This window comes from Varanus komodoensis, unplaced genomic scaffold (assembly GCF_004798865.1).
Source record: "Varanus komodoensis strain SLA01 unplaced genomic scaffold, ASM479886v1 scaffold54, whole genome shotgun sequence".
In the NCBI taxonomy this organism is placed as follows: Eukaryota; Metazoa; Chordata; class Lepidosauria; order Squamata; family Varanidae; genus Varanus; species Varanus komodoensis.
Window position 1 is genome coordinate 4,811,176 of NW_025336142.1, and position 123,875 is coordinate 4,935,050.

The 123,875-nt window shown below is 42.8% G+C and overlaps 1 protein-coding gene across 1 annotated transcript; it reads right to left on the reverse strand.

Moving 5' to 3' along the window:
* Positions 1 to 21,442: 21,442 nt before the first annotated feature.
* On the reverse strand, positions 21,443 to 113,298 carry DIAPH3 (diaphanous related formin 3). The gene is made up of 23 exons (XM_044448240.1): positions 113,224 to 113,298; positions 113,049 to 113,118; positions 112,320 to 112,456; positions 111,808 to 111,913; positions 107,263 to 107,373; positions 106,794 to 106,912; positions 105,933 to 106,049; positions 104,742 to 104,860; positions 104,329 to 104,390; positions 101,902 to 101,970; positions 100,189 to 100,527; positions 99,065 to 99,179; positions 97,540 to 97,632; positions 96,296 to 96,390; positions 93,717 to 93,818; positions 92,789 to 93,028; positions 91,606 to 91,735; positions 90,995 to 91,119; positions 87,062 to 87,226; positions 86,014 to 86,149; positions 83,435 to 83,530; positions 81,727 to 81,786; positions 21,443 to 21,827 (listed from the first exon to the last, which is right to left on the reverse strand). Exons 2-23 carry the CDS (start codon positions 113,058 to 113,060, stop codon positions 21,568 to 21,570), a joined length of 2,808 nt encoding a protein of 935 aa, XP_044304175.1. The 5' UTR covers positions 113,061 to 113,118; positions 113,224 to 113,298; the 3' UTR covers positions 21,443 to 21,567.
* Positions 113,299 to 123,875: the final 10,577 nt, after the last annotated feature.

Here is a 123,875-nt window from a genome sequence, read left to right on the forward strand (position 1 = left end):
TGTGAGTTACAGCCAGATTGGAGCACCTCTCCTAACTCTCCAGTCAGTTTCAGCATAATTAGCATTACTGCATTCTTGGACATAGATGGCAGGTTTTTATTAGACAAGCAGGGAGCAATGTGTCTGTTTGCATCATGTCGCATCCCATCCCAGCCTTACGAAAGTTCCTTCTCCATCCAAACTAGAGCTGGACTTAATCTGTAAATAATTCTTCCTAAAATTCTTCACTGCCGATTTGGACACTGGGTGTTCTACCCATGCTCCAAAGGGCTGAGAAATGTTTACGATCTATATTTTATGCATTTTATTAATTTTGGGCAGTGTGTAATAGTTCAGAGTTTAGAAAGAAAGCATGCAAAAGTATTATTTAATAATGCCAGATGGTTATCATGAAATACCTTGGAAATATTCAAACAGTTTGCATTCCCACGCAATAGCAATTTAGATTTTAACAGCACTGAATAGTTGACAACTGAGATAGTGAGAATTTGTAACTCATGCAAACCAAATCAAGTGACATCTACAAGTCCATAGCATTCAACCTCACAGGTAGAATGTTGCTTTCAATCTGTTTCTGGGATGCCACACTGAGAAATGGCATGGCGAGATCCAACGTTTCAGCAAGTTTCAGACCATTTTTCAGCTCTGGCTCCAAGCTATGCTGAGAAGGGTTGAGGGCACGATTCCATGCTTGTTTAGACAGAAAAGTCCTAGATCAGCATGAATCAGGAGTCCTGAGAGCTGCAGCGCTTTTCTCTGCCCAAACATGCATAGGATTGCACCTGATGAACGTTAGACTTCAATGGGCAAGAGGACTCTTCACACCTATAACCTCCCCAGATGAATCTTCTGCACACCAGAGACTTCCACAAGCCTCAGAGTGCACGTGTCTCGCTTTCCCTTCCACACTGTGCTTCCCTCTTTAATTCTCACACCATTTCATGGCACTATTCTTCATCGCAAGATAACTGTCCATTGGACAAAGGATTTGCCATCGAGAGGGCTTCTCTGCAAAGGAATGAGCCGTTCTTTTCTGCCGGTGCTTCCTCCCTTTAATTAAAGCAGAACTCTGGATAATTGTTCTGTAGGTGAGATGTCTCTTCATCGGATGCCAACACCTGGCAGCTCTCTCAGCCATCTCTCTCTCTCTTTTCAAGACTTTTCTCTGTGAGAAAAATGGCTTTGAACGCCTGAAGTCCATGTTCATTATAGCTACGTTTTTAAAAAAGCAAAATTGAAACAGGGAATTCTTTGTCCTGTGCAGCTCAGAAGCTGTGCTAGCTGCTGGCCATTATCAAGGAAATGCACTGAGCAGTAGCAAATATTTTTTATTGAACATACAGGATGAAGCATTGAGCATGAGATAATATAGAAAAGATCTAGAGACACCACACAGACTCCCCATATGTTAGGCCATGTTCATTCAATCACCTCAGGGACAAGTTCCACTGGCTTCAGCAGGACTTGCTATACCTTTGAAACCAGGGTGTCGGTTAGCTGCATCTTGCATGATACGGGGCTACAGGGCAGAAGATCTGGAGATAACTCCAGATAACACAATGACTTGCCAAGCAGCGGCAAAAGAAATAGAGGGGAAGCGTCATCTATAGCAACCCCTCGCGGGCAGAAAATTGCAGAAAGCAGGAGATGGCCTATCAAACTGCAAGCCACTCCCTGGATTAAGCTCTTGTTTGTCCTTATTCGATTTAATACTGGCACCAGACACCAGTTCAAGACTTCTGCCTTTCCAGACACAGGAGATGGAAGTGGGATAAGGGCTGGATGCTACTTCTCTATTGGCACAAATTGTATATCCTGTAAATGCTTCCAAGCACAAACCTGTGGATGCAATTGGCCAACAGTATTGTGACGTTGTTAAACATCAGACAAGGCAAGCCTTGAGGCACCTGGTCTACCTTCTGGAGGTGATGAAGTGCAGCAGAATTCTCTGGACCAAAAAGGCCTGGTGCCACCTTCAAAGGGTGGCTTCCCATCTCCTTCAGGCCTTATGATCTGGAAAGCTATGAGTATTGTGGCTGATTATAGCCAAAGCCACTGAGAGACCTTGAGAATCAGTGGGATCCCCTTCCTTCTCTTCCTTCTCTCAACCTGCTCATCCACTGGGATGATCAAGAGCATTTTGCTTCCCACACTCAGCTGGAAGCAGAGAAGAAAGGATCCAAGTACGAGTTCTTGCCACCTTCCTGATCAAGGGAGGAAGCAGGTGATGCGATTGTGCAGCGAGTCGGTGCAGCGCGGGGCCACAAGGCTGGTGGCCAGTTTGCAGGGGATGCCGTGCAAGGCGAGACTGGGGGAGCTGGGTCTCTGCAGCCTGGAGAGGAGGAGACTCCGAGGGGACCTGTTGGTGACATGCAGGTATGTGAGGGGGTGTCACATGGAGGTGGGCAGAGGCCTGTTCTCCCCTGCAGAGAAGGGCAGAACATGCTCCAACAGAGCCAAGCTCAGGGAGCCAAGGTTCCATTTGGATGCCAGGAAGCACTTCCTGACAGTCAGGACCCCGAGGGTGTGGAATGGGCTTCCACAGGAGGTCGTTGAGGCCCCACCGGTGCGGGTGTTCAAGGACAGGCTGGACATGCACATGGTGGGCATGTCGTGAGAGGAGCTGGGTCAGACTAGAAGGCCCAGGAGTTCCCTTCTGACTCGCTCTGTTTCTAATCTTTCCTTAAGAGCTAACAACCTTATTCTAATACAACTAGGTTAGTCCAGACCAGATGGGTTTGCACAACATGGAAAGTCCTGGAGAAATCTTGCCATTGTGGGTTTGCTGCTTTGTCCAGACAAGTCCTGCAATTCCTGCATGGTGGGATTAGTTTTCTGAGCCCATGGAGAGAGTCCACCACATGCTTGACTGTTTCTAAGCTTCATGGAGGCTTCTCCAGCCATCCAGACCCAGGATGATCATTTTACCTCTGCTGATATGGAAGCATCATCAAGTCCCCTGGCACGATGCTGTTCCTAGACTTTGATCTCCACTGCCTTCGGCTCCCTAGCAACAGAGGCTCCTTGTATCCCATTGCTCATGCAATGCATTCATCTCCCTGTATACTTTTGGAAAATACACAGGGGGAGAAGGGAGAAATCATGGCAAAACTGTTTGTTTTCATTTAACGAAAATATCTGCGGAGGCTGGAGGAGGTGGGAAGTACCACAGGCAGGCAGGTATATGTGGGATGGGGAAGGAGGACCCACCTCAGGACTAGAGAAGGCAATCGGGGGAGCATGTAGGCAAGAATAGGGAAGGGATGGGGATTTGGTTCTTGGAGGCTACTGGGAAGCAAAAAGCAACAGGCTTCTCCCACCTTGGTTGAGATATTCAAAATGGCGGCTGTGGCCACAGTGAGATGCTTCATGGAGAAGTCCACCCACAGTGGCTGCTTCATAGATGTGACCAGGTGCTCATGTAACCTCCATCTGATCGCCAGCGATGAGCAAGTTCAGTGCTGGGAGAAGATCAGTGCCACTCAGTGGATTCCCTTGTTGCTCCTCATGCTTTGGCTGGCAAGTCAAGAGCCACCCAGTCGGAGGCTGAACGCCCCCTCCACCACGCCTCCCAAACAAACATCAGCCAGGCAGTGGTGCCCAGCTGGAGACTGCACAGCTGGGTGAATTCCTCTCTTCCCACCTGCCTCATGCACTGGAGGAAAGCCCCTCTTGCACAAGAGTGGGAGAGATGAGAACCAGCTGGGAAATAACACCTCACTGGGGACTCCACACCTCAGCAGCTTCCCCTTCTCCACTCCCGCCCTTGCTCTTGCCTGCCAGAGAGATTCCCGGAGGAGCAGTGGCTCTTCCAAAGAGTTTCCATGTTTCTTTGACAATCAGTGGCACTTACCCAGACTGGAACACCATCCTTGTGGGATGCACAATGGGAACGAAGGAATCCTCTGTCATCAGCACACTGCAAGACAGGAGAAAAGGAATAACTGGGCACCAGGCAATAAACAGAGAAGCCCTGCAAAGATGGCTTCCAAATGTAGTTAATTAGCATCTATTAGCCTGCAGAGAACTTGCTGGTGTTGCATTGCAGCCTGTTCCAGATGGCATCAGCAGCACCGGCCAACAAAGGCATGAGGCAGAAAGTTTGTGAGGGCATCAGGATAAGATTGCTCATGTCGTTGTAATGTTGGTAGTCATACTCCTGCAACTGGTATTAGCCTGAGGTGAGCAGAAGTTTAGAAGTGGAAGTTTTGCTTTATGCAAAGATGCAGTGATGGTGAACCATAGAAGGGTTTTAGCGGCAGTGACTGTTGCCGGATACACAAGAGCTATGCCATAAAGGAATGTGTGTGTGGTTCCTTACAAGCAAGACCCGCCATGTGCAATTTACTTGCTCCCGAGAGAGGAAACGTTGGGGAACAGCAGTGCCTGCCAGTCTTTGGAACCGCAGAAATAGAAATATGCCTGAGCTGCAGTCTCTCGGGGATCAGCCCGTTTTATTTCAGGGGAAATTAATTCCAAGCTGGCTGGGCTTGCAGACAAACAATCTCACCCTGTGCATCTTCCCTCCACTGCAAGTACCGCAAGCTTGCGTGGGATGGACCCCCCAGTGAGTGTGTTTCGGACTGCAGTCTGACAAATCCTTCCCCGTTTCTTTTTATTATAGCAAATCAGACTTCTGCCCATCCCAGAATGCTGAAAGGGTGGCATCCTCTAAAATCCAGATGCATACCATGGCTGCCTGCCATTTTCCACTGGCCATCTGTCCCTGCTAAGGAAAACCGCCGTCGATGCCCTCGCCGGCATCCATTTGGACCTGGCAATTTGATTTTTAGTGCATGAGCGTACTGCCAAAATTCTACTCCATTAAAATCATTCAAAAAGTGTTGCCAAACTAATCAATCCTCCCTCATAGCCAGTGATCCATCTTTTAATAGTTTGTGGCTCTTACATGGTTTGTTTATTTGCAGCATTTTTATACCACCGATTTAAAAAAGTTCTCTGTGTGGTGTATGCACATGCGCACACACGCACACACAATATATATACATACATACATACATACATACATAAACACAGCACACTTGAGATTAAAAATACATTAGATCAACATCTGTACAGCACCGGAAGCAATAGTGCTTGAGACTGAAAAAAGCACTGTGTCATGTTTTTAAAATTTAAATACATGATGTCCCCCTAGAAGTACCGCAAAGGCTGTCACAAAGAGGAAGGTCAAGAGCTCTTCTTCCAAATGCCAGAGTGTAGGACACAGATAATCAATTCAAGTTGCGACAACCCAGATTCAGGCTGGACATACAACAGTGGGACCAGCTGCCTAGCTTGGTGGTGAGCCCTCCCACAGTGGAGACACTCAAAAAGAAACTGGGCAGCCACCTGAGTGGGATGGGGTCACGTGGTGTCCTGCAACAGCAGGGGCTGGACTCAATGGCTGGACTCAATGGCCCCTTCCAATTCTACTATTCTATGAGTCTATAATTCTAAAGCCCAGGAAAAAAAATTAAACAACAACAATACGATCCATGTACCAGGTGAGAGATGCCGACACGTCTAGGATGTTTGTTAGGAGAGGAAGTGAGGGAATTTACTTCTGAGTAATTGTGTGCTGGTTTCTTAACAAAAAAGCAGAAACCATGGGGAGAGATAACAGGGCATTGCAATAGACTCTATTTAATAGAGAACAGAACTGCCAACTCTTCAGATGGTGGCTTAGTAGGTCCATCTTTAACAGCAGTTTGAAGGTCACATACTGGCAGGTGATGGCATTTAGCTTTGTCCCATGAAATAAATCCACTTGCTGATTTCTGTATATTAAGCTCCCGTTAAAAGCACAAGAACAGGGTCGGTTGGGTTGTTGTTTTCCTCCTTGGCAAGCTTAATAGAGAAGAGACTGTGATGTACCAGAAGATACAGAAGCGGACAAAACCTGTAAAAGGCTTGTTTGTTTTGACCACGTCCCCCCGCAGTGCGCTTGATTCCATTCATATGTAGCAATGGCCTCATGCATTGAGCGGACAAATGTCAATTTCCAAAGCAAAGTTTGTCAGCTAAGCCTGTAATTTCCATTTAGATTTGTTTCATTTTTCGGAGCATGGAAGCTACAGAGCGGAGAATCTCTTGGCTTGGGAGGTCCTTTTCAAATATCCAAAGCAGTATTCCGAGGACTGCTCACACATTACATTTTTCACCACAGCGCAGTAAACAAGTGCAGGGAAACAGATTTCCACCATCATTTGAAATGTGACGTAAAGGTCCACTTTGTCAAAGCCTCAGTCACCGGGTACTGACCTGGACCCATTAACCAACTGCTTGCATGTCACACAATTAATCTTCCACAGCGATTTTGAATCAATTCTTTCTCCACCTCCACATTATTCTTTGCAGCCCTTTGGAGTAAAACCTGTCCACTCATGTCAGCTTTTGGCTAGGCTGCTGCAGAGCTCCGAAATGAAATGCCTGAGAATTAAATTTATGGATCTTTCCGCTGAATGCAGGCCACACAAACGGATTCTAAAAAGCCCAAAGACACACCAGCACGGTGACATGACAAATGGCAGCAAATTTGGAAAATAGCTCCGAGGGACCCAACCTGATGCTGTCCAGATGTGTGGGCTTCGGCCTCCATTGCTGCATTGGACATGCTGGCTGGGGATAATCCAAGCTCCAGTCCAGCACATCTAGAAGGCACCAGACTGAGGAAAGCTGACGTAGGCCAAGGTTTGAGTAAGGCCTGCCAAAGGTTTGTATCCCAGTGACATTCCAGGGATGCATACCCAGCGGTTGGTTTATTTATTCATCATTACATAACATATAAAATATAAAAGTGCAGAAACTTTTGAAGATCCCTTGTCTAATAAGTTGAAAAGTCCCTATTAAACTCTGTCTAACATCCAGCAGGTCCCAGTAATGAATTAAATGTCTTGCAGTGAGGGACAGTCTCTGTCTGGTGCCCAAGAGGTGGTAAGGTTGGTGCCAGGTGGACCTTGGAAAGGAGCTCGTTCCATAAATGGGGGGAATGAGCCACCACTCAAAAGTCTCTTCTCCTCATTGCCAATATCTGGGATTCCCTTGGAGGTGGCAGTCAGAGGAAAGCCACAGAACTTGATTGCATTGTCAGGCTTTGTGGTCACAAGCCGTGTTGGGCTGAATAGGTCAACATCTGCACCTTGAACTGGGCTTCAAAGCAGTGTGAGCGACCCAGAATTGGTCTGAACAGTCTTCAAGGGCAGCAGCATGGTTCCTTCCAAGGTCCCTGCATGTGATAAGGTTTGTATCATGCTGGCTGCATTTTTTTCTTTGCCATCTCTTTGATTTGACTAAATCTTGCCCTTCTTACTTCCACATTATATGTTCAGCGTTGTAATATGTTCTGTTACCCACCAAGGAAGTGTTTGCTCAGGAATACATTGAGTTGCATGTTAACCAAGACTTCCCCATGTGCCCCCTCCCTTAGAAATTCTACTGAAAAGTAAGCGTCCATTTTATCTCTGACTTACACACTTGAAACCATTTATCATTCTGGTTGTTCCATTCAGTGAGGCACTGGAAGCTCAGACCTCCTCACTGATTCTATATGGATTTATTTAGATCAGAATCAGGGATGGAAGGTGGAGTTAGACGATGCTAAACTCTCAGCATCCGTACCCCAAAGAGACCTCCCTGCATACTGCACAAGAAGTCCTCCTGCATCCCCTTCTCTCTCTCCCTTTCACCTCCACCCCACTTCCTGAAGGATTCACTCTCATCTTTCCAAGCCCAGAAACACAAGGAAAGGTTACTCTCCTTTGCTAACCCCACCATCTAGTCAGATAGGCAGCGAGAACTCGGTTCCTCTGCCTTTTCATAAACTTTGTCAAGTGTTTCTTTGTCTCAATGAGTCCTTTTGTGGCTGCAAGGAAATGTGAGCATCCTCGGTTTCTCCTCTTCCTCACCTTGAGTAACGCAAACTTTCTCAGACATCAAGGAAGTGAGGACTTCTGAACGGCCCAAGTTCTGGTTCTTGAGAATATGGCAATTATGGCTGTAATCTGTCTTTGCAGGGCTATTCAAAAATGTAATTATAGTGACAGAGCATCCCTTTCCTCAGTAATCAGGAAGAAGAGCCCTTGCCAAAACCGTAAGCAGTTAAGTGTTTGTTAAATCTGAAAATTCGTCAGGAGCGCCTGCCAGGTCATTTCTGACTTATGTTCCTCTTCCTATTAATACCTCTCCATTTGCCCTCAAAACGCACCACTTTTTTCTTCAGTTTGCCCCCTAAAACTCTGCCTGAACTCCTTTACCTACATTACCTTAAAACTTCAGTCTCATCAAGGTATTCAAAGTGGTAAGAGCAACAATGAGAAGGAAGATTCCAGCCCTGTTTGCATTTGTGACTCTGCAAAAGAGAGCAAAGCTCTGTGTATCTCCACATGGGCCAGAACATAGGTTTTTCAGAGGCCTGCCTACGGATGTACCAGAAATTCATTTCAATTAATTTTTGATCAGGAATGATGTGGTTTGCACCTTTCTGATCAACCACAGGGTTGGACGCAATGTGCAATCAAAGTGTGCGCTTCTGAGCTTGCAACACAATTCCTGGATCCTGAAACGTCGGTTCACCATTGTGCATTAGTGGGTAAAATGTGCATGACAAGGTGTCCACTTTTGACAAATACGCTCAAATGTGTTTCAATGAATTTCTGTGTAAAAGGTGGAGGACATGAAGCTTGGTGGTCTTCAAGCTGGAATATGGAGAACTCCAACACGCTCCAGTTTTGCTGATTCAGACAACCTAGTTGGGGTCCACCCAGAGAGCTTGGATGGGCTCAGTCCCTGAGCATGTGAGAAGTAAGGGCTTTTCACGCGTTGTCGTGAAACCCCCTTTCAGATGTCCAAACAGCTTTCCTCTCAGTCACAGTGCCAAAACCTTGAAATCTCATTGAATCATCCCTCAGTCCATCTTCTGTTCTCCGTCTTTGCCTCATATTCGGATACATGCAGACTCTCATTAAGAAATGATACCACATATACAATACTTCTCTGTCAAACATCATTTCACACTTGACTTCCTGAGATTACTCTATGGCATTTTTGAGCTTTTCTTAAGCCAGCAAATGACAGTTTTTATTTAACATTTATTTAATCACTTTAAAATAAAGAACTTAATTCTTCTGATGTTTTAATTACCAATAAACCATCATTTCAAAATCCGTGTTTCTGACCTTCTAATTCCCCTAATATACTTGTTCCTGTTCTCAGTAGCACACAGTGGTTCAGACTGGAAATATTTCTTGCTTGTGTTCAGGGCAGTATTGAAACAAAGTCCTGTGGAATTCACCCTTTGTCAGTTCACAGATATCCGCAGCCTTCCCTTAGAAAGGGAGCTGTGTCTAGGGGAAGTCCACAAATGCTCAGGGAACTGAGTTCACACACCTGGCAACCTTTTTCCACCACGAGCAAAGTCTGCCCCATGTGAGTGCAGGAGAAGGAAGCTGCTTGTGTAGGTCTCGATTCTTGTTGGATGCTGTACAAAGGTTTTCTGCACACATCAGGAAGTCACAACTGGGGCCGTGAGAAAGCAAGCCAGTGTCTGGAGCCAAGTCCAGGGAACCTGACTGATTTCCCCAACACACCCCCAATTCCTCGTACATCCCCAGTTCAGTGTCCAAGCAGTTACGCGTGTTGGCCAGTTATGTGCTTAATCATGTCTGTCGAGAGAAAAATATTTTGAAAGAAAATGATGAGAGTTTGGGGTGAGAAAACTAATTTCTGTGAAGAGGAAGAGATATCTGTTCCATTATCCAAACTCCCCACTTTTCCTAACTCGCAGGTTTCAGGATGTTCCAGTAATAGCTTCAACTATGCATTCAATAGGCAGAGGGGCAAGAACTTCTGCAGAGTTCTACATTTTCAAGAAAATGTGCTTTGAAGTTTGCATGCCAACTGTGGGAAGTTAAAAGGGGCTTCCTTCAGCCAATAGGATGATGCCAGGCCAACATATTTGCACTGGGCCATTTTCACATTTGAAAAGCATTAAAAATTCCCCCAGAAGATCGGATAACTCTTTGGGGGAGGGTCTTGGCTTTAAAGACAAAAAGGAATGACCAAGGATTCCTTTCTCAGCCACCTGATCATTAAAGACCATTGCTACCAGAAGCTTCCGAGAATTCATCACCGTCCCTGAAATTCAGCAGCAGATTGGCGCTTCTTCCCATTGCCCAGCTCCTTTGCAAGTCCAAATTAGCAACCGTTTGACCTAGCAGGGTCCCACCTGCATCCATTGGGCATCACTGGATACTTCCCAGTTGTTAGAACTTCTGCAGCTCTTGCATGGTGGAAATCAGGTGACCAACGTGGTTCCTCAGTGTCCTGCTTAGCTAGTAATAGTCACTGTGTGACTTCAGTGCCTCCATCTCTCGTCTGGCGGTTATCTTTAAACCAGACTTGGACTGGACAGCCTGGAAGGAGAGAACTGTTCTGATAGGGTAACAGATGGTCCCCAGCTGCATTTGGAAAGGCCTTTCAGTGCTTCAACCTGCCACAGCTTTGCGCTGAGTATCATTCAGTCTCCCTTGCTGTTTGGCCAGGTCCCACAATCCTGCCATTCTGTACGATGGGAACGTTGAAGTTTTAGGTGGGTGAAAATGCAGGGCTCTTTTACTCGCTTGGGGAAGTAATTGCTCCCTTCGTGAGTAATTGTTCACAATGCATGGAAACGGGAAATTGAGGGAGAAAACATCCCTGTAGTGTGGCCAGCGGGAGGGAATTGCTCCATTTCCAGGCAGAACACTCTGCTTATGGAACAGTCTCCCCAAGTAAGTTTTTTTGCTGCTTGCGTTGTTATCTTTTCAGTGTCAGGAAAATAGCTGCCTTTTCATTCTAGTTCCAGATTATTATGTCTGTTTTACTTATTCCTTTGCTGTTTGTTGTTGTATTTGTATTATTTTCCTTTATATATTTGCATTTTATTTTAACAGATTGGATAGTCAATTAACTGTTTTTTAAGTCTAGCTGGGGAACTTTTTTATAAAGTGGATTAAAAACATATTATATTTAAAAGTGCTGCCTTTAGAAGTGTGTCATATGTATGATGCAGAGCAAGTGGATTTCTACACACAAACCAAAGTAAGGTCTCTGATTCCAGTGTAGAGGAAGAATATTCATCTTTTGACAGAAAGGATTATGGAGTTGAATAGCGTATGATATGGAAGTCACTAATGTGGTTTGGTGGGATCCCACATCCATAACTTCTAAAACATGTGACTCCTTGTGTATTTTATTTTGACAATAGCCTAAATGTAATAGGAGGTGACAGCGGGGGGAAATCAGGCTCACGCTTTCTTTGTAGCCAGTAAGTGATGTCTTTAAAAAGTCCTACAGCTGTTCCATATATTACATAACAAAAGACTTGGATTTACCACTCTGTGCACATTAATTGGACACGACCAATTGAGGTTCTCTGAGTGGAGTACCACACAACTTCAAACATCAGCTTGTTTCGTTTGCATTGCTTAAAAAACCTTTAGGAAGACGCTCTGAAGCAACACAGCAATATGACATTTCAGATCCTGCATCAAAAGAAAGTTGTAGTTAAATACCTTAGATTTATAGATGTGAATCTTCCAACATAAGGGGAGCATTAGGCATGTATCTTGTCTCGGTTTTAAAATACACAGAAACATTTCCAGTGGAGCTTTTTAATCCTGGATACATCCTTGCTTATATCCCAGTAGAGGGGAAAAGCATTTCCCCAGCGATATCATCTCTAAGATATACTAGCCGTAAGAGTCTGTGTGCAATATTGTAAACGACACCCACACAATGGTAGATTGTAAACCTCGAAGGTGCACATCAAAGAGTTTCTTTGTCACCAGAATTCTGCCATAAAAGGACCTCCTTACGTATTACATTTCCTCCGATTTTCTTTTGGCGAAAGAGGTCTTGGTTGCTGGTGCAAGAACTCATAAATAGTGTTTATGGGGGACAGAATGGGTCCAAGGGGAACTGAGCCTCTTGAAGAAGCTATTTACAGTAACTACCTTTAGGCCAAAAAGGAGTTGTACCCTCGCCTTAGCATGGGCCAGCTAAAATATTTGCTACTAACTCTCAGAAAGTTCTTTATACTTTCTTGGACCACTTTCAGAGGCTTATTTTTTGGCATTGGTTTAAATCGAGGACCCTCAAATTGTGAACTAGTACTCTTCCGAAAGACATATCGTGGAGCATTCGCATCCTGCCAAAGGTTCAAAGGTGAAGAATCTGGCACAGTGGCTCCATGGCTTTTCCATGGAAAGCCAGTCAGGGCAAGCCGGGGATTTGGTAAGCACGAAGTTTGGTTTGGGCATCAGTTCCCAGAATTCTTCATCAGTGACTAGACTTGCTAGAGCTTCTGGGAACTGAAGTCCAAGACGATTGGAAACTTGCTTTCTCTCCACCCTTGGAGCAGGTAATTATGGGTTAGAAGTAGCCATCTAACCGAGCGTTTTATATATACATAAAATTTCTATACTGTCCAATGTCCAAAGGTCTCTGCACAGTTACAACACATAAAATACAACATACAATACAATCAGCAGTGAAATATCATAAAAAGATGAACATAAAAATTAGAAACCTAATTTAAAACACAAGTTAGAAAGCTACCTATATTGTAAGACCTGCTCAAGCAGCTAACAAACTCTGACACAGTTGAAACTAACTCACTGCCCTGTGGCAGAGAACAGCCTTAATGGGACACTGAAAATATACTGGATCGGCATCAGGCTGGCTTCAGGGAAGAGCTTGTTCTAGAACTGGGGGGGGGGGGGATCACTTAAAAGGACCTTTTAAGGAAGATACTTATGTTGACCCCTTCATGGATCACTTCCTTGCCATGGCGAAAGGGCTTGTGTAGTACAATGAAGTTAAGAGCTATGCTATGTATGGGCAACCAAGACGGACAGGTCATAGCAGGGAACTCTGACAAAAGGTGATCCACTGGAGAAGGAAATGGCAACCCACTCCAGTATCCTTGCTATGAAAACCCCATGGACTGTACCCAAAAGCAAAGACATATGATACCAGAAGATGAGGCCCTCAGGTTGGAAGGTGTCCAATGTGCTACTGGGGAAGGGCGGAGGGCTAGTACTAGTAGCGCCAGAAAGAATGAAGTCACTGGGTCTAAGCCGAAAAGACACTCAGTTGCAGATGTATCTGGTGGTGAAAGGAGAGTCGGATGCTGTAAAGATCTATACTCCATAGGAACCTGGAATGTAAGTTCCATGAATCAAGGTAATTGACTGCAAAAGGAGAAGGGGACGGCAGAGGGTGAGGTGGCTGGAGACACTGGGGCAGTGGGTGTGGGCTTGGGTGGACTCTGAGGGATGGGGGAGGATGGGAGAGCCTGGAGGGGTGTTGTCCATGGGGTCACGATGGGTCAGACACTACTTTGCAACTAAACAACAACATATGTTGAAAGTCAGTGAAGAGATGGTTGGGGATAGCCTGCTCCTTGAACAGTGGCCAGACTAGCTGTAGTGTGGATTACGGGAATGTGGGTAATGTCCACATTGTTAAGAACATAAATGGCACTCACTGGGCGGGGAGATGCCTGTCACTGGAATCACATGCCGGGTGAGGAAAAATTCAACTCGGCCTCCCTACTCTCCATGTTATGATGCTGCTCTGCAATCCAGCATAGCTATTCCTTATTTGATCATTTTATATTTGCATATATTAATGGCACTCATACAAGGGTGGTCACATCTTGCTTGGCTTTTATACTAAGCTAAAGGGCAGGCAGTTAACGAGAAGCGAAAGAACACCGGTCCCAAAATGCAAAGCCAGCAAAGCGTGACTTGGAAGGAGAGATTCTGAATGCCCCTGCATATTATTCAAACGATTTGGAAGCCCAGTCCTAAATGACCCAAGATATTTGGAAGCTGAGCCAACATGCTCAGTCCTTTCCCTGAATGGGCTCTGCAAATTTATTTCTGAAGCTCAGCAGCGTTCAGATCACACTGCTGAAAAGTTCTGTACTTCCAAGCTATTTTTTTTGGAAAAGGCCTTTGACACCACAAACTATCTCATTAGTATTCTGTTGCTCTCTGTCTCCCCATGCGATTTTTCCCCTGTAAAACCCTTTCTGTAAAACTCTCCTGATCTCAACGCGCTGCATCAAGTGGCCGTGGAACCCAGCCTAATATGCATGCACAGATCTTCCGAGGCTCGCATGAAATGTAATCTCAAGTGACGGGAGCTATTGAGATTCTGGTACAGTTTTGCCTGGACCCAAATCTTCGAGCAGAAATCTGTTTTGCAGTGGCTTCGGGCAAAGAGCATTTGGAAATGGATTTCTCCTGAGGAGGGGGATGAAGCAGACCTGATCAGTAGGACCTTTAGCTTTCTTGGGGTCCTAAAGGCAAAAGCTCAGAACATCAGAAAGCGGGGGCAACAGTGTTGCCAGGAACTTACTGTCCCCAGAATGGTTAGTGGTGGGGAAAACAGCATTTAGCCTGCTTTCTGAGTGGCATGAAGAGCTTCTTCGTTCCTTAGGAAATGGCTCTGCTGAAGGCCTCTGATGTTGTCCTTTATGGCTGCGTAGACTCACGTTTAATAGCAATCCTAGATATAGTTCTAAAATACTTATGCAGGCAAAAGCAACAGGTCGGACAGCTGATGTTGCATGTCTGTGACATACTTTATGAAGTGGGAGCATCGAGACAGTCCACCCTATGAGGGGTGCATGAGAGAGAGAGAGAGAGAGAGAGAGAGAGAGAGAGAGAGAGAGAGAGAGAGAGAGAGAGAGAGAGAGAGAGAGAGAGAATTATCAGGAAGTTCGCCATCAAATGCACTGTACTGTTCAGTCTTCCCCAACCTGGCCTTCTCCCAGTGTGATAGACTACAACTCCCAGCATCCGCAACCAGGATAGGAGTTGCCATCCAACACACCTAGCGGGCACTCCCTCAGGGGAGACCAGCTCCTTTCTTCAGGGGCAGAAAGACCCGGGTTGACGCAAAAGCAGCGAGTGAATCGGCGATGCGGCAGTCCACCAGGGGGCGCTTGCTCCCATTGCCCGTTTGCGTATTTAATTCGTTCGAGAAGTTGCTGCTCTTCATTTTAGCAATCTCCATGCGCAGCCTGGCCAAAGCAGCCAAAGTGCTAAATACAGCAGAGGGCTAAGCCTTTAGCAATCGGCTCTGTGTGTTTACTTAACCAAATCTAAGCTCTGATTTCAGACTAGGCTGATGCAAGCTAAATTGGGAATGCCGAAATACTGGTATTTCCTCCTGCCTCGCTGCTTAAGCCAGGCTGAGGCTTATCTGACCAAGATACAGCATTAGATAGCGAGCTAGTGGAAGGGAAGCCAGCTGCACCGTGCTCCCCAATGGGGGTTTAATTTTTGCTCATGTCTGATTTTCAATGCTTTATCCAGGAACTGTTATACCAAATCTGTTTACTATTTTCTGCAGTTTGTCTGTGTCAAAAGATTTACTGCACTGCAGCTCGTCTGGGGGAGGGTGGGAAAGAATAAAATGCTCTGATCTGAGGGAACTCTATAATCATGAAGGGAGAGCCTCCCGCATTTCAAGGCGAAGTTAATGAGAGGTCAATCAAATGCTCTCTGTGCAGTTTTGTAAGGGCCAAAGCAGCTCGGCAATGTTCTCTTTCAGCCGGATGCTGTGGCAGAAGAATTTTGACAACTGGAAACTGAACACTGCAGAAAGATGAATCATCTGATCTCAAATACTTTGGCCACCTAATGAGAAGGAAGGACTCTCTGGAGAAGAGCCTAATGCTGGGAACAATTGAGGGAAAAAGAAGAAGGGAACAGCAGAGGAAGAGGTGGCTAGATGGGGTCACTGGGGCAGTGGGTGTGGGCCTGGGTGGACTCTGGGGGATGGCGGAGGGCAGGAGAGCCTGGAGGAAAGTTGTCCATGGGGTCGTGATGGACACGACTTCACGATTTTGCGACTAATATAACATAACCACAGAATGAGAGACAGACTTGTTACATGACCAAGGGATCCAGGGGTTACTCAGAGGGTAGCCTAGGGAATGGTCTATGGTTGCCACATGGTATGTGAAGTCATCTTCCATGGAACCTTCCCAGTAGACCCACCAAACCACCTCCTGCCCCAGCAGAAGTGCCTTGTTCTCCAGACCATAAGGAACTTGCATCAAGCAGACAGCAGAGACAACATGAGGATACCATCTCACCATCCTCAACAGCCTTAGAGGCTGCCCACAGGTAGACCTGCACACATACACAAGGACACTTTGAAGACCTGCACACCTGGCCTGCACACTTGGAAATCCTATCCTGCCATTGAGCAACAGATGGGCTGAAAGCTACCCCATTCACACATCACAACACTGTTCATCCTTTCTGTTTCAGAGCTGTCACGTTCTTGTCATTTGGAGGTGTAACGTCGCAGAATGGAGGCAAGGAAAGAGGGAGCCGCCATTCAACTTCCAACAGCCTGAATGTTACCAATAGTGAAAGCACCATCACAAAGTAAGGGAAGGGTCCTGTGGTCCCATCTGAGGGGCTGTAGCATAGTTTGGGTTTCCTCTTGAAAAGCATAGAAAGGATATCCCTGAGAGAGCAAGGAGAGGAGACTGAATAGGCTAGATCTAAAACAAGAGAAGCTGAAAGTACATGCACCTAATCTTGTGGATATCTGTATATCTATCCATACATCCAATCAAGACTGAGTGGGAAACTCAACCGCAGGTGAATGCTTGGGAAGGCACGCATCCTGATCCTACCTGCAGCCTAGAAAGTTTTATCATGACTTGTCTAAATAAGGCTTCAGTTACCTACCTGTCTTAGACTTGCATTCATTTCATGGAAATAATAATTTTAATTCTGGGGGGGGGGGTCACATGCCCCTGCACTTCTTAAATGCATTAGAACAAAATTAAAGGTTTGTTTAGATCCCACGGGGTCTTGTCACCTATCCTTTGATTCGTTTCGAAAGCCAGAAAAGAGCACAACAGGATAGATGGTCTAGTATATTCATTCCAATCCACAAGACACCTGTGGCCATACCAAGTTTGTATCACCTGCCATCATTTCCTTCATGACCTTTAAAGATGTCATTTGAACCTATTTTATTTCCAGTTGCTTCATTCTCCACAAGATGCAATTTCGGGTCCCTAAAGAGAAATCAAGTAGCACATTCATCAGCTCTCCTTCCTAGCCTCTGCATTCCTACACACTCAGATCCTTCTCTCTCTGGGACAAAGCACATTAAGACCAGGGAAATACTGGCCTTATGAATACATCTCATCCTTATGCAAATGTAATCAGCATATGCAAGTGAGGCACATTTGGGATCTAAGACCTGGAGCGAACATCTCTCTGTCCAGGAGGTCTTTCGACTTGCTTTCCCTTGAGCAACAGACCTCCAGTGGGCTTTAATAATGCGACAGAGAACAAGACAGAAATGCAACGGAAAACAAAGTGGACGGGGTACATACAAACCCTGTGAGGAGCAAGCAGCTGTTTCGATCCCAATCAAGATTTCGTTCTAATGTGCCTGTGAACGTAATTTTCAAACTCTTCTTCTTGTACAAGTTGGGCACAATTTATTGACTCTTCCTCATTTGGCAGGATCCTATCAAATTCATTTACTTTATTATATGGAGTGTGGATAGCCACAAAATAAACAAGCCTCTTTTATTCCCAAGTTCAGACACAAAAAAATGTTCTTTTGATTCACCTTGATGTGGCATGACCTTGAATATTAGTCCCCGTATTTGTGAGGTGGAAAGAGAAGGGTAGACGGTGAAGGTGCATACTGGGTTCTAGGCGGCATGCCTCCAAGTGCAAGAACTGAACCATCTGGGAAGGCTGAAGCCACCTTGCCGAAGTTAAGCAAGACTGGGTCCGGTCGGTGCTTGGATGGGAGACCACCTGGGAAAGGGCCCCCTTTGATGATGGACAAGGTTCTTAGAGAAGAAATTGTGGCAACGATTTCGGCTAAATGCCAGAGGGAAGTAAGGGCTGCTTGACAGAAGAACATGGGTTCTTCTTGGACATGCACATGGTAGGCATGAGATGATCAGAGCTAGCTGGAGTGGAGGGTCAGACTAGATGACCTGGAAGACCCCTTCTGACTCGCTGTTTCTGTTTCTAAGACTCAGAGGCAGGATGATGCCTGTGTACACCAGTTGTTGGGGAACATGGGCAGCCAGGTGCTATTGCCCTTAGCTTGCAGGCCCGAGGGCAGCTAGTTCTCCACATAATGCTGGACTACAGGGACCTTCACTTTGGGATCCAGCTGGACGCTTCCTACGTTTTTATGCCCAGGCCAAACAGATGCAACTCCCATCTTCTGTTACAAGAAGCAGCCAGAGTTGAGGACGGGCTATGAGAAATTGGGTTCCTAGCACAATTTCTTGGTAGCAAGACAAGACCTTTTCTGTAAAGTGAGAAAAACAGTTCTGCTCAGGGTGCTTTTCACTACTGTCTTCAACCCAATATATGAAGCGATCTGAAGATACAAGCCCAGGATTTTTTTTTAACTTTTCAAATCTTAGTATTCTTTTTTTAATTTTTAAGGAGCAACACAGGTACTCTAATCCTTTGCTTGCCCACAGGCTCATACCCTGAATGCTTTCCGGTGTATAAGGGCATGGTTCGAGACATTTTTGATCAGTTCCAAACCACAGTCCTCAGTTCCAAATTGCAATCTGCATGTTTAACTTCAGATATGAAGGAAGCCCTCTCCTAGAACAACCAGTGTAAGCAAAACTTAACCAAGTAAAATTAAAAACCCTTCCATTCGCTTATGGAAGCATCTTGCGCACAACTGTTTGTGTAAGCAGAATCTCAGGGCTAGCATAGTGCCGAGAATGAGTCTTCCCCAAGGACTAGCTGCTTTGTGCTGATGGAAGGATATCGCTGGATACAATCAGGAAGTGTTCTGCAACTTATTATGAAGTTACTATAATAGTAGCAGTTAATGAAGTTAACTACTACTATTGATGATGAAGTTACTAGGTAATAAAAAGGTAATAAACAGTTATTTTATTTTCCCAATATTTTAATTGTTAACCTGTTTTAACTGGTGGTTTTATCCGATTAACATGGGATGCTGCACAACTGCTACTCGTTTCTATTTTTACTCTATTTTATGAATCTGTTGTATACCATCCCGAGACGGTATGGTCTCTGTGAAGTGATGGTATACAAGAATTTTAAATAAAATATAAAATAAACAGTCATCATTTTGGAAACAATACCTGCAATCTTATGGAAGTTGCATGAAACCTGTGAAAACAAACACCCTTTGGTGCTTTGCTCTTGAGGCCTATATGGGACATGACAAGGTACGTGTGACGGCCACCAACAGCACCAATGACTCCGACTTCATCCTTGCACACGCCTGGTATGCTCAGTGCCCATCACCAAAGGAGAGTCCAGTTACCTGCTGTTTTGCCACCCAGGCTAGAGGGGCCCCATCCTGTTGCTGCTACTATCCAGGACTCGCCCAGCCTCCCTTGGTGGTGCTTCCAATGGCCTCATTCTGCTGCCATTTTTCTACCAGCGTCGGAGGAGAAAGCTCTGACTGTAGGCTGAAAACTCGCATCCTGTTCTCACTGCTCCCCGGGAGTAACAGCTGGCCCACTCTCCTTCAAAGCTCTTCTACTTCCAGACTCACTAGCAAGATCAAGGGACACTTTGCTCTGCTCCTCTCATAATGGAGGTGTCCATTGTTTTGGTATTGCCGCTTCATTATGCGATTGTTCCAAAACTGTTCTGATGTCTTCCTATAAGTAACAACGTTGCTACAATTTCATAACGGACTTTTCACAATGCTTTGCTGTGAACTGTTTTCAGCATGCTGCATGGAAAAATGGTATATAAATAAAGTGACTGGCCGGTTCTCTCACGATGCATATTTTGGTCCTAAATATAATGAAAAGCTAAATGGAAATCCTAAATCTATAATACAGACTAACTAGCTACATCCTCCATATTAAAGGAATTCACACTGTTGGAAAGGCCTGAGGTAATATTTGGGAAGGAACAAGTAAATAAGTACATTGAAAGAATAATTGTAACAAAGTTAATAAATTTAATAAATTTAAAGTTAATAAATTTAATAAATTTAGCACTAAGACATTCTGATAAAAAATCCAAAAAGACAACAACCAAGAAGTTGCATCCTCTGTTATATAAAAAGTTTTAGCTTTCTGTTTTTATGTGTTTAGAAAAAAAGCCTAGTGATACAAGTTTTTAAACAGTGTTTCCACAAAACATTTTGCAGAAAATTTCTGCCAAGTATGTTCACATAACTTGCAAGTATGATGTGAAAGGTATGCTGTAAACAGATAAATGTTCCAACACGATTAAAATGGAAATAACGTATGATTGATTACAAGCGATTAGTCATCTCCACAGAGCTGTGCAACTGAAAAATGAATTAGCAAATATGCCAATAATATTTATCGCAAGCAAGGTCTCTATCAAACCCACAAACACTCCCTGTTACAAAGAGAGTTAGAAAGCCAGTGAAGATGAATCTTTTCCCAGCCTCTTTGGTCTCTTCTCCTCCCACCCACTTTTCCTCTTCTCCGAGTTGATTTTAATGAAAGTTAATTCTGGCTCACTTCCTGGTTAACCAGAAAGCCTGGGTCTCTCTCCATGCTGGTTATGAGTGACCCAGTGCAGATTTCCGGTTCCGCCTCCCGAGGCTGGAGTGCTGAATCCAAACTCCCATTTCCCAATTCATCCTAGGATCCCTGGGACACTCATCTGTGACTCCGTTTCTTTGGTATTTATAGTTTGTGCCATGCATAAATGATGTGAAAATTGTATTTACATTCGGAGTTCAAGCATGTTGGATATACATTTTGTCATATATGCATGGATGTACACTGCCATCTTCAGCGCTTTTCAGCACCCGCCTGGCAAGTGACTCAGTATACCTATTCCATTTGATAAAGTGTAAAATAATGTATTGCACGATTCTCCTATTTAAAATTTCAAACTGCCAATCCGATAATATATATACTATAGTTTGATCTGCATTTTAAAAATTAAATAAGATAGCTTAAAATGTTTTAAAGTGCTCTTCAGTATGTGCTTTACAGCGCATGTTGAAGGAAGCATGTCAGTTCACGAAAAACCCTTTTGATTATCTTTGAATTGTGTTCCCGCTATGCTAAAATATGAAAACCCTATTATAGTAACACAACAAACAATACTATATTCATGCACAAAGCCATTATTAATGGGTACTTTAAAATATAATCATGAATATAAAGTGTGCCCACAAAGAGTGCATGCAAGTGGAGATTCACACTCTATAACAGCCATGGAAGTCTTACTTATGATGCCGATTCACAGATGTGTAAACGGTACCAAACTGGCTCCACTTCAGAGGGCAAGTGGAAATCAGTGTTGGTTTCAAAACTTCCTACATGTGGAAAGGCATCATCTCATGGCTGCTTTTTTTGTGAAAGTTAGGAATGTGCTAATTTGCTATATGCCGGTATTTTTGATGGAGAATAATTTTCTAATAATTCAGAAAATTCTGAAGCTCTGTCTGACAAGATGAACATATTTTTCTTGGGCCTTCTAAATAGACTCTTGATATTCACTCAACTAGTGCAAGAATTCAGAGTGCCCGTAATCTTGCGAGCAGAGCTTCCACTTCAGGGATTGATTCTCCCCTGGAAACAAAGCTAGCAGACTCCGTTTCCTTCCCTCTGCTGCTTCCTCCACTGCTGACATCCTTCTTCCCAACGCTTTTCTTCTTTTCTGCAGACGAATTAACTCCCATATCGTGATTAAGCTCCCTGCTCACTGGATTCTTTGCCGACACAGCATTGATACCGTGGTGCAAATGTAACTTTTCTCTTGGTTCTTTCTGGTTTTCTGTAAGGAAGAAAACAGACAAATCATGGTTACTTTTCACTTTAGCATCCCTCTTGAAAACCAAACACTGTGCAATTCTGCCTGCTGAGGAATCACGATAGTTGCTAGACTGTGTGGTTACGGAGTCTCAGGAATAGCGAAGATTGATGTGTTCTGAGGAAAACGAGCGTGCAAATTAACAGTTTCTTTTAAAACCAAAACATCTACCTGCACGCCAGCGTGCTGTAGGGTTAGGATCAAAAGAACCACACTAGGTGACCCCAGTGCAATTTTTGAAGCCATTCTTTCTTAGGGTTCCCAAGAGATAGAAAGCCTCCTCCATATTGGAGCTAGTTTGCAAGGTGGCTTGAGGAGTGACGAAGAAATTGGTTGTATGGTCCTTTTGATCCCATGATGCCTTTCCTAAACCAAAGCAAGTGTGTTTGCCAATCACTGGACACACATCACCCACAGTGAAACCAAGAACATCTAGGAGGAATCTGGCCGGGAGGAGATGGCAGAATGTTGAGCACCTGTTTTAATGTAACAGTGTAAACCACCAGCATATACTTGAGCCTAAAATCAAAACATAGGAGCGTTTTTGCATTTCTTAATGCATGAAAATGAGACAAGCGGCTTTCCAAGAGGCAATATGCTTTTCTTTCTGACTTGACAGATGTATAAACTAGCTCTAATGCTGGGTGGTGGATGCAGGCAGTTGTAGTCCAGCACATCTAGAGGGTACCAGATGGAAGGCTGAACTACACTAAAGCTACTGGGCACAGTGCGTCGCTTAGTCAAAATCAGTCAGCAAGTTCTCCAGCTATGTAAGAATTTAAACTGGGATTGCCATGTTGACGCCACAGAATTATGCTGAGGATAAGGTGGGGAAAACATGTGGTGACCCTCAATTTTTTTTTAAGAAAAGGTAGGCTGAAAGTGGGAAAGACAGCCAGCTTTACGTGGAAAGCATGAACAACACTTACATTGGTATACACAATTAGGACGCTCACCCTAACAGGTAGCTGTCCTCCCAAGATTAATAACTGCCAGGGTGCTGATGTTTTGTTAGTACAGAGCACATCTTATTAAGTGGTGCTGGATACGAACCCCTTTTAAGGATGCCCTTTCAACTTGTGCGGGCAATAACCATCACAGGAAGACAAGTTTTCTCCCATAATGAGCCTGTTGCCACTTCAATGAGCCAATTACTCGGGTTTCCCAAGTCGCCTGCGAAAGAGGCCAGTCCCGAGTTCAAATAGCTTGATCTTGGAATGAGGCTCTGCTCAGGATTCATGTTTCAATTTTAAATTTTTGCTCTTGGAAATAAGTAGCTATTGCTATGTACTCAATGAAAACACTTTCCTTTTTTAAAAAGTCCATTATGGGCACTTACCAGTAAAAAAACCTACTGAGTACACCTTATCTTGCCTATCAAACTATGAACTGCTGTTCTAAATCAGACCAGAGTAGTCACTTGTCCCGCCGAATATCATAATCCAGTCCTTATTCTTTGTCTGCAGAATGTGATAAATTAAGAGGTCGGACAGATTCTGTTTAGAATTGGGCCTTTACACAATGCACGAGGCAGTTTAAAAACCAAGCTAGCCTTCTACCTATCTTTCTCCAAGGGAACCTTCTGAGAGATCTCAAACTTTTTTTTAAAGGCATATTCAATATGCATGTAACCTTGAACAAGGCTTGAAAATGGCTTCAACAAACTTGACATGACATTTAGAGTTTTTTGGTTATTCGCTGAAAGATGTTCCATCATCCCAATAGTAATGACTTTGGAGCACAGGCAGTCACTCATGACAGTGTGTTTTATGTGAGTGCTGAAAATCCCTACCGAAAACAGCTTGTACATTAAAAGGCTGCTGCTGGAGATATTTACTGCACTGTCATTCCCTGACCGGGGGCTCACAATGATGGATGAGTTTTTTACACAGTTTCTTGGGCAATCTCGACGAATTTTAGAAGTATGATCACCTTTTGGCTGTTAGGAGAAAATAAATACCCCCTTCTATCTCTTCCTGAATCAGGGGGACAATTGTTACTTAAAATCTAATAACAGAAGAGCAATTTTCATTTAGCTCAGTTTACTGGATGAGAAAATAACAAAAACGTATAACCAGAATTAGGGATACATGAGGCTGAAAAGAATGGCTCCAGATGAGCAAGGTGTTTGAATATATGTGCATGCCTTTACACACACACACACTTAGACATTCTGAAATCATCATATTAACCTGAAAATGGCTATATTAGGGGCAATTTAAAACTTTGTTAAACTTCATAGTGTAGTTCCTGAACAAAAATCTACAATAAACATTTTGACATAAGTGAATTTAAACAACCTACATACAGGGTTATAAAATATACAAACTTAGTGTGTGCCACTTCATGCATATGTTACTTTCCTGAAATGTGGGAACTAATGGTTCCGTTGCAATGCAGCTCTCTCCCCCCCACTATGTACATGCACAAAAATTGGGTTTATTCCAAACATTCTTTAAGAGCACAGTAACTGCTTTATGTTGGTGTGACTGTAAATACATGGAAGTGTTAGCCATTCAATGTTCATACATCTTAATTTAGCCAAATAACAATAATAAGCACACAAGTAGACATCAAAATCTAACACACCCACAAGATTTGATTGATTTTGCAGTGTTTACAGGTAAGACGCAAGATCACCCACAGTGAGCTTCATGGTTGGGCGAGAACTTGAACCTGGGTCTTTCCCATCCTAGTCCAAGTGATTTCTGTTGGTTTTTAAGACCAAATGCTGGGTATACATTAAAAGCACACATGCCAGTCTCTGTACCGTGCATATATTGTCCACTATTTCTAACATTCCTTCATTAACATAATCTTTATATTAAATTCAAACAAGTGTTCAGTACATGTAATTCTTTCCTGAGGTTATGACCTCATTGAGATCTGTTAAGATAATGCAAACCACACTATTGTGTGCATTTTGCAAGTACTGACACAGGAAAAGCAGATGGATCGAGCGCAATTTGCATCCGGATGGCAGATATACACAAGTGAGCCCCTGGAAAGCACATAGGCATTGCACAATTTGTGCAGTTCTCCGAGGATTACTTTTGGGGGGTGCTAATTTGTATAATCACTATGCATGGGTGTGAAAGCTGGGCACTGGAGGAAGCTGTTGGAAAGAAAATGGATGCATTTGAAATCTTCACGAATAGCCTGTACTGACGGAAAGACAAACAAATGGGTCCGAGACCAAACCACGCCAGAGCAAAAGCGACAAGGCTGAAGCTGCTGTATTTTGGATACATTATGAGAAGACAAAACTCCCTGGAGAAGACAATCTCGTTACGGAAAGTCACAGGCAGAAGAAGAGAAAGACCAAATGTGAGATGGATTGACTCCATAAAGGAAGACACGGCTTGAAATTGACAAGAGATTAACAGGGCTGCCATATTTTGGAGAGCTTTCATTCATGGTATGTGAAGTTATCTCTGACGTATGGTGACCCCATGAATGTCCCGTCCATGAACAGCTCCATTCTGCTCTTCCAAGGTCAGCTGTGGTCCTGCTTCGTGCTTCCTTCCTCCATTTTTATTAGGAGTAATTCATGTCCTTGCTGCTTTCTACCAGTAGTCGTTATTTTATGAGATTTGTTTGAAGGTCTCCTATTAGCATGTGCTCTCTAGTTGTATGATATCTTCTGCATAACTGAAATCCATGATGTTTCTTCTGCCAATTTTCATTCCTCTAATTCTAATCCAGATTTCCTTACAATGTGTTCTGTGTACAGATAGGGAGATAAAATACGTCCTTGCTTGACATCTTAGCCTATGGGAAATAATTCTGTTGTTCTGCCCTAACGGTAGCTTCTTGTCCACAATACGGGTTCTGCGGCAAGACAATCAGGTGGTGAGCCAGACTCATTTTTTCAGGACCATCCATGGCTTTTTCAGGATCCACACAGTCAAAGGCTTTGCCATGATCTAGAAGGCACAGACTGATCTTGTTTGAAAGTCTTTGGAATGCACGAGTAGACAACTTATATTTGCAATGAGCTCCAGAGTTCCTCATGCTTTTTGGACCACAACTTGAATTTCAGGTATTTCTTGCTCCATATACCATAGTATTCTTTGTTGTAACACCTTGAGCATCACTTTGTTTGTATGGAAATTTAATGCAATGGCCCTATATATGCTGCTCGCTCGCTCTCTCGCGCGCGTTCTCTCTCTCTCTCTCTCTCTCTCTCTCTCTCTCTCTCTCTCTCTCTCTCTCTCTGAGATTGGAATGGATATTGAATTATTGAATGTTTCCAGTCTGTTGGCCATTGTTTTGTTTTCCATATTGGGTGGGATATTCCGGTTAGGATTCGGACTGATTCATTTTCTACAGCTTGGAATAGTTCTACTGATATCCCATTTACTCCAGGTGTTTTATTCTTTGAAAGTGCTTTCAGAGTGGCTTTCATTCCCCCTTTAATATTGCAAGCTCTTTTTCATAGGATTTCTCTTTGAAGAAGTCTGTTTTCATTTTATCTCTTCTGTATCGTTCTTCTGCATTGTTCCACCTTCTATTTTCTCCAGCGTGTTCCCTTGTTTTTTAGCGTCCCTAATCCAGGTTTGAATTTCCCCTTGATACCCTTGGATCTTCCAGAAGAGGTTTCTTGTTTTTCCTCCTTTGTTGCTCTCTTAGTTCTTTGCACTGGTCATTTTGTCTCTACATGATTGCCACTGAAAAGTTGCTCCAAGATTGTCACCCTATTTTTCTCACTTTTTGCTTTTTGTGTTTTTGCCTATACTTAGCAACTTTATTCCTTTTGACATGCATCTAAGCCTTTTCCTTCTCTTTGCTACAGCAATTGTCTTGTGGCATTCATTCCTAACAATGTCTCTGGTTTCAGTCCATAGTTCTTATGGTCTATTAAGCTGAGCAATGCAAATCTCTTCTTTTTGTCGGCTTTAAAATTCCCCAGGGATGCTATTTAAGCTGTATTTTGTTAGTGAACTTTCTTACCTGGGCACTGAGTTTTGAAATTAAGAGCAGCTGGTCACTACTGAAATCTGCTCCTGATCTGGGTTTGGTAGCAAGAGCACAGCCTCTCCACCTTTTGCTTCCAGTTACACAATTTCTGTATTGGCCATCTGGTGAAGTCATATATATGATCATCTGAACTGCTTCTTGGCTTCACAAAATTCTCCAAGTCCTTCTTCTGTTTCATCTCTTACTCCTGCGCCAAATTTTCCTACACCATGTTATCTTTCCTTCATAGTGTCGACATAAGTCGGAGATGACTTGATGGCACATAACAACAATTCGTATAAATTGCCTGATTTTCTGCAAATTTCCTTAGTAGTTTTTGCTTTTAAAAGCATGCAAATCACAGCTCTTCTAGAGACAGAATTCTGCAAACTGGCTATACTTTCACTGAAGCAACATGGTATGAATGCAGGGTACTGAACCAAAACCCAGGAGCAGAATTGTGAAAATTCATTAGTTTCTCACTCCCTATAAGATTCTTCACATGTGCTTAGCCAGAGCAACTCACCCTGCTTTGAGCTTTTGGAAAATGTGAGCAACACAAATGAACAAGTGGAACAAATTTTGACATCCACAGTTCAAGCCTAGTATGCTTTTGTTTTTCCTTCCTCCAAACAAATGTAACATGTAGCTTTCCAAGAAGAATGCAGCCTTATGTGTGTTTGGACCACATGACTGGTTTGCAAATTGTAGGACCTGAAGGCCCTTTTTTCTGTTTGAACATTCGCAGAAGTGCATCCTAAGCCTCCCACATTAGAAAACCTTCTGTCAGTTGGTGACAGTCCTTTACACGTTAGCGGTACATGGAATGCTTTTAAAACAAAGCAACACCTACACACAAAGACTCAGTTCTCAGGGGGCTTGGTCCAGGATTGACAGCAGCTCCCTCCCTGTTGGATTTAGCCTCAGCAACGAACCTGGTAGTCCCACAATGCAAACAGCCCTTCAGCAGAATCGCTATAGTAAGATCATAGTACCAAAGCCTGCAGTACACGCCCCCCCCCTTCCCTCAAGCAGAAAAATGCAAATTATTTCCAGTTCTGAAGCTCTGTTTGCATGCACAGGATTTCTCCACTATGCTTTTGAATAGTATCTATTCAGTTTGAGATTCTAATTCTTAATGGTGAATGCTAAGGTCTGACATTTTCCACTTAGTTAAGTTGATAGCAGCATCTCAAAGCAACTCCAGCTCCATGCATTCTGTTCAAAGATCATTCCTTATGTTGTTTCTTTTTTATTTTCCTCCTGCCACTTCCTTTTTGATTGCTGGAAACTGTGTTTGAAAGCCAGGTTCGCTTACATGGCTCAGAGCTGATTCACATTATTTTTCTGACTAGGATATAATTACTCATGTCAAGAAGCGAATGTTCAATGTAATGTGCAAGGAACTGTGAGTGTTTCTCTTTGGGTATCTGCATCAGGAAGCAGATAAAGGTAATAACTTCCCAGCAAGCACACCTGGTGAGAATAGATACTTTTGTGTGATCCATACATTGCCACTCACTTGCTTTTTCCACATGAATATTAATCCGCATGTTGGGAAAAGTGAAGTACCCTTCCAAACCAGCAATACCTGCGTCATTGCGTATAGATTAATGTCTTTGAGATCCACAATCCATTTTCAGGATAAACTGGCCAAATAACTCCCTAATGAGAACTTCTGGAAAGGCATCAAATGTGCAGGATCAAGTCCATGCTCAGCCTTAATGGGTCATGTATTCCCCGTGTTCTGATCTGCAAGATATTTGCAATGGCAGTATAAACTCAACTGGGTACAGCTGTACTTGTTCCTATGCTTACAGTGGCCTTCCGGCAGTAGGGGAAGGGAGAGTGAGACAGTGCATATAGATACGGTGCTATAAATTATTATGAAATTTGATGACTGTACAATGTTTCCAAGCTGGTTTGTATATGACACCCAGGCATAATAAAAGCTTAAATACAAATATGCACAACTCTTATATTTGAAACACTTATTTACAGGTAAACTGATCTGGGCAATGACATGTATAAAAAAAACCCACATTATTTTAAAATCTGCATTGATTAAAAAAAAAAAGTCTTGGAAACATGATGTGAAGCTTCTCTGGAACAATGCTGTAAAATTAAGCGCACAGTAAAATCAGGGCAGTTCTGCAAAATCACATTTATTATGAGCTTAGTTCATTCCCTTCCCATTGCACTTTCTTCCTTTGGCACAAAACGCCACAGATGCTGAAGACAGCTAGGACTCAGCTAGAGCTTGATTATATAGATTGACAAACCTGCCAACTTGCCTTTTATGCAAGAAAATGGAGAGATGCCATCCAAGAATGAAAATCTCATATCCTTTACCACTCCCATTGTATTTAAATGCATAACTGATTATGCATTCAATGACTATTCAGATAATTATAAAATAATTCAGCTGACAGCTCCTCTCCCTCCAAACTGATGCTCAGCTTTTGACACAGAAATTCTGAATGTATTATTTATATGTTCATCCTTTCCAGATTTGTAATCAAATACCCCAATATTTCCATATTTCTGCATTAGTACAGGAACTGGTGATTGCCCGCATCTGCCTTCCAGTGGTGGAAAAAAATGCACCTAGCGTTGGATGTACATCATAGTTTTCTTTGTCTTTTAACACAAAGGCACAGAGAAGGTGGCCGCAGAAAGAGAGGACAAAAGAAAAATGACATTTTGACAGGTGCAGGGTTTTTTTTCATCCTGTAGGTTAAACTGCATCTACTGAAATGCCATCTTTTATGTAACTCTTAAAAGTACTTGAAAACCCTGTCTTCTCTTCCAGAAGGTCTTTCCTGGAGAGAAGCAACAAGGTGGCCCAGTATGGTTAAATAACAACAAACAAGAAGGAAGTCCCAGGGCATAGTTCAGGTTGGGACTGGGATCTAAAAAAGATGACGATTTCCCTGGCACAGAGAACGGGACTGCAACATGCAAGCGGCCGTTGGACAAGCCTGCGCGCCTGCAGCTGTTTGATAGCAGGTCAGCTTGTGCAACCTTGAAATGTTACAGCAGCCCTTCTTCCAACATGCCATGCAGTTACCATTCACCGAAACTACTAAGCAGATCTGACAGAGTAGGGACACACTGCAGGGAGCAGGCATAGTAAGCCGTTGACAGAGGGAAGTCAGGGAGGCTGTGGCGGTGGAGAGGTGAGGCACACGGCACAAGTGAAAAGTGAAACAGAGATGGATTCCAGCACTGGCAGAGCACCTGAGAGCTCCAGAAGACAGGCTAATGAGCAGGTTATTTATGAGAAGCGAAATGACAATGTGCTTTGCCTTCTTGGCTTCCTGGGATAAAATGTGATTAGTTCACAACATACTGGAAGTCACGCTGCATGGCTCACCACTTGCTCCTGGGCCAGGAGGGCACACGTAGAATGCTGTGATTTCAACTCGTACTGATTTGCAGAATCCGGTCTCCCTTTGTTCCAAACGGAGAACCCTTTTACAAATAGCTTGCCCAAAGTGCTTGCTGCCTTCCGTGGTTTTCCCGTGCACAGGGGGGTTTGCGGAAAGGCACACATGATTTAACTCTCCAACGTAAGCCCTAGAACGGGTCAGAAACCAAATTAAAAAGTGCAGGGGTCGTTAAGGGAGAGGAGAAACGTCAGAAAAAGCAGAAGGAAGACCAGGGAAAGAGGAAGCTAGTCCAACTTGACTTTGATGGTAGGATTCTAGGAAGACAGCCGTATCTCCTCCTGCCCAAAACCTGAACTGCTTCTAGCCCTCCATCAGCTACAGTGGCATGCAACTCATCTGCTTCCTGGTCAAAGCATGTGCCAACAATCACTCTTACTGGATTAGTAGGCTGTATTTGTTCTCAAGAGATGTGATGCCTCAAAATTCATAGCACTGAGTGCTGAAATGCATCTCTTGGAATCAGCCTTCCACAACATAAGGACCCCCAGGTGTTCTGGACTCCAACTCCCATTAGCCCCAGCCAGCATGAACGACAGTCAGGAATTCTAGGAGTTACATTTCCAGGCATCTGGAAGGCACCAGGTAGAAGAGGGCTGCTCTAAATTCATACCTCACTCATTCCCGTATCCAACAAATTTATTATAAACCAATGCAACCTAATTTACTATGTTGTGATGGCTTGAAACCCTCCACAAATTAACTCCAGGGTACCTTTTGCTTCACTTGTCATTTCCTGGCTGCATTTCAGGGGCACCCTTGAAGCATCATGATTACCAGCAAGAGCCTCGCTGTGTCACCTTCTCCCGAAGGTGTTCAAGAGAGAAAATCTGATTTGAAATGACAATGAAACCAGTTCTTGGAAAGCATTCAAAGCCTGAATACAGCTGCCAAAACAGAAAGGGGAATCAAATAGTCCAGTGCAGGAAATGCATGGAACGTACTTATTCATTTTTAATAAAGGAGAGTATAAAATTCTAAATAGACAGTGCAGATGCACCTGACAAGAACTTGAAATATTTTTAAGCTTTTGGTTGAAAAATTGACTATCTGTATAGAGCAGGATGGACAACTAGTAGACCTGTAGAGGTTTTGCCTTACAAATCCTATCATCCCCCCCATTAATTAGGGATGACAGGAGTGGTAGGAAAGGTCATCGAGAAGGCCACAAGAGGCTTATTCAATTTGTTTTGCAAGAGAAAGACCAGCATGTCATTCTTCTGTTTGCATGTACCATGTGAATGTAGAATCATAGATAGTAGAGTTGGAAGTGACCATGAAAGTCATCAATTCCAACCCCCTGCTGTTGCAGGACACCAAGTCATACCAACCCACTCATGTGGCTGTCCAGTTTCTTTTTGGATATCTCTAGTGTGGGAGAGCCCACCACCTCTCCAGGCAGCTGCTTCCACTGTTGTAAAGCTCTGACCGTGAGGAAGCTTTTCCTCATATCCAGCCTGAATCTGGGTTGTCGCAACTTGAATTGATTATTCCGTGTCTTACACTCTGGCATCAGGAAGAAGAGCTCTTGACCTTCCTTTTTGTGACAGCCCTTGAGGTACTTATAGGGGGATATCATGTCTCCCCTCAGTCTTCTCTTCTGAAGCCTAAACACACCAGTTCTCTCCATCTCTCCTCATAGGGCAATGTTTCCAAAACCTGGATCATTTTTGTTTTTGCCCTCCTATGGCCCCTAATTCTTCTGCATCTTTCTTAAATCTTGGTGCCCAGAACTGGACACAGTATTCCAGGTGAGGTCTGACTAACGAGGAGTATAGAGGATGTAGGTCGGTATCGTTTCCTTTGACAAAACAGGCCACAGAGCATGGGCATCCGCACATGCCAGTACATTTGGTATAGGGAGTATTGCCTGCATTAACATTGCACGGTCCTGTCCACTAGCAGAGTGGGAGGGCACGGGCTAATGCCACGGACAAAACGAGACCGACCTCTCTGCTTGAACCGTGTCCTTCCTGCCCCTTCGCTCTTCCCCCCTCAGCTGGAAGGCAAAGGGGGCAGGCCTGTTGACTCTTTCCCGTCCATCATGGTTGGGAAAAGATGCGCTTCCCTCTGCTGCTCCTCCAAGCTAGCCAGCTACGAATGACGCAAGACATCCTGCACGAACGTGCCAGCACCTCTCCTCCACGCAGGTCACGTGTGCATCATTCATAAGCACGTAAACTTTCCTAAACGTAGAGAGCCTCCCAGTGTGGATTCTAACAGATCCAGGTGCCAGCCGTGGCAGCAGCAGCCTCTTACTGGAATCTGCGGTCCTCGGCTGAACCTGCATATAGTCAGGTGGACAAGTAGGTTCCCAGCGCAAGGGGCGTAACTGCCGTTAGCTCACATTCTAGGAAAACAGCCGGCTGGGATGCCACGGCAGGTGCCGCACAGTACTTGCTTGTGCGAAAGTGAGATGAGTGAGCTCACCTTGTAGAGTGGAAGGAGGGACACCTGCCCTAGAAGGTCACTGCACACTGGGAGTGGCTTGCTAGACTCATGGGGCTGTGAGGACAGAAGGATGCTTCGAACATCAGCAGTGGAGAAAGGCAGTTTTTAGTCCTTCTAGTGGCATCAACCCAAGCAGCAACTGCCCTTTAGGGGAGGCAATGTGGCGATGGAAGCATCCAGTTCTAGTTTCCTCTTGGCCGTGGAGCTCACTGGGCGACTCTTGGGATTGCTGCGCAGCGAAAAGGGGAACGAGCAAGACCAATCACGTCAGCCCGGGCGGCTTGCAAAATGAAGACGGGCAGGCCACAAATATAGTAACAGAGGCGACCAAAGCATAACTGAAATATGTGGTCTCCATCAGGAGAAAACGCAAATAACTGTTATCCTTACATTGTTCAAAGGAAGAGGCCTACAAACTTCCGAAGAGGTTTTCCCTTCTCGTTCTGCCACTAGGGGAGAGACATTTGATGGGAATGGGACAGGAGGCTTCTTGGAGTTTCTAAAGTATCCTTTTTAATTCAAGCACGCTTGGGTTGCCAAGTGGTCTCGTTTCCTGAACTAGAGTTTAACCAGTGGGTGCTCTTTATTTCTTTTTATCCGATATGTTTTAATTGATGTGGTTATGCTTTAATTATGTTACATTTTATCTACCTTTTATTACCGTTAGCAGCCTTGAGCACTATTTTAAGCGGAAAGGGAAGATATCAATTAAAGACATAACATGAAACATGTGATTTGCTTAAAAATAAGGGACAAAAATTATGAATTGCTGCAATTTATTTTGGGGGAAGTGGTGGCTTAATGTTGCTGGAACTGTCAGCCAGAAATGGTTGGCACTCCAGTGGTTTGAGCCCAGCCTCCGCCAGATGGAGTGAGGCCCCATCATTCGCCCCTAGCTCCTAGCCAACCTAACAGTTCGAAAGCATGTATGAGAGTAGATAAATAGGTACCACGTCAGTGGGAAAGTAACAGCGCTCTGCGGTGTCTTGATGGCCACATGACCACGGGACTGTCATTGGACAGTGCTGGCTCACAGCCTTGGAGATGGAGATGAGTACTAACCCCTATTAGCTGCTGGCTAAGCGGAGTAAAACCCACAGGAACTCCTTTACCTTTACAATTTATTGCAAGAGCACAAGAACAGTAAGGAACAGGAAACAACAATCCTGCATAAATTATCATTTTGAATTCTACATATTAAAAAAAAAAGGAAAAGGCCTGGAGTTTCTCGAGTGGGGGGCATCTGAAGCAGGTGACCGAACTGTCCCAGCACCCGTTGGAAGGTGTTTTCCCTGTTTCTTCTGCTCACTGGTATAATGGCCTATTTTTCTACTGCGCTGTAGAAAAAGGTACAGCTGGAAGTTTGCAATGCTTGACACAAACTTAGTAATGTATCATCATGAAAATATCTCATTAGAGATGATTAAGAGATCAGGAGCAGGTCAGAGCTTCACGTGCTCCTCCTGCAAGGCTGCTGCTTAGCCCAAGAGTGAAGCTACTGAAGAACCCCCCGCCCTGCTCATGCAGTCACCCTCGAGCAATTAGGGCCGCTCGGCCGGCCCGCCCGCCCTCTCTGCGATGATCTTGGTAGAACGCTGCCACCTTTCATGTACCAGGAAGAGGCCTTCTGAAACAGCAAGCCGGCTCTGCTCGTGCAGCGAATCTAGAGCTCTGCGTAACAGGGCCCACACGAAGCGGACCCCCTGCTTCAGAACTTCCCCCGTGAGGCACAGAAACCACGGAGACGAAATAGATGAACTGGCTTGCTCCTTCTCAGACGATTATAATTGCATGAAGGTGAATAGCTGAACATGGCTCCAGCTAAGCGGGAATCCGGATTAGCTCTACTAGTACAGAGGTATCTTTTAACGCTGAACTTCTCTAAGCAGGACGCACTAATACGGAGACAATCCAAATATGGATAGATGCGGATATCCGGCCTTCACTCAGACCAGAAGTACCAAATACAAAACCAAGACAAATATTCTGGATGATGTGGAAAATCCAAAGCCCAAGAGATGCCATCTGTTCGAGCAAAATAACAGTAATTAGCATTATGATCTTACTATTTGTAGCTCACCCTTAAAATCTATATTTCTGCACATGGATGCCCATGAGTATAAGTAGCCAAGTTTCCACTCTAAGGGACGGCTCAAGTTGCTTTCCCAACCTGTTCTGAAGCAAGCAGCACTGCAGAATAGATTCCCATGCTGTGCTTGCTGACTATCACCTGCTTGATCGCCTGTGACTTTTGCAATTGCTGAACAATTCCTTCCAGCAGGTGCTTTTTCATCAGGTTTTTTGGAGTGGAGAAATGGACAAAAGCTCCCTTGGTGGTCCGGGAATCTCAAGCTGGGATCCAGAAGCCCATCCTGTATAAAAGGCTTCATGCAAGGATCTTAAGCTCAGACACTGCAGGAGCTTTGCTCTCCACCTAATATGCATTTGGCAGTCATGTAATGAAGCAAGTCTGCAAATAAGATGAGATCCGTGCATAATGGACGTATAAGTAGTATGGCCCGTGCTCTGCATATGGCAGGCAGGTGTGTGAATTCAGGAAGTTTTTTCCACCCCAGGGAGAAAAGTCTCCAGCCTCCCTTTTTTCTGGCCCTGTCTTGGATTGCCCACCTTGAATCGCGCTTGCTGTTGCCAGGGTTAAGCTGCTTTGATCTGCTTGGCAAAAAAAGGGGTGGGTGGGAACTGCGGCAGTATGTGTTGCAGATGGAATGCGGCCTTAGCCTATTTGCTTTTGCTTTAGAATTTTTATCCTTTTCATTTGGGGACAGAAAGGAATTGATAAATGAGAGGTGTGATGGTCTCACCTACATACTAGGTGTCCTGAGACCTCTGTAAAGGGCGGGGTATAAATGCTTCAAGTAAATAAATATGTAAATATCACACAGCCCAGTGATGCTTTTCAAAATGGCACCTAACAAGCATCCTTCCTCATTTGCCCCATTATATTCAGAAGCATTCGCTGTATTATAATATTGAGCAAGATTGGAATCCGAAGGTTTCCCCATTGCTTCTTCACTGGCAGATCAGAAGATGCAGACTCGGTCACACCACAGAGTATCTGCTCCTGTCATAGTACGGTGAAGGGGAAACCTCCGTCTGAAGTTGGCATTGCCATCGTGTGAATGCCGTGTTGCTGTCTCCCCTGACCCCATTTAACAGCCTAGGTGTTTGGCCACCTTTAGGAATGCTCAGACAACCACCTTATGGTCCCTCGGTGTGCCTCCTGGGCCATCGGGCTGGCTCCAAAAAGCCGTTCTGGGGTCCAAGACAGTTGCTTCAGCCTCAGAAGGAAGAACTGGAAATCTTGCCCTGGCCCCTTCCAGTTGGTGTGGGGAGACGTGTGCCAGATCCTCATCTGAGGTTGGAAATTTGACCTGTGGGCAGGGAGGAAAGGCTGGAGGAGTCAGGATACCCCCTCCCCCCAAGCTTCCTTCTCCCTCCAAAGCACCCTTGCTAGAGGGGATGAAAAGCCCATCTTGCAAAGATAAAGATAGAGAACCTCCATCATTCCCTCTGCCCTGTCAGGGTATAAGAATCTTGGAGGGTCCCAGAGGCACACTCCACTGGACTTTTCCTCCCCAGTGAATTAAATATATGGTGCTAATTCATAATACACAATCCTATTCAGTTCAAGGCTGTGCAATATTAAGCAATGAAAGGAAGTGTTACAATTTCCACACTTTATTTTTGCAGAAAAAGCCAAACATGAATCAGCCTGAACATGAAGCAAAACAAATACACAAGCCCTTTTCTATATGACTAGAGAAGATTCAAATAATCATTTATATTTGGTCTGCTTCTGGCTTTGTTGGTTGTTTTTGGAAGAAGGAAACACTAATAAGCGAAGCGCAATCTGTACAGCATAAGCTTTCCAAAGCTTTCTGCAAACCTCTTGTTCCTGCTGAAATGTGAACTTATTACAGAGATGCGTAATTGTACAAGTATTTAGAATACCTTCCTGTTATTTGCAACAGAGTAAAGTTATTTGGATGTGAGTCTAAGGTTTGACTGAGCCTTTTATTTTCCAGAAACAATGACTAACTCTGCACATTTTAAGTGCAGCTGATCTTTAAATCCTGGAAGTTTATGAACTTGGTAAGACAAACACTCCTTTGTTTTGGAGTGCCACCGGTTAGACCATTCAACAGGCGAAGTCTGATAGTGCGGTCTAAGGGACTCATGCTGAGATCAGCATTACTTATTCTCAAATCAGTTGTTTGCCTGCTGCAGTCTAGGCATGTGCCACAGGTCTGTGTTTCTTTCCTCCCTTTCTGATGATCCACCCACTGAGGAACACTACTGTTGGAACAGATTCCCCTCCCTCCTTTAATTTTTATTTTTTAAATTTTAAATTAAGTAATTTTGGGGTGGCCTTTAAAGCAGATCTAGGGGGCCTATGTAAGGCTACAGTGTATTAGGGCAAGTTTTCTTATTCAAACCCACTCATGCAATACTGCCTGTAGTCTTAGGACTGAAGTAAAAGCAGCTTCACCATCTATAACTTGGAAAAAACCCTGTATATAAAATAAAATGCAGAGACATTGCCCAGATGTTCACAATTAAACAAACAAAAACTAAAGAGAAAAACAACACTCATGAGCACTAAAATGCAAAAGCTGGATAGGTTACAGTATTTTTCTTCTTTGCACTTAGTTTTATGTTAATTTGCCAATATAAGCAAGGTAAATTCTCTGGTTTATGGGCCTTAAGTGACAGCCAAGTTAAAATGGGCTTACTCAAGCTATCAAAAATAACAGAACAGAAAATCCACCCACCAAATATAGTCAAAGAAATTCAGAGTGTTTGGTAATCTTTAAGATTCTAAATAGCAAAAAATAAAAAATAAAATAAAATGTAAAGGAAGGTCAACCAAGCAAACATCTGGAAAATAGTTGTGTCCAACAAGAGACAATGCTATAATCTGAAATTTAAGGGATAGTGATGAGATATCAACTATGTAACCATGTGAATTTCATCTGAAGCCCCCACATTAAGGCAATATCACTTCTGCTACTGCTACTACTATCCCTCCTCTTGGAGGCATACCTAGTATGCTGATGAGATACAGGAGTGCCAGGTTTAAGAGGGAAGAGCAATCAGGAGCCCCGATGCGGCCACTAGGCTGGCTTCCCAGCAGGGTCACCCAAGGAGAAATGGTCCAAGCCGAGAGACAAGACTAAGAGGCATCCCCCTCAGCAGACCAAAATGGATGCTTCCAATAGCGATGGGGGCAGAGAAGCTCCTGAAGGGCATCCCCTGGACAGCAGCAGTAGCTGAAGGCAGCGCTAGTGGTGGATCTTCCAGAGCTACTGCCAGTGACACTCAAGCTACCTCTGGTGAGTGGTGCGAAGAAGGAAAGTGGCAGCGCAAACCACTTCTGAATGTTCTTCCTCTATAAGCCCTATGAGGAAGCAGGGCCAGCAGATGAGACTACCAGGTTGGAAGGCACTCAATGAGCTGCTGGGGAAGAGCAAAGGACAGGTACAAACAGTGCTGCTGCTGATGCAACTGGAAAGCTGGAGGGAAGTCTATTGGCTGACATACAGGGAGGGGAACGTCCAGCGGATCACAACGTATCTGCTTGGGCCATGGAAAGTGAAAAGCAGGAATCAAGGCAAACCAGGAAGTAAAAGCTGGAAATGGAAGGCTTAAACATCCCCATACTTGGTGTGATCACACTAAATAGGACGTTGTCAGCCAGACAAACACGAAGTGTTTTATTCTGGAAATAACAAACCCATAGGAGATAGAGTGGCACTAATACTGAGCCAAACGTAGCACCGACAGTGAAGGGATATAATGCAAAGTTCAAGCAAATAATGTCAGTCAGAATTTGTGGAAAACCTACCAAGAGAACTACCATTCAAGTCTATGCTCCAACAAATGCCTGACAAAGTACCCCTTCCAACTGCAAGATAATCTTACAACACTGAAGTATGCATTCAATTAAGTACAGGGACCACTTTCAGGGAGCAACTGTGTGGTTCTGAGGTGCTGTCTGAGGGCTCACAGGATGCTGTAATTTTCCTCATCCAAGGTCATCATCTTAGATTTCCCCACACAAACTTGCACTCGCTCTTCACAGGTATAGAGGGAAGCTCCATGGATCCCTTCCTTTCACAAGATCAGTTTCCCAACCTGGGCAGTGGAGGATATTGACACTGTGAAGGCAGGGAAGGGGGAGGTCATGGATCGGATGTGTCCAAAAATCTCTCAGCTGTTGTCCTCACCTGCAAGGTAGGTGAGCTAGATGCTGCCCAAGGTCTGTCTAGCCAAAACAGAGGAACAGTAGAGAGACAGATTGGAAAAAACCCTACCAGCAGGATGGACGGATGGAGGGCTTGGAAGTAAAACCCATCCATTTAAAGTGCATCGGACCTTGCTCTTGTGAAGATGAAATATTTTTCATATTCCCTGACCATCACATTTTCTCCTTCTTTAATAAAGGCATGCAAAACTAAGTCAAAACAAGTTTAATTAAGGAAATCTTACAAAACTGAGAAGCACAATCATAGTGGCACTGTTTTGGTTGAAGGAGTAGCCTCGGTGTTTTGGCTCTTGCCCAGGCTGTGCATTGCTTGCAACACCGGCTGGAAGGTAACACATACAAATGGGATAAACGGCAGATAAATGATTTCCCTTAGAAATACAGGGTTAAATACATTGCAGTCATTCCACCTTTTTGACTCTAACAGATCTGATGTGGTAACACAAAAGGAAGGCGGAAGGAATAGTGGGGGAAAATGGGAGGACATGGATTGGAAGTCCAAGTTCCAAGACTGATTGCAACATCCAGAAATACCCTTGATGGATTTAGGAATTGCTTGCCTTGATTCTAGAAAGTACCTCCTTCCCAATCTACTGTTTACTACTTCCTTAGATTTGTGCAGGGAACTAGTTTATATTTGTCCTTATTGACTAGTCCTCAATGCCAATTTAATAGGATCTCATTTTGCTTTTGATGATTTGTTCCAGGGAATCATGAAGGCATCCCCTAGCAATTCGTCCCCAATTCCTGCTCTCGAACAGTAAGCATCGCACACCTTGTTCTGTTGGGTGGCGAACAAGTCCACGTCGGGGAACCCCCAGCGATGAAAGAGATGGTCGCGTGTCTGAGGATCTAGTTCCCATTCGTGAGAGATGAACATGTGCCTGCTGAGGAGATCCGCTTGCACATTGTCCGTACTAGCCAGATGGATTGCCATCAGCGTAATGTCTCTCGGAATGCACCAGTCCCAAATTTTCATTGAAAGCCTGGCCAAAGTCGGGGACTTTGTTCCATCTTGTTTGTTCAGATAGAAGAAGGTGGCTATGTTGTCCAAAGTTATCTGAATGACCCGATGTTGGAGAACATCCTCGACGTAGGGCCTTGAATACTGCCAGCAGCTCCAGGAAGCTGATATGATTCGTGGATTCTCGACGATTCCACGTGCCTTGGGTGTATAGGCTGGAGCATGTTGCTCCCCATCCCAGAAGAGATGCATCAGTACCGAGGGTTATCGAAGGACATCAGGGCCTGAAGGGAACCCCAACAGTCAGATTGACTGGGACCAACCACCAGAGTAGAGAATGGAGCACCGAGGATGGGATTCAAATCAATTTCGACGGTAGGTCTCTCTGTGGGTGGAACATCTTGTTGAAGAGGAGTTGTAACGGATGGAGTCGAAGTCTGGTGTGTGGTACCACAGCAACCGAGGAAGCCATATGTCCCAGGATCCTCTGGATGGACTTTGCTGGGACCGTCCTGTCTCGTCACATTCGATGGATGTGGCGAGCAAGAGTCTGTTGTCTGTCCCGAGGAAGGAAGGCTTTTCCCAACGTCGAATCCAGGCGGGTTCCAATGAAGGTAAGTGTCTGCGCCGGAAGAAGAGAAGATTTCTCATTATTAATGCGTAGGCCCAGATCATCTAACAAGGCACAGGTTGTATGATGGATGTGAGGAGTCCTTTCCTAGGATGGGACACTAGCAGCCAATCATCAAGATACGGGTAAACTTGTATGCCTGGAGGCGTAGGAAAGGGCAGACAGGGGCCATACATTTGGTGAACACTCTTGGAGCAGTGGCCAGTCCAAAAGGTAAAACTGTAAATTCGTAGAAATGGGGTACAACAGCAAAACAAAGGAAACACCTATAACTCGGGTGGATCGAAATGTGGAAATAGGCGTCCTTCAAGTCCAATGAGGTGAACCAATCCTCTTTCCTTAAGCAGCGGCAAAGTATTTTGAAGGGTGGTCATTCGAAACTTTTTTGTTACGATAAATCGATTCAGATTACGTAAGTCCAAAATCGGATGTAGATCACCATCCCGCTTCGGGACCGTAAAATATCTGGAGTAGAATCTGTGGAGACCGTCAGGTGGGGTTACTTGACGAATCGCTCCTTTACGAAGAAGTTGTTGTACTTCATCGAGCAGTACCGGCGAGCATGATGTAAACCGGATCGGACTCGATGGAGGAACGATGTCGAATTCTATCCGATAGCTGTGCTGTATGATGGACAATACCCACCGATCAGATGTGATGGACTCCCAAATGGGGAGTCGGCTTCGCAGTCGGTCCCCAGATGAGAGGGGGGTGGGTATGGAAGGGATCAGAGGAATGGTTTGCCAGTCCCGTCAACACTGTCTCCTATCGTCGAAACGGCGACGGCCCTGCTGATAGCGTTGCTGAGGCTGTGGAAGGCAGCTCTGCTGTTGCTGCTGCCGGTGCTGGGGCTGCTGTCTAGGCTGGTAGGACTGCCTATAAGATGGGCGAGTTCATGACCACTTATGCCTGGTCTGGGTCTATAGCTCCATCCTGCGTGCTGTCATGCGGGATTCATGTAGTTTCTTTAACTTGTGGTTGGTGCGCGAGTGGAAAAGCCCGGACCTGTTGAAGGGCATTTCCTCAATCTGACGTTTAGTCTCCTCCGGGAAGTTACAATTTCTTAGCCAGGTGTGTCTCTGGAGTGAAACGGCACCAACCAAGGCCCTTGAGTCTGTGTCCACATGGTGCCTGGCTGTGAACAACTGCTGGACAGCAACCTGCATCACCTCCTTGATGAGGACCTTGGCCAAGTCACCCTGGTGGTCCGGGAGAGTCGAGGCGACCTTGTGGAGGTGTTGCATTATGAAGTATTGATACCTCGCCAACGTCGCCTCGTAGTTGGAGATACGCAGCCCCAGGCCTGGGGCAGCATAGACTCACCTGGCCAGGGAGTCGATCTTTCGTCCCTCCTTATCCCTTGGCGCAGTGTGACCTCTCGCCTCTCTGCCCTGGGAGGACTCCACCATGACCGAGTTTGGCTTGGGGTGGTGGAGGAGGAAGGGAATGTCCTCCTCCTGAACCCGGTACATGGATTCGTACATCCGAGACGTGGGTTGAGGGTGAGAGGGCAAGTCCCAGGGCTGCGTCATCGCCTGTCGTAAGGTGGTGATCAGCGGCAGGATGATCGATGTGGACTGTTCCCCGCGGACGATGTCATAAAACTTGTCCGTAGTAGCTGGATGGCGTCGATGTCAAGGGACTGGACAAGCCAGGACATGAGCTCCGCGAAGGAGACATGCGATTCATCTGGTGACGCAGGGCCCTGGGAGGTCACAATGATGTCAGGGGAGGTTGAATCGACCTTCGAATCGTCGGAGTCAGCACCATAATATGGGGGAGCCGATGATGAGGACTCTGCTGGAGAGAAGGACCGGCTACTTCCATCCTAAGGAGGTATCGGGGATGCACGCCTTGGGCCCGAGGACTGCGGTCGGTCGCGGGAAGGTGGCGAAGACCGACCCCTAGGAGCAGGATAGTATCCGACGGAGAGCGGATCGCCCCAGGTCTGATAGTATGAGCGATGCCATCCCTCAGAGCACTGCTCCATGGAGCGACTCCTCTGGCTCCTAGGCGGGGACATCTCTACATCCGCCTCTAGAGTGGCTGTGGGCATAGATGTGGGTGACCTAGCCCTAGGGGGGGAATCCTGAACTTCCCCATTGAACCTCATTGTAGAGTTGGAAGCGGCCCAGCAGGAAGGTCAGCCACACGGCGAGGGGACCCTTGAGGGGTAACCCTCAAGGGGTAACCCTCATAGCCGCCTGAAGCACCGGGTCAGGTGGAGTCGGTACAGTAAGTGCCGCCAGTACCGAGGGGGCCGTCGAATCCTTCGATTTTTTTGGAGGTTTAGGAGCCTTCTCCTTCCTGGCCTTCTTACGGCCTGTCGATTTGTCGGGTTCAGCATGCTTGCGCTTCTCGTGCTTTTTCTTGGGAGAAGCAGGTGGAACCACTGTGGCAGACGCGCCTTTGTCCGAAGGACGTGAGGGCGGAGCCACTGAAGCAGAGCCAGACTTTGGAGCAGCAACGAGGGGGTCGGACTGCATGAGTGCCTGGTCCCACAAGAGCCTCAGTAGGAGATTCTCATGGTTTTTCTTGGCCTGCTTAGAGAAGGCCAGGCAGTGAGAGCATTTATCAGTCCTATGCCCCTCCCCCAAGCAGAGGAGGCATAGGTCATGTGGGTCGGTCGGAAACATTTTAGACCTGCACTCCACACATTTGCAGAAAGCTGCTTGCTGCACCATCGCAAGAAAGAGAAAAAAGGAGATAGTACAGAGGGTAAGTATATATTTTTGTTTTTTTGTTTTTTTGATAGAAGATTGAAGAGAAGGTAGAACAATAGAGAACTCGAAGAACTAGAAGAAATACTGGGGCTATAACAACTGGGAGAGAACAATCGAGAAGAAGAACAAGCTAGATGAGCAATGGTCAGAGCAAGAGCGAAAGCGGTACAAGGCATAGCGAACGGCAGTCGCAAAGACTGAACAAAATGGCGGACGCTCCACTCTTTATAGGCTATGGGGGAGGGGGAGCGGAGCTTTCCCGCCAAAAACTGTTAGCTTGCGACCTTCCGGCCAAAGGCACTGCGCAGGCGCAGCACCCATATGTGTGATGCACAGAGGCCACGACGAAGAACCATTAATTCCTTGCCTTCCCGCCGTTTCTCTTCCTTCTGTTGTCTGACTCAGATGATGACATTCTACCATTTCCAGGGGCTCCCAGTTAATAACCCTAACCCTTCCCCCTGTATCAGATGTTACAAATGTGTAAACTGGTGAAAATATTGATGCATTAAGATAGATAGCAATTCAGACCTAAAACTGAAGGCTCCAGGAACACAAAATGTGCTGAGTTGCTCGAACTTTGCTGTGAACACACTGGTCACTTGCATGGGAAGCTGCTGGGAACACCCAGTTAGTGTTTTTGAAACAGATACAAGTATAAGAAGCAAATTAACCAGTACCAAATCCCAAAGCTTTTAATTATAATGCAAGACTTGAAAGTTAATTTTTGTTAGAGTAGGAAATATCATTCCAAATAGGCTATCAAGCTAAGAATGCCAAATACCTGAAGGAGGAAGGGAAAAAACCCACACATCTGTGACTTAATTCATAAGTATTTTTAGCTGTTGGCAGAATTTCATGCAAAATTTATTCAGTTTGAATAATTTACTAAGTGCATTTCCATAAGTATCATAAAAAGCAGTAGCTAATATAAAGATAAATACCTTAATCATCCTCTCATTTTCCAGCAAATGACAGCCATTGCTTTCTAATTATTAACATTATTACTTTCTGGGAACAAAAACCCTGCTCAGTGCGAACCATTAACCACAGCTTCTTTTCAATGTATACAGTATCTTCACTTGGTAAGAAACGAAAGCAGTCTACGAGCCTGGGCTAGCCTCACCTTACTTCCTGTGGCCACTTTCTGCCATGTTGAAAGCCGTCTCTGAAATGTCTCTGCAGCCCCTTGGACTGGCGACCAGCATCTTTAAAACTCTGTGTGGCACCGTCTTTAAGGCTCCTGTTACTATCTAAGGCTTTTAAGAGACATCATAGATAAGACCCAGTGTTGGGTAACAGAGCTTTGAGCTGGGATGAAGGAGATGCTAGTTCTAGTCCCCACTAAGTGACTTTTGGCCATTCAGTGACTACCAACATAATCTACCTTGCTGCATTGTTGTGAGGATAAAATGGTAGGGGGAAGAGGAGGAGAATGAAAAGCACTTTGGTTTCCTTGGAGGAAAAAGGTGGGAATTATAAGAACTACCGTAATACCAGCCATGAGCTGACTTTTTATGAGAGTAGTGGTAAGACAATGGAGCCAACTGGGTGACTTTGGGCCAGTCACAGACTCTCAGCCTGACCTACCTCACAGGGTTGTTGTTGTTGTGAGGATAAGAATGATAGTAGCAGAAGGAGAATGACGTCAACTGCTTTGAGTTCTTAAGAAAAAGGAAAAAGACAGGATATAAATCTAGTAAATAAACAAATTAGAAGGCTACCTCCAATGGACATTTGCCCAGATGCCCAAACTTCTGTAACTGTTTAAAAATTGCTTGGTAATTTTGAACCTAGTTTATCTGTTATGCGGCAAGTACTCTAATATAATCAAGGCAGTAGTTGAGTTTGTCTTGGCAGTTTTAAAGCTGACGTACAAGCTGTTGCAAAGAGATGATGCTCCATGTCATATTTAATGGATGCAGCAACTTGGAACTGCCTGAAGATTTGGAAAATTGTAAAGCTTTCAAGACAAGTTTTGTATTGTTGGCTTACGGTTTATACTTCATATAGCTTTATGAAGCAGCATCTGGCTAATGCAATAAAGCGGATGGAGACCTAAAAAAACAAAACCGAGGAATAATTTAGTCTTCTCTGAGTAACTCTCTCTTGATTCATTTGGGTCAAACTGAAATATAAAACATTCTGGTCTGCCCTAATGAAAAATACCAATCTGTGATTATATGTACTGTAGCAAAAAAGTCTTTCTTTCTTGCACAAAAGGAAATTAGCAGCATACAAATGCCCCTTATCTGAATGAAAATTACTGCCCTAACTTAGGGAAGCAATTAAAAAGATAGGGGCTGGTCCCTTCTTCAGTAATTTGTGCTGTATTTTTAAAAAATTCTCTTTCTAAATTTGCGCACAGAACAACAAGAAAGGGACATTATTTTTATTTTAAAAAGCAAACCTTATTTTAAATTATATAAAGTAACTTGTACATTAAATACAGGTGATTTTCCCATCTGTGATTAAAAGTCAATTCTGTTTTAATTGCCTTTAAGCTAATTGACTTCTTTCTGCCTAGATAAAGTGTGCTTTTTAGTGACTAATTGCTTTTGAAGTAACACCAGGAAATAATGTTGCAAAAATGATGTATCAGAACAATTGTTTATTTAGGAAGAAAGCTCATTTTTTAAAAAAAAACAAAAACCCAGAACAAACCTCTTTGATTACATTTATATAAGTTTTTGGTTGATTGCATACAGAACACCAGACAAGCTAATACTAGAATACTATTAGAATAGAAAATGGAGCGCACTTTAAAAAGCTGTCAGTTGATATAATTACTGTTTCAAAACATAAGGAATTGTTTCTTGGAGACAGTGACATGTTCCCTTATGTCAGAGCTTTGTTTGGATTCTGTTTTAAAACACACACACGGAAGCTGCGATACAGATAGAGGACAAATAACCAGCGTACAACTCTAAATTCCCTTACAGCGAGTTCATTCATATTTATAACACATCTGCACTGTTGATGCAATCACTTCAGACCTTACCGTTATTTCAAACCAATCCATAACTGAGAAAAAGGCAGGCTGTTGACAGGAGTTAATGTGGGTTTTATTTTGCTTACAATTGCTTTCTAATCTACTAAATGGCTGTGAAAATTGATGCACTGTTCGAAGTGCTTTTATACACTGCTCTAGATAAAGGGCTGTTGTGCTGCAGTAATCTCCGTAATGCTAAATTGAATTTGACAAAGTTCTTTGTTTTCTTAGTTTTAATGTAAACAGGTAGCCCTGGTGAATTTATATTAAATTTAACCGAAAATATGCCCCATTAATTGAAATAAAGGCTGGAAATTGCTGACTTGGCATAATTTTAAAGGAAGGAAACTAAGCCTGCAACATTTACAATGTCTATCCAGCCCAGAACTGGGCTGTTACTGAAAGACATACACCCCAAAGATCACCTTACAAAAATGTAGGTACCTGCATGTAGAAAAAGAAAGCAAAAAGTTTAGGTGCCAGGGAGAATTTCCATGGGATCGCTGGGCTAGCAGCCCCAGGATGCTAGGATGGCTTAGAAAAGGCCAGGTGTGGCTCGAGTCAGTTCTAAGGAAGAGGCAGAAATCCAACCGTCTTGCAGCTAGTGTGGAAAGAAGTGCTCTGGCAGCCAAGCCAAGGTTGCAAAATCAACCCAAGAAATGGGGAACGGGGCACTGCAGCAGTGGGAAGCAGAGGCCAGGTTACAGTTTTAGACTGAGTTTCCTCCAGTGTTCTGGGGAGCCAAAGCTCTGCCATTTCTCCAGCAATTCTGGTTTCAGCCTGGCAGGAGTCTTGGAAACTTCCCAGTTCAGGAGCTTCCAGGCAGCTGGGGTACAGTCCATAGGATTATGCTCTAAAGTAGAAATCCAAATGTTGTCTCCTCTTCTGTGGTCGTAATAGTGGTAGTGGTGGTGGTGATAGTAGTTATTGGCATAATATTGGTTTTGTGGCCATTTAATACTCTCCCAAAATCTACCAGCAGAGCTGAACCACCTTAGTCTGCCTGGTTGTAAACTGCACTTAAACTTCTTTGAATTACTGCAATTATAATAAGCTTGAATTAATTGCAGAGGCAGGCCCAGTAAGACATAAAAACTAGGAGAAACATCTGCTTTGGAGTTATGGAGGGAAGATATGCTAGCAACACTCTGTCCCACTAACCGGATGGAAGTGCAATGGTGTGGCTTTTCTTTCTAAAACTAACAGCATCTTGGCAGAGATGAGGTGTTCTGCAAGACGAGGTAGCCAACCGCTAATTTTCTAATATCCAGCTGTGAAGTCCAATCCCAGCATGGTGTTGTAACATTACATGCATTTTCAAAACAGATAAAATTTTCAGCAGACTGAATGAAATTGCGTATTAATAATACAGGCTTTATCTAGGTGAATGAACACATGAAAGGCACTTTGTACTTTTAAGCTGTGATTCCATGCAGGGCTGCTGGCTGCCTCCTCTAATTTTAACAGGTGACCATTCTCTCCCCCTACAAATATATAATCTTCTGCAATAATAAAAAAAGGTGCTTGTCTCTGATTTTTGGCACCACAGAACCAAAACCATGAAACCTAGACATCTGAAACTTGGCATACGGACTAAGAGGCCCCTGCAGGTGTGCAGCTCAGGATTACACAGTATTTAAAACATATCAATTTTAATCTGCCTGCATACTTAAAATCTAAAGTAACTTCTTCAGTCACTAGTGCATTGCTTTGCAGTTGATATACTGATAAGCTGGAAAAAACAGTCTAAGACCTGTCGGCGCAATTTGTTAAACTTTGGTAGCTTGTGTACATTTTGTTAAAACTCAGTGACATCAAACTAAGGGCTAATTCCAACAACTATGAAGGTGAGTTTGACCATTAGTTTTTATTAAAACCAGGCAGAGCAATCATAACTCATTTCTACAACTATCTAAGGATAAGACAGATGGTAGAAAGGTGTCTCTACATCGGTAGAGCATGGGTATAAACTGCTCTTTCAAATTCCTGTGCAGTTTTTTTTTAAAGTATCATTATATTAGAAAGACTGGCAAGTTTTCCAAAGCAAGGGTCATAAAACCATTTTTCCTGCCATGATTCTCATAGACCACACACTACTTCCCATAAGTACTATTCCAAGCTGGATCCCTAAATCCCTGGCACACTGTCTGCAGAAGCTATATTCTGTGCTTTTTTATCCAGGATTCATTAGGAATCCATGTTTCAGGCATATATAATCCTTCCTTTTGGATGTGTTTCAGAACTGCCACCCAAACTGTCATTTTTAAAAACCAATGAAAAAAAATTACATTACTTTAAAAGAAAGGGCAAAAAATCTGATATGTTCCAGTTATTACAGTCTTGGAACGATAGACAATGCCGCTTCCATCTGAAATGTCTCAGTTCAGGAGGGCTCCTTTGCTCTTGCTCATTCATAGTGCCATGGACAACAACTGCGTCCGAGTCTGTACTTGAGGAGCACGGATCCTGCCCAGTCATATACAACATCCGGAAGGACCCAAAAAGGATAAAGGACACCTTTACTCCTTCGGGACTAGCTGACATTTTCCAAGAGCCACCAGCATACTTTATATTCCACTCTATGGAATACAACGCCAACTACTTCTTTCTTATTCTTCCTGTAAATACTGTAGGTTCCAAACTTTCGAAAAGTGGTCCATGAAGCACAAGAGGAGAATTACAAAAACAAGGGCAGCTCAACCATCTCCTCTTGCTTTCTCAATGCCCAACAGCTCTCATCTGGTAAAGGTGCCAATATGGATTTCTGTACCCATTTTAATGAATGGAAATGTCAGATACTTCAGTAAACAATGTATTCATGTGTACAGAAAGTCATTGGTTCTCAGATGAATAAGCAGATAGAACATTTTATAAAACCCTTCATTAATGCAGAAATATGTAACATACCAAAAGGATAAGGGCATTACACGTTCGGTTTAAAAAGTTAACAGAAATTAAAGGTGAACCAAGAAATTATCTGGTTTAGTGGCATGGGCCATATAATACCACTTGAATCTTCCCCTCCTCACCTTGTATAGTTTTCACTGAAAATGGACAAGTAAACCAACTTTCTATGTACTCTTCAATCAGTTCTTACCAGTCTTCCAACTGAAGAGGGTTACGTGAGCATTTGCTATTATTTTTATACTGATTTGCTTTTACAGATAAGCACATTTAACCACCAAACACTGTGGTGGTGTGGGCATCTAAGGCAAAAACCGGCTGGGTGAGAGAGACTCAGTAGTGAATGGAACTGTGGCTGGCTATGAACAAACTTCGTAAGCAAGATCAAAAGTATGAACTGGCAACCTGAAGTGAGAATGTTCTACATTACCAAGAGCCTAACATAGTGCCTTGGTATCAAATGTCAGGTTGAGTCAAGTAGACATGTGTAACAAGGTACCATTTCCCTTTGAGAGTCAAATAAACTTGACCTTCCTTCAAGCTGTCTGGTTAGATAACCAAAACTATCATTCATGTATCCTTGACTATTCATTCAATGGCCAGGAATAAGCAGCAATAATCCCTCATTTCCCTTGGCCTTTAAAAAATGTATTTCATTTCATTTGGTCTGCCAAAACAAGACACTTCACACTTAGATCTTTAAGGCGCTCACCTAAAGTTTTTTACTTGTACAAATGCAACACAGGTGTTAAAAAAAAAAAAAAAAGCACAGGGTTTCAGTTACACCACTTAACATTTGTCACCACTTAACATTTAAACTTCCTTTGTACATCTATTATAACAAACTATATCTTCAAGACAATGCCTTTTAAATTTCGAATATTAACATTAAATGTGAATTATTAATACTCCTTATTAAAATTAATAATTTTAATTTTAAACTGGCAGGAGTTCAAGAAGCACAATATCATTCAGGGATGGTGCCTTTGTCGTTAACTCAGTTCCATCCATCTCGGCAAAAACCTCGGTGGATAGAAAAGAACCGTACACGTTGAAAAGACATCAGCTAATGGACGTTTAAAGTCTTTTACTGAAGCAGGAGGAGTGGGGCACCAAGACCACCTTCCTTCCCTAAGAACCAGCCCAGGTGTTGAGATTCTCAAGGGAGGCCTGAGCTGTGCCATGCCACCATCAGAAGCAGGGCTGGCAGATGCAAAGGGCAGGGCCTGCTCAGTTGTGGCACCCAGTCTCTCACACTCAGTGGCTTTCCTATTATGCATTCGCTGACCCTTTTGCTTCCCAAAATGCAAAGGGGGTCTCTCTTCCTAGTAGGTTACCAACACCCTTATTAGGGGAGGGAGGGCTTTCCTGTTTCCAAGGCCCAGCAGACTAGCTGCTATGCAATGGTTTGGTGGACTGAAGGAGCCAGTGGTAAATGCGGGATGCTTCTCTTCATAGCTTATTTTGCTTGTGGTTGTTATACGCTGTCAAGTCATCTCTGACTTATGGTGACCCCACACATGAAAGCCCTCAGAATGTCCTACCTTTGACAGCCCCGCGCAGCTCCTGCAAATGCAAGGCTCTGGGTTCCTCGATGGGGTCCACCCCTCTCCTATTTGTTTGCATGCCCTCACATCCTTTTTCTGTTTTGGTTTCTTTGAAGTTGCTCTTTGTACAGAAAAGTGCTTCTGTGCTCTTAAAGTATTTTCTGCCAAGTTTTGTAAATGCTAATTTGTCTTCCATATGCTAAGGCACGCCACTATATGAGAGAACAACATCTATTCAGAAACCAGAAAAATAATTTACTTTTGCCTTTCTGTAGATGGAATGTACTTTCATTCAGTGTGGACTATAGTTCCCAATACATCAGAGCAAAGACCACAAATGGTCGATAGATCTAAAGTCTCCTGCACTCCCTTCCTTTAACCTTTACTTCTAATTGTGCACAACCTTTTAAGGCTCCAAAAATCCAGGTCATTCTCATTGTGTGTAAAACCAACAGGATGGTTAATCATTGGAGCTTACAGCTCCTTGTTTTTTGAATATACCGTTGTTTTATTTTAGTAGAACTAATTGTTTTACTGTTTGTTTGTTCAGACTTGTTATGATATTAAGTTACTTTTTTTCCAAAAGTTTGTATTTGCTTAATGGGTTTTTCAAATTCACTCACTTACTATTGTAGGTTATTACCACTTCTTAATAAGGATCCCATACAATATTTGCTTTTTTTCTTTTACAGATTCACTAATTTTTGTTTAAAAAAACTGTATGCCTTCTGATCTTAGTGGTCAAAATAGTCAACTAAGACCAGAGGGACCCAAATTTAAACCTCCACCCTATCATGAAGCTGACAGGGTGACCTTGGAAATTTTCAATTTAATCTCCCTCATGAGGCTGAGTTGTTGAATGGATCAGGAAGTATCCTGAGCAGCTTGGAAGAAGCAAATTATAAAAACATAGTTGCTACAGTACAGATCAATATCTGAATCACTAGAAAAATAGTAGTTTAGATATCTTAAAAATATACATTTGCTTTGAAGAGCAGCTCCCCCAGCCTAGGACATATCATTCTGCACTTATGAGCTCCATCCGAAGAAGGCTTGCAGAATCCAGGGCCCGCCTAGTCCAGTAGTCTCATGCCAACATTCACCAGCCACACATTGGACAAAACTTACCAGCATGCCATGTTCTAAAGACCCAAGCCCTATGTCTCCATCAGCCATCTATCAGAATCACACGGCCTGTAATCATGATGCCTCCACGTGGCTCACAGTAAACTGTATTTATTGATAGACTACCTTCCAGGAATTTGGCTAATCCTTAAAAATTAATACAGGCTAGCGGTGACTGCTGCGTATCTCAAAAATATAATAGCAACATAAAGTTCATAAGTGCTTCCATATGCCATAGAAGTCTGCTGGTTAAAGACTGGTTGTTTTGGATGTTCTTATTAACCAGAAATGATATTTTACATCACTCCTTTCAGCACGAGCATTTATAAGGAGACGCAAAACCTTAAGAAATTTGGTATGTTTTCTATAAAAAATAAAATTATTTTCCTTCATCTAGAAACAGGAGGCTCATAATGATTTTTTTTAAAATCCAAAACAGTATTCCAGAAATGTCTTCATTAAAAAAGACCTCATGCAAATATTCTTGATAGTTTAATAAGGTCACACATACAATAAAACATGGCTGTTAAAATTCAGGATGTGCAACCAACACACCAAGAGCCGATTAATTCCAAAAGCAAATACTTTTAAGTATGTGTGTAATATATTGAACTGAAACCCAACACACAATCCACAATTGAAACGCGCTTTATCAATGTAATATGGCAAGCATCTTTAGCTATCCATAGCAAAGCCAAGAATGGCATATACCCTGTAGATATTTTGCAGAACTTGGCAGGATTAAATGCGCAGCAATGTCTTATCACCACTTACTCTCATAAGGGGAGTTATTTATCATCATTTACAGTAACAAATACGGAATATATTTTGATGTAAAAACGGAAAGGTCCAAACTGGCATGCAGTTGTTGTCTGGCAGCCACATTTTTCCTAATGAATTGCCCCTGTTGCTCTGCATCTCTCTGATTACAGTCAACAGCTTTCATTAGTCATTGCAAATGAGGCTTGGTGCCACCTTATTTACATTCCTATTGCAAATAATTAGAATTTCATGTTATTATCATGCAAGAAGATTCTGAACTTGCAGAAAAGGCCATTTGACTTCATTCAGCAGTTAATTTTGCCCAGAAAAGGCCTGAAACACACAGTTCAGCATTGTTTTTAATGTTGCATCAATAGCATTCAACATTGCCTCAAATTTCTGTGCCCTCCTCCAACCACAGCAACTTCCAAGTAGATGGAACTTATTCCTTCAATAAGAAATTTCTGAAGTAACTTCTTCAGTAATGAATCTGTCACAGAGGGAGCCAGGCAAGAATTTAGAACTTAATTTGTTATTCAAACATTATGGTAACTTTGGCTTCTAGAATTATTCATTGAAAATTAACACTGCATATAAAACAGGTAATAGCATCCAGAGGTGAACCCCCGAAGAGTCTTTTTAGGTCGTAGCAAGAGCTTTTGTTGGTGGGCAGGAATCGGTCCAAATGCATTGAATTTAAGTTAGTGCTTTTGAGTAAGAAACTGGACTTGCCAACTTCTGGCATCCTTTTTTTTAAACTTAGAACTCAGTGGGTGGAAACCAATAGATTATTGTATGGTTACCATTTTCAACTTTATGGCCAGTTGCCCATCACTGGGATTATTAACTTCCAAAGGATGGGAGTCTATCAAGATATCCATTGTGGAGAACAATGGATCCAGATGGACCAACCATTCTGAAGCTTTTTCTTGTTGCCTTGACTAGTTGGCCTGTTAAAACCCCGATCAACCTCCGGAATGGGAAACCTGCCTAAGCAATTGACACAATCCCTTAAATGGTTGGGTAAACGACTAGAAAGATGGGCAGAGGAAAACTTTGGACAAAAACAGGCTAGAGTTCACTGAGGGCCTACTTTGTTAAAGTTCTGCTACGTAAGAGGTCTGTCTTCTCTGCTCCAATTACATTTTTCAGGGGACTTGGCCCTCAGATAGCTGAAGTTTCTCTACCCACTTGACTCTTGTTCTTCGTGGATGATCAAAACAGCCAGAATTGGGCTGACCGGGTGGGTTGCTGAGACTGTGAATGCTTTCTGGAAAGAAGCTATGTTACCAAAAGAGGTTTTCCTGGATAATGCTGATTGTTTTGGCGCCACAGTGATGTAGTGGTTAAGAATGTGGGACTGGGACATAGGAGATCTGGGTTGTAGTCCCTGCTCAGTCATTGGGCCAACTGGGTGAGTTTGGGCCAGTCACATATTCTCAGGTCAACCCCAATCTTATTGTGAGAATGAGACTGAGATTCAAACCAAATTTTGTAATCACAGAAGCATTTTCTGGAATGCAAGGCATTTTTCAAACTCTTATTCATGTCAAGTACAACAGTAGTCTGATGTCAATATGAAAGGCGTTTTGATCAGTATCACCACCACCTTGGGTCGTATTTTGGAGAACGAAACTAGTTTTGTAATATCAGGGAGAGCTGGAAATTAAGGAGTGAAATTACAGGAAATGGATAAAATTGCTAAGTCTCTGATGTTCGTCTCTGCCATGCAGTTTTTCTTCCTCCATGGATGTGCAATGGGTTCACCTGGCCAATATTCTGAACCGGATTGGGCCACTGTGTGAGTCTCACAGGCAAAGGTCTACAAAAACTTAGCCAACATTTGTGCAAGGCATTTTTGGTTGGATTTGTCTGGGAAAGCTGCATGAAGTTCATGTTCAGACAGAGCTTGCTGATTTCAGAGTCCAGCTAATGTTGAATCAGGTCAGAGGAACTACCTGCCTGTACTAGTAACTAGGCAAGTTCACAAATCAGAATAAATTTCTCATTTATTCAAACAGCATGTTTGGTAATGAAGCAAATACAGAAGGTAAGGTTTAATCCAAAGGGGATTTTGTATAACCTATATCATACAACTGATTTTGGGACCTCCCGTTGCCACCGCCAAGAAAGGCTTGGTTGGTGGCAACAAGGGCCTTCTCGGTGGTGTCATCCCACTTGTGGAATGATCTCCTCAGGGCAGCCTGCCTCCTGGCGTCAGCTTAAGACTGCCGTCTACCACAGGACATTTGATTAGTTGCTTGGGGGCTATCTTAGCTGCTTAAATGGGTTGTTTGATCAATTCATATAGGACATGGCAATTTTTAATTGGGCTTTAAATGCTGTATAACCTTTGTATGGTTTTTAATGTTGTTTGCATGTTAATACTGCACATTTATGAGTTGTGACCTGCCTAGTAGGCAGTATGGAAATTAAATAAATAATGGTTATAATAACCTAGTAATAAATATTGTCCTACACTCAGTAAGTGAGATGAGCTAGTGTCTATTAGAGCTGTAGTTCCCAACTTTAGAGTCCCAAGAACACCAGCTATTGGGCAATATAGATGACCCCATCACCATCATCACAACTTCTCATCCCCAGCCAGCAAACTAGGGGTCAGAGACAATAGAAGCTGCAGTTCATCGTCACCTGGGAACCTTAATGTTGGGAACCACCACACTGGGCTATTCTATTGTGAGTTCTGCTTGATGAGAAAGATGGGCATTCAGGTATCTAGTTGCTATGGCTTTTCTTGAGATATCCCCTCTGCTCCACCCCACTGCACCAAACACAGAGACAGATAAGGACTCACAGGGTTTGTCACACATAGCCAATTCTTATAGAAATTACTTTCAGCTGCAACAGGGCAAGAACTTGTCGTGATTTAGAACTGTTAACAGAAGTGTGAACATGAAACACCTGAACTGTCCTAAAATCAGCTAGATAACTTTATTCTTCAAGTCATCCATCCATTAATAAATCTTATATTTAAAAAAGGCTATCACATATCTCAATATGCTTGGCATCTACAAATACAGGAAAAAAATGAGCACAATGCTCACATGGGTGATTATTTTTTTTCCTATTCCCTGTTGCTTGTTGTTCTGCTGTTGCTTATCTTGAACTACACAGGGCAGTTATATATATATACAAAAAAAAAGAGGAAATCTAGGGAAATCAAGCTTATGGCTCAGCAACCCACTGTGCAAGACCAAGCTTTTCCTGGCTGTTGCAAACAACAGAAATAAAATTACATCTAGTTTATCTCAGCTGGCATAAGGGGCTTCAGTCATGAAACCACTCAAGAATATTCTCAAAAAAATTACTGTCAGGTAAGAACATAACCTCTGGAAGAAAGAGCACACCTCTACTTCCCCTGTTCAGAAGCCAGGTGCACTTGCCTCGGTGTAAACCACCCAGAGAGATTGGGCTCTGTGGAAGTACAGAAAGGAAATAAATCAACCTCATCTTCACCGTGCATATCTGTACTCTCCAATCACCACAGCTGCCTGGGAGTCGCGATTCAATAAATCCTGCCTGAGCCTTTTGGAGTTCTGTGCCCCGAAGAGATAAGAACATTTCCTTTCCTTCCTTCCCTCCATCTTTCTCTTTCTCTTGCAGCAGCATTACTCAACTTGTGGGCCTCAGCTGTGTCCACAGCCCGCCCACTAACTCTTGCTCTCCCTGGAACTGCCCCTCCGCAGCTCATCGTCTGGAGAATGATAATGCCAGAAGCTGAATGAGACCTTCTCTTTAAATAGACATAAAGGCTGGTACCAGGGAGTTGCATTTGCATTTCAAGTCTGGGTGCTGGAGCTGAGTTTCTTGCTCAACCGTTCTCCATATCGCAGGACTATCCAGTTTAGAAATGGAGGCACGCTCCCTCTGTGGCACCGGTATCTGTAGTTCAAAGGGAATGGAAAGCCTGGTGTTTTTCTATAAAACTATGCATATTACAATTTGCACTGTTCATGATACTGCCTCTGGATTTTGTAGCACTCTTTGTCCTGAGAATTGTGGGTCTCGGGAATTTTCACCCCTCTCTGGTGGTCAAAAGTTTGAGTCCCCCTGACTTGTGGGGAATATAAATAACAACGAGGAAACAGCAACAATAGTGGTGGCATTGATTCTATTGGCATGAGCCACCTAAATGCTGGGGCAAAATCTAGTCGTACATCATGAACCAAGGGAGTTCTTTAAATGGTTCACTTGTCCTTCAACTATGGAAAACGATGTCAAGTTTACAAAATTAAACAAACAGTTGAAGAGTTCTGTCTGCATGAAGTAAAACTAACACTGAATTCTTCTTTTGGGTAGAGAATTCTGGAAGTTCTATGGAAGATTTAGTGAAGCAATTCTGAACAATTTCAGTATATTTATACTAATATGTTTCTGGCTATAAAGAGAGGAGAAAAGAAAGAGCACACACTTGTTTAAAAAATCTGAACACAATGTTTCAAATGAACATTCTGTAAATATATGTGCTCATATTCTTACTATATAGTTGTTTGTTTTTTTAGAATAATATATTACATGCCTTCCTGGGCAGTTAACAGTTATAAAATAGCAATAAAAATACCATGTCCTGAAAGTGCAAACTCAAGTCATAACAAACTTGCTTTATAAAAACCTCAACAAAAAACTTTAATGTTTTCAAATGTTATTACCATGTAAACGTCTTTTGTTTTTGTATCTCCCTATGGAGAGCTTTCCATCCCATAGAAATATCTATGCAAACTTTGTGTTTAAAATGCATGCATGCCTCTTAATGGTTTTGCTTCTTCTACCTGGGAAAATAAGTTTACAATTCATAGGGAAGCCTTCCTGCCCACAGACAAGCCATGATTTCATTATTGCCATTCATATGTATACTTTCAAGTGACTCTCGTTTAAAAGAAATGAAATGTTCTATATATTAATTGCAACAGTAAGCATAACAATAATCAATTGTTTCTCCAAGAACAAAATTAAGTAATGTGTGCACAGTAATCCCAAACTGCATTCAGTTTCCAGTAAGCAACATAAAGGAGAATTTCCCTGGAAGAATGAGGGCTGTGAAGATGTTTTAGGTGAGAGAGACTTCCTAATGTGAGCAACACTGAATCCATTGAAAGGGCAATGGATATGGACTATGATTTTTGGACAGCAAACTCTCAAGCCATTAAGTTGAAAACTGGCTTGTACCTGCAGGAAAAAGACAGCAGTTTGGGGGTGTTTAGGAGGATATGACAGACTTAAATTCCATAGAGGCTTATAAGGACTACATAAGTAGCAGATTGGCAACATCACCCAAATGGTCCTTGAAAGGCAGTCTGCCCACAACTATTGGTTTCCCGGAAAAATACAGCTGCTACAAGGCATTAGAGAGTTTCTAGGGGATGTATTCTGTTTAAACATAGCCCATCATCCTCTGCAGCACTCTGGAGTTCATCGGTAAGCATGTGGCCACATCAATTTGGAAGTGTTTCCTGAAGACACTGAAACTGAAAACCACTCTTAACTATGTGTAAGCATAATAAGGTTTGGTATCATTCCTGTACTCCATAAAACTTGCTCCCCAGTCGCTTATTATAATCAAGTGAACTCAGCTATTAAGAGTGGTTCTGACAAGCCATGGAAAACAACCAAGTACTCAGGGGCCTTTGGCAGTGCCCCTCAAAGTAGCCGGGAAAAATATGCATATTTGTTTATTTGCTCCAGAGAGCAAATGAACTATTTCTAGACTGTAGCAGTGTTCCTTCAAGAACACTTACACAAATTAAAACTCAGGACTTGGACTTGTCCAAGAAAGACGGCAGAATTGTTAGGAATAGATACGCTATTATCTAGGAAATCCTCAACAGAACGTCAACCTCACTTTTTAAAAGTTTCTAATCAAGGTTAATGCTTTAGACCCAGATAATTATAAATAACTTTAGAATGTGGCATCTAAAGTACGGTATAATGTACAATTATTCCATCTCTGCAGCAAAGTTGCTAGTTTCTATACTGTAACTGTGTCTTAAGAGCCTGGTAGTCACATTTCAGTTTTGTTCCTTGTGATGGTGTTGCTAGATGGTGTGTGTTGGAGGTAAATTTTTGGTAAATTGTGCCTGAAATGAAAGTATTCAGTTTAACATTGTGTGCAATTATTTTTACAGAGGAAGTCAAATTAATATATTTAACTTTTTATGGGGCAATAAGGCTGAACAGCCCCTTTGGTTGCCTATTGTTGTCTTCCTGAGTAAAACAGTCTGTCTGGTTTTAACCAAATGCTTCATATCTATTGTACTTAAAAAAGACCTGGCATATGATCAGAAATTTTAGATTTGCTTACATAGTTTTGTTAGCATACTGTGAACCAATCCCGTGTAAATAGGAGGTACTGGTGTGCAGGAAATGTAGATATGAAAGTGTATGATCTAGAGATTTCGAGCACAACTATGAGATCACTTCCAAATGTATATCATATATCATATATCATATCAGGTGGCTGTAAATATAAAGTGCTGAAGATGCTAAATATTATAATTATTAAATGCAACAGGAATTATCTTGAAGTTGTAGTTTTGTATATCTGGAGAAAAATGCATCTGTGACTTCAGTTCTTATTGGAGCTCAAGAACAGAAAGCTATGCATTAATGTTGGTGAGTTGTTTTCGTTAAAATGGAGGCTCAAATAAAATCAGATGGACTGAATGGAGCTGACAGCACCTTTTGGAGTGACGAAATTGCTATTGATTTATGACAAATACCACTAAAAGTGGTCAGGGGCTGTTTTGCTGCTGTCATTTGAGAACTGAAAATAGGCGGGTTTGTTATCAATCATCTCTTGCCGGTGTAGGACAGCAGCACGCTGTTATAATTGATTTGATGGCTATATCTGAGTCGAGCTCTAGTGGGCACCATGGATTGTCATAAGGCAGTGGTGCAGAGAATTTACATGGAAAGGAAATGGCATGGCTCTTCAAAGGCTGTGTGGTATGATGTGCAGGAAGCGCGGATCGAAACACTCCTTGTGGGAAAAAAGTTCCGCTTGAGATGTAGCTGTGTGTATCCGTAACTCTGCGTTCTGTTTAGGAAATATTAAGTTGTCTGACCATTTACATGAATGACATTAAGGCATAAGTGGAGAAGCACTGCTGACTAGCAGAATCCCAGAGGTTTCAGTGGAAAGTATTATTGTTACATTACTTTTTATAGAGTCTGTAACCAACGTTCTCTGGGTGGTTCACAACATTTAAGTCACCCATCCATATTGCAACCAGGCCTGACCTTAGACAGTGGTACCTTGGCTCATGAACATCTTGGTTCACGACCAAATCAGGTCTCAAACACACATTTCATGAAAATTTTGACGTGGGTCGCAAACTCCACATTGGGTGGCGACCAAAATCGTAGCCATCTCCCCACCCCCCACCCCCTGAGAGGGAAGATGGCCACGATCGCAGTTGTGTCCATGCAGGGAAGATGTGCGTCATCACAGGCGTGTTCCTGCAGGAAAGACAGGCACGTTCCTGCAGGAAAGACAGGCACAATCTTGGCCATCTCCCCTCCCCACAACCAGCATGATTGCAGCCATCTCCCCCACCCCTGAGTGGGGAGATGGCCGCGATTGTGCTGGGGATGGGGAGGAGGGGAGATGGTCGCAATCGCGCCCGTCTCTCTCCCCCCCACCCCGCCCCAGTGTGCCGGGATGACGGGCAACTGCAGGGATGACAGGCGTGATCTCAGTCATGCTGGGGGGGCGGAGAGATGGCCATGCTTGTGCTCAGGATGGGGAGGGGGAGATGGCTGCGATCTTTGTTGTTCTTTGTCACTTTGCTTCATATTTTTCTGATTAAAAAAAAAATGGTTACAGAACGGATAAACCTTATTTACAATGAACCTTATGGGAAAATTTAACTTGGCTCATGACCAATTTGGGTCACGACCAGAGTCCTGGAACGGATTAAGTTCGTGAGCCAAGGTACCACTGTATAGCTTCCAAGATAAGGCAGAATCAGGCATATCAGGCTACATGGAAGCTTCACCTGCACCGAAATCAGCTCTGTGGTGTATGTCATGCTCAGTTCTCCTGGTATTTTACATCAATTTGTAAGAGAAAATTACTTGCTCAGATATTTTTCAGGTTCAGATGAGAGCCCATTTCTAGCATCAAGAGCTATGGTGGCCTGTCAAAACCATTAGTAGGACCTGGGAAAATGGTTGAGAATACTAGGCCTTCGCAAAACAGTATGGCTGTCCTTGATCAGGGCTTATTTAGTATTTTTATCGGCCATACTTCAGATTAAGTTCCTGGGGAGGTACGCATGAAATGAAAACATTCAAATACAATAAAAGATGCTGTTAAGTACTAAGAGGAACATGGAGGAAAAGAAGCATCATCAGCAGAAGCTAGGCAAACTCACAGACAGAAATTAAAAATGTCTACACAAAATACTAGAATGCTTATAAAAGACTTAGTCTGGCCCTAAAAAGACAAATCTGGCATTAGGCAACCTTCTCTGGGAAAAGCATCCAGAGGAGTATTTCAGCACCAGGGCATATACTTTGCCTGCAGAAAGTCACAAGGTTGACTAGGCAAGACTATGCAGATTGGACGGCTGCTTCTGCACTTGCGGTACTTGCAAAAGAATGGGGAAAATCCTTCTAACATTTCTGAACAGATGTGTGAACTTCTGAAGCACCAAAAAGGTGGCAAATAGAAAGGTAGCAGTGATCAGAGCAGGGAGAAGACAAGGGCGAGGAGACAGGATGGGTTCTGCCTGGGGTTTGTACTGGACGTGGCTGAAGGCTGAGAAGGAAGACGCAGCAGCTCAGGCTGCAGCAAACCCAACCTGTTGCACACGCTGCCAGTGCGCCTGGCTTGGCGTGACATAGCAGGCTCCTATTATGTAACACGAATGCCCTGCCGGCCTACAAGTCACACAGGGTCATGTTTAAAGCTTACACACCTGCATTTTGCAGTTTGCTATAAGTAGAAGCAAATGGAGGTAGTGACAATTTTATTTTCTTGGGCTCCATGATCTCCGCAGATGGGGACTGCAGCCAAGAAATTAAAAGACGCTTGCTCCTTGGGAGGAAAGCTATGGCAAATCTAGATAGCATACTAAAAATAAGAGACATCACCCTGCTGACAAAAGTGTGTACAGTCAAGGCTATGGTTTTCCCAGTTGCAATGTATGGCTGTGAAAGTTGGACCATAAGGAAGGCTGAGTGTTGAAGAACTGAGGCCTTTGAATTGTGGTGCTGGAGAAGACTACTGCGAGTCCCTTGGACTGCAAGGCAATCAAATCGGTCAGTCCTAGAGGAGATCAACCCTGAGTGCTCTTGAGAAGGCCAGATCATGAAGATGAAGCTCAAATACTTGGGCCACCTAATGAGAAGGAAGGAGTCCCTGGAGAAGAGCCTAATGCTGGGAACAATTGCCGGCAAAAGGAGAAGGGGACAGCAGATGTTGAGGTGGCTGGATGGGGGCAGTGGGTGTGGACTTGGGTGGACTCCAGGGATGGTGGAGGACAGAAAGGCCTGGAGGAATGTTGTCCATGGGGTCACGATGGGTCGGACGCGACTTCGCTACTAGCAACAAATAAGGAGAAGCAGTGAGATGCTACTGAGGTGTTGGGCAAGGTCTTCATCGTTCTATTAAGACTCACATTTCACTGATACACTCAGCAGCAGTGGCTCATGCCACTGTAAATGGATGGAGCACCTTATCGCCTATTAAAACTAGCCATTTTATTTGAACGTGTAACTTAACTTAGGGGGTCATATCAAACGTGGTCCCAGGGCTAGTGCTAATGATCTTACGTTAGCACAAATGACTCACTAGTGCAATGGGGAAAGTGACAGTTTGCTCCCTGCACAGCCCTATTTGAAGAAAAGTCGCTCTCTTGCCCACTGCGCTGCCAAGTTTCAGCCGCAAATTACTGTTTTCCCATTGCACTGATTTTATTGCACAAGATTTAATTTATGCGAGCAACATTATTAGTTTTGGCCCTGGGGCAATACTGGATACTACTCATTATGTGTTATAAGGAAACATTAATTCCTCACTTTTATCAGATGACTATTTATGACCCAGTGAGAAACAAACTAATTTTGTATCTGGGAGGAGGATTAAAAAAATCGATGCATGATACATTGAGTATCAGTTGGGAACTTAGTTATCCAGCGGTGCGCCTTTCCTCTACCCCATCTCATGATGTTTAACTCCAGTAAAACATTTAGGATTTGTTGGCATTGAGCTAGAGTAAGATTGCTGGCCAATATAGTGATAATTGATACTGATAAGCCACCCCGATGCTTCGGCAAGGGGCGGCATAGAAATGTTATAACAACAACAACAACAACAACTTAATTGAAACAAAGCATACGAGCATCATGGATTTTGATTCCAGCCCTTGTTAAGAAAAAGAGCAAGTACATCTCGGGTATCCAGATTAGTCCAGCACTAATCATGAACTTTCACTTAACTTACCCTAATTATAAAACCCTTGTTTCAAACAGTATCACTTCCATAATCAAAGGTTTGGAATGCTATTATAAGAAGGCACTATGATGGCACAGTGAAAATTCTTCTGAAAATAGAGGTATTAAAGGTTTGTAATACCTCTATTTTAAGAAGAATTTTCACTGTGCAGTTCCTATAAAATATGCCCCATATTTACATACTGGATATAGATTCAGTAGGATGAGGGCATTCTTAAGCCTGCTTCCAAGAAGAGGTTACTTTGTTGAGGTCCCCACCTCATGCACTTGAAAAGCCAAACAATCTGAGCTCTTGTATGAAGTTGGGATGGATCCCCCAATCATTCCAGCCTAGAAGAAACCTATCATCCTCTGACACAGGGCATATGGATATTAAGCTGGAAGCATGGAACCTACTGAATGATTTAAAAAGCAACTTCAGTGGGGTAACTAGCTGCAGTTTATGTTAATAACTCCCTCTTTACAGCCCTGTTTCATAATACACTGCTCACTTTATAGTGCAGTAAGGAATATATATCCTACTTCTAGGGCAGGTATCAAGACAGGGACAGTGCGCATTCAAAAGCAATGCACAACAAATGAACCGAGTCACCTTCAAGGTAAGAACCATCTTGTGCAATAAAGACAAGGAAATTAAAGCTACTATTTAACATAGCAACATGTTACGTTAGGAGATGCACAGGAGTGAGATAGGATCTGGCCCTTTCACAGACATAACATGGGTAGATACAGACTGACTGATGAACAGGGGAAAGGGAGTAGAAGGTGCAGCAGAAGCAGAGAAAGCCAGGATGGAGCAGTTCGGGAAAGGCTTTATGAAAGAAGTGCATCACTGATACGAGCAGGGGAAAATGAGTTTGACTAATGAAGAGCAGGAGACCATTTCAGGTATTGGTTGAGATCCAAAAGGCCATAAATGACTCCTGAGAAGTTCAGTGTAGGCATCAGGTGCTCTGGGGTGTTGGAAGCCTGTTGGAGAAGCATCCAACGCAACAAGCAGGGTTATAGCATCAAGAGGGGAAATCAGCAGGATCTCTGTTCACATGTACGAGCGCTTTAAGTGCATTTACTGAGCTCTTTGGATTCAGAGGGCGCAACTCAACAAACGGAAGGGAAGTGCATTTAGGAGAGGGGAAGAGAGCATCATGAAGATCTCATCAAGACCTCTATTGCTTTCTATAAAAGAAATGTGATTTCGTTTAAAGAGGCTTGGTACTCAGGAAACCCAAAGTATAAAATGATAGAAATGACTCTGTTTTATTTGAAATAAAGTCAACACACGCAAATAGCCTACTAATGTCAGATCACAGTACCATCTAATTTTTATTCAAATTCTGTAATACCTCAGTGCTTTATAGCTATATTGTAAGTTTGGTATATTATCTGCATATTTCATCATTTACAACATAAACATTATGGCGTCACTGAATTTAAGCAGACTTTCCCTTTTCAGTCTCCCTACTTCGCTACCCAATTACTTTAAACTGTGTTGTTGAAACTGCTGGCTTGAAGGTACACACCCTCACGAGCAAAGTTCTTTCTGTGCTATTTGATGAGGGCATGGGAACCTGAGGCAGCGTTATCAGGACTGCAGTGCCCCACAGGGAAAGCGCAGTTTGGGTTCTGGTGTTTTGCCAAGTCAGAACATTGCCTGTGCAAAGCTAGAAAAGCAGGGGGAAAAGTAACAAGCAGGATGCCCGCTCCCTCCCCCCCGCTTATCAGCATGTCACAAGCAAGGCGTTTTTGACATGTGTGGAGAGAATTCTGTTATGCGCTTTCCCCACTGCGTTCTCCTCCCCTACCCAGCCAGTTGGCTAATGCCGCAAGCTGGTTTAGTGCACAAGGTAGTGCTGAGGTCCTTATATTAGAAGATGCTTTTACTGTAGCGTCGAGCCAGATATACAGAAGAAGAGAACACCGGTAGAAAGAGGTGGCACACATTTTTCGACAACCAGACTACTGATTCCTCCAGCATGACTGCACACCCTACAACTGCCTGCATTTGCTCTGTATCCCAGGAAAGATAGCCACTTTATATTATTTAGCTGCTGTTTACCACGGCCAACCCAATATCTGTTTTTCAAAACATTTGGCCTCGTCCCAATTACCAGCTCTCCGGCAGGCACAGGAGAAAATCCTTTAGCAGCATACTACTTCATTCTTCCTGATGGGAGATTCCTCCGAGGTATTGCTAGCAATTCCATTTAACAACTTGCCTGGCATGCAGTTAAAACTACAGAAAGACACTCAAAGCCGTGTAATTTTCACTTGGGCTGTACAGTTGCGGGTGGTAATTAATAGCAATCCAGCTTGCTGCAGGAGGGTTACGTGATGAAATCTGTCAGATTTGACCGTGGAAAAACTGGGCTAAAAACCAGCACTCTCCAGCAAGGATGGAGGGTGCTTGGCCGTCCGAGTGATCTTGCCCTGCACAGCCAGCCATGGAAGAGCTTCAGCAGAGAAACATCTGGCCACACTTGCCCATCTGCACTGTCAACACAACATCAGCACACTTATGAAGGAACCAAGCAAAGGTAGTCTTGCTGATCACAAGACAAATGCAAAAATCTGTATTTTAGCAATACATTTGTGAGCCCAGCTCAAAGGAAAAAAGAACATGCGGGTTGTGAAGACTGCCCTGCTCCCTCATCAAGCAGATTCGGTGAGAGGCGGGAGAGAAAGGAGATGCTGAAGCTGTGAAATCTGTGTGATCAGGGGCTTAGGATTCGATATATTATTCGGTTTATGTGTCACACTTACAGCCTGCCTTTCCACCAAGGACTGCAAACAGCAAACAGGATTAGCCTTGCTCTGGGTCAGGCTGAGAATCAGCAACTGGCCCAAAGATGTTGGGAAAGCATCATGGTCAAGTGGCCACTAGAACTATCACAACACTCCCGTCATTAAGCCTCCCTCCCTCCCTCACTCACTCCATGGATATAAACAAAACCCCTACTCTTTAAATACTGGAGAGTGAGGCTGGGGGGCTAAAAGGGAAGAAATGAGGCTGCGGGTGAGGCAGGCCAGGGGAAGTTCTTACAGTGTTTGTTTCACTGGAAAATCTAACAAAACAATGATAACAAAACAGACGCACAGCAAAAAGCAAAGCAAAAGTCAGTAACAAAGAATCGTTGCTGTTGTTGTTAACAAAAGTTAACAAAAAGTAGCAGCCAATCGGCTATGTTTTGATGAAACTGGAAGAAGTGAGAACTAAATTCACAGGAATCCCCCTGCCACTCCGTTTCTGCCTGTTGTTGTTGTTTTTTTTTTAAATAACATTTTCCAGATGGCTCTGGAAACCTGAAAATCTGTACTTTTTGTGATGGCAACACAGCAATCCTACAGGCTCCTAAATATCCTTTGGAGCGCTCCTGGGTGCTACAGCTTTCCTCATCTACATCCTCAGACGTAGCTGTAAAAATCCAGCGGTGGGTCTTCCTCCACCACCCACTTTCCCCAGCTGCTCCAGAAGCTTCACTTAGGAAATCGCTACGTGGCGCTGAAGCTCCGAGAGGGAGAAAATGACAGAAGATGCTGGAAGGGGAGGAAGAAGAGGGAAGGCCAAAAGATGTGCATCCTACTGGCATTTAAATTTCACGCAGAGCAACTCGAGCCCAATTGCCGGCCCGGCTTTCACCCTAGCCTGACAGGACAGTACAGGACAGAGAGGGCTCCGAAAGCCCTCCGTCTTCCAGGCAGGCAGGCAGGCCCAGGACTATGGCCGGAGCTGGCCTTGCAAAGGTATTTCCCAGATAATGTCACGGAAGCAGACCCCAGGCTTTCGCAAGCCTGATTTGCACCCGTGGAGGCTAGAATAGCCACTGTGGCTTGCAGAATATGCCAGGCGCCCATTCCACTCAGAGGCTGTTGCGTTGCCTGCACTGGCCTCACTGAAGCACCCACAAGCCGCTTTAAGCTGGTGGCCGGCTCAGAAACCATGCCAACACCACGCACGTGCCGGGCCAGAAGGATGCAAGAGGCTGCAAGGGGAAGCTGGAGACCATCCCGCGAACCAGGCCGGGCTTCTCGGTCACGGGGTCTGTGCCCGATCAGGCCTTTCTTGGCACAGATCGCGCACAGTTCTCTGCCCCCCCGACTCCTGCCGCTGCCTCCCTTCGGGGTCAGGATGCCGCCGGGCCCGCACCATGGCGCTGCCGGCCCCGCCGACTGCCCAAGCCATTATTTTGAGCCAAGCCCACGGGTGCCGGCGGCAGTGATGCTTCTGGGGGCATCCGGCATGGCTCGGCCTGCCACTCCGGCAGCTCTGCAGCCCCGCAGAGCCGGGAGAGGCGCAGGAAGGGACAACAAATGGCTACAATTAGCATTCACCCCGCTCCTGCAAGAGAGTGCCATCGCCATGGCAACCAGAGTTGCCCAGACGACACGAGGCTTCGGCTGCCGCTTTTGGACGGCACAATCGCAGCCAGGCAGAATGGCCAGGGCTCGGGCCCGCGCATTCACCCACTGGCACTCCCGAATGTTTGCTTTATTTCTCAAGATTAATTAAGAAATGATGTCTATTTCCCCAGCACACAGCACCTTTAAGAGTAATTAACGAGAAACATTTGCAATGGCTCAATTTCTGCTTTCCTTTCTGTAACATAAAAAAACCCAAAACAACCAACCAACCAACCGCACACACACACACCTGGAATGCAGCCAGAAAGCAACACAGGAGGAGCCTCCAAATATGCAAATTTCCACAGGTGACTAATATTTTATAGAAACGGGTGGAACAAGCAGGGCGGGGATGGGGGAGATTTATTTTTAAGCAATAATGCTGGCCCGACAGTCCTCTACAGGCGTCTATATGGGCACACTGTCATCTGCTTGGAAAACCAAGATAACAGCACACTGCAATTTAATTATCCCAAAGCGTGTAGAGGCTGTTAATTTGAAATGAATTCAGGTTAAGTAAAATATTGTATCAGGAATGAAGAAATGATAAAATTGTCATTTGCCTTTTTTTTTTTTTTTTTTGGAGAAAATTCTGTTTCACCAAAGAAAGCTGGGAGCCTAATGTTGCTATATTTTGGAGCATACAGACACACTTAAAGGAATGGTACCATGAATTTCTAATTTCTGTAATCCCTAGCATCTTGCAAGTACTTTCTGGTAAAAAACAGAGCCAGGAAACAAAGCACACATTTTAAAGGATGAATCCCATTCGAAATGATTTCAGCTAACTGGCGCACTGAATTAGTAACAATGAAATTGAATTGAACATGGTCAAATGGGATTAGTCAGTCAGGAAAAGCAAATAATGGCTATTCAAATAATAGCTGTTCAAGCATATGTTCAGGACTAACAGCTATCCAGAAGTAAGGGTTGAGAATATAAGCTTCAGAGCCACAGCTGATTAAAACTGAAGATGAATCAACAACGCGATGCTTTGTCGGGAAAGACAACACAATTTGGTTCATATAATTAATGCTGTTGCGGGAAATAATGTGGTCATTCTACCAAGCATCAGTGAAAATTCACCGGGAGACCAGTGCCTCATTTCACAAAGCATGAGGAAACACTGGAAAATATTCAGACGGAAACTATGACGAAGTTTCAGATTGGAAGGTAAAACCAAGGAGGGCTCACGTGTCGTCCGAAGCCACCCTGGGGATAAGCTGCACACCTCGCGGTACTTTCCCCAGACGATTAGGTTCAGGGGGAAGGTTAGGTTTCCCCACCCAGCCCCAGCCCTGTGCCTGCTAGAATCTGACCCCGTTCCTAACACAAATAGCCAACTTTTGCATGCCGTGTCGTGTTTATCCCCATGCTTGCTTTGCTTGCTAGACTGCCCGTGCTCCCTGGTTTGCTTCTTCAGGTTCCCTCTCCCCACTCTCTTTGAAAGCAGCACTTGTTCCACAGCACCCCTGCTCGCCATCTCCCCTGGGAGCAGGTTGGGTTGCCGAAGCTGCCCTCCCACGTGACTTGGCCACGTCGGGCAGGGAAATCGCATGGCGCTCCCAATGCAGCCTCCACCCCAAGCTCTCCCAGCCAGCGACCGGAGCTCCCCAGCAGCTTTCTGCAGATCCACCTCAGCTCCTCCTGCACCGGACACATAGTGGACTCCTTTGCCAAAACGGTCCCGGCCAATGTGCCCCTCATGGGGACTCCAAAGAAGAGCTTCACTGGGAACCCACAGGTGTGGTTGGACTGTGCCTCTGCCCGAGCACAGTGAAAAGCCCGCTTTTGCTTTGGGAGGTATTTCAGGTCTCACTTGTGTGTGGGTTGTTGCTCCCAAATGGGAGATGCAGGCAACTGATTTGGGTTGTGGAGTTTCAGTATTTAAAAAAAAAGTTGGGAGAGACTATGAGTGGGAGAGGATGCAGTGTTGCAACAGATGCTTATAGGGAGGGGATGCTTACCTGATTGGGGGGGGGGCGGGTATCTACATTATTCCAGCAAGTATATTGTTATACCAAGGGGGCGGCAGAGGATGAGGTGGCTGGATGCAGTCCCTGGGGCAGTGGGTGTGGGCTTGAGTGGACTCCAAGGGATGGTGGAGGGCAGGAAGACCTGGAGGAATGTTGTTCATGGGGTCGTGATGGGCTGGGCACGACTTTGCGACTAAACAACAAAAATATTGTTATACTATGATATTCATTGTATTATATATTACAGTAATAGTATATATTATTGTATAGTATTTGTTGTTATAAATTATTCTAGCAGCAATAGGATAAGATTATGTTATGGCTGGATTCATGGTTTGCCAATGGCAAGCGAAATTGTTCTTTGCCCTTGTCTGACAGGTGCTCAGGGTGCAACAAGGGACAAGCACATCTGATAGACCTTCGCCCACATCCAGACGTGTCCAGAGGGAGCACTACTGTGTCCCTCAGTGAGCAAAGGTGCACCCGGTGGTGGGCAGCAGATGCGGCAGCCATGCAAGTTTTTCTATCTGGCCCCCCTTGCTAGAGCAGCCATCCCTGGTACAGCATGGAAAGCCATGGCTGCAAAGCAAAAGCCTGCCATGTGAGATTAAGGGGGTGTACAATGCGGCTGTGGAAGCCTCAGGAAGCAAGTGGAGAATCTGCCCATGGCTAGCTTTTTTGGCCAAAGGAAGATCTTATAAAATATGCCATAGCTACTCGCTGCAACTCCTGTGTAAACACCCATACATTTCCCTTTATTTATTTTTTAAGAATTTTTTCCAACAAAGAACCACAGTGGCTTACATAAGCCTCTTACTTCTTCCCAGTTTACCCTCACAATAAGCCTGTGAGATAGGTTAGGGTTTGAACTGATGGATTTCTGCATTACCGTGGCTGAACAATGGATTATATGCCCAATTTCTGATGCAATGGTTTCAAAAGAGGACTGAGACATCTGAAAAGTGCTGTGAAATCGGGCATTGTTCCAAGCATCCACATCTCGAATTGATGTCCATGCAGTTTTGATGCATAGGAATGGCCAGAGACAGACAGCAGAGGCCGGTAGCGTTATGACTGAAAGTTAGAATGCAGGGCAAGGGGTGGAGAGGGAGACTCTACTGTGGCCTGGAAACCATTTTCCTGGGGGGCGGGGTTAATAAACTGACTCGGTTCTGCTAGAGGTTCCTGTAAAGAAGCAGGTACCACTTCTGCAAACTCCGAATTACTGTTGTGTCAGTGTGGACTGCCAGTGGAGTAGGACTCTGAGCAAAGGAACAATCAAAGCCAGTGAGACTGAAGAAACCCAATCAAATGTTTTTGATCACCCGAGCAGGGATTGTAATTCAAGCTCCCCCACTACCCACACTGCTGGCACCATTCCCCAAATATGCCACATCAGATGGAAAGCACACCTTTATGCCTATGACGTTACATGTGTTGGCTCTGGTTGGTAATCCTAACCTCTCCGTGACTGTACCTCCCTGGTAGGGTAGAAATGAATGTGAATGCCCTGGGCATTCTATGGGTGCACATGGCCCCAAGTACCTCTGTTTGGGGCCACGTGTACTCATATACTCATAGAATGCCTGGGGTACAACAGTGCCGCATTTTGCTGTCATGTTTGGAAGTGCACCTGGCAAAGCGACTCTCTATTAACTTTGATTTAGATGTAAACTGAAGAGGAACAAGCAACATCTTCTGCATGGGGGTGGGGGGAGACAGGTGGGAGGATCAGCACGGAGGAGTAAGGGAGCTGACAAGCACCAGCCCCTCCTCCATTTGGATTGTCCCTTCCCAACCAGGTGCGTGTCTACGAACGCAGTTGGCGAGATGTGCTCCACAGACGCTGCAGAGGTGCCAGCTCTGCTTCTTCTCCCTCTTCCAGCCATGCGGGTTGTTGCTGCTCTATGCCAGAGTGCAGCGTGACCGATGGGTCTGCTGCAGGGTGCAGGTGAGCAAGGGACATAGTCATACAGAGGAGGCAGGCCAGGAGGGCTGGAGAGGAAGAAGCTGCTGTGCTGCCATGAGGAGTACGGCGTGAACGGAGCTCGCCCCCGGTGGCCTTGCACTACACCACTGTGGCCACGTATCAAAGCGCATCCATGGTTCAGTGCAGCTTCACTTAATCAAAGGAACAGGTGCCGGGGGACCAGATAATCAGCAGCCAAGCCCTTCCTTTGACGTTTCTGCTCACTCGTTTCCATGAAAAGGTTAGAGGTCCTCCTCTGCCACTGGGCAAGACCACTGTGGCTGCACCCGCTGGGTTCCATGTTTGTGACGGATACGAGCCGTCACACAGTTCTTAGCTATTAAAGAAAAGGATAATTTAAACAATCATACCATTTGGGGCAAAATTCAATTGCTCCAAATTAAGTGGACAGGCTAAGCATGCACGGAGAAGACAAAACTCAATGCACAATGTCATGCAATGACATTTCGCATGTTGGTTGATCTTGTTTTGGATTTTAAATCTATATGTTTGATATGTTCTTGTAATCTGCTTGAGGGGTCCGTCTCAGGGTGAAGAGAAGAACAAAATTATACTTATTTGTCATGAATGAGACTTGCTAAAGCAATGCCATTAACAACACAGGTGGAAAACAATACTTTTTCTCACAAGTCATGGCTTCTCTCCACTTACAGACAGCCCTTAATCAACAAACAGAGACACAAGCACACATTCGCCTAGACTGGATATGAACTCTATCCAACACCCGCGCGGGTAACACTGACATAAGGCAGGGCCTCTCAGCAGGCGTTCCTTTACCTGTTCAGTCTCAAATACGTATTATCAGCTGTCAGCCGTATCCTCTTTCCTTCATTTTAGGATTAACGGGCCAGTCTTTACAGGAAAGAATAAATGGGTGCAAATCTGACATCAGAAACGGCAATGTTGATAGGGCCATCTTATGCACCACTACTGGGAATTAAGTTCCAAGGATTTCAGTCTAAGAAATCAATACCCAGAGGGGTAACGGTAGAAGCAGAAAGACTAAGGGCTAGATCCAGAATCAGTCACAGCTTGAAACTAAGGGCAAACTAAGGGCTGGGTCCAGAATCAGTCACTGCTTGGAATCCCTAGTTTTCTGTGGGCTTACTGTAAACATGATATCTATGGCTCCATTCCCATGCCTGTTAAGGCAGAAAAAGTCTTGCAACACACAACTGGCTGCACTGTCTAACATTAACAGGGATGAGCACTAGGACTGGTTTCAGATCAACAGTCCGACGACAACGTATCTTGATTCTTTTTTATGAGACTTTGTTAAACACAATCCATCTTACGTGCAAGATGCTAACATTTCATGGCAATGGTTGAGTATTTAGCAGAATAGAAATAGAATAGAAAGCTTATTATCTTATTACCATGGATGTTAATTCCTTATATAGCTTTGTTTCTGATAAAGGAAAATGACTATTGATTTAGATCTGAGGTATTCTAAATATAAAATCTGAAAAATAGATTTGATGATCCATCAAATTATAAATTAGGTGAACAAATATATATTGAGAATTATTGGAAGCCTACTAATATGAGCAGTGTATTACATACACTGGCAATCATTCTGTATGCCTAACTATTTTTAAGATCGAGGCAGAGCAGCATATATTCAAATACATGTAATTAACACCAGGATAGATACTGAGATATACAACTGAAAGAAGTTTTCCTTTGACAGTAATTGGAAAAGGTACAAAGATTGGGCTGAGATAGTCATTTCATGCGAGATGTTGAAGGATAAGAAGTTGATTCATATGTTTTTTTTTTCTTTTTGTGTCTGTGGGATATAATAGTATGTCTTTTCTATTACAAGTCCTCAAGGTTAAGACTCTTTGGGTTGGATCCAGCCATGCTTAGATTATAGCTATTGAAATTAATGAAACTTAAGTGGAGTAATTTGTATCCTATGCTTATATGAGCAACACTTTCCTTGTTGCACAGGCCAGCTACAACAGAATATGCATGTCAACCTCTTACAGGTACTACAATGCCTTTTCTTCACTCAAAAACTTGTGAAAGTCTCTCTCACCCTCCCAGAACACCACCGACCATCCCTTAACAAAAGCCTCCAGAGGGAAATTGTTGGACTAGGACTAATCGGAAAGTTTAATCCCGTCTGTTTCACCCTGAACTGAGACAAGGGGTCCCAGTCTTAGTGCAGGTGCTAATTAAGGTAACAAGACCAGGATGATTGTGTTATCCCCGCTTAATGCTGCTGTGAACCATTGACTGCTTATATTAGCAGTGCACCTGTTTGCCAGCTGAGGGTAAGATTTCACTCATCTGATGAAGTGCGGTCCGTAAAAGCTTATGCCACGATAAATCTGTTATTTTTAAGGTACCATTAGACTCTATATTTGCTGCACAATTTCTTGGAAAATAAAGTCTTCTCCATCTAGCAAGGAAGCCTGTCAGTACCTGTGACAATGCACTATAGCAATAAATACAAAAATTACAAGTATGTTGTTTTCTTTGCTAAAAGGAAGGAAATAGGAACAAATTGAGACTGGGTGATTCTAGATAAATATCCTGATGTGGCAGCTCCCTACTTATTTATTTAAAGCTTCTCTATACCATCCTCTTACCAAGTGCCTCAGGATGATCTTATAATAAAATGAAGTAAATAAAATGAAATAAATAAATAAAATCAAGGAAAGCAAAGCCAAGCCCTGCATCATCTTCTATAAACTCCTAGAAAGAACACTTCCAGTCCTGAAGGGTGAAGAATTCCTCACATGAGAACTAATACTACTGCTCGTGACTTCAAAAGCCCGCCTAGCAAAAGACTCCAGACTAGGACTAATCTCTATACAGTAAAAGAGGCAGATCAGTCAGAGAACCCTCCAGTCCGCAATAATCAAGCCATTGTATATTTCATTGTGACACTGCTTTGCTGTACATAGGCAGAATTTCAGTCTCCTTCTATTACACAGCGTGATGGATACATAACCGTCTCCTTCATGATAATGCCAAATGCATTTTTAAGAGCAGCGTATCCTAGGAACACATGTTTGCTACTGAGCTGGTAAGCGCACTGAGCAAATCCACCTTACATATTGTCTTCAAGGTGCAAAGAACTGCTACATCCAAATGGAATGACTGCCATGCAAACTAATTCGGGACTAGGAAACTACACTTTTCAAAACAACGCAATGAAATCTCTCTCTCCCTCCCTCCCTCCCTCCCTCCCTCCCTCCCTCTCTCTCTCTCTCTCTCTCGGCATGGTTAGCTCTGTTCTGTAGTTCTCTGTCATGCCATCCCAACCATGGAGTGTGGTTTCCAGACAGACTTGCCCGGTTTCTAGATTGTTCTTTTTCTGCCACCAATTTTCTTCCTTTTCTGGGAAGGGGTGGGGGCAGGTTAACATTCTGCCCTTCAGTCTATCTGAAACCTATAAATATTTGCATTGCTGCTAGGTTTTACTCTTTTTTTTTCTATTTTATGCTGTAGTTTTAAAATGTCATCGCATATCTTACATTGCATTTTGGGGTTCAAAGTGCGTGTACTAATCAGAGCTTGGCTATTAGTAACACAGAAATGTAGTAAGTAAATTATATTTATAAATCTATATATATTATACAATGCCCTGCAGATGTATTCATGCCACCCTGCTCACAATTTTGTTCCAATTTTGTTCTGTTAACCCTGAATGGAAAGGGATTTAATTGGCACGGTGACCACTTGATGTGCCTAAGACACTTAACTCGGTCAAGGTGCAAAATATTTTTACCTGGGCACAAAAATTACGTGAACAAAAGCTTAATTGGCTTCATAATTATCCACCCCTTGGCTATCGCATGCCGCATGGGTCTGGCACAGCCACTCTCTCCAGAAGTCATACACTTTAAGTAAATGGGTGGAGTCCACGTGTGTATAATTCCAGTGCCAATTTGAAGTTTGTAGAAAGGCATGAGGAAGTTACAGCATAGAAGTAGAAAATGCTTCTCTAGCCTTGAGTGACCTCAACTGAGCTTTAAGCCTTACTGCAAAACTCTGCTCCTTGGCCTCTGAACCCCACTCCCATGATGAAGCGAGCAGTGGCAGGATCACTTGTGGGGATGCCTGTGAAACTAGTTGGGATTGAGGGCAAGAAGGAAGGAGTCCAATGCAGAACAGTTCTAGTGGAAAACCGGTTTCCATCTGCAAAGAACTGAGAGTGGGGCAAAAGTTCACATTCCAGGAGGACGCCTTCCAGACACCCAGATCAAGCACTGGTATACAAAAAGGAAGCAGGATGTTTTAGAATGGCCTGGTCAAAGCCCACACCTCAGTCCATGTGAGAATCTGACAGCTGCTGTTCATCAAAGGTTCCCATCCACCCTTGCTGGAGCAGTTCAGTCAGAAAGGTCAAGTACTGCAGGTTGCAGATGTGCAAAGATGGCAAGAGACTTATTCACAAAGACTCACAGATTTAATTGCCTTCCAAGGTGCTTCTACCAAGTATTGCCTCAAGGGAGTGAAAGAGACAGCTTGTTTCTGCTTGCTTTTGTGCCACAACAAAAAAAAAAAAAAACTTTGCACCTTCACAGTCTGGAGCATCAAAACTTCATTTGTATAATGCCTATTAATAGTTTATAAGACTAGATGTTACCTATAGGTGGTATATTATCACATTGAGGAAGCTGTCATTCCTTGAACAAATTCACTTCTCTAAATAAAACTCTTATATTATTGCACTTCCTCACATTAGTAACACAGAGGCAAAACCTTGAAGTCCTTTCTCACAGACAGGATACTGGGTTGAACACAGTCACTCCCTGAAGTCAGACGCTTAGCTCCTTGAGACACAAACTGCCTAGCAAGTTTACGAGCTTCTCCTGCATGCTTCTTTCAAGTCAGTTTCTTGAGGACCAGGATGCAGCTCAAACGGCTTTGGCCACCTCTGGAGTCTTTGTCTTTGCACAGTCTGACTCGCACAGTCTGCCTCCAGTTATCTCAGCTAGTCTTCGGCTCCTTCCTCCTTTAGCTGCAGCCTCTGCTGACTTCATGGTTCCAACTGAACCCTGTCGGCCGGGAACTGGTTCTGTTTGCCATACAGTTTTAGTCTGGACCCCTGAGGATATTCTTGAGCCACAGAATGTTTGCAGTGAAATGAGCTAAACCTGCCATTTTGCACTGTTCTCCCTAATACACATAACATTGATCCTTTTACTTTTTAGTTTTTACATCTTCCGTGTGACTGCTTGCTGATTGCCACAGATGAACATTTGTGATCCTTTTTCACTGAAACTCTTTTAACACAAAATGTTCTTTGTCCTAATTAAGGATGGAGATAACTAAAACTGGGGGGAGAGGGAAAATAAGCTGGCATAACGAGGCCCACTTGATTGTTCACTGGATAAAAAAAGAGAAGCAGGGTTAACTCAGCAGAGTATAATTTGCTGTGTCCTGTTTTCAGTCAGTGCCTCGCAGACAGAAAGCAGCTCAACTGGAAGCAGGGTGTAAGCCTGGAGACTGATTAGTTAGGAAGCTATTGCTAAAGGCGGTAAAAGAGCACAATCTGTCCCGCGAGCTCCCTCACACAGCAGTTTCCTCTGCCCTGAGAGACTCCACTGGAAATCCCTTAATGCACTATGCCCTTCATTTATTTTTGCTACTGGACATTTGAGAGCATTTAAGAATGCTACTTTCTGAACGCTTGCCTTATGATGGATCACACTGAATATATTTTTATTCCCCCCCTCTGGTTACAGGCAGTCCAAGAGTACCATCTACAGTACAGTGTGTGAAACCAGATGTTTCACCTGGTATCTTAACAGTCTGATTAACCAGGACTGATTAACCAACTTATGCTTTAAGATGATGCCACTTAAGAGCTCTTTATGCTAGCTATAAATATTTGAAGTGCCCAAGGCACACGACTCAGTCAAAACCTATATAATTAGCTCTGAATTTCAATGGAACAAATAGTATTCTGCTGACTAACACTGCTCTTATTTACGTTTTCTTTGCCGCATACATTAAAAATGCATTGTTTACCAAACAGTTAAAAGTGGATGGTATTAATTCAAAGTACTGCTTGCGTTCTCTTCATTTAAGTGCATCTAGCTAAACAATGCCACCAAGGCAACGATAATTATTTGGTCAAGCAGTTCCACTATAAGAAGGTCTAGGGGGTGCTTATACCATACATCATCTGACTCCTTTAACATTAACGCCAGTTCAAATATTAGCATCCCTGTGTACTTAGGGTAGTATTTCATTCTGACTGGACAGAAAGTGTTGCAGCCGGCATTCACCAATTTTCACAGGCGAGGCTTGTCCAGTCCAGGGCCTAGCAATGGATAACTGGCACCCCCTAGCGTTGGAACACGTGGAAGAGCCTTTGGGATGCTTCAGCAGGTGGGGGCCCTCCTGTCCAGAGACTAGGGGTCTGCAAAGGGACTAGGGGAGCAAACGACAAGGTCTAGCCGCTTTGCTCTAGTATCGTTGGGTCTGGTGTCCCTGCCCAAGAATTGCTTTATTTTTTTCCAAGTGTGTTTGTAAAATACTGGGATAAAAATAGGACTGCCATTCTCCCGCACTTAAAATTATTGTTGAACTTCCTCCCAGCCCTGGAAGAGATTGTTCCTTAAGTAGACATGTGACTTGTTGAATCTGTTAAATCCCAAAAAGTTTGCAAATCATAGGTGTGCTGTTCTGGAGGAAAACCTTTCAGTGAGGCTTGAGGTAACATACAGCCTCATTAGGCTGCCTTTCTGTTTCTTAGTCAACTCCATTTAACCTGTTTACTGGTGGCTTTGTAGGAGTACATGCCTGCAGCCACTTGCCTCCGTATGAATGCTAAAAGATCCCTTCTTGGATTTGCTGAGAAATGGATAAATACATGGCGTGAGTTCCATAGTATCTGGCTTCGCTGCTGCCCACTGGCTAAAGGGAGTGATGTGGCCAGGGGTCCTAACATAGGTGACCCACTTTCTGCCTTCCAGGAAGCGTGTGAAGCTAGTTTGATCCTCCAGTCAAATACTGCCTGAATTAACCGACAGTGGTTTCATACAGGAAAGTTTCCCAGCTCTGGCCGGACATTTCAGTCAGTCAGTCAGTCATAGCTTTTATATCCCACCCTTCACTGTGTCTCAGGGTGGCGATACAATAAAATACAATAAAGTTCAGCATCAAAACACACAGTAAATAAAAGCCAATCCTAAAACAGCATTAACATTTTAAATAACGGGAAATAAAAAGGGTTCTCCGGCATGTGCTCTATTAGTGAGCTGTGGCTCTTTCCTCAGAGCAACCAAAATAGCCTTGTTATACTGACATTCCTTGGGTCGGCAGGGGAGTAACTCAGCCACAGTTGGTGTGCACATTTCAGAAGCTTTGCAGCAAAAGACCTACCCCCGCAAAAAAAGGGCCCCCAGGACATGGGTCTACTTAGCATTCAACCCAGTAAGGCCCTCTGCCCCTTTTTACTTTTGCCCAAATGAGAGAATGGCAACGGCTCATTCATATGGGAAGAGAGACGCATGAAGGATTCCATGCCGCCACTGCACTATATGGGCATGGTCAGCCATCTGCTCTGCCCTGACCCTGTTTGCAGAATACTGCTGATCATGTTTGGAAAAATGCTTCACAGCCTGCCTATGTCGACCATGTCAAGAGGCAGTGGCGGACGCCCACACTAGGATGCACACCTTAACATGGTCAGCAGGCTTGAGAGTGGTGGAGAAGCCGAGAGCGATGCTGTCAGGAGCCAGGAGCAGCCGCGGTGGCTGGAAGTGGCACTAGTGGAAAACCTTTCACAGGCAACCTAATTCTGGTTGGCATTGCACAGAAGGCAACGGTCCACCACTTCCAAACCTCCTTCCCTTCGAAACCCTGTGAGGAAGCAAGTGATGGTGCCACAAGACGGGCCCCCCAGGTCAAAAGGCACTCAGTGAGTTACTGGGAAAGAGCAAAGGACGTGTATGAATTGTGGTGTACTAATAACACAACGTGATCAAAGCCGAGAGGGAGTCCAGTGGTTGATACGCACAAAAGTGAAAGGAAAGTCCGGTGTTGAGCAACGCATACAACTGCTGAAAGACAATTCCTATAGCAACATGAAAACAAGAACCCTAGATGGATGGCAGAAGAAACATTCACGGTTGCAAAGGACATTGAAGAAGCAAATACAAAAGGTGAAAGAAATAGAATTAGAATCCTGAATGCAACTTTTCCATGACTTGCACATTTGGACAAAAGTATTACAATGACCAGTACAAAGAAATACAAGAGAGCAACAAAGCAGGAAGAACAAGAGACCTCTTCCTGACGATCCAAGAAATCAAGAGAAATTCATACCTAGACTGGGAATGCTGAAAAGATAAACAAGGGAACTAATATTTGACCAGGATAGAATAAAGAGAATGGGGAAAGAATATACAGAAGAACTGTACAGAAGAGATAAAAAGAAGACACTTCTTCGAGGTGAAATCATACAAAGAAAAGCCTGCAATATTAGAAAGTGAAGTGAAAGCTGCTATGAAAGCAAAGAATAAAACACCTGGAGTACATGGGAGATCGGTAGAACAGTTCCAAGCTGCAGGAAATGAATCAGCTCATGTCCTAACGAGAATATGCCAACCAACATGGACGACAGGACAATGGCCAACAGGAGGGACAAGTGCAGCGGATGTTTGGCTGGGGCTCAGATTCACTGGAGATCCGCTTTCCCCAGCCAGGGAAAACCCACGCATGGCAAGGCTGCCGAGACACGAGCTGGAGGGGTGCTCTGCCACCTTGTCCCTTGCCTGGGAACCAGCCTGGGAACCATGTGCAGACTCCTCCTACCTGCAGAAAGCCTACCTGCACTGAAGCAACCCCGGATGGGGAACATGCCTGAAGAGTACTCCTCCGGCTCATGCTATGACCTGGGTAGTTCCTCTTGCACTCCTCCGCTGAGGAAGAGAGGTGTCCAACAATGTACTTTCTTGCTCTTGCCTGGCACACTACAGGGAATCAGAAGACCTGAGCAAGCTAAGCTGCTTTAGGAGAGCTCCTGTCCTGAAAGCCCCCCTGAAATATTTTAAATTAGATTAAGGAAAATATGATTCTTTGCCCTAGTACCCTACACAAGGCAGGCAAGGGGCCTTTCCCGAGGCCCCATGGACTGGACTGGCCAGCCAACTGGGCCAGCTTTTGCCCAATGGCTGGAAGCTCTCCATCCCTGACATACAGAACTCCTGTAAAAAGGTGTCTGACGGTGCTTTAATTCTCATAGGTAAAAGAATCACAGTCCGGGAAGTTCGTGAAATGCACTCATGCTGGTTTTTCTTTATGGTTCAAGTAAACACTACGTTGAATAAAAGCTCCTGACCAGGATTATGGGTAGATCAAAAAAAGAGAAAAGTTATTTCTATACATGAGCAGCTTAATGAATTCACAGTTACAAGCTGGAGTAAGGGACAGAAGCTATCAAACATCACCCAGGATAACTAAATAGAATATCCATTTACAAGGTACAGCAAAGGCAGAAGAAAGACAGAATAATGCTGCCATTATTATTATTATTATTATTATTATTATTATTATTATTATTATTATTATTATTATTAAACTTGGGAGTTCTCAGTGGTTGTCACTGGCTTACCATTCTTAGATACATATCCTGGACAAGATACACTAGTATTTAAGCCACAGAACAAACCATGGAGAGCTTGCACGAGATCACTCAGCATAAAATAACTTAGACATGCATGACTTAAAGTAGTGCAATGAACTGTACTACCTGGGCACATTAGTTGCCTTCAATGGATGATGTATCCTGTATTTTCAGATCACTGGGACTGTGTCATCTGTACCATTCTAACCCTATCCAGTATCTACCCATATTCCCCTATGGCTTTTGTGAAATTACTCAGAGAAGAGAAAGAAATTATTATTCAATTATGAAGCAGTACTTCTCTCCAGTTTATGAGTTAAGCAAATCTGCTGCTTTAATTCATAAACTTGCACGTTTCATTTCAAGAGCCAAGGCCATACTTTGCTAATTTCCTGGATTAAGTAAACTGACATGCATAATTCCTCAGATTGCAGAGACAGTGAAAATGCAGGCCGGATAGGTAAAGACAGAAAAATATCTAACTGTGCAAATGTTAAGCAAGAGTTATATTTAACATTAGTCCTATACTTTATTGCACTATTCCAGATAGATAGGTACACGAGGAGTATCCTGGCCTCTCACGGAAGTATAAATCAATAGGAATCAGAAGTAAGAACATGTGATTTATGAATTACCATGGTTACACGCTTTCAAAACAGGTCTCTCAGAGGTTGGGCTGAGATTCTGTGGCACATCTGTAAGAAAGAAAGAAGCAGCAGCAGCAAATAAACAATCTGTCTTCTATTAGCATTCGCACAGAAGAATATTGCCAAAGGGACCTTTTCCAGATTAAATATCTGGAAGAAAACTTGCACTTTGTACATTTTACAAGCTATCATGTAATATTGTTGCTCCAAGATTAACACGCGTCCCTAGAAGAGTCATATCAGAAATAATCAAACTTTTACTCAGGTCCTACTTGGGGAGACAGAGATATTGCAGACAAAGCCTAGAACTGTGGAGCAGAGTGAAAGAACTTTAGCCTAGAGAATAATGCTTCATTTTTTTGATTCGCAAGACAGGTCTGAATGTCCTTTTTGAGGGCGGAGGCTTATCTCAGCCCAAGCCCTTGGTTAAGGGGAGAAAGGACTGCTGTGGTGAGAAGGCCTGCTTCAGCTATGGGCATTAAAATAATGGGTATTTTAAAGGACTCTGGTCATGCTGTATATTCCAGTATAAAGGAATTAAATCTGTTATCCCAGGAACAAGTGAAGTATGGGACAGAGGGGTGATAATTAGTCCCCAACCTGTCATCTACGCACACAGAGCAAAAGTTATGGGTGTGGAATGGGGGAAGGAGGCGAAGCCTTTCTGAGAGCAGGCAACATTCTGGTGGCAGTGGCCAACAGAGACGCCTTGCTATTTCTATAGGTGTCCTTCCCAGCTTTAGCTATAAAGGCAGAGTAACTTTCCATACAGACGGAGTATTTTCAGTATGTGTTGCAAATCTGCTACTCTCTAGGACGTCCCAGGAAAGGGAAAATTGCTTTTGGATTCCATTATTTCTGCCTGCAATGATTTCAGAGTGCCACATCCACATGGCATACAGAATTCTCGTCTGTTGCCGGGCTGATCCGTGGTTTAGTGGGATGTGCTGAACGAGCCATGGACCATTCCTCTGCAGACTGTTTCCTGTGCAGAGTGGGAAGGCCAGCTTTTCTTTCCCAACACAAGCCAAAGCCATAAGCCCCTGAAATGTGCCTCAAGGAACTTCTCTGAAATGAAATTCGGCCTTCGGGCTGAAAGAGGCTTGCCATTCTGACAAAGTGTTATGTAAGCCTTTCTCAAACTGCTATGCAACTGGGAATGAGTGAACAAGAAGCAGGGAACTGGTGGAAAGCATGGACAAATGTAGAGTCCTTCAGTGGGTGACAATGAATGTTGTAATCCTTGTGTGCAAGGGTCATTTCAGTTTATGCTTTAAGACAAGGTGCGCCATACAGCACCGTTCATTTAAAAAGTATATTGTATTTGCTGTAAAATAAATTCTTTTCTTCCCACTTCTTGTGTACTACTTCTCTGGTCACCCTGAATCCTTCCTTATCCGCTGCATGTCTGAACGGCCTCTGGTCATCCTTTGTTGCATCTTTTTATCATCGGAACATTTGAAGAACCTCATTTTCACAGGCTGCACTATATTCAGCACACTGATTAGTAAAATATGATACTATGCCAAAGTGTCAACTCGGCTGCATTTTTCTTTGCAAGGAAATGATTAACAGGACTAACACCACTTGGAAAAAGTTCTGGCCTGTGGTATTGCATCAGGGAGTGTGCTCTTTAAAAAAACAACAGTCCTGTGGCATAACTGCATGGAAACTAGCAAGGAAAAAAGGTATTTACCTTTAAATCTCGTGGCCCGTTTTCTTCGGTCTCGGAACGCAGCGCCTGACTGCAAGGCCTCCAATAAGCTATCCATCACCCCTGTCTCATCACCCTCTGTAAAAAGAGATGGAGGGAATTCCTTCAGCATTCAGGGTTACCATAGCAATGCCAGAGGATTTACAAGGATTGAGGAAAGACTGTAGCAATAAAATGCTGGCAATTCCAAATTCAGACAAGCCTTTAATTTACTCATAAATCAGATCTCCAAAAAGTCAGCCCTGTTAAGTGTTCATACTGCGTCCACTAAAGCAGACCAAAGTCCATTTGATTCACTTCATACCACTGCATCCCTAAAACGAGGCAGAGCCGCAACTTTAAACGTAATGCAACGCCATTCATATGCTCCGACATTCCTCTGAACCCAGAATGAAGCCACCGATCTTCATAAGCCCCACTTCCCTTACAGAAGCTGGCTGTTTTGTACAGCACCATTCCCTAAGACGAAATTTATTATTTCCATGATGCCTATTAGCTCTACAGATACTGCTGGCCTGAATAAATCATGAAAATTGCATGCCATCATTGAGCCTTTGAGTACCCACTTACTGAAGGACGTCACTCATTATACTTGGATCCTCTACACTCTTTCAAAATCATGCAACACTGCACTGGAAAAGGACTCTTAGGCTTGAAACAATCCACTTTCCCCCTGGAAGAACACAGTGTGATTTTATAACACTACCTGAATAATCTCGAGAGCTACTTATTGTAATTATGCACATACACTGCCCTCTTGACAATAATTTTCCAATTATAACTGGAGTTAGTTTTTTCTTAATGTGCATGCATACATTTACTCTGACATCTATAAGCTAATCTTACCTAAAGATTTTCTTGGACTACATATTACAGCGGTATGACTGGCAATTCTTAGTGCTGGATTCACTTTGAGGAACTGGTTTGAGAATATTTGGGATGAAGCCTTAACCGAGTGTTTAAGAGCCCCTCCATATTTTGGGGGAGGCAGGAAATCACATTAAAAGCCTGGTATCCTTTTATCAGGTGTATGAACATCTAGACCACTCAGAGCAGGCTGATTCAGGGTCTCTTGGAAGACCCTGAATCAAAGTATTAAGGTGCACGTGGAGGAAGCAGACAATGCAACGGACAAGGATGAGATTCAGCAACCCGAATGGATACAATGTGACGGGCTGAACTTGCAATCTGCAGTACTTTTCTGGTTTTACTGTTTGCCAATATATGAAATTGAGTTAAAAGCCAGAAAATACATATGCATGCATTAGTATCAAATAATTGGAGAAACCCTGATGTTTGCTGTAGTTCTCATGGTTAACCTTGAAGATTTTGATAAAATGGCAGTTTATAAGCAAAAATATGTTGTTATTGTTACCATTATCACTGGTTTGAGTGTTAAGTTTATAACAATGCACTTCTCAGATGAAAAGAAAATTGAATTGTTTTCTAAGCCAACTAATGAAATACCAAATGTCTCTTAAAGAACTTTGTTATATGCTAACTGAAACTTCTACATATCCCTGTACTTGTACAGAAAAACATCAAAGAAGTTCTTCAGCACACCAGGATTTTTTTTTATTAAACTGAAATTTTATCATGCTCATCATACAGCACAACCTAAATGGTGCTTGTTTGTAAGACAGAAGATTTGCCATTCTGAACACAGTACTTAAAACGGTGAAATGTGTATGGCAGAAGCCACATGCAACTTCAAATCAGTGCGACTAAAATGGCAGATGTGGATTAAAATCTTTTCCTCTGCTCACATCACGCCTCTAAAACCAAGAAAAAGCAACACAGAAAGTAAAATAATCCTGATTGTCTCCGACTCCCTCCATCTATTTAGTTTGTTCCTTTATATTTAATAGGAATATATTTAACGGAAACCATTTCTGCTTGATAGTGGCATCTTTATGATGGAACATGATCCCACAGTGCTAAGTTCATGCACAGTCTGGACCAAATATGCCAGCCACATAAAATGCTACTGACATCCATCACCTACTTCATACAGAATACAAACTTCTCCAGTTGATCATCCCTGAGCTGTGTTAAAAGCTGAGCATCACATAACCAAGAAGTGGTTCTGAAACTCAAAAAGGAAACAGCTTCTGAGTCTTCTGCAACCTTCCGAGGCACCTGAACAATCCATAAGAATACCAAGAACCTTGGGAACTCATGACCCAGAGCCACTGCTGGCGAGTATATTGTTTCTTTCAAAACTGCAAAAGCTGCAAGACGAGCGCTTCACTAAAGAGCTGAAAAGAAGGAACAGGAGGCCATTTAAATCAAGGAAAGAGAAAACATTTTGGATTCTCCCCTTTGTGACTGAAGCTGGAACTTTTCCTGAAATCTTCACATTTTAAAATTTGTTCATTTAATTTTGTTTTTAAAAGCCTTTTAAATAAATCAGATGTGCAACTGCAAATTATTTTGTGTGGTTTGCATTTTCCTGAGTCCATGAAGTTTATGTGATTGATCAGTTCTGCTTTTAAGAGTCCAGTGAATGAACACCTGCTTTGTGTTACTCTCTAGAAAAACCAAGTTGTTCTCCACATTACCTGTTTTCATTTCAAGCAATTGCTTTTTCTTTTGCTGTCTTTCTAATTTTTCTTTTTCCGCCTTTTCTTTTGCTATTTGAGCACGTCTTTGCTTTTCTTCTGCTTCTTTTTTTCTCATATTATCCTTTACTGCTTGCTAACGAAAAGTTACATCAACATAAAACAAGTCAGTATACATAAACAGTATGCATAACCATACAAACATTTTTACCATAAGGAAATATCATCATTCTTTTGTTGTTAAAATTACTGTGTTGCTAAGGTTAGTTGCAAGTGCTGCCAAGATCTTGTCTGCTCACTGGAGGAGTCAGGGAAGTTTCTCCCCTCGTGTTAATTAAGCTTAACAGTCTATCAACAAAGCACGGGAACCATACAGGACGATTTCATCTTTTTGTCAGAGCAGCCTTGATAGATCATTTACACTTCGAAACTACTTCAGTTTCATCTTTTACAACAGGTATGTACAGATGCAGTTACTAACTCTTGATTCTCATTTTTCTAAACCCTTTTTTAGAAGTTTAAGGGATTCATTTGCTGCACAAATCATTCTACAATTAACTGACACCAGCCGGTAATAAGATAGACCTTCCTTTGAGAGTAAACCAAGTATGACTTGTTATGGGTGGGCAACTTTGCAGACCAAACTCCTCATCTCTGTGTTTGGTCCCCATCTCTCTCCTCTTCTCCCACACTGGCATATACATGAAAAGTTTCAGTTTTTTCCATTTTGGGGTTGTGTTATCCTCTTTTTTACTTGGGCACACAACACTGTATTGATGCATAAAAAGGGAGTCTGCCTGCAAGACTGCAAAATGATGAACACTCAGCTCTGAATGTCCAAAATAGAGGGAATGATTTAAACCCATACTAGCAGCTGCTGTTTCAGCTCCATTAATTTCTCATTTGAAAGAATGACCCATCTTGTATGTTAACTTGTCCCTATACACAATCTAGTCACTGAAGAATATTCTTATCTTTCCTCTTCAGGAGGTACAAAAAGCACTGATACTCCTGCAAAGTTTAACATTTTACTGTTATATATGTTTACCATGAACATCGATCTGAAGTTGTTCAAGTCAGTCAGAAATTCTTCCACCGAGACCTTCTTCAAATCGATGGCATAAAATTCCATCACGTTCCGATAGAGTTTTTCCATATTCTCATGCATCCTGGCAAGTTTCTGAAACTGGTCCTTTGCTTGAACAACAAAGGTGTATTAGGCGTGTTAAGGTTACAAGGTGAGAGCATGAGACTGGTTAAAGGTCCAGGTTCAGAACCAGGGCAGAGTCATCGAAAGGGGAAAAACCATTGATTTGAGAGCAGCACTTTGAGCCACCCACAGACACCAATCCACCAGCAAGACCAGGCTGAAGTGCCCACAGAGCTATTTCATCCCAGTGCAGGTGAACGGAATGAATCTTACATTCACTTACATTCACATAGCCTTGCTGTGAAATGGCTATGTGCCCCTCACCAAGAACCCTCGAGGAGTCAAGAGCCTTGGCAAGGTGTGAGTATTTCACCTTTTCCAGCCAATTATCAGCAGGGGTGGGGATTATTCTCGATACATATCCCAAGATTGTGCTGAGGGTTTTTGTATAAAAAGAATAGCAGGACATTAATAAATACAAAAACCGCCTTTCCACAGTGCCAGTTCACCAACTGAAGTCGGGTGGATTCTGCAACGTATGTCAGCTAACAGGCTAGTGCAACAAGCATCCACCAAGCTACTCAATGTGCTAATCCTCTGCAAGGTCTTTATTTATTTATTCATTCATTTTTTTATTTATATGCCACCCACTAATCCATATGGATTCTCTAGGTGGCTGACCATTTACTGACTGTTCTTTCCAAATAAACTTTCCTTCCTGTCACAGCTGCTGTACTAAACCAAATACTACAACAGCAGTGCACATATTTCCTAGTACATAAGTTTTATTGGACTTGAATGATGTGTGTATTCCAAGCTAAAGACCAAATTCAACCAGCATTTCAGGTTAATGCAATTGGAGCGACACAGAGACACCCCCATCCTGCATGTTTGTGTGTATAAAAGCCATATTATCTACTGGAATCTTCCATTGACATTAGGAATATTGTTCAATATTTTTTCAGGGCTTAAAATTAATAGTTGAAAAACATGTTAATAAAGTTTTCCAGGGAAAATAATTCAGAATCTTTGAGGGCACAGAAAAGTCCTACCACTTGCAACATTCCCCAAACTTCATCACGGACATCTTTTTCTGTGTGTTGGCAATGTATATAAAAAAATAAATTAATAAATCTATAACTTTCCTAAAGTACCAACAGAAACATACGCCATACACCATAATGGGAAGTTACCTTTCTGATGACAGTTTCATACTGAAATTTGATTTCACATCAATGGATCTTCTCACCAAGCTAATACTACCTTACAGATAAAGATCTATACAAATCTCTTTAAAGTTAAACTCACGGTTAAATACACTACTGTGATTAATGAAGCAAAATTACAGATTAGGTTTGGTTGTATAGTTTTAGAATGCTTTATTTCCAAATCTGTCACTTTATTAAGACACTAAGACAACATTCCCCCTGCTATTCTGAAAAAGTAATGAAGTGCAGCATAAATTTTATTAACCTGCTCATAAAATAAATATTCAGCTTCTTAAAAATATAGATTTGTGGTCCTCTGTAATATATCTGTAAATGGGTATAAGAAAATACTGACAAAATTAAATAATTATCAAAAAGCATGTGTCAAGCTAGTATATCTGTATATCATTTGAATAAACAAACACCCTTTTGGGTGTTTAGCAAATAAGAGCTCAGTGCTTTGATAAAAGCATATCCATATTATAAACCGAATACTTAAGCTCCAATACTGCTAAAGCTTCCAATCTTCATTTACCTGGTTTGAACATTTATAAGATCACTGAAATAATTCTAAATGGCTTTCTCTGTAATGTTTGCATAGATTTTTGTTCTAGAAATGATTTCTCTGGAATGTCTATGCACAACAAACAAAGCCACATATTAAACGAATTTAATTGCTTGAAAGTAAAGTGCACAGCTACAACAGACGACCAACTAGGACGATCCAGTGAAGGAAAAGATTCACCAGATTATGTATTCTAATAATACTTAGGCTCACTGTCTGTGGGCATATCTGATTCTGAAAAGAAATAGGAATACAAATCAATCAATCAATTAGATAGCTTGTGCTGTTTAGTGACAAGATAACAGCTCAGGTGCCTCTGGAAGCTAACTGCATGCAGAATGAAAAGAAAAGAAAAGAAGCTTCTGTCTCAACTTCCCTGTCTTGCCTGCTTTTTATTAACAACCATGCCTTTCAAGACATGGGCATCATTCAGCTTCTGCCACAACAAAAGGAGCCAGGACAGGCCCCAGCTTCTTTCTGCTGTGCAGAATTATCTAACCCTTACATCAAAACTCCTTTGGTTTGTAATTTGTCCTAGATTTAGTTTTCCTGGAAGTGAGTTTCTTTAATTAGCAAGCTCAGTCATTACCAGAAACTGCATGTAACTCCACTGTTCCTCAATTATTCCCTGCCTATAGGGAGAGTTAACAGGAGTCAGCTAACTATTCCTTGTTAACAGTGTTTAAAGATCAAACCATCTGTTTAAGTGTCACATGTGGGTTTGGCTAAAATAGTGAAATATTTCTGTGAAGTTCCAATAATGGGAACATGGCCATTTTATAACCGAGACCTTGCCATCTTATAAACAAGAGAAATGCCTGTGAGAACCTGTAGATTGTACCTATTATGTATTTCTATAATAACTAGTGTCTCAAAAGGTATTTTTACACACTGTGCTTATTATAGTCCTTCAATATGAGGATATATTAGAATCCTTCAATATGAGGATTGAGCAAGCAAGGAAAGACACTGGTTTTTGAATGCGACAGACCAACTATTTACAGCCACAAGTTCAATAAGAAACACTTGCAAACTAAAATGCAGAAATGCTACACAAGTGCCAGTAAACCTTGACAACTGCCACTGTAGAAATTTTAACCTTCAACGCGGCATGAATCACTTTTAGGCAGAATTGTTTTAAAATGTGAATGCATTTATTTCCTGCAAACAATGTACTGAACAAAAGTAATATGTGTGGAAATATGTTCTTTGGCCTCAAATAGCCAACGACAATCAATCCCTCTTGGAAGAGGTCATACAAACCTTGTTAGTAACAAGGGAGGCAAGCTAAACTGGAATGTGAACCATATCATTTTAGAGTGGAGGTAGACTTGTTCTTTCTGCTTATTATTAGACCTTCCTGTAGCCCAACAAAAACACTTCATCCTATCTGCTGGCATGTGAGTAATGCGGTACTTTCTTCCTTCATGCTCCTAATACTTGTTCTTACCAAACTACAAAGCAAATAAAAAACAATTCAGATCAAAAAAACCCTGTAGTCTGCCGCTCGTGGTGTCGAGTTTATTGAAGGGAATTATCAGGATTCCTATATATTTGGAGAAATGACTGCAGATACTATTCAAGAGAGTAAGAGAAAAGGAGGAAAAAGGAAACTGAAATAAGTTTTATATGCATGATAAACTAATCAACTCAGGTTGCAATATCACAATCAGAATGGGCAATTGGAAAGGCAGTTCCTAGCTATTTCCCTTATTTCCAAACTAAAGCCTTCATTCTCCAGCTGAAAATTGCCTTACTTCACCAGGTAACTTCAATCTTATTGTTTCATGTGTGTTTTCTCATTCAGTGACGTGCTTTCGTGCCTATATGAAGGAAATTTAAAGTCACTGGAGAAGGGACTGTACTACCTCCAGATTATGAATTATAGGTGAATCTTTATTAAGCTGTTTTACATTCTTAGTAATTTAAGGTAGAAATGAGGTTAGGGTTGTCAAAAAATGATGGTTCTAAGTTGAATAAAGATTATGCAAATACATTTGAAAAGTGTAAAAGAACCTTAGACAAAGCCAGATAAGTTATTTAGCAGAAAAAGGATATGGACATCTTTGTCACAAATTTGTCATGAATATCCTCAGAAAGGGGAAAGGTCTCCAAATCCTTCTCAAGTTGCTTAAGCTGCCTTTCCATCTGCTTTAGACTTTTCTCCAAGTTTTCTACAGAAACTAAACATATATTAATAATTTAAAACTTCAGATGTGCCAAAAGATGAATGCTGTTTAGATTAATCTTGCAAGAAGGCAGGTACAATATCCTTCCGTGCATTATAAAAGTCAGATGTACCAAGTGCATGGCAGACAACCTATTCCATATCATCAGGAAATATCACGTTAATAGCTCACCCGGGTAAAAATCATGCCACTCAAAACAGAAAGCAAGTTCACATGGGCTGAGATTAGATACACGGTGAGGGCTTTGGGAAAATAGCACATTGTGAACAACTGAGGTACCAAGCCAGCTAGAGGCCACTTCAGCACCAAGGCACCATGAGAACAAACAGTTCTGTGACAGTCAACTCTGGGCAAACTCCAGGGGCAATTTGAGAAAATGTGCCACGTGTACCAAGATAACTGTCATGAGAATGATTGCTAGTCACAAATGACAAGCGAGAAGTTTAACACAAAACATGTGAGCCTGTTTTTAACACAAACCTCTACTTGCTTTATCCAAGTGCTCAAAGTCTTCAACAAAGCTAAGGACACCAGGATATTTCTCCTCACAGATTTCCACCAGAAAGTGAAGCAGTGTTATCTTCTGATCAACTGATTTCGTATCTTTTAACTGAAATTAGTAATACAATATTCAGAAACACCAATGAGTTTTAATCACATCTTGCAGAATTCTTACATTGCTGAAGTGACTCTATTTTCAAATACAGTGCAAGAAAAACAAGTTTTGTGGAAAACTGAAACAGAGTTTGAAAAAATTAGAACCTGGGCCATCCTAAACTGTGGATCTGAATTGCATTTTCTAATTCAGAACTTGAGCTAATGTCTACTCCAGGTCCTAGGACATGAAGGAAAGAACAGACAATACAGCAATCTTGCCGAAGTTAAAGTGAATCTAATCAAAGATCTTTGATACAAAATGTCAGCAATGGAATTATTTGTTAGTCAAAAACTAGTTTTTACATGTAAGTGTGAAATTCAACTGTTTCACTTAGGTACCTATTCAAAAGAAGGCTCCCAGCTGGTTGGACATATGAGAGTGGCACAAAAGCTCAGTGTTAAGCACGTTAACACACATGCATTGATAAGTACCACTGGATTCTGCAAAATATTATTTCAAATATTGAGGTTCAATATCAAATAATGGGCAAAATGCATACATCCGATACCGGAAGAATTCCAACCTTCAAGACCTAGAAACAAAATGAGCTAAAGGTACTCCAGGCTATGTAGCCTTGAAGTACTTGCAAACCTGGGGCCGATTATTTGCCCGACTGAGCCCTTAACAATATTCCTTTACCACAGCTTTTCAAATTTTAATTTTGCTATACTAATAAAAATATTCCTAGTTGAGACAATTATCAGCAATAATAGTTTACCACAACACACTTTTCTGTCTGCTTTACTTAGTGGTAGAAAGAGAAGCTTTCAAAGCACAGTGTGTGGTGATCACAAAACTGATGTTCAAAATCTACTTTTGTCTAGCTCAAAGCAAATGGAGGGCTGCTGAAAGCGGGTGTGGAGCAGTGAACAGGTATTTATGCTCAAATTATTGAACAGATTAAGTGTCAAAAAACAGAACAAGCAATTTAAATAACATTGAAAATATGAAAAGGAAGTGGTTAGAGTACTGAACTCAGCATCCAGAGCTCTTTAAAACACTCACTTTACATAGGGAGCAAGGGTTAAATCCAAAGGCCTGTGCATTCCGAGAGCCTGCGTTCATGTAGTTTCCCGTCAGCAGCACCAGCTCCAAGAGCTGGCTGAAGCTTCTGCTCTTCTGTATCTCCTCACAGGTTGCACTGACAGCCAGGATGTCAGGTTTCATGTTGCTCACCTGCTCCTCAAACTGCAGCTTAAACAGTATTGCATTCAGCCGTGGCTTCAGCTTCTTTACACTGCTCATCTGATTGAAAAGGGGAAGAAGAACCTCCTTGAAAACCATGCTTCAGCAGGGAGAAAGCTCACGGATGGCTCACCAGTATGGCTGATTTGAAACTGCAGCCTCATACCCATCACAGAAAAGCTGTATGAATGGGGAGCACGTATTGCAAGCAACGGAAATGACCGCTATGAAGAATCATTGCAGCCATCAAGCTAACTGCAGAAAAGCGTACACCAAATGCAGTATAAATACTCAGTGATAAGAATTATAATAAGCAGAGTTTATCCTGAGACATTTGAATAGATACTTAGTATAAAAGTGACATGTGTAAATAAACCATAACGCATGAACAATAAAATTGCTCATGCAATAAGGTTCACAAGCTATCTGAGACGTAGGGAGAGAACACCCTCCTCCCAAAGGCCATCGTTTATGAAGGTCTGTCTGTATGATTCTTGAGGTCTAGAATGCAGACAGCCTGAAGCAACTGAATGAGGAGTTTAATGCCTGCTGACTCGCAAATAAGTGCCTTTTGTTTGCCCCATCTGAGAACGGCCTTCCAGTTGCTCTTGTACTTATCAACGCCATGCAGTTTTTCAGAAAGCACTCTGGAAAAAGATCCAGATGCTCTTCAACCGTTAAAACAGCAGCGAAATCAGGAAGACCCTGTGACCATAAAGGAAAAGTTTCAAAAAGCAGTGCTACTTACCACCACAGCAAACTGCTCAGGTTCAGACAAGTTCTTATATTCACTCTTTAAATTGGACAATTCATTGAGCTGTTTTTGTTCAGGAAGGTGCTTTATTAAATTCTACATACCATGAAAAGACATGAAATTAGACCTTATGCTCCCGTTTTCTTGGCCAGTTTTTCTATGAGGCTTTATTCAGTATAATCGGCAGAAATACAAAAGGTTCGTTTTGCGTCACTGTGAACTTAGACATTTGAAAACAAAAATGTTATGCCTTCCAAGAGGTAAGCACAGAATTCAGCTTATTAATTCATTCCCCCCACAATCTCAGAAAACTGCTGCATCACAGTGCCAAGTGCCAAAAGGAACTGCCCAACGGCCAGTTTGCTTTAGGAAGAACAGAGCGTACACGAGAACATGAAAGGGTGTGTGTGGTGGGGGGGGGGGCTTTTAAACAAATGCTGCTAATGAAAGTACTGTTCCCGCCCCTCAGGATGGGGAACATTAAGTGGGTTACTAGACAACTGTCCACCTGGAAAACGGGGCTTTTATGATCTAGAAAAGACTACAATAGAGGAATCAGAACAATGTTGCATAACTACCGCAATGTATAACTGGAGTTGTTGTGTTTTTCCTTTCATCAGTTATACCCTTGTTTATCTGAGTAAACTCCTTTTAGATGCATTTAGTTTGTAAGATGCCACTATAAAACAAGGAGCAGAAACTTTTAAAAGTGTACACTTGAAATAAAAGTAAAGACACAGGAAGCTGAAAGGTACAATTTTACACTAACTTTGCCCTTGCCTGCAATTTGCTACTGGTATGTAATGGAGCCCATTCAAGTCCAGCCTGGACATAAAGTGAATGCTTAAACTCAAAATTACTCCAGCTTAACATTAAAATATATTTTACTGGTATTGCACTCCCAAAACAGCCTCTTACAGAGCTATTACAAGACAGGGCAGGATACACCAAAACGAACAGAAACACTTGCTTCAGGACTGGGACAGACCAGCAAAATTCCCCTACTCAAGTTTCACTGCCCGGCCCCATTCCAGTGATGAGACTTCCATCTGGTTCCTAGTTGTCCCTGGAAGTGCTAAGCCCCTGTACCACAAGCAGCGCTCTCTGCTGGCAGGCAGAAATTGGTGGGTTGCAGAGAACGGGTGGCCTGTCCTGATATGCATTAAAACAAAAATAGAATGACTGCAGGACATCTTCATCTATTTTAATTCTGTAGTGGGCTGGTTCAGCTGGCACACATCAAGGCCTGACATATGGAGGCTTTTTTTAAAGGAAACTACTGCATTAAAATATCATAATAATTTTGCCCAGTGAAATTAGCAAAGTCATTTCATTGGGGAGGGGACACACACACACCCCTAGCATTTCTCTGGGCAAAGCACTGAATAAGCTGCAATATTATTTGTCAGAGGCACAACCCAGTGAAGTTGTGACCTGCTAGATGGAAGCCTCCACTCTTGGGGATTTCCAGGTACCTGCGCCTTACTGGGCTGCTGTCAGCAAGGTGGGAGAAAACCTGGAGGTAAACGTCACTTCTCCATCTTCCTGTGCATCCCCCACACCCTAGACAGGCCTTGAAGGTCTGTTGCTGTGGTTGGACCAGGGCTGGGAAGGCTACAGGATATGGCCCTTCCCAGACTCGTCTCCTCACCTACTGGAATGCCTCGCCCTTTTTGACCTCTGTGAAATCATCTGAGGTTGCTTTTGCAACTCTGGAAATCACACACTGTGGTTCTTTCTGCAGTGGCTGCAAGAGGTGAGGCCGGGAGAGTATATGGCATGTATCTTGGGAAGGGGGCATGCAAAAACTCTTGTGTCCACGGGGGCAACAGGACTGCTATTCCCACAACCTGCTTAAGATGTGTTTTCCTTAAATAGCTTCCTGCCTCTTGTCTGCAAAATAAAGCAGCATAGAAATGCACTTGAGAAAAAGATGTCATTTGTAGTATTGTTCAAACTAACTCCAAAGATGGAGTTCGTGATGGAGAACTGTCTAATTGGATCACAAGTCATATCAGCTCTAATCAAGCCAAGAAAAATTAAAAGAAGGAAGAGGGGAAGGGGGTGGGGTGGGGAGAAAGAGAAGACTAGTTCTTTTTGCTCTAGAGGTTTCAAACTGCACTGCACTTTACATAGGGCACACCAAGAGGGTGCAAAGTATGAGTGCAAGCCAACAGGGGCCATTTTTTAACAAGCAAATCCAGGACAGTGTTACAAGTTTCTTCATGCACACTCCAGTGATAGGAGAGCTGCTTCCAGCTGACAACAGAAAGATTTACAAATGTGAGAAAGAGATGCAGAACCTGGGAGCTTCAAGAACAGGTAGTCCTGAACAGCATCTGGAGTCATTCACCTGTGACATCCAAGCTGTTCAGCTATACATCTTGAACTACTTTGCAGATGAAAGATGGTTGTATTTACTGCAAATGCAGCCGGAATTAATCATGAGTCAGGCTGCGTATTCAAGGAAGGAGCATTAGTGGGTTTCTGATACTGAAAACCTGTGTATGTGAGACCACTGGGCAGATTAAATAAATGCAGTAAGTAAATAAATTGCTCGCTGTTCATCATACCTGGACCATGGATTCTGACAGCTGGACTTCATCTATTTCCAGTATCATCATTTTTATTTCTTCATACGGAACCCGAAAAGAACCTAGAAAGATAGCTGAAGAAAAAAAGAAAACATTTAACATTTAAGGCTGCAATTTGCTTTACGTTTCAGCTGGGTTGAATTGCCCAGATACACCACAAAATCACTAGACTGCTTGGTCACATTAGAAAGGTGGCACATCAACAGGCTAAATGAGATTCAAGAGTTTCAATTAGGAAACAAGAGATAGGGAAGGGAGGACTATAATGAATCGCCTGGGTCTTGCCTACATGACGTTCAGAGGAGAGAGTGAACTCCTAATGCACTCCACAGGTTCACTTCAGCTCCTACTTTCTGTATCTTCAAGCAGTGCTCTGGCAAGAAGAGAGAGCCTGTAGTAGGAGCTAGCTAGGGATGCTGGCCCAGAGGAGGGAAGGATGACCGGCATTGTCTCCTGTGGCCGTCAAGAGACAAGCTGCAGGAGGAAACCACACAGACTGGTCTTCACCCTTTATAAGACAGGGCTCCCTCAGGAGACAAACTGCACATTCAAGCCCCTGAACCAGACCAGAGTTATGCAAGCACTGTTTAACACTTCCATAGCCCGTGGTCTGCCATGGGTCAGCTAACTATCACATAACCATCACATAACCATCACGTAACCCTTTGATCAACAAGGACCTCTTCATCTTCAAAATGTCACTTGTATATAACCTGCATCTGGCACAATCTCACCATGGTTAAATTGCTGCTGTGTGATGTGATGAGTAGAGGAAAAAGCAAAAGAAGGAGCAAAGTGAGAGAGAGAAACAGCTGAAAGAAGCAAGATCATGCACTAAATCTTTAGTGAAGATGACAAGAACCTCAGGAAAACATGCGATAGAAAGTAACACCTCATTTTAAAAAGAAAACAGAAATAATAACCATTCACATAGGAAAGCACAGAGAGTTATTTTTGTTTTGAAAACAAAGATGGTAATGTTCAGAGTCTAGGGAAAAATATATTCATGGTATTTGTAAACATTTGCCATTTATTTTCGTATACCTGATGAATTCCTTGTTTACTACTGCATAACTTTAACATATGGTTTTACAGCATTTTGTTGTCATTATAAAATATGAACTGAATTAAAAGCAAAGCTTTGATATCTAGAACATCAAAACTAGTAATTAAAATCAACCAATTCCCCAAAGTATTTTAAATACTGTAAAACATTTACTTACAAAGATTTTGGGCAACCTTTGGTTCCAAAATTTTTAGTTCTCTGATTCGCTTTTTAACAGATTTCTTCTCCTCAAAACCTTCATCTTTTTTAACTATTAATACAGAATGTCATATGTCAGCACACTCCAGAGTTAACAGTATTAACACGTTTTCTTAAAAAAGACTTTTCTAGAGGTTTAAACATTATGTATGTATAAAAATAGGCATTTTTTAAATAAACCAAGTTCCACTACATAACTGAAGCACTTAGCAAATTTCTTCATTACTATTTTTAGAATTAAACACTAAATCGTCTGAGCACTGCTCAGACAATTGCTAGCTAAGGCCTGATTCATCCCACACCATCACAGGCACCCCTACCTGTGACCAGATGTGTTCTGCCCTGCAGACACATCTTGCTGGTTTTGCCAAGCCAACTTCTGTGGAACGGCTAGCAGAATGATACTATCTCTTCTACTTTTTCCATTATACTACTGGATACATTCAATATCCAGTATTGAATCCAGTATTGAATCCAGTAACCAATCATTTTTACAATAGTGGAATTTTCCCAGTCATTTCCAGTTCAAGGTTTTCCAGACCCCTTATATTGCTACTTTTTTTTAACCAAAGCCTAGAATCTGGTAGGGACACTAAAAGAACCACCAGAGACCCTCCCATTTTAGTTTTAGCATATATGAGCATTTTTACTTTTCTAGAAAGTGTTGAATTGGGAACATTTTCAGAGTCTATCTCAAAAAGTTTATCCAAATAGCTAAAAATGAAATATTTAAAACTAAAATAATGAGACATTTACTTTAGGGGGGAAAGACAGTACAGCAAACTTCATGTAATTTAAATAGCATATTCAAATTAAGAGTTCTATTTGAAAATGTTCTTACCTATAAATATTTTAATACAAGATAACTAGAGTGCACCTTTTCCATTTTTTCTAAACATTTAAACAAATGAAGATACTAATACTAACATACTAATTTTAATTCACCTGAAGAGTTGTATGTAGGTATGTATAACAAAATAAATTTTATTATACATACTGTTGCTCTTATTGTAGGATAGTAATATGGAGTAAACAGCACTGGATTAGATATGACAAATAAGATTATATACTTATCTTCCTAACTGTAGTGAACAAAGGCAGTCAAAATTACTGGCTATCTTTTCTAATTAAACTAACCGCTAAACTTTTGAAAGGCATTTGGCATCTTCAGTAATCTTCATCTGCTTAATGCACACTCCTTCATCTTTGGGGCCTTTTGATGTTATAGCTATATTCTATTTGATCGATTAACTGCCCTGTAAAATTTTTAAACACTGTATATACAACGGCAGGTGGGGGGGGGGGGAGAATGCCATGCTGGATACATGATGGGTTTCCCTGGTAAATCTGTTACCACATGCAAGTATGTGCTCAGCTTAGTTCTCAAATGACCATTCTGGCTGGAATCTTAAGAATTGATGGTTCCTTCAAAAACAAACGAGTTCATTGCATAATAAAACATTTAGACTAGAATTCGCACTTACCATTTTTTTGACAACAAAACGTAAGTTCCAGCTTGTACAGCAGCTCAGCATTCTCATACTTGCCCTCATTTGCCCTCAGCCAGAAGCAGGATTCATTCATGTCGTGTGGCCCGATCTGCAGAATATACCATAATCTGGAATAATATCTCAGTCTCTATGTGAACCGTATGTATCACAGACAGACAATTATAAAAGTCATGGACATAATATGGAAGGTAATTAGTAATTATTAGAAGGAAGTGTTGTTGTTGTTGTTGTTGTTGTTGTTTTTGCTACTGGCTTATTCTGGTTCAAGTATACTCAGTAATGATTAGTGCTCAGAGTCCTAGATAACTGGCTCTTCTGAGCACATTGAGTGCTATTTCCACACATTCCCCAGCAGCATCAATGGCAAGGACTCAGTTGTAGCAGAACAGATCTGGGTGCACGCGCCAGCTTGAGAAGCAGCCCGTTCCGATACTGCATAGTTCTGCCTATTTCTACCTGTCAATCCAACCTGGATCATTAATGTCTGATCTTGGGTCTCTATGTCAACTATGAATCATCACGGTTACTATCATTTGATGTTCAGGTCACTCAACCCAAGCAGGACGAGTTTTGTTGCATATGGCTGGAATGAAGGCGTACATCCAAAGCAGAGGACAAGTACTTTTGCCAATTGTTATTTTGACAGAATGAAAGTTCTCCTTCCATGCCATGCCATGTCATGCCAGACCCAGAACAAGCAAAAAGCACTTTTTACTGTAACGCTGTAACGCTGTTGGGCCCCAGCCAGCCGCAGCATGGGACGGGGACACTGCGTGCGATAGCCGTCTACTGACCCTGGTCTCTACTCCTCACTGTACCACAGTAAGAGCAGGGAAGACCAGCACTTTGGACTCCAGTGGCAGCACTCCCGAAGCCCACCTTTCCCGGTTGAGCATCCTCCAGACTACACTCCCATCATTGCCAGCTAACCAGGCTAGAGAAGGTCGATCGAAAGCATAGGGGCATGGAAAGAAACCAGCTCTAAAGAGATGCGCAGAAGTTGAACTATGTGACTCTAAAAACAAATGACTGGAAGCTTTTAGCATGTAAACAGCAATCGCCTTCTAAAATGACACCAGATGCGAAGCTTAGTTTACCTTTGCCCAGTTGAATCTTTTCATCGTGACCTCAGGTTTAAACTCCTTCTTAGGCTTCAATCCAAAGGGTAGGGCTTGAGGAGGAGGGGAAGGCATTCCGGGCAAGGTCCCCAGTGGGGGCGGAGGAGGAATACCAAAAGGAAGAGGCTTTCCTGGGCCATTAAGAAGGGAGGGTGGGGGGGGGGGGGGGGGGGGGGGGGGGGGCGGAGGAGCTCCATTGGAAGGTGCCGCCGGTGGTAACAATTCAGACGACACGACAGTCGATGGACGTGGAGAGGCACCTGCCATCGCAGCACCCTGGAAAGAAAGGCTCTGAGTTAACGAATGCAAATCTTGCACCTCCCTCAGTCGAAAGCAAAATGTGAAATCCCGTACAACAGCCATCAGTTGTAGATTCGGTGCAGAAAGCAGATGATCAGTTCATTCAGATATCTTTGTGGGCGACAGTTTGCCAGTTTGGGATTCAATTCTGTCCTCCATCCAGTAATAATAATAGAATGCCGCAGCTCACCAAGAGCGTGGGACTCAATTGCACTGTGGCCATTTCCTTCTGAACACATACAAAGAGATTTTGTATTGCGGTCACCTGCAAAACCTTATGTACTACGGATTAGACTAAAATACTACTGTATGATAACTCCTTCATCTGTTATCTTCTCCAACGATGCTTGAGTTACCAGCTTGGATATGAGAAGCACAGGATTAAATGACAGTTCTGCCTAGTCTGCCATCCTTGTTTCCAGTAGCGGACAGAGAGACGGTCTGTGAAGCTTATTAAGGGTCTTCAGCGAAAAAAATAACTAGATGGGGAGCGCAAGTCCAACCACTGCCAAAGACCCTTGGTAAGCGGCAAGCTTCCTTTTACTCAGAGAAGTTTTCAGTAGGCGCCCTTGACTCTCAAAGTTCGCAGAACAATGCTGCTTCATTGATTTTAAAAGAAGTTGATCTTGGGTGTTTCCCAGAGTCCTGAAGGCTAGTATATTTCTGACCCAGGGCTATGCCCAAGATAAATTGCTCTGGCCCGAAGAACAGGCGGCCATATTGAAGTTACTACTCATACACGTAATATGAATGTGGAGCTATTTTAAACTGTACTGCTATCTCCTCAACCCTAGAGCAGACTTAAGGAAGGTGCACCTATTTTACTCAAGCTCACATTTGCCTTCCATACACCTTGGTTCATATCCATGTGATCTGTGTATAAGGAAAGTTTTGCAAACTGGCATGATTGCCTTCTTTTTGGCCCTAAACGTGGATCTCCACAAAAGGAGAAAATATGATGCGAAAAGTTATTCAAATTGCAAAATAATCTGTAATTGTAATACAGTTAGAAGGTTTGTTGTTGCCAAGATTGGAGGAAAGGTGAAGACAAACTAAGGAATATTCCTCAGAATAAATGTACTATGAGAGTCAAAACGTAATCGAAGACCTCTTCAAGTTGGAAGACTAAGCAAATTATCCAGTACGGCTGGTCACTTTGGCACCAGTTTATACTAGTAAGAAGTTATAATTAGTAAAAAAAAATGAACTTGTAATACAATTGCTTTTATTATCCATCCTGATCATTTTAAAAATAAGAATATAAAGATTTTTTTTTTAACCTGGACCTGGAATAAAAGACAGCCCTCAATTTTTTGCTTTGCTATTTTTGGTCTCAAGGGTCATTTATATAGTATATAAGCATAACATTTTACCAATAAAATATTCCTTTACCTTGCATTCTGCTTCAATTTTCTGAAGTTGCGCCTTTGTCTCCTGATGAGCTAAAAATTCTTCTTCAAACTAGAACACAAACATGAAAGTGCTTTGCATCTCAGTATCTTTCCCCCCTCAAGCTGTTGGCATAACTCCCAAGTGTTTTAAGTCGTTTGCATGTTGTATTATCTAGATATGTTGATCGTGTGATACTCAGTGGGGCACAGGGAGAATGAAGCAGCAGATTGACCTCCGGCTCCGAAGTGGGGTAGACTTAGCATTCGCCTGTGCTCAGACACCTTTTCGGGTCTCTTGTCAATCCCACTGCTCTTCCAAGGGTCTGGGGGTGGGGCAGTTATACCAGGCCCAGGCTGCTATGGATGTGAAGTCCTGACATTACTTCAATTGATCCAGGCCTCAGTTTGATTTGATCTGGCGCCTACCACCAAGTGCTACAGCTGTCCCCATATTATCCACAAGCATAACTGACCCTTCCAGGCAAAACACAGCCCACCACCGTCAGCAAAGAGGGAATCCTATACAACCTGAACCGGGAGTACGCCCCACTAAATTCAATAGGACTTGCATGTGAGCAAAAATTAATACATGCCATTAGCAACATTCAGTTACAAGAGAAATTCTAAACACAAGCAAAGTGAACAAGGAGATATAAAAGGAGGAAGTAATAGGAGACAATTAACTCAAAGTATTAATGCACATGGCTGTGTGCTCAAATTTAACTGATTCAATCTTTAGAGGAGAGTCTACCCTTTATTCTCCACTAACTACTAGTGTACTACTGGGAAAGAGCCAATTAAATTTAATTCAGCTCTTTTCACATAAAACAACTACTCTGGAGTTTATCAGAGGGAGCAGCCCAGGTACCCAGACTCCCATTTTTCAAGTCACTACTGGTATGGACCTTGAAATGCCTTCAACCAACTTCCCAAATGGACATTGAATCAAAAGGCACAACACAGGCACCGGGAAACACTGGGGTGCGCAGCTGTCTCCCCCCACACCCCGCCCCACTGGTCCATGTGTGCAAAGCCACACTAGACAGCTGTTCCTTGCCCAGGGAAAAATATATGGATCGTAAATGAATCTTGCAACTGCTTTTTATGAGCTTCCACACAGAGACAGAGCTGTGCAAAGCCAAGCCTGTGGGTGCCCAAGACAGAATTCACGACACTTTTTGCAACAGCTCCAGCCCTGGCACTTCCAGGGGCCAGATGGATGCTGCTTTTCCAAGGGAATACGCAGGCTTGACGCTGCTTGCAAGGATTCGAGGCCACCCTCTGGGATCTGACAAGCAGCAAGGCTTTGATGGCAAAGTGGCAAAGGAAATGGCTGGAAGGTTCTGTCCTACGTGCTCAGAGGTTAGTATTTAGATGCACCGGCCCAGCCATTTCCATGCTGTGCCCTCAAACGGGCAATAACTCATGACAGTGCCATGGGGCGCCATTTCTTTTGATGAAAAGCAGGCAAGCATGGGACACTTTTACAAGTCTAATATGCAAATAATGCTACTTGCAATAATGCACCTCAGTGTGCAAGGTTGTGGGCCGGACACACACAATGCACGGAACCTCCTGGCATTTAGGAGCAACCGCAGGATGTTCCCCCAGAGTTATGACAAAAAACGTGGCACACTGTTTTGTATCAGCCAGTTTTTCACCTGCAAAATTAACTCTAGGGGAAAATACAGACTTATAGATTGGAAAGACTTTTGTTCAGAGTACATGGACGGACAGTCGGATTTTTAATCTGAGTAAGGAGAACTTATTGCCACGTTCTGCTTAGCATGCTCGGCAAGATTTGCCAGCAATGGCTGAATGGCAACATGCGCAACTCAAGAGTCTGATTGGTTCAGTTTTGCCACTTTTACAGCTTCAGAATCCTCTTAATTAAGTCCTTAAGTGGAAGATTTAATTAAACTCTTTGATTTTTGAATGGATCATTTTCAGGTGTAATCTACAAATTATTTTCTATAATAGTATATTATTGTACCTCTTACACCTATGTAAGAGATACATAGCATATATTCATTTATATACTTTAATTGTGAATGCATTGCATTCATCTCTCATGTAAGAAATCTTTAACTTTTTCTGTTCATTTGGGTTTCAGTTTCAATTTTGAATTTAATAAAAGAAATGTCACCCACCTGCCCAAAGGTTGGTTTTCCCCATCAAAATCTTTGCTAGCTTCTAGCAGCCCTGCCAGGAAAACGAAAGACAAGCACAAAACATGCAACCATTTTTTCCCCAGCTTGTGCTGATAGGGAGAATGGCATAGTTATAAACTGAGTTAAAACTCAAAGTTTGAGATCCAGTCATTGTGTGGCTATCTATCTGGGCCCTAATAAAGGTTTGACAGGAGACTGAAAGTCATGCACATAAAAAGTTAGACATAAGTAAATAGAATTTTTATAAAATTACTAACCTTTTTTGAAGCTCCTGAAGCCTTCTCTTTAAGCTCTTCTACTTTGTGTTCAATGCAGACATCTAGTAGAAAATCAAGTTGGTTGGTTTGGTTTTCCAAGACTTCCCAAGCCTTTCAATACCTGTCAGTCTTAGAAGAGACCCCACCATCATATGGATGACACCCTCCTAAAGGGCTGCTCGTTTAGTTCAATCAACTGAGATGCATGGAAGAAAATCTAACAGAGACTCAATTTCCAAGTTTTGCTTCTCTCCTTCGTAGGATAAAGTGTATAGCAATCCACCCCCAACTCTGAGGTCAAGGTAGGGCCCGCTAGCCCCCAGAAAACAAAGACAGTCTTAAGGGTACCAATATACAGCAGAATGTTATCTGTACTATATCTTTTGGTATGAAGCAATAATGTGAAAACATACCCATTAGATGACTAAAGTCCACATCCAGTCTTTTACGGTAACTAAAATCTGGGTCTACTCCATTTCGATGTAAGACTATCTGTGAAATGCACTCTTCGATTAACTTGAAATACAGGGGTCTACACAAGTAGGAAATGAAAGAAATCATCTATTTGTTGATTATGGAATCACTTTATAAATAGCAAGCAAGTGGAAAAAACCATAATTCTGCAACCTTGTTACCACCCCGAGGCAAGCCTTTGTCACAGCAATTTTACGTGGGTAAAATTAAAACAACCCCCTCATTTCAGAAAATACTGCTCATGAAGATTAGAAAATTCTGACACAGTGCTGCTTCTCATCCTGCCTTATGCAATGAGACATGCAGATCCTAATCTGTGAGATTTTAACCAAGACTTGAAAGCGTCATCAAAGCTAATCAAACCTAAAACTGGTTGATGCAAGTTGCTGTATTGATATAACACTTAACTATTATGAGTCTTGACAAAAGGGTTCATGGTTGAGAAGGACCAGCAACTGCAACCCCAAGGCCCATTTCCTATCCCTTCACCATAATCAGGAACAATCAGAAACGACCCACCCATCTCTTGAATTGTAATACAATGCCAATAAATGGATTTTTTGCACTCCCTTGGCAGCTAAAAGACTAATGCCACAACCTGGAAAGGATAAACACCACCTGACAATGGCAAAAGGAATGGAGGATTTAATGAAACATTCAATTTACGAGTCAACTACAAATAAAAAATACATATTTAGTGTACCTTTAATAAAGTATATGCATAATTATTTTAATAGGGTAGTATATTCTGTTATAGTCCAATATACATAGCTGCTACATGATGCTCCATAAATTCAAGACAGAGGTTACTTTTATGGAACTGATCCGTCTTATACTTGGCCTTTTCTTCTTCTACCTTTAAATTTCCCTAACATTATTATCTTCTCCAGTGAGTCCTGCCTTCTCATGAAGTGACCAAAGTGCAACAGCGTCATCCTGTTTGCTTCCAGGAAATTTCTGGCTCAGTCTGATCTAAGGTCCACATGTCCATTTTTTCTTCAGACTAGGGTATTTGCAAAGCTCTCCTGCAGCACCCTGCTTCAAACAGATCACTTTTCTGATTAATCGAGCAATATTATGCTCTCACTTATTATAAATGCCAAGTAAGAGCTAGTGCGAGTTTTCCTTACCGTATAAAATTGTCATTTCGTATCAGCAAGAGATGCTGAAGGATAGAAAGAAAATAGCCTTCTGCACTTGTGTCCTTCACAGAGTTCCATACCATATTGTAAACATCACTTGCATCAGTAACCAAGTCAAGGATAACACAACTTATTTCCATGCTCAGCCACAGAAACATTTTATGCTTTCAGAAAAGAATTTACTATTACGTCTCTGCTAAATTTTTTCACATTTCCCCAACAATTCTCAATCAGAAAAGGCATTATATTTGAAAATAATTTTAAGGAGAAAAAAATTTGGAGGATTGCATTGGGTTCAGATGAGAAAATTTAAGGAAATCCCACCTCTTTCCTGGAGCTGTATATAATACTATCCCATCATGCCAGCATTGTAGTAGATGCAAATAGGAACCAACATGTAAACAGATGCTGCTGCTGTCATTCACAATGACAACACAAAGCCCCCCAAAGCCCTAGGGAAAAGAAGCTGTGCTACAGCAATACACTTTTAAGAATTTCTCCTTCCTCTGGAAAAAAAATTAGTGAAACAGAGCCCTCAATTTCTTCTCCCATGACTACAGTGGAGAATTCCAAGTGGCTACTGGTACATAGCTCTATCTTCTATACTGAGGGAAGGATGTAAATGAGCCACATGCCTTTTGCACAAATGTCTTGCTCCAAGTATTGCTTAGAATATGCATCGCCTCATTTTCCAGATCAAAGCACCGCAAGAGAATGAGAACTTGCTACAAAAGATGTTAATTGTCCACATGATTTAGCATGGATCTGACCAAACCAGGGAACTGAGGTGTGTGTTACCAACCCCAGGTCTAAACTTTTCAGGGTCCTCTGTCTTCTTTCAAAGGATATTCTAACTCAGATTTGATATCTTCTAAACGATGAGAAAATTCAATCATATCTTCTTCTTTGTGCTCACTGAACACTTTGAGCTGGATATCCAAAGCATCATTCTTTATGCATTTCAAATGCTGCAGTGGAAAATAATACAATAGTGCCTAATTGATAATTGCATATTAAAATAAGCTATTTTAAAGCAACCCCATTTTTAACATTGCAAGGTATATGTTTAGGTAATCTATGAAGTATTCAAACACACAAAATATATTTCCAAACTAACTTAGAAAACATAAAGCAAAACTGTACTGCAGCTGCTTATCTTTATTTCATTTTAAGCTATTAGTTTCTGAATAAATTTTTATTTGCAACGTTTCATTCTGTGTCTTGATAAATTATTCCAGAAAGGAGTCCAGCTTCTTCTCAACTCAGGTAAACCTTCCCATTTAAATATTCATTTACATACACACAACAGGCCACATACCGGCAATTGCTCTTTCAATCCACAGCGCATAAATTCATTCCTAATATGGAGTCTGAAGTCCAGATCATCAGGAGATGTAACGAGTGCATTGATGAGTTGCATACAAGCTACCTGCAAGAAATAACATGTTTATGTTCTTTGCATGCTTTGAATGTGAAGGGCTAACATTTTAGGAAAAAACAGACCAAATGGTGCTCCAACAGTTGAGTTGATAGCCAATATGTCTAGATATTTTATTGCTATGAACTTGGGCATATTAAACTGTATCACTGTGTTAGACCTAGATTGTATGTCTTAGCAGCAAACTGTAGGATTTTAAAAAATCCATTTCCAATTTAAAAATATATCTATGAATACTGTTGCATGACATTTTGGCTTGTTAAGGTTTTATGAATTAAACAAAACAGAGCTAACTTATAATCATTCAGTATGTCATAATTTACCTCTGTGATGTTTGAACCAAACTTTATTTATATTTATTTTACATTTATATTGCAATTTATATCCTGCCTTTTTCCTACAAAGGGCTCAAGGCAGCTTACATCATTCTCCTCCTCCATCTTATCCCCACAACAACCCTGTGAGGTAGGTTGGGCTGAGAGTCTGTGACTGACCTAGAGTCACCCAGTTGGCTCCATGGCTGAGCGGGGACTAGAACCCAGGTCGTCTGAGTCCCAGTCCCATGCTCTTAACCACTACACCACACTGGCTCTTAACCATAACACCACACACTTTAAAGTTACATATTATAATTAAAGACCATTAAACCATTCCAGGACCATTCAGTAAAATTTACATTTTATAAGAAATTGCACACAATCATCATAAGAAAAGTAACAATTTAAGAATGCATAATTTAAGTTTTAGAATGAAGAATTAAAGAGTCAAAACTGTCTTCATTTATTATTTTATATCCTGAATATTTAAGCTACATAAATATTTTTATCCTGCAAGATCCCAGTTTCTCTTGGCTATTCAAAACACTAACCTGAACATCCTATGATGTAAGAATTAAGTGCTGAGCCGTAAGCATTATTAGGAGTATCATGCTAATAGGTCAAGCCACAGAGCTGCAGAATAGCTTGGTAGTTTCACCCATGTGGGAAAGCAGGAAGAATAGCTGGAAAAGCAAGACTATTTGCACTTGCATTTGAGGTGTGACTGCCCCTAGCCTTAGATTGCCAATGGAACACCTCGTTTATTGCAAAAGTTTGGAGCAACAGGAGAGGAAAGGAGATTAGGAGCAGGGCGCATGATAGGCTGCTTTGGGCAGAGCAGAAAAAACCTGGCAAGATGCAAGAGCTACAAACCTCAACATTCTGTGAGACAAAGAGAAACACAACCCAGGCCAAATGTAGTCAAGCTGTTGTCTTCCAGTGCATCCAATATATATGAAGAACATGAAGGAAGAGGCCTTTTCCTTGTTCACTGTCTGTACATGTGTAGCCATTGCAAGCCTAACAATCTTCAGTCTGAAGTAACTGTTCTTCTAACCAAGGATGCACAGCCACGAACACGCAGTTTTCCCGCCAGCAGATTGAAAACATGTTTAATTGGCCTTACCTGCTCTTAGAGGAAAAGCTACACCTCTTATGCCTGTTTTCTGCCTCTAGGAGCAAAGCGGTAATGTGCAGCATCTACTTAAAAATAAATGAACTTGTCCTCTGAGAAAGATTCAGGAAACAACTTGTACTTTTTCTATTTTAAACAATCATAGAGTATTCACTTTCAGCCCTCCTCTACACCCACATGATGGAACTGCATGCAAGGGAGGGTTCCAGGTAGATGCAAATTAACCGTGGAAAAACATGCCACAGGTACCTTCCTGAAGCTCATCCCATTGTGTCAGATCCAGATTTTATCATCCTAAGAGAAGGTATCTCATGACTAACTGAACTCTCACTGATTTCAGAGGGTCTATTCCAAGCATGCCTAATTCGGCAAAGCTTCTCTCCTGTTCTCGATTGTGTTCATCAGCTACACGAAACAAGGTTGGCAGTGCTAACCAACTGGATGCCCCTCTTTGCTCTCAGCTGCCATCGAGTTCTCACCAGATTTGGCTTTAAGGTTTGATCACTTTTCTTGCCATGTCTTTCTCTATTAAGTCTTCACAATCCTCAGTTCCCTTCCATAATATGTATAAGATTCCTTAGCAGTCTTATCCAGCTATTTCAAATAGCTCTGTTATAATACTGCCCCTATTAATCTGCCTTCACCCTCTTTTTCAGTTGCATGGTAAATCAATCATTGGCTCAAGTTACACACGCCCGAAAGTGACATTAGTTCTTCTCCAAACACCTCTGCTTCCTCTGCTAATTCAGCCTCACCTTCTTAAGCTCATAATCCCAGTGTTTTGATTCCTCTCTTTCATCTCTCTTTATTTTACATTTTCTGAGCACTTGCTTGTTGCTTCATTATTTCCAAAATGTATGTGTGTTGGTGTGGGGAGATTCAGACTGCAATAACAATGACACTTCAAGGCCGTTTTAGTGCTTAGATTGTAGCATCTGCTAACCAGATTTTCTGCTTCCCGTATCTGCAACCAATTTGCAAGCACTCTCCTCACTCACACCAATAGCCTCTCACCCTCCTCCACTCCACACACAAAGCCTCACGGGCTTCCTTTTCCTCCCCATATTATATTTATCTCCCCCCTCCCCGCCCCACAGTTCCTGATTGTCTTATTTATCCACCTTTTTCCCCCCACACTGTCTCCAACCTACTTAAAACCCGGATATCTTCTTCTCTAGCATGCCTCTCTCTCTCCGTCTGTTGTCTACCTTTGTTCTAGATTTATTTCCTCTATGTTACTAATCTTACTTTCTTTGTTAGAATATTCCCTTGCTTCTCCTGCTGCAAATCTTGAGCAGAGAGGACTGTTAATAAAATAGGAAAATCCTGTAACTGCTTAGCTGAAAGCAAGCCCCATTGACTTCAGTGGGACTTAGCACTAAGTAAGCATGCACAGTAAGTGCATTAATCCTGGGTTTGCACAACACGACAACTCATCCAAGTGCGCTACCCAAACTATTTTTGCGGGAACTTGGAGCAATTCTCACAGGACTTCATTTCTTGGGGGAAACAAGGAAACCTGACGTTTAGTCACTTGTTCTAGCATGCCACCCTGACCCAAGCACCTGTCCCCATCATGGGTGAAGGGAATGGGCAGATCCCCTGCAGCTCATGCCAAGCTTCCCTCACCACCTCCAGAACAAGCTGCCCCACGAGGATCCAACTGGGCACTCGGGCGTAATGGGCACTGGCTGGTTGTCTCCCACTAGTGCTTGGAAGCAATTCTGGCACAGCACCGGTTTATCCTCCTTCACACTGCTTTTCCTTAGAAGACCAGCCTGACAGCCAGTTTTTGTGATCTCCGTTTTAGGAGCTGCTGACAGCGTCTTCAAAGTGCTCCAATGGCACTTTTCCTTGTTCCCACATTTGTGAAACTAGCCCCCTGCACATTTGCACAAGTGTGGGAATCCAGGGCCTGACTTGAGCAACGGCGGAGGACCTACTGCCAGAGGACAGCAGATACCAACACTGGAAGTTGACCCACAGGCTCCAGAAATGGGGTTTCTTTACTTGGCTTCTCTTGACAGCTGTCAGTAGCTGCCAAAAGAAACCAAAGGCATGAGAAACTTTAGCTCACAGGAAAAGGGTGCAGTCATTTCCACCTCTGAACAACAGGATCCTTTTTTCTTTTTCTTTTTGCCCTGACCATTCCCTGAATGAGGAGTATTTTACTCTTTTTCCCCAAGACTGTAGCAGCTCAGGGAAGTCCAAAAGCGCAAGAGCCACTGCTCGGCTGCAGAGAATCTTGACCCATTTTCTGCTTCACCATTAACACACAAAAAGGGCTTTGGGAAGTAGGGCTTTGTTGTACAGCTCTACAGAATACTGGACTAATTGAAATGCATTAAAGCTTGGTTCAGACCTTGGAAATAGGATACTGTTAACACCTACTTAAAATATGTTTAAAATGTTATGCTGTTAGATTGGACTGCCATACTCGAAGCATCTACAGACAGATGGACGCTGTTATTTTAAAATTCCTTATCTGACTTGATTGGAACAAGTTTCATGTAGGAATGAATTTTATAGCTAAAAGTTATTAACCGAGTGCCTGACCATTTACAGTAATGGGTGTAAACTGAGAGTATTAACTTTGGAGAAGCTGTAATATAACTTTAAAATCCACGGCCTGATATCAAGGATTAATTATATTTCAATATGGGGTTTACATAACAGTGAAAATCATATGATGGCTCTTCTTGGCTTGTTAAAAAAAAAGTCAATTTTCTTTTAAAGATAACACCAGGGTTTTTATGAACTAAAGCATCTGTGTCTGGAATAGTTTTGATTAACAGACATCAATATAAAAGCCATACCAAGTCCACATAATTGTTTTTGCAGAAATGTATCTGCATATCCATCTATACTCAGAAATGAGGAGTATAGCCCAATGTTTCTTTTCCCCTCCAGTAAGCACACAGAAGACAGGTCACATTTGCTGGCTATAAAATGCCATGGAGAAGTGTCATTTACTTGCAAATGGGCTGAATTTCCCTGCAGACCTTCCACAATGGGACAAAATCTGTCAGTTTTCCTCTCTTCTGCTGCTGCAGTCAAGGCTTCCAAAATCTTTTCAAGGCTGTAGCATGAAAGGAAAGGAAGCCAAACCAAAACACATTATTTTGACAGGTAAAGAGAAAATGTATGCTTTAAGCTTTACACACATTTGGTGGCATCCACACGCACACAAAGCCAGGCATCAGCAACGCAATTCCTTCTGCACAACCCATTTAGCTCTTCGGGTAACACGGCTGTTGGTTATTCTGGAAGTCTTGGCGAAAGATTGTTTGTGGAAGACTCCAACCTGCAGAGATGCCCGTTCAACAAACTGCTCACATATTAAAATAAAAACATTTTCCAATGCTGTCAGCATTTTCAGGACTAAGCATGAGGCCCCAGTTCTTTAAAAAATCTACTTTTAACCCTCATCTACCTGCAAATAAATCAAGTTTACAGATAACATGTGCATTCAGTACAGTACGTACGTGTTTTCTTCTCCAACAATGCATATTGCAGAAAGAAGTTTAACTACATCAGTCATCATGTTGATGTGCTTGGGATCAATTGCTTTGGCCAGTAATAGAAAGCTCCTCTCCTCACCCATTATTCTTTCCAAACCATACTAAACAAAGCAAAACAAGAAACGAAGGTTAACAGAACGGAGAAGGCGACTGTCGGCCAGATTAATTCATACGAGGGACAGGGAAGTTTTCATTCCGGCAGAACCCACTGGCGAATGCACCCCACCGATGGAAGGCCAGAACAGCCTTTGTTTCCCCAAAGCAAAGTGGGCAAGGAGCACCTTTTAAGGCGAAATCCAGCACCAAGCTTTAGGCACACAGGCCCTGCTACTGCATTCGTCTTTTCCATCTGCCCACCAGCAGACCATCTTACTCCCATATCCTCTCCCCCTCCTCCACACCCACCTGCCTCTCAGCCTCTCTCCCCACCCACTCACCCCTTTCATGCCTTGCTTCCCACCCCATCACTGCCCCCTGAAAACTCTCAGTTCAGTTTACTCCTGTCTTCACACAGGGAGCCTCCAATGAATCCAGGTTCCTTCCAGAAAGGGAATGAGTTCTCCCTTCATTGCGGCAGGAGACAAACTATCAGTGGGAATCTGGACATGTCCCTACTACACATAATGGGACTTACTCCAAAATAACTAGGTACAAGACTACAGTCTAAAGAAATGAGCAAATCAAGTTACTGACCTTGTTGTTCATAAAAGCCTTCAAACACTGTATGATTTTATGCTGTACCTTCTTCAGAATTTTATCCTGCCTGAATGCAAGAAATGTGGTTCGTAAATGTAGGTCCTTCCACTCTTACTAAACATATTATGTTTATAGAAAAGGTGTGTGTGGGGAAGAAAGCAGAGACCCTTACAGTTTTGCTTCAACCAGTCTTTCCAAAATGTCCAGCAGTAAGCCAAGTCCTTCATGTCCAAAGTTCTCAACCCAGCTGCAAGAAAACATTTCACTATTAAACAAAAAGGGTTACTTTTTTAATCCTGCCTGTCAAAACCTTTTAAGATACTTGGCTTGTCTTCTCTGCTTATTGAGTATGTCCACATACTGCAGCAGCTTGTTTCCTTCTTTTCAAGTGAAAGGGACCAGCAGTTTCCCCTTGGCTCTTGATAGTCACTGGACTCCATGAAAAGCACACCAACTAAATCCATGCCTAGTTCAGATGATACATTGCACTCTTCCATTCTTATCAGAATACCACAACTATGAAGTGCTACAAAACTTGAGGCAAGGGGAATGAAAAGAGCACATTTTTCCAAATGAGTCTGTTCAGGATTTAAACCCATCTGGAGGCCCTCCTCTTGGCCTCACTAATGCAGTTCTTCTCAGTGACCATCCCCAGACGCTGGAAGCCTCTGGCTGAGAAAGGTCAGGCTAGGCCCCTCTTCTGCTGACATTTTGCCAGAAGCCCGTTTTATTCAGGCAAGCCTGTGGCATATTACTTGGTCTGCTGCTAAATGGGAGTTTAATTGGGTTGCTTTCTGTTTGTCTTCAACCTGTGTCTTGATGTTTAATTAACTTCACATTATTCACAGCTGTTTTACTGCTAGTCATCTTGAGCTTTCTTTTCTTTGGTAGACAAGAAAAAGGTAAATTTATACAACCAGCACAAGAGTTTACATCCTGAAGTCAGTCACGAAAGGATCAGACTGAATGTCTTTCTGAAGCAGAAATTTCTTGCCCACATATCGGTGTTTGGCAGCCACTGGTCTGCACATGGGTTAGTACTATGGATATCTGCATCCATTTGGGGTTTTTTATGGCAGTTATTAAGCTGGTAGAACATCAGTCTTAGTAATGGACTGCTTCATGTTTGAGGGCCCCTTCACAATCATCTGCTTCCACTTGCAAAGCGGCACGTCTCTAGCTCCAGAAGCACACACTGCACGTAAGCAGGGAGTAACAAAAGTGCTCACATTCCAGTCCGGACGGTTACACAGTCCTTCACAGAGTGCTAAAGAATAAGTTGTGAAACGCACAAACGTGTGGCGTGCACAAAGTAATGTAAGCAATTTATATGCAGACACCACTATAAGGCACTACAGCTCACATTAACTGTTGATTTAATCAAATTCTAATTTTAATTCAAGAGACCTTTTGGCAACATCATAATCATATGGAGATTAATTTAGAAACAAGTGAATGAGCAACACAGATGAAGTACACCGGTTGCATAGTAATGCACACACGAAAGCACCTTTCTGAGCCGCTATGAAGCAAGCGTCAAACCCTCTCTCAGGAACAGGACAAACAGCAGCCATTTATCCTACTCTACCATTTCCTTGCAAATATATTTGGCTTGCCAGCACTTCTTTCCAGCACAATGTGTGGAATGCTACTTTGCAGAGCGTTTTACACTATTTGTAAACTTGGAGCACAAGTGGGGAAAAATCGAGATACCACTTAAGCAACAGTGACCACTGATAGGTAAACATTTTCCACCTTGGAAAGCCTGAACACATTTGCTTACGGAAGGAACTCGGTGGCGTACAAACATGGTTACAGGAGCTTACAGGTCAATGAAATACACAACCCAGAAAGCCATTTTTGACAGCTTCAATTACCTGACAGGATTGCTGGTCAACGACACTCGAAGGGACTCCAAGCAACTGGCAAGTTTTTCATCAGCTGCTCCAGATTTCAGTTCATAAATGAACTCTTGCGGGGAAATCCGCCTGCTACTCTTCAGGCTTCCCTGCAAGCAACCGTCAGTTATTGTAGCTGGTTTGTGCTAATATTCCAAGAATTATTTTTCCCTTTAATCTTTCCGAGTTGCACTCTTGTGAGTGACCGAACAGTCCTGCCTGCTCAGTGTCCTGGAAAGCGTCTGCCATCAAAGTGCAGTAGGTACCAGCCATGGACACTGACCACGCCAGGATGCAAATAGATTATTTTGCTACTTTGCATCCTATTTGACAGGTGTCCAACAGCAGGCTGTCAAAAGAAAACAAAGCTGCAAAAAGGTATTTGCTTGTGAAAGGGACTAGTGAGTATCTCACTCCCCCTTTACAGTGAGAGTTTCCAGTTCTGAAGTTAACACCTGAAGATTCTCAGTGTCCCCCACCTTCTCCTGAGAGGCTAGGTGTTAGGGAAAGGAGAAATGCTTCCCATCCATTTACAGGAGCATAAAGTCTGACAGCTGTTTAAGTTCCTTTTTTTTAACAGTGGTTCCCCTGCCCCCAAGCAGAGCTAAGTTTTTCTGACCGCAAAATACATAGCCATGACATCTAAAATTTGAGAAAGTAGAAAGAAAGAAACAAGAGGTCAAAACAGTATGGTACAAGCAGGGTAAATTATATGGGTGACCAAACCATCAGTTAACATGATCTGCTCCTATTTGCATCACTACTAAAGTGCAATCAGATGAGAAATTGATGATTAAAATAGAGAAATGAAAATTAAATGACACATTGCCATATGTTCAATGAAAGGCTATTTGTTTCTATTACTCTATTACAGTGAATTTCAAATAAACTTCAGAAAACCTTTTCAATTCCTTCCACTATAGACCCTGTATCCCATCACCCCATCAAAAACTTGAACAAAGTTAGTTTAAAAAATCATTTCATATCAAGGCATTTTATTTACCTTGATGTTCTAGTATTACTGGTGAAGATACAAACATTTTGTTCATGTGATGGATGGAGCTTTCCTTCTAAACAGTATTTATTTGTTCATTCATTCAAGTATTTCCTCATTTCCATGAAATTATACCCTCATTTCCACTTCCATACTGAGAAAGTATCAATCAATACTCATGCAGTCCTCTGTTAAAGGCACCAAATGAACCAGAAATGATCTTGAATATTAATACAGGACATGATGCTATGTGTGCTTAGGCAGGAAGCAAGTCCAACAACTCTCAGCATGGCATAGGATTGTGCCCCAACCTGCTCAAACTGAGAGCTTCAGCTTCTGAGCAAGAAGGATTAAATAAATAAACCAAAGCTCACCAACGTAAGCTTAAAACATGAAACCGCTGGAAGAGGCCATTAGCAGGTGTGGGCTGCGGAATCATCAGTACGCTGATGATACCCAGCTCTACCTCTCTTTTTCCACCAATCCAGGTGAGGCAGTGCCTGTGCTGAACCGGTGCCTGGCCAAGGTAATGGGCTGGATGAGGGCCAACAAACTGAAGCTCAATCCAGACAAGACAGAGGTCCTGTTGGTAGGCGGTTCGGGCTTTGGGGTGGGGGACCTGGATCTTGCCCTGAATGGGGTAGCACTCCCTCTGAAGGACAGGGTCCACAGTTTGGGAGTACTCCTCGACCCGGAGCTGACTTTGGAAGCTCAAGTGTAGGCAGTGGCGAGGAGCACTTTCCATCAGTTTTGGCTAATCCATCAGCTGCATCCCTACCTGGAAGACGACTGCCTAGCAAAAGTGATGCATGCATTGGTTACTTCCCGATTAGACTTCTGTAACGCGCTCTACATGGGGCTGCCCTTGAAGACGGTCCAGATACTTCAGATGGTGCAAAACAGAGCTGCCAGGTTGCTGACGGGGACTGGGGGTTGTTCTCACATAACCCCAGTCCTTCGTCAGCTTCACTGGCTCCCATTGAAGTCTGGGCCCAATTCAAGGTGTTGGTTATCACCTATAAAGCCCTTAACGGCTTGGGACCTGGCTATCTAAAGGAGTGCTTGTGTCCATATTTGCCCTCCCGCCCCTTGAGATCGGCGGCAGAGGCCCTTCTCTGGGAACCCTCTGTGAAAGACATGAGGAGGGTGTGTACCCGGAGGAGGGCCTTCTCTGTGGTGGCGCCCCACTTATGGAATGTGCTCCCCAGAGAGGTCCGCCTGGCACCGTTGTTATTTGTTTTTTGGCACCAGGCCAAGACCTTTTTATTTAAACGTTATGTTAATTAGTTTTTAATTTATTGATTGATTTTAACTTATTGCCTGGATGTTTCCAGTTTTATATATTTTTTATATACTTGTATTGTTATTTATTTTCTGGAAGTCGCCCCGAGGCTTATGCGAATGGGGCAGCATACAAGATTCCCAAATAAATAAATAAAAATAAATAAAAATGGTACCATGAGCTGGGTTGCCCAGTGGCATTCCTTGGTGATATCAGACATATTTTTTGCCAAACTGTGAATGTAGGTGCTGATAAAAAGCTAATCAGGAGCCTGAAGTGAACTTATTTGTGCTTACATTCTCTCTTCCCAGTTTGCATCTCATTGCCTCTCATTATTATTATTATTGTGCATGTATGTTTTGCCTGTTCCCTCTTAAGGCGGCTTCCATAGCTCCCTATTATCCTCACAACAACCCTGTGAGGTAGGGCGGAAGGTCTGTGAGGTGCCCCGAGTCATCCAGTGAGCTTCAGGGCCGCATGGGGACTAGAACCCAGACCCCGCCGCTCCACAGTCCACCAGGCTGGCTCTCAGGACGACACGCTCCCTTTTCTTTCTTCCCCTCATGCACACTCACCGCTCTCGGAGCAGTATTGACATACTGAATGACCATCTCCTTTTTGGTGCCGAAGTCCTTTTCTCTCAATGGAGCCTTGCGGTCTTCATTTAAATTCATGTCTTCCTAAGGGAAAAAAGGCAACACAGATAACACACTCGCCAGACTATGATGTCCCCATTCTGAGAACCAAACCATTTTCTTCTTACAAACCATTTCCTAGCAAACAGGAAAAGGACACTTTTCCTTAAATTACAGTTCCACTGATATGCATCACATTTTACAGAGTAACAGAAGGAAAAGCAAGCCTCTTTCCTCAGGAAATTTACAATCTATATTTCAGCAAAGAAGAAGACAGAGAGTGAAGACAGCAAAAGACAAAGGGAAGGTAACCACAAAAGAACATGCAGTGAAGGCAGCTATGCATATTTAACCATTTTTTCCCCTCTAGTAGGAGCAAAAAAGAAAGAATTATTTTGAGGTAGAACTGGGAATAGCAGTGCCTAGGATAGGATTATTTCAAATCAGCTTTATATTTAACAAGGCCCCTGATAACCACACACAACAGGGTATCCTATGCGTATATCTCTGCAGAGTTTCCTGCAGGGGGGTGGACCAACAGACGACCCCCAGAGTATTCTGCTCCAACTCCACCTGCCTGTTGGAGGATTTCCGTGCTGGCTGCAGCAATGGAGGAGCCCATGGCACAGCCCAGTCCCTGCCTTCCCCACCTGCCTGATGGTGGGTGGGAAGAAGGACTTGCAGTCTAACAGGTGAGTGCCTTCCTTCCCCTCCTCTACGGCTGACATGGGAGCATAGGATTCCTTATCTCCAGCATTATTTATTTCTATGACTATTTTATTTCTACTATTTATATACTGCTAAATATTTTTAAGATCTCTAAGCAGTTTCCATATATTAAAATCATATTTAGAATTGCATTTAAACCACAATTTTAAAAACAATGCTATACAACACAAATACAATCCTAATTTCACACAGCGATACAGGAGGAGTAACATAAAAAGCACAGTTGTTTTAATTACAAGCCAAGAAAATAGGACTGAGCAGGTATGTTTTCAGCAGACATTCAAAAGGTATCAGATTGTCTGCCTTTCAAACTGCGCAAGGGAGTGTTTTTCCACAGGGTGAGCAGCACCACCAAGACGGCCCGTATGGCGACAGTTTGATATTAGCATCATTGGTATCAAGGCAGGAAAAACTCAGGCTTCTGCTTTGGGAAACCCCCATATTAAATACGAGCAACGTGTGCGCACATGCACATTGCGCGCTTATCCCACTCAGAGCTGCATGCAGCCGGACAAGTTGTTCACAAGGTTTACACAGGCTATCTAGTGCCGCACATCTCAGCCGTGCCACAGAAGACTCTGAGAAATGCCTGAAATGGTGCCTTTCACTGCCTCCCAAGGTGATGACTGTCCCCTTCCCGCCAATGCATTACTGAGCCAAACAAGCCAATGAGATCAGGGGGGGCTTGATCTGAACTAGGCATGCCGGGGAGTGCACTGTCCCTGGAGGGGCCGTGCGCTCCCCCTTCAAGATGCTGACCAAACCAAAAGCGCTTAATGGATGCACTTTGAATTCAGAAAACATGCATGCTCAAACACCGTTTCTATTACATCACAGAAATATTACTGTTATTAATGTTTTAAGGTTCTTCTATCTAGCCCCTTGATATAAAATTCCTCTTAAGCTAAATCCAATATTCTTAACCCTTATTTTCTCATTTATCTGGATCAAGAAAGGAGTTAAGCGCTTACATTATTCCCTTAACACAAAGCACCCATGAATCTACTTGACATATGTTCACTTCCTCAAAACTTAGCCAAAATTCTTGGAATATTTGAGAAGCCTTACAGTTTCTCTAAACCTTCACCAATAACTCATTCACATTTTGCCAGAATGTGCGTTAGAGGAATGTAACCAACGCATTAACAAAATTTAACTTATACAAAATATATTTCCACGTAGAGTGGGAGCTATGAATTAAAAAACCCATGGTTCAAATCTTATTTTTGTGCTGAGCTCAGTGCCTTCGGCAAGCCACTCAGTGTCAGTCTCCCCGCATCAACTGGAATATGATATCCAACGTAATTTAAAGAGTGGTCTTAAGGATTAAAAAAAAGTCATGAAGGTAAAGTCCCTTGAACATTTGAAAGCACTATGCCAAAGTCTTTATTATGATCATCATTGAGGCCCAGAGCAAGTTTCTAAACCATATATTTTCTTTAAAAGAAAAGAAGGAGCATCCCTTCCCAGCCTTACTAAGCTTGCAGCAGAAATATCTAGAAATGTCTGTGTGTCTAAAGTACCATAAAGCTAGTTTAGAAATAAGGGCTCATACAGGCTGTGAGTATTTGCTAACACTGAGCAGCTGCAGTTTATTTCTAACATCCACGTAGTGTTTCTCTCAAAGGACACAGGTGTGTAGAGGAGCAGATTGGCTGTAGCACATGTTATGGCTTCACAGGAATGATCTGGTGATTCAGGTGCACCTGTTAGATTTTACTTAGAAAATACAAATATGAGCCTTAAGAGGTATAGCATAAAGGCAGTGTTGCTGTGAAGCACCCAGAGAACTTTGGCTATGGGCAGTATAGACATGAAATGAATGATAATAATAATTTCAAAGTAATTACCAATTCTTAAACTGGGCACGTACAAGTTCTGGCACTCTAATAGTTTGGTCTACAATTCCCATTTGCCCTAACAAACAGTGAAGACAGACAGGGATACTTTGTTACATACCCCAACTTAAACTGGAAGAGGTATTTTATCTCTTCCAAACAATTTGAACAGGAAGGTGAAGATTAGTAACAAACTAAAATGCAACAAGGTGGCAGCAACAAAACCATCAAGAGTGGGAGTTAAAAGCTACATTGGACTTCTGCTTTTTAGAGAGCAATTGTACCTGGACTTTTATTTCAATGCATTTCAGGTCCTAACCGTCAAGGGCACGGACACAAAACAAGAGCCCTGATAAGAAAGTAAGAAGGTCCCACAGTTCAGCTAGAATTTTTAAAAACTCTTAATCTGGCACCCTCTTTATCTTGCTCTGCGCACCAAGTTAAGACTTTATTTAGTATATGCTTTTAGATTTGACTATTGGCTTGCTGCTTGCTTATTGTTTTACTGTTTATTGGTTGTTGCTTTATTGGTTATATTGTGTTTATTTCCTCCTGTTGTGTTTATATGGTTATATTTATACTGTATTTTTATCCTTTTATGTTTTGTGGTTTTAGTTATTCTTGTTTTTAATCTGTATTTTCAGGATTGCGCTGTGAGCCACCCAGAGAACCTCCAGCTATGGAAGGGCATACAACTGCAATAAGTAGACAGACAGACAGACAGACAGACAGACTAACAATAATTCTAATAAATTGTTACAGCACGTAACTTATTGAACAACTCTTACCATCATTTTTTCAAATAGCACAAGGATCTCCTCATCTGACAAAGGCATAGGGAAGAAGTCCTCTGCATCTGCAGAAGCAGGGCACTCACTGGTTGAGGGATGTGTTTGTTTCGCATGCAGATGCAATGCTGGCCTCTCTTTTTTGCTGCCCGGAATCCGTATGCTTGAAAATTTATCAAACTGAACACGATAAAATTCATTTGCAAGAATGAGCAAAATTCACTTCTGAATGAGTTTACATTTTGCAAGTTTACAAGAAGTTTACAAGAGAGGCAGAGGTGTGTGTATGCACACACACACACACACACACACACACACAGAGAGAGAGAGAGAGAGAGAGAGAGAGAGAGAGAGAGAGAGAGAGAGAATGAGCACTGTCTAAAATAGTATTGATATGTGATCAATAGCATACCTTAAAGGCAAAAGAACTGAACACACGGTATTCTAAGCACCATTGTATTTTATAAGTCTCAAGGAAAGAAGTTTTCTTTTGTGTAGCTCATAGCAATAGCGAGACCAATTTTCATCTTGTTTGGGTGCTCCCAACCATGGAGGATTTAAAAGAAGTCCTGGCTGAGGTAGAACTGAACAGTTGTCTCACAGTTGCATAGGAAGTTGGATTTAGGATCAACTGCTCTTAAGAGAAATGGCTATAGCCATCTTTCCTTCAGCAATTCAGAAAACTATTTATCTAGTAAGTTTCCTTCTCCTAGGTCTTCCTCATCTGTGCAGTCTTCCCAGGATCTAACAAAGAGCAGTCACCTTCCTTGCAATGACTCTGTCACCCCACCTCCTTCCAGAAATATCACCACCATTTATTTTGGATTGCTTCAAACCTGCCACTGCAGCATGGGGGCAAAACATGCAACCGAACTGGCACGGCAAGAGAGCTGGTGAGATTATAAGCATACCATTGGATTCTACCCCAAGCCTCCTATCATAGGTGAGATAAATTATGTAGCGAGCCAATTTATTTCTCAGACATTCACACTAACTCAACTAATAGTCAACACACTTCGAAGGAAAAGGCACTTCCAAACCATCGGTGGCTTGATCTTGGCATCATCTCTGTCCAAGTTGTATACAAGCTTGCTTTCCATGCCCTGGAGGCCACCACGTAATTGAGTCCAGAGAAAGCTGGTGCCTGCGATTTACCCCTCTCGCTCACTACCATGTGGTCCAGCTTATGCCCTGCTAAGCTTCAGAGCTAAGAAAGGAAGACAACTGTCCCAAGTGAATCAGATGCGATTTGCTACTCAGGAGAGCAGCTGCTCTTCCTACTGAAAAAACAGCACATCACCCCATTTAACCTAGTGAAGCTATAAGTACCTAACGCCATTCTTTTAAAAAGTGCATATTTCGTTAAGCGAGGAGAAAGAAGTGCATAGAGACAGAACTTGTTTTCTTGCAAATGCCTTTGTTTCATCTGGCCCTCAAGTTTCAGTAACCTTTTGCTTTAAGGAATCTTCAAAACAGAGAGAAAACATTCACTTTAGAGATGCAGAGGTCAGGGACAGGCTGAGAGTGAGAAAGAAAAACAACACAGGCAGGAATAAAGCAGCTGGAGAAAACTCCAAAAAGAGTAGGGAGGTCAACTCTACATCATACACCGTTCTCAATCTGTTTCAAGCGTCTTTTCATGTTGGAAAGCATAGATCTTGTGCAGTATCCTATTCTGTCATTGGGAAATAAACCCTGCTCATGGCACCCAGATATTCGATGCCAGCTGGGAGTTTGCTAGGCAAATTTGCTTTGAGTTCTTTAAAAGAGAAAACAGTGGGATATAAATCTAGTATATAAATAATGATCTAACATTTAATGTCTCCTCGATTGCTTATGGGCATAGAATGTAACATTGCCTTTTCTAGAAATGATGTTTTCTAGTACTGCTTCATAATGGCAACAACTGCTTAGCAATTGCATTCACATGACACAACAACCTTTCATAGAAAACTAGCCTTAATGGGTTGCAATACCATCTGAACCCAAATGCCTTGCTGTACAATGGCTTATTTTTTCAGAAAGAAGCCATCTTGACAATTGATGGCTTGCTCTAGAGTTGTTCGACCTTAGAGGGGTTGTTGTATGGCACTTTCATCATGGGTTGTGGGAACTGGAATGCAAGTTGTTCAGCAAGAGCCCGAAAAAACCTTGCCACAATCAGTAACAGCTACTCTGCCAATTGCAAAGCAGCATTTTGGGGAGACTATGATTGGTTTGATGCTCAAATACTTTGGCCACCTAATGAGATGAAGCAACTCACTGGAGAAGACCCTGATGCTGGGAACTATTGAAGGCAAAAGGAGAAGGGGGTGGCAGAGGATGAGGTGGCTGGATGGAGTCACTGGGGCAGTCTTAAGTGAACTCCAAGGGATGGTGGAGGACAGGAGAGCCTGGAGGAATGTTATCCATGGGGTCGCAATGGGTCGGACACGACTTTGCGACTAACAGCAACAACAACAAATGATTGGTTTGCCACTCTTTCTTATTATTTACCATCCCAGATAAGTGTGTTAATGTATTCATAAAGTTTTAATTTAAAGCAATTCTTTGTCAGCCTTTCACAGGTAAGCACTTGCAGCTGTCCACTGTGTAGTCTTGCCGGGTCAATTTCCTTGTATGTTTCAGCTGTCAAGGAGTGCATGGAAGGGGAGTAGGTA

Excerpts from the sequence above, each read along its gene's own strand:
- DIAPH3 (XM_044448240.1), bottom strand. Across the intron at positions 91,736-92,788 it reads ACCCTTGCTCCCTATGTAAA|TTAAAAGATACGAAATCAGT; the intron begins GTGAGTGTTTTA and ends TACTAATTTCAG. Across the intron at positions 83,531-86,013 it reads ATTGCTTGAAATGAAAACAG|AGGGTGATGAGACAGGGGTG; the intron begins GTAATGTGGAGA and ends CTCTTTTTACAG.